Genomic DNA, 144,179 nt, shown 5'->3' with positions numbered 1-144,179 from the left:
GCTCTGATCGGTGTCAGTGGCCAGGGGTCTACTGCCACAAGTAATGCTCGCACCGAAGAAACAGCCTCTACCTCTTCTGTGACTGTCATGGAATCCAGCCTGGGTGCTACGTCTACAAAAGCTGAATTATCAATGGTTACCTCTGAACTGAGTACACAGGAGGAGGTAACATCTTCCTCTAACCAAAGAACTCTGAACGACGTAACTGCAACAGACCTGAGCCATTCCTCAGTGCGTTCAACTGCAGAGACGCCCAGCACAGATACAGAGAAATCAGCTCTTCCAGTGAGCACTGTTATTCTGGACAGCAGCACAGTGGCACCAACTGCAACATCTCACTTCACCACTAATAATTCTCCTCAGATAGAGGTTTCTCAAATCACTGGCAGTAGTAATACCGTTCCAAACACAGAAAGAGTACCCATAGGCAGCACAAGCAGCGATATAACTGATACAGAATCCAACACTCCATCTGCCGTCACTCAGAAGATCTCCTCTACTGCTTCTGTAGCTTCTGAATTGGGTGATAAAAGTACAGTTTTTGTAGGAACCAATCCAATGCCTCACCTAAGCACTACGGCAGAGACACCAGCAGAAATATCTTCCAACAGTCCAGCCACAACTGGATTCTCCACAGAAACAATGCTGCCTTTGTCAACAACAAGCACTGGCGATGGCACAGCTACCTTAAACCCCTCCAAAACAGAATCCAGCACCTCTTATTCCTCCTCACCTGTATCAAAGAGTGCTTCTCAGGCAAGCGAGCAAACTGCTCCTATCGGTGTCAGTGGTCAGGGGTCTACTGCCACAAGTAATGCTCGCACCGAAGAAATAGCCTCTACCTCTTCTGCAACTGTCACGGAATCCAGCCTGGGTGTTACGTCTACAAAAGCTGAATTATCAGTGGTTACCTCTGAACTGAGTACACAAGAGGAGGTGACATCTTCCTCTAACCAAAGACCTCTGAACGACGTAACTGCAACAGACCTGAGCCATTCCTCAGTTCTTTCAACTGCAGAGACGCCCAGCACAGATACAGAGAAGTCAGCAATTCCAGTGAGCACTGTTATTCCGGACAGAGGCACAGTGGCACCAACTGCAACATCTCATTTCACCACTAATAGTCGTCCTCAGACAGAGGTTTCTCAAATAACTGGCAGTAGTAATATCGTTCCAAATACAGAAAGAGTACCCATAGGCAGCACAAGTAGCGATATAACTGATAGAGAATCCAACATTCCACCTGCCTTCACGGAGAAGGTCTCCTCTACCACTTCTGTAGCTTCTGAATTGGGTGATAAAAGTACAGTTTTTGTAGGAACCAATCCAATGAGTCACCTAAGCACTATGGCACAGACTCCAGTAGAAATATCTTCTAGAACTATGTTCTCTTCTGCCCTCCCTGGTTTAGACAGTTCATTTTCATCAACATCTGAAACTTTATCAGTACCTAATTCTATTTCAAATTCTGTCCAAATTTCTACACTTACTGAAAGGATTACTGCCAATGAAACCATTACGATTTCCTCCACAACAGCTAAATCTGTCATACCTATCACTGTTCCGATAATTACTGTATCTCAGATTTCTTCTACTTTTTCCACACCCAACATAGCTGTTTCCTCACCAACTACAGCCAGAACAATAATTCCTGCTAATCCTACACAGACATCATTAACTAGGAAATCCACAGTTATTGTTGCTACAATTGTAACAGCAGGAGATGATACCTCGAAGAATACAAAGCCCACAGTTAGAATTACAGCACCTGAAGCTGGCACTGTTTCAGCTATCACAGAAACTACATTACCACAAGGAACTTGCAGTAAGTATATTTGTGCTTTTTACTAAAGATTGAAAACAAAATATAAGAATAAATTCCGATGTCACCTGTGAAAATATACTTGGTTTTAAATAAGTATTGTATTAGAAAGTGTGAGTAAGAAATCCAATAAACTGTGGCTTTAGGAATAAAAGATGTCATACAATGAATCAGAAATTCTTCTACATGTAGGGATTCTTCATCCAGTCGTTGAAATATGTGGACTTTCTGAAATCAGAATTTTGAACTGTTACCTGTCTACTACAGGTAGACTCTTGCCTGAGAAGATTTAGAGTACTGTATGCTAAACAAATGAAATTCAGCCAAATAGGCTATAGTAACAAATAAGAGGTTAGACAGTATTTTAGAATATAGTAGTGACTTAAATATTGAGACCAAATATGATCCGGAACTCTATTTCTAGACTATACTGAAGCATTTTATTAAGTTATAAATTCTGCAAATAATTTAGTTTTACCTAAAATAAGAATTTGAAAACTAAGATTTATTTTTGACTCACAGAAAATAAGCAAATCCATGACTTACAGCAACTTCATTTTTTGTTTATAGCTTCACTTATTTTTTCCCTACAACTTGAGAAAGTAACCAGTGAAGTGATAGAGTTGAATTGGAAACCTCAAGGTGGGACAAGAGACAGCCCTTACACTGTGTATCTGTTGAGGGATAACACGGTGAGGAATAAGAGCACTACGAACGAAACACAGATAGCATTTGGAGATCTGGTTCCTGGTTATGAATATATAATATCTGTGGAAGTTTTAACTTGTGCTAAGAAGATCAATACTTCAAAGAGAGTTCGCACAGGTATTGCCTTGATAATTGAATCATTTTTTTCTTTATTACAGTAACTCGTACATGGCCAAATTTGGAAGTCCTTACTCAGGCAAAACTCTCTTTGATATAAATGGGCTAAATCCTGAAATGACTTGGCCATATCATGGACCCTGAAGTCCAGATGTGCAGTCAGTGATGATGGATCAGTCATTACATTTGTAGTGATCGCATCACTCAAATAAACAGAAAAATAAGTGTTTCATCTTGTAATGTTTTAATCACCCTCAACTCATTTGACTTTCAATGAAAGTTGGGGGTACTTTTGGGATTGGGTCCTAAATGATGTGGCAGTGAATCTCAGAGACTGTCATGTCTATGACTCAGGAAATCTGGGAGAAGTCAAAGGGAAGTGGCCCCTGAAAGACATTAATGACATAGAAAGACATAAGAGCCATTCGTCTCTCAGTTAGACATAAACAACCCCTCTGCCATCAGTGAGGTTGTACACGTTTAAGTAAAGAAAAGATCTGGCCCATATGGCTATATCTTAAGCAAAAGACAGAGAGATACAGTAGATAGTTATATTTTATCCTGGATATTTTCCATCGTACATTATAGGTTTCAAATATATATATTTAATAAAGAAATATATATCTTACTTAGAAGAATAGAACAGAAATTAAAACTAGGATAGCAAATTGGGGATTTAGCTGTGAATTGAAGATACTTCCCACTACATACAGTATTGTGTGTCTTAGTGGATGAAGAAAAGGAGTACTTGTGGCACCTTAGAGACTAACAAATTTATTTGAGCATAAGCTTTCGTGAGCTACAGCTCACTTCATCGGATGCATTTGGTGGAAAATACAGAGGGGAGATTGATATACACACACAGAGAACATGAAACAATGGGTTTTATCATATACACTATAAGGAGAGTGATCACTTAAGATGAGCCATCACCAGCAGCAGGGGGGGGAAAGGAGGAAAACCTTTCATGGTGACAAGCAAGGTAGGCTATTTCCAGCAGTTAACAAGAACATCTGAGGAACAGTGGGGGGGGGGTGGGGGGGAGAAATAACATGGGGAAATAGTTTTACTTTGTGTAATGACTCATCCATTCCCAGTCTCTATTCAAGCCTAAGTTAATTGTATCCCGTTTGCAAATTAATTCCAATTCAGCAGTCTCTCGTTGGAGTCTGTTTTTGAAGTTTTTTTTGTTGAGGATAGCCACCCTCAGGTCTGTAATCGAGTGACCGGAGAGATTGAAGTGTTCTCCGACTGGTTTTTGAATGTATAATTCTTGACGTCTGATTTGTGTCCATTTATTCTTTTACGTAGAGACTGTCAGTTTGACCAATGTACATGGCAGAGGGGATGAAGACATCCTGCCTACATTTACCTATGCCTAGTGCTATTGTAGTTTGTGTTTAGACAGAGAACCATTTTTGAAATAGAGCATAAAATAAACTGACACAAAGTATATCTTCCTAAAATTTTCAATGAAGAACCCTACATACCCAGTAACAATTTATTATTGTGCTATTAGCGCTAATTAAATAATTCTATATGACAAACTTTTGACTACAAACAGTGGAATCCATGCCCACTTTCTTCTGCTTACGGTAGATTCATTCTAGTTACCCTTTTAAAAATTAATATAGATCACGTATATTTTGATTACTTTACAATTCTTTTTCCTTTCAACATGTCCCAGAAGTTGGGGTGAAGGTAGCATGCCAATGTTGTGTTTGATCTGGGTAGTAGCCAAAAGATTTCATGTAACAAATGCATTCTTGCAGCACTGTGCTGAACTCTTTTTCAATGTCTTTACAGAAGCTAAAACATTTGACGGAAAAACCAGGATTACAAATAAAACTTCAGACCTGAGTATAACAACAAATCAAGTGAAGAATTAAGGCTTTTGAAAAGACGTTCATTGAGGAGGTATCATATTCAGGATTATTCAAATAAATTAATTTCTATTGAACCTTTCCTAATCCAAATATATGTGAGAACCAGGTCACACACAATCTACACAGATGGAACACATTGGTTGGAGATTAGAATACCAGTGATAATTATTGCACAGGGATGCATGAACTCGCATTTACACTAAGGTCCTATTGGGCCTTAGTTTAAATGATGATCTGGCCCAGAGTCATATTAACTGAAGGATAATGAGTTTTTGAGATCTGAGATGGGGTAGAGGTGATGTATTTTTTTCCACCGTGGTGTCCATGAAATGCTAGTGAATGTTTGTAATAAATATAAAGGGAAGGGTAACCACCTTTGTGTATACAGAACTATAAAATCCCTCCTGGCCAGAGGCAAAACCCTTTCACCTGTAAAGGGTTAAGAAGCTAAGATAACCTCGCTGGCACCTGACCAAAATGACCAATGAGGAGACAAGTTACTTTCAAAGCTGGAGCGGGGGGGAGGGGCACAAAGGGTCTGTCTGTCTGTGTGATGCTTTTGCCAGGAACAGATCCGGAATGCTCTTCAGAACTCCTGTAAAAAGTTAGTAAGCAATCTAGCTGGAAATGCGTTCGATTTTCTTTTGTTAAATGGCTGGTAAAATAGGTTGTGCTGAATGGAATGTATATTCCTGTTTTTGTGTCTTTTTATAACTTAAGGTTTTGCCTAGAGGGATTCTCTATGTTTTGAATCTGATTACCCTGTAAGGTATTTACCATCCTGATTTTATAGATGTGATTCTTTTACTTTTTATTTAATTAAAATTCTCCTTTTAAGATCCTGATTGCTTTTTCATTGTTCTTAAGATCCAAGGGTTTGGGTCTGTGTTCACCTATGCAATTTGGTGAGGATTTTTATCAAGTCTTCCCCAGGAAAGGGGGTGTAGGACTTGGGGGTATATTTTGGGGGGGAAGACATCTCCAAGTGGACTCTTTCCCTGTTCTTTGTTTAACATGCTTGGTGGTCGCAGCAAATACATCAGATTACACAGAAGCACAATCTCAGTTATTGTCTCTTACCAGTTGTTGAAGAACTAGTCCACAAGAATGGACTGATTTAAATGATTAAGACATATGGCCTCAAAATTTGCCCTACTTTCAGACTTAATCATTTAAATACTAAATATATATGCTCTTGTTTTCAGGGACGTGGCAAAGTTTGTACCTTGAGGAAGTTTTTAATCTAAGATGGTAAGAATAAGTTTAGGGGATCTTTCATGCAGGTCCCCATATCTGTACCTTAGAGTTCAGAGTGGGGAAGGAACCTTGACAATGTTGAATTTGGGTTTGGACTGCATAGTGAATCTGGATTGCCATTAACAGAAGCAGAATCAGGTTTCTTGTTGTGAAAAATTATCTACTTATTTGAGGACAAGACTGATGAGATTTGGATTAGGTCATTTCCTAGGTAGATGAGTATTTCCAATAGGAGGCAAATGTGAAATCTTCTCTGGTTGATTTCTCACCAGTTCTATTTACTGACAGTTTTTTGTATAGGGAGAAATGCAGTCTGGTACCAGTGACTTCCTGTCTTATGGCTAGCAACATCCAGTAGGGAGTCATTGGGTCCCTGTTGTTTTGAGAACATCCGTGCTTCCTTAGAGAAGGGTAAGGTACCAACTTCTTGCATGTGAGCAGGAATTATGTCTTTGATCAGGGAATCATCTCCTGACACAGACAAGTTTTGACAATTATTGCCTTGTCTCTATCTTTCCTGATAAGTGATTTTACTGCTAAAGTTTCGGCCAAGTTTCTCTGTGTCCTTTGACATCCTCAGATTTCCTTATTCCCCTTCAATTTGACATTATTCCTGGAACACCAAGACACTGCACTAGTCTTTGACCATTACTTTCAAGAGACTGATAGATATAGGGGGCTATTCTAATTCCTAAATCTCTCAGCAGCCTTTAATTTCAATGATATGTTATATTAAAAACCATTCAAATGATAAGATATTACTTTATTTTGTAAGGGATTTACTGATCTGTCTTATAGTTGAGGGAGCTCTGGAGGGAAATGTGCAATCTGGGTCTTCAGCAGTCAATCTGCAAAGAGTCATCCTAGAGCAAGGTGGGTTGAGTTCTGCCTCTCTGTTTTAGGGGAGAAGAATGCTTTGTTTCTCTATTTTTGGTGCTTGTGTGTTAGGGTTTTGGAGTCTGAGAAATAAAGTAGTGTAACACCGCTATATTCCAGAAAGAGTATTTTATGTTTTTTATCTAACTTCTCTGTGTGAACGCCATAACAAACAAAAGACTGTAACAAAAGATTGGCAGATCTTGTTGATGCCCTGTGGACCCAAGTGGGGTAGATGGACTTGCACTTTATTTAATCCTCTTAGATCCAAAAGGGTGGTGTTGAGCAATTACTTCTGTGCCCTGAGGGTCAGTCAAACATGATTTTGGAGTTTCTGTCCCATCAGAAGGAGCCTGCTAGGAGATATAGTTAGATTACATAGTGTACTCTCTACACTTTCCACATCCAAATGAGGTCGGGCCTTGGATGAGAGGGAGTTGGTCAAAGCTCTCTCGAGAAAAATTTGGGATGATACTTCTAGAAAGGGTGAAGAATGTAGCAAGGGTGCAAACACTGGCACTTGTTCCTTTGTATTGGGGGGGCTTCTCCCCCCTTTGTTACGGAAGTTCACAGCTAGTGCTTGTAATATGCTTTGACATGAAAAGTGTGGTAGAATTGCTAAATTTTATTTTTACATATAACTTTTTGTTAAAGTCTTTCCAACACCTGAAATACAAAACTTGTTGGTAGTAAACATACTTCCAAAGATTGTGAATGCATATGTAGACTTTGGACTTGAACTTCTATTTTTTATTTTTTATTGCATGTGCTTCATTGTGGTTAGACAGAGCTAAAAACAAGCAAGTGAAAAATAAAGTGAGAGGAAAAAATGTATCCAACAGCATAAAACCCAAACCCAAATAACTGCTATCTTTCATGACCCGTTGGTATCTAACCATCACTATGGATATTTTCATGCTCCTTGATTCCTGCATAGTGTCAGTGAAAAGATGAGCCTTTTTCCATCTCCATTTGGCTAGAAACATGTGGACATTTTGTTCATATGGGTCTTGCCATATTTATACAGTCCTTCTTGGCCTTCCAACTGGATTACTGCAGAAAACACTAATTTGTTACTACACTTAAATACCACTCAGAAGCTTCCACTAAAGCAGAATTTTGGAGACAGGAAGAAGAGATTTAAAAGTAGGGGATTTCTATTTGGTTCTAAACCAGTGTTCATGGAAGGGAAGGGATCTGACCTAGACAACTGGGAGAGTCCTGTACATCTTATAATCCTCAAGGGGAGTGGGAACGACCTGATTTGTAGATCTCTCTCTCAAACCGTTTTTAACCCTATCAGCTCTTGCAATTTTTTACCATTTGTCATTAATAAATGAGAGTTATGAAAATGTTTGAAGGTCGTAGAACTGATTTCTATAAGCATTTGGTTCCACTATCAGTAATACTTGTCAACAAACTGAACAATGCACGTGCTTTTTGCCTTAAGAGTTCCTGACTGTGAAAGGAAAATTGAATAAAATTTAACTTTTTGCTTTACAGATAAGAAAAAACTTGCCACCTGAGATGCAAAGGTTACTAGACGAAGGAAAAATGTATATAGTAATCAACAATCTTAGGAATGGCAGTATACTTATGGACTTTATGATTGTTTTGGATGTAGGAGAAAATGTAACAAAAACAGAGCTCACAGATGCTTTTACAGAGGCCTTTAACAACAGTACAGAATTTCAAATTGACCGCAATACTACACTTATAAAAGGTATAGCCTAATGCTCATATGAACTGTTTTCTTTATATTTAGCGATTACAGTGTTTATCACTGATAGTGACTTTATGTGAAAACAACTGAACTGGCAGTGAACTGTGTCATTTAATTGCACTCAGCTTTCATCTTTTCCATGATGAGTTAAAAGTTGTTCTTTTTATGTTTGTTCAACTTCATTATAGAAACGAATAGTTGTGAGATGGGATTAAATGCCTGTTCTGAACATGCCATATGCAACGTTAGCGGGCCAACTTATTCCTGTCAGTGTCAGGCTGGATTCACAGACTTCAGTCCCAGTGTACCAGGGAGAGATTGCCGAGGTAAGATGAATTTAAATTCACAAAACTCTTTAGATGGTCATTTTTGAAAACTTTGTATTTGACTCTTAAAAATAAATTCTTAAAAATAAACTCATAAATGAGTTATTTAAGCAAATAAGAAAAAAATAACTAGAATAAAACATGGTGGACTCTTAACAGATGATGACAATTATTATTTTATTATCTTATGTCAGGAGGCCCCAACCAATAGTGGAGTTCCACTTTGATAGTCTCTGTACAAACACATAATAAGGGAGAAATGTTCACTGCCCTGAAGGACATACACTCTAAGGCCTTGCCTTTCAGACACTTCCCCATGTGGTGAATTGAAGCACAGTGTTGTCCAACTGAAACAGAGTACAATGGAATGAGTCATTTGTTTACTAAGTGTTTGCAGGACTGGGGATTAAATGAATAAGACAGATAAAGGATAGGAGAAAGGAAGTATCATTATCTCCATTTCACAAATGGGGAACTAAGGCAAAGAGAGATGAAGTAATGATGCACATGAAGTTTGTAGAAGTGCCAGTTTTGACCCCCTTCTCCCAAATGCCTGTACAGCATTTTAACACAACACTCTTCTTCTCCTCAAGAGAAATGCCTTAACGAAAATTCACAGTCTGGCCCAGGTATACTTTAGAAATATGTGGGTCCTTTAAAAGGAAAGAAAGATTAATCCAAATTTAAAAGACAGGGACTTGCCTTCAAATTGGCTGCATAAAGAATTATTTATAAGAGTAAAGTTATGTAGGATTGGACCCACAGTCATATCACAATGGTAACTGAAGAGTGATTCCTGTTTACAACACAAGGATTTCATTTTGGGTATATAAACTTTGAGATTGAACCCTTTGTTTAGTACATAATTAATAGTAAACAGTTCTCAAGTTATTATATTGACTTAAAATATATAAAAGGCATTTTCCCTTCCAGCAGCTTCACAACTCTATTTTCTTTTCTTCTCTTTCATCTACATTTTGGAATTCTTCTGTTTCACCTTTATCTTGATAAATAATAGTTGTGAGCCAATCAGAGTGCAGAGATTCACATTCTGTATAGTTGCTGAGAAATAACTGAATGATGACTCTGCAAATTAGATACACAGAACCAACCAGAGTACTGGGAACTACACAACTGGGGAAAAACTGTGGATCAGACTGAGCTATTAGTCCCAGCCCTGTGTAAGGTGTAATGCATAACTGTGGCTCCAGGAAAAGCCCTGGAAAGGAATTATGGCTCTGAGCTTCATAATTCCTGCCCTGATTTCATCTTGCTACAGGGAAAATTCAGTTACCACAGCCCTTGAAATGGTGAGCTTACTTCCCCAGGGCAGTTTGCCATGTACTCTTAACAGCAAGTAGGGCTGCTGAAGCCAAAACTCTGTCTATTCCCTACCTGCTTGCTTGGTGGGGCAACGATCCAGAAAGCAGAGGCTGCACTCTGGATGAGACCCAGACCCAAGATCCAGGGAGGTTGTGCAAAGGGGTATGATGCCCTTACTCCTTCTTACTCCCCTGCTTAGCTGAGTAAGACAAGGGAACAATCTAGCCCTGCATGACTGTGCTTGAGTAGATAGACGGCATCTTTGATTGGCAGAAGCAATTCCCTTTCAGTATGATTTAAAAATTATGTTCTCCATCTCTAATTTTAATGTTGCCTTATTTTTTCTATAATAGAACCATCTGGAGAACCTGGGACAATTGCACCATCAAGACAGCCATCTACATCAAAGCCATCTGTTGAAAGCATTAGCCCCACACAAGAATCTGAAACTGCACCTGCAACTTCTATACACACGACAGTACCATTACCAATGCTGAGTCCACAATCTACATCACTCATATATCCAACCACAGTAAATGTAACAAATTTGATTACATCCTTAATAACTACTACCCTTCACCCTACAATTGTAGTCACATCAACGAATACTGTGAGTAAAGTACCCATAAGTAATATAACACTTATCAGTCCTACTGGCAATATTATAATTACAAACACTGCAATAGGTAAAAGTACTCCCACGGACAAAACAGTGCCAATATATAGAGACACAAGAGCAACTACTGAGACAAATTTTTCAACATCCGCCACCACTGAAACACGTGTAACTTTGCCAGTATCTTCCTCAGTACCTACAAAATCCACGTATACATATTCTGTAAATAATACAGCCCTGAAAACTACCCATTTAGGAACAATTGCTACGGGGTCCACTACAGCTCCTGTGTCTAATGCAGCGCTAACAAATGGCACTTCTAGGCTTTCCGCTACTACGGACACTAATGATATATCCACAGCCCCTTCCACAAGTACTATTCTGGATGCAACGAAAACACCTTCTCCTCTTTCCAGCACACAAAAATCCTTATCATCTACAGCTTCTTCCACAGAGAGAATTTCTACGGGGTCATCAAATACCTCATCTACTGATACTTCCAGAGCAACTCTGACTACCCACTTAGGAACGATTTTGACGCAGTCCACTGCAGCTATGATGACTAATGCAGTGCTAACAAATGGCACTTCTAGGCCTTCTCTTACTACAGACACTAATGATACATCTACAGCCCCTTCCACAATTACTAGTGTGGACACGACAAAAACACCTTCTCCTGTTTCTACCACACAAAAATCCTTATCATCTACAGCTTCTTCCACAGTGAGATTGACTACAGGTTCATCAGATACATCATCTACAGATACGTCCAGCGTAACTATGATTGTGCAACCCAGAACTACTTCTGCGAGTTCAACCACAAAAATGCCGACAACATTTTCTACAGTCCCTGTGACACCTCCATATAGGTCTACGATTGTTACATCTCCAGAGACTTTCAGCAGGACAATAAGGTCTACAGCTATAGTTACAGGATCTACAACTAATCCTATTTTAACGACCACATCAGAAGCTTGCGGTGAGTTAATTAATATTGCACTGTAAGAGAAAAAGTAATTCTGATATAAGCTATGAAAATATAATTCTATGTTTACTAGCTACTTTAACTGGGAAGTAACATCTCTAGTAAAATGTGGCTCCAGGAAAGAATGATCCAAAAATCCTATAGAAGCTATATTGATTTGAATTCTGTTTAAGGCTCCAATGCATGATTAGATCTGTGAGGGGAGTCCCTCCCTAAATCTATGCAGAGCCACAGTGAATTCAGAAGGGCTTGACATGGACAAAAATGTCTGTGTTCCCAGATAAAGCTGCATGTTGGGAGCTGTGATTGTTGTTATAATGCACAATTGTGCAATGTCCATGACCATAATCTGTATATACATTAGCATGATAGAAATCACTCTTAGCTTTTTGGGTTCTTGACTGCTTAAAAAAAACCTCCAAAAAACGCCATGATTATGAGATCCAAGTCTGTTTTAGGGCCATCTGTCCACTTCTCATTATGGTTATCAGCGAAGCAATCTTTAATTTGTGGTGAGAGATTAAAAAAGGAGAACGCAACTTTCTTTTGGATATGTCAGATAATGCAAGTTAATATTTTAGAATGTAATTTACATTTTTAGAGGAAATAGTTACATTCCAGCTTTGAGCGAGACAAAATGCTTAGGGCTGGATTCTACCCTCAGGTAAGGGCACAGAGCTGTGGTTTGATTCACTGGGAGATGTGCATGTGCATCTTTGGCTTTAACACTAGCCTAAAAAATCCCCAAAGTATTAAATTGTCCTAAACATAAGAGATCATTTAATGATAATGTTTAATTTGTCAGAAGTTTTTATTTTTAGCATCACAGAAAGCAAGTAAACGTGTTACTTACAGAAAATTTATTTTTTGTTTGTAGCTCCAGTTGATTTTTCCATACAACTTGAGCAAGTCACCAGTGAAAAGATACAATTCAATTGGAAACCTCAAGGTGGTGGAAGAGGCAGAACTTATACAGCTTCTCTGTTGGGAGATAACACAGTGGTGAATAAAAATACTGGAGATAAGACAAGCATAACATTTGAAGATCTGCTTCCTGGTCATGAATACACAATATATGTGGAGGATTCCAAATGTGATAAGAAGATCAATATTTCAATGATGGTTCGGACAGGTATTTCCTTGATAATCTAATCACTTTTTATTAACTCATAAGGTATCTATTTTTAGATAGCTCATAAGATAAGATATCTTATTTACAGGAATCTGCTCCTGTAAGCTTTACTCATGTGAATAGTCCTTACTTATGTGACTCATCCCATTGACTTCAAGAAGACTACTTGCTTAAGCAGGAGATTGCATGGTCAGGCTCTTATTCTGTATAATTTTGCAGCCATGGCACTTAGAGAAGGTAAAGAAATCTGTTCAATAAATCACAGTGAGTATTTAAGTTACAAATTTAACACTCAAAAGTAAGGTCATGCCAAAGTTAATGTTGCATGGGCCACCTTAACTGTGTCCCTATGTTGTTGTTACTATTAATTATTATGATAGTGCATAGGCATAATGACACAGTTTTAATTATAGGGTTACATACTATTTCTAAAAAATACATATATGACAAAAAGAATTTTACAACCTCAGCCACATGAGTAGCATCTTGTAACAGTTTTTCCTATTTGTATATTTATATTCTGTTCATCATCATAATGCTCTAGTGTATCATTGTTGCACTAAGATTTTTCATATGAATTACAGTGCATCTTTCCTTACGTGTAATTCCCAGAATGAGGCAAGTAACTGTGGATCTGACTCTTTGAGCTTGTCTACATAGGATAGTAGTAAGCAGCAAGCCAGGGTGTGAATCTGCAACACATCAGATTGCTGCAGTGTAACATCTCACGTGGGCACTGCTATTGCACACTATATGTCCCGTAATGTGCTTTGAGGTACTGCTGTTTGAAATGAAAGTACATCAAAGTGCAGTACAGAACTTTTAGTGTACTGCTGTAGTGGTGTCCATGTGGGACGTTGCTGCTCGGTAAGCTACTGCGCTGTAGATTCACACCGTGGCTTGCTGCACGCTAACGTTCCATGCGGACAAGCCCTTATAGGTGCCAAAACCTACTGACTTCAAATGAAATCGCAGGTGCACGGTACTTCTGAAAATCGGGTCCTGCAAGACTGACTTAGCTGCACAATCCTGTATAGAACAACATGTCTCTCTCTCTCTCTCTCATAAGGAAATAGCAAATTGGAGTTTTGAATGAATGAAACTATTGTAGTGTAATTTCAGTAATGTTCATAAATTCCTGGGGCCTGATTCTCCTCTCACTTATTCCAGTTTTACACCAGTGCAATTATATTGCTTTTGAAGGATTACTCTCAATTTACAATGATGTGCTGGAGAGGAGATTCAGATTCTTCAGATATAAATATACTGCCTTTGTGTCTTTTAATTTATGGCTGATGATGCTCTAGTTTGGGTTTAGAGACTCAATATCAAAAAGAACATAAAATAACAGGACAAAATATACATTGCTTACATTCTCTGACTTTGCATAGAAGCGCTGCTCCTTTGTTTAAATGTGATGATAGGCCCAGACCTGCATGCCTTCTATGAATGGAACCACCCACTCTTCTCAGTGGAGTTCCACATGGAGAAGGATAAAGGAATCAGACCCAAGGCTTTTGCACAGTCCAATTCTAATATTGTCTGACTGAAGAAGTTGTCTCAATCCAGCTAAATTTTAAAAATTAAAATTGGCTGGATAAGTAATGACTTTTATAAACCCTTTGTGCCTTCCAAAGTGTCCCAGAGGATAGGTTGATCGTGGCAGTCCAGTATTATTTTTTGCTCGGCCTAGTAAACCCAGTGCATCAATGTCATTAGCTTAATCCTTCAGGGATATGTTTAATGCTTCTATTTCTTTACAGCATCCAAAAACTTCAAAGGAAAAACCAGGTTGATAGATCAAGAGTTCAAATATGAATACAGAAACAAATCAAGTGCAGCATTTAAAGACTTTGAAAAGAAATTCATTGCTGAGGTACCACTCATTGCTTCAAAATATCTATGGGCTTTATCATTCCCTACACTAATTACTTGCTTACTAGTGGTTCTCAAAGCCGGTCCGCTGCTTGTTCAGGGAAAGCCCCTGGTGGTCCAAGTCGGTTTGTTTACCTGCCGCATCCGCAGGTTCCCTGAACAAGTGGCGGACTGGCTTTGAGAACCACTGGCCTAGAGAACAGGTAACTGTGAGTTTGCACTCAGTTTGTCACATTCTTCTTGAGGGAGATCGGGGGATTTTCTGCCTTACGTTGGTGAAGTAGCAGAGGGTTAGGCCTCCCAAACCAGCAGATCTCCTAAGAGCCACTTAAAACTCTGGGATCTTGGAAGGCCAGGGCCATCAGGGCAGAGGCCCCACCATGTCTTCCCACTAGCTTCCATCTAAGTCTGGTCCCTTGGTAACACAGCTTCTACAAGAACCATGCTACTAAGAGCTTCCCTGTTGGCTGCTGTGCCTGGAACCCTGCTCAGAGATGGGTTGCATGAGGTGGAAGGAGAAAGCACGTAAATTAATTCTGGTGGAGTCAGCAGTAATGGGAGGTGTGATGTGTTGTCATCCCTGGGGTGCAGTCTGGGAGGCCTGGGAACCACTGTGCCATTCTAACCAGCCATCTGGGTTGGCGCTGCCCACACTGCTGTGTTGGAGATACATCCAGCCTCACCAGCGCCTGTTATTACCCAGTACAACAGCAGGTAACATCACACACCCAAACTGAGCTACCTGGGTGCTGTGCTTAAGCCACTCAAAAACAGATAGCCAATTTCCCAGCTCCCGAGACCCGCATCCTCCACTATACTATAAACCCAGAATTATGCCATTTTACACTGGACAGGGATCTATACAAGGTAAGCTCATTAATAAAGTTTGCCTTCCCCTAAATATGGGAAGGATATGCAACAAGCCTGTTAACCAAGCTGAGATTTTTCCCCAGACACTTCACTCAAAGGCATACTGGTTTAGATAAAGCAAAAACAAATTTATTAGCTACAAAGGATAGATTTTAAGTGATTATATGTGATAGCAAACAGATCAAATGAGATTACCTCCTAGCAAATAAACAAAATGCAAACTAACCCTAACATACTAGATAGATTGGATATGAATTAGCAATTTCTCACCCTGGCTAATGATACAAGCAATCCACCAGGTTTATGTACACAGGCTAGAAATCCTTTTAGCCTGGGACCAGCACTTTCCCCAGTTCAGTCTTTGTTCCCAGGAGTTCTCTTGTGTGGGGAGTGAGACACCTAGATGATGCCATAACCCACCTTATCTAGTTTTATCATATGGCGGGAACCCTTTGTTCCAAGCCGGGTTCCCAGCCCAGTTTGAAAAAATACAGGTACCCAAAATGGAGTCCAGTATCATGTGGTCTGGTCACATGCCCTTGCTGAGTCACAGCAGCCACTACTTACTGGCTGGCTGAAATGTTTACAGGAAGGCTAAACTCTGCTGTAGCCCATTGTCTTTGCTGATGGGCCATAAACACTGACTAGCTTCTTCATTGATGTACCTGAAAAGCTAGCTGTGGATGTTACTCAGAGTAAGCACATTTGAAATACAGATACATAGTCAATGGAAATTACACTGCAACGGACCTACACCTAAAGCATCATGGCTAATGTGGGCCCACTGTATGCAGTGGAGATGTCCTATTAGTTCAATTAACAATGGTTCCACTCACTTGTGTAGATAAGACTAAAATGGGAATCATGGTGAAATGCTGCTTTTTCTGTTCCTCTTCCCCTAGGATGGGTAATTTTGTTTTGTTTTTAGAGTTTTAAACAACACCACAGGTAAATGAATAAGGAATGTTTTACATTATTTGGTTTATTTTCTTCCTTTACAGGCAGTCCATCAAACAGTTACATTTACAACTGAAAGGCCTATAAAATGGTTTGGGAAACAGAGAACTGTTTCCTAAATGCTGGTTATTTCTTTATCGATGACTCTTATGAAAGGGCTGCAGGAAAAGTTGGTTTATAAATTTTTGAATGCGAAAGAAAATCAGATAGATTGTTACTTTTCATTTTGCAGATAAGGAAAAAATTGACAGGCGATTTCAAAAACTTATTTGACACAGGGAAAATACATATAGTAATTGACAATCTTATCAATGGCAGCGTGACTGTGCTCTTCAACATGGTGATGCCTGTGGAACAAAACTTAACACAAACAACGGTCTCTGATGCTTTAATAAAAGCTCTGAATGAAAGCGCCCTGGGGCGAGTGGACCTCAAAAGTACTTTTATAACAGGTATGGCCCAGTGCTCAGAGGAATGTTTGTGTTACACTCTGCGATTACTGTTTTTACCAATGATGGTGACTTATCTGTTAAAAGTACTGGAGGGGGATTTCTGGATTTAGGGCGGTGACAAGGTTGGGAGACACCACCGCAGCGCCTCCCGCTGGCACGTCTGGGAATTAGCTCTGACCTCTGCGGGGCGCCCTCCACTAGTGGTGTCCTGTCCGTTGTCTGCTTCCCTGTTGGCATCCGGATCAGCGTTGCTCCCTGCTCCGTGATGTCCGCTTCTGGATACTGCCCTCTGACAGTGCCCCTTAGTCCATCTTCACTCCTATCCAGGAGGGCAGGGGGGTGGCAGGGGTTAACAGCAGTCTTTCCAGTTCTCTCCTGCCACAGTGGCCAACCACAACCCACAAAGGTCTAGCCGCTCTGCTCAAGGGCCGGCGGCAGTCTATCACAGCCACTCTTCCATGGTCAGGTGCTGTACAAGAGGGAAAGGGGTGACCCAGGCCTGCCCACGACTCTGGGTCCCAACCCAGGGACACTCTAGAGACAGCCTCTCTGCCCTTCTTCTCTCCCCTCATCTATCCGTCCTCCCTGGGTCACTTCCCCTCTGACCCCTTGCACCCTCTAGACCCTTCCGGTCAGGGCCCGCAGTCTGACAGCTATAGGGCTGGAGATCTCCTCTGCTCCCCCGAGCCGAGCCGAGCCGAGCCGAGCCGAGCCTGTCCTGCGTGCTGGTCTCCTTAGCTCAGGAGACAGATCTTCCCCTCTGAAGGTCTGGGAGCAACTCACTGCTTCTCTCCTGGGCCGCCTCTATATAGGGCCTAGCCTGGCCCTGATTGGCTGCCGTTCCACGCAGCTGCTCTGGCCTGTTTTAGCCCAATCTTTCCTGGGGGGTGGGGCACCGACCCACCACAAGGGCCCAATACACAAGGGGAATTATTCCTTATTTCAGATGTTCAAGAACCCACAAGAAAATATAGACCCAATCCAACAGCCACTGATCTCAGTGGAAAAGCCCCTGTTGATGCAGTGGGCCTGGGATCGAGTGCTAGGGGCAGAGCAGAGAGGACACTGCACCTTTTCCAAGGATTCAGTGGGATGATGAGCCTTTCACAAAGCCCCCATAAAGGAATCTTAAAAGCACAAAAGAACTTTTAGCCAACTAGCCATGCAAGTGCTAGTACTACACATTTGGCTAAAACCACAAACATTGATCTGAGAACATAACCAACGCTACTTTTAAATAACATTAACATTAACAATACATTGCTCATTCGCTTAAAGCTCAGTAACAAACTGTTTCTGTGTTTGGTCACTGATTAATAAAAATATTTCCAAATTGTATGAATTTTCCCATTGCTGGGAGCATCATTTCCTTCACTTCACTGGCAGACAAAATTAACAGCTGGGCTACTTTTACAAAGTAAAAGTGAATATACTTTAAAGTAGTTCTTACTTTTGAATTTTGGAAGATTTGCTTCTTGCCATATTGCTAAACTCTCTGCTTGCAGTACATACCTAAATGATGTTATTCTCAGTTTTTTTAATTGCTTCATGTTGGAGCAAGTCTACATCAGTTAGAGGACTGAGAATGGTAGAAACACAATGCCTCTGAATGCCACATTTCTGAATTTCCTACATTTCCAAGAGGCATTAAGGGAATTTCCGAGTCAAGGCAGAGCTAGAAATCTAACTGCCCAGGCTGATCCACGCCCTTGTCTGTCAAGTACAATTAATGATGTCTGAATGACCAGTAATTGTACCTTTCACTGTTTTTGTTCATGTTGTGCACTCTTGCCCCAATTATCCGATATGGCAAAGGAGCACTTGATGCAAGATAGGGATTGGGGGGTGGAGGAAGGCAAAGATCTCCCAAGATTTCTTGTGAGGCAGATCTACCTTTACTATATTATCTTTGCCTTAGGAGTTAAACTGGTCAGTGTTTAGGTAATTTTACTTGGTTATTCTTGCTAAAGCAGGGACTAAAGAATCAATGCTGCAACTGCTTATGCTTGTATTGACTCTATCCACATAAGTAATCTCATGGAATTATGGCCCAAAATGCCAAAATTGGGCACCTAAAATTATGCACCCAAATCCAGATTAAGGGCTTGATGCTGCAAACAGGTTCTGCAATGTGTCATGTTTTCTTTCATAAACAGTCTTATTGCACTCAGTGCACTACATTAGGGCATACAATTTGTAAACACGCAGCAGTAAGTGTTTGCAGGACTGGGCCCTATGGCACCTAAATAAGGTGGCCTGATGTTTGGAATATTGGGCACCCACAGCTCCCATTCTCCCACATCACCCATTGCTAGGCACCTCTGAAATTCAGTCCACTTTTATTTAGGTGCCTATATATGGATTTAGGAACCAAAGTTTGAACATTTTTGCCTACTACCTTCCTGAGTTATTCTCTAGGAAACGGCAGGAAAATGCAAGTTACAGACAGTATCTTAAAGTAACTGGTTGCCTTAAAAACAAACAAACAAAGAAAACAAAGTGCAACCAATCTTCTGGTTTTTCAGAAATAAAAAACAAACATGACATGAAAATAATACCACAGCATGTGTGCCATCTCTTCAGTTGGAAATATTCCTGTATGATATTAGCTTTAATAATAATATTAGCTTTAATAATAGAAAGTTGGTTGCCATTAGCGTTAGCACTAGAACTGGTCAACATTTTTCTGATGGAATAGTTTTTCATCAGAAAAAGCTGCTTCAACAAAATTGAAATGTTTCATGGGAATGTATCAACTTCATTGAAATTTACTGATGAAAAATTAACAAAATGTTTAATTTTGGTAAGGACAAAGCCTTTGTTTTGATCTAATTGTTTTGTCTAATATAACATGATATAATCTGTTAAATCAATAAAGTCAAAACAAAGAGCTTTCATCTTATTTAAATGAAATATATTGACAAGGTTGCATCGATGCTTCTGAAATTATTTATTTTTGAAATTTCATTTCACATGAAATGTCAACTTTTCATTTTCGATTCGGGATAAAAGAAAATATTGAAATATCACAATTTTCTGTGAATGGCATTTCTGAGTTTTGGTCAGCACTAATATTTTCATTTTTTCATTTTTTCCAAGAGGGACTTAATAGGATAAATATTTACTTTATTACAGCAAGAAACAGCTGCGAAGCAGGATTCAATGACTGTTCTCAACATGCCTTATGCACCCCTGATGGGGCAATTTATTCCTGTAAGTGTAAGCCTGGATTCAATGACCACAGCCCCAGTGTACCAGGGAGAGTTTGCCAAGGTAAGAAGGAAAGGCTACGAAGCCATTTTGGAGATGTGCACTGATATGAATCTGTCTTGATTAAGCAGTGCAAGTTTATATGTAAAAACAAACTGGTTCATTTAAATCTTTATTAACTGAAGTTATTTGCTTAAATCTTCCATACAGTGATTTTTCAAGTGTGAAAAATTAATTTCCAGTCTCATGTGTATTACGGTGTCCATCTGCCTTTACACAGTAGAATGGGGAAAATGTTATCTCAGTCTATAAACATGATCTTTTCTTAACTTATAGACATAAATGAATGTGCTACTAACACGTCATCATGTTCACGCTTGGCCACATGCAACAATACTGTAGGAAGTTATGAATGTAACTGTAATCCAGGAATAAAAGATGGAAATCCAACACATCCTGGAAGACAATGTACAGGTAAATGAATATTGGCTTACTTGTGCTGAGGAAAACGTTATTTTGCAATATGTTGCTGAGAAACCTCAAATAAATTCTCCCAGGCCACACTTATTTCACCAAAAACGTTGTCTTGTACATGTCTCTACACATAAAAGCTTCATACTAAATGGTCTACTTGGAGATCCATACTGTGGAATTCTCAAAGCTATTATTATGTATGATAGGGGTCACAGGATGTGGAGCTGAACGTTGTCTCCACACTGAGGGGCAGATCATGTCCCACAGATCTGTGCACTGACAGGGTCCTCCCCTCCCACATCTTTTTCCTCCCATGTAGAAGTGGTGGTCTCAGACTCATCTATGGCACCTTCCCCAGTCTACCTAGGATCCCGTGATGGATTCTTTGTAAGGCTGGGATCTCCACTTGGTGAAGACTAGGTGGAGGGGAGGGAACTTGGGAACTTGGGGAGGGGACTGGGCAGCTCTGCACTGAGTGGGAATGGATGAAGAGAGACATATATCGGCCCTCACTCTGACCCCCAGAGTCCAAAGAAAAGTCCTGGCACTGTAATAGCTTTTCTGCAGAACCCCCTTGGTAGCAAGAAACCCTCTTTAATGAGATATGGGTAGGGTTGCTGGGGACTGCTGCTAATTGAGGAAGCCCTGGCAGCACTGCTCCATTAGAACTTCAGTTCCCCGGGCCAGCAGGGCCTCCATGTGGCTAGCCCTGACTTCCCACTGGTTGAATTCCATGGGCTCTGCAGGGCCTAAGATCAGGACTCATGGTTCATCCCATCTGCCCAGTGGAAAAATGTGGGTGGAACTTTGTGGGGAGATCTTGTGACGCCCACAACAAGGTTTCTATATACCATTCCTGTCCTACTTAAAGCCTCAGAGTGTTTATGTGTTATATACATCTTAGAATGGCCCTTTACCCAGGGCTGAATTTCCTTTCTGTATCTAAGAGTATCACTTAACTTGGCTTTGCTATTTATTTTACAGACCCTGTTCTCTGCTTCAGCAGCCCTAAGCTTTGCTCAACACAAAATAATGACTGTCTTGACTCCAAAAATCGGATATGTTCAAGTAAGTTTTTAAGCATTCCTGATTGATTTCAGATTGCTGGGTAACATCCCGCATGGGAGCAAGTGTTTTTAGTATACAGTTTATGCTCTACTTTGGTATGTGAGATCAACTAGCCCTGAAATTCACATTTCTTTGCCCTACAGTTGTGAATGCTACCTCCAGCAAAGCTTCACTTTCAGCCTCAGTCTTTATTTTTAAATAAGACTATTCCTTCTAAAGTGTCATCTTCTTGGCTAGGGATCATCGATTTACTTCCTGGGAGTTGAGGGTATTCAGCACCTAGCATGGAGTGCATCTTGAAGGATCCAGAACTATTAGCCTGATCTTGCTCCCACTAAAATCAAAGGAAGTGTTGCCATTGAGTTTGGTGGGAGCACTGTAAATGGTCACAGAAGATAGGAAGGGATGATAAGCAAATGGCAGCCACTGTGATGTGAGACAAGTTTTGGGAGGGATGAGAATTATACTAGGAAAGGATCATGAGATAATCTAGTCTATGAAAAGACTTGATGAGTTTCTTTGTTTTTATTTATTTACTTTTTAAATAAAATTAATATAATAAATTAATAACATGAGATAGGAAAGTCTAACAAGAAGACACAAGTGATGGATTGAAGGTCAGGGATTCTTTGAATCAATTACCTTTTTTTCCTCCCACAGGTAAACAAGCTTTTGCTTGTAAAATTTTGTTCAAAAACTTGGTTTTTGGTCCTGAACTTTATAACTCTGAAAGTCAAAAGTATCAGAATTTGTTGCAAAGCATCACAACAGATGTAAGTCATGATATGCCAAAGGCACTTTCTAATGAACTCTCATTTTGTAAACTGTACTCCTTTGTCATCTGGAAATGCACTAATAATATTGTTATAAGCCCTGGAGTCATTCGCAGAGGTTGGTATCTCACTGAAAATTTTGATGTGATTAAGCAGAAAAAAATTACCCTTCCTTGTACAGTGAAAGCAATACAGAAAGCATGCCTAAAAAGAATCATCAGGGCAGAGAAGGAGCTTTTTGCTGCCTGCTCAGTTCTCAGATGTACCACATTTAATAAAGGGAACTTTAAAAAGTTTTAAATAAAAGGAGGGGGATTCCTCATCCCTCTTGTTTTCTTTCATTCCTGTTAGATAAATGTCTATAGGAGTAGCTACTATAGTGTTCTAAAGCCATGCTGCAAAAAATATTTGTAAGATGTAGGGCTTTGACTAATTCCGGTAGAATACTGTAACTCATGGCCAATGCCTTATGCTGGCAGCTGAGGCACTGGAGGGAGACTGGTGGAATACAGATGGGAGTTCAGAAACATTACATAACATAGAACAGCCTAGCAAAATTTTCATGAAAAAGGTATCAGGCAGGTAAAAAAATCTACTCTACCTTGCCATGATGATAATGTAAAGAACGAATGATAATTTATTCCCCTGTCGAAAAGACTTATATGCCTGAGCCAGCTGGAAGAGTGAAAATATTGCAAGGTTGGGATAGACTATCATTGATCTGAATAATAAAGAAAAGAATCCTTAGAGTGTCTTTTGTAGCTTTCACTCAAGAATTTCCAAGTATTTTACAAGTAGTAACCAATTCCTTCTTACCACATCAGCTGAACGTTAATACAGTGTTGTTATTAGCATTTCCATTTTACAGAGGGGTAAATTGACTTTTTAAAGGCCATGACTCAAAGTTCACTAAAGACAGTGGGAGTCTTTCTACCGATTTCAATGAACTTTGGATCAGGCCTTGTATGACTTGCTCAAGGCAATAGTGATTATTATAATTATTATTATTAGACAGTGGCAGAGCTGGGGAAAGAACCTCCTCTGAAGTCACAAAATGTTTTCTATTTCTGTGGACAATTTTATCAAAAATATGAAATATTTTGGGTTGGAAATGCTGTCATGGTGTTTCATGGGAAGTATAGTCAAATTCCCCATGCTCCCATTCTCCTCTATAGGCTGGGTTCTTTGCTTGGACTACATCTCCTATGATGGTCTTGGAGCTGGGAAGAAGGTTATGGGAGTCCCTGGCCATGGTGCATCATGGAACATGTAGTCCAGCTGGGGAACTTGGCCCATAAAGGAGAATGGAGACATGAGGCAACTCCTAGCTGGCACTACAACAGCGTTTCCAAATCCAATTTTTTTGTTATTTGGGCATTTGTTTTTTGGACAAAAAATCGAAATTCTCCATGGAAAGCAGATACTTTGTGAAATATTTTCTTTAATGAAGAGTTTTGACAACAATTTTTGACCAGGCCTACCTAGAAGGGAGGGAACTACCAGTTCTTTTCTTCTATCCACTAGAAAATACTGAGCCAAATTGCATTTTGATGTACACCAGTGTAAATCTGGAGTCACTCCAATAAAGCCAATGGAGGTTATGCTTGATTTACACTGGAGCGGCTGTGAGAAGAATCTTTCCTCCTGTCTCTCCTTTGCCTAGTCATTCTGAAATGTCTGGCTCTTGATTATGTGATGATGAAACAAAGTGAATAATTGCTTTACAAGTTATAAAGTGAACAACTGCTTTACAAGTTATACATATATTTGTTTAGACTAATAGCACCATCACATCCATTTTAAATGCCTATTTCCAACTTCTACCATTGGATGTGTACGCATTGGATGAGCACACTTGAAGTCAAGGTGTACAAGCTAATAAGGCTGAAGGGACCCTAAAAGTAACCTTAGAAATCTTATATGTGCTTTGTAAATACAGCAGTAAGGTGCTGCCGGGTTCCAATATATATGTGATAGAATGTGAAGAAGGATAGTTAGTGCATACAAATTCCTGAGTGATAGTTAACTATAGATTGCTACTCCAAAAATTGTTATGATTTCATACTTTAAATCATGCACATCACCAAGAAAACCTTTCTTGAATAAATATTTTGTGCTGTACAAAAAAAATATTCAATTATTTTTTATTCTAAAAGGGTGATGTGTACAAAACATAAATTTACTGGTGTATGTGTACAGTTGCTCTGCCTCTGACATTTTGGAACAAATGTTGATTTACATTTTTCCAGGTTGTTAAACAAATGCGAGTTAGCCTGCGAGATGACAGCTTTGATATCATTGTGGTTGGATTCAGACCTGGGAGTGTGATCGCCTATTTCGTTTCTCTATTACAAGGACAACAGACCATTGATGAAAATACTCTTCAAGCAAATTTAAGTAAAATAGTAAAGGATGTGTTTGGTAATGAAACTGAAGTAACTGTACAATGTAAGTGTTACTAAAACATCTTATTAGTTATGGCATAGGGACCTGAAAGCATCTAATCTCATGCACTGCACAGAAATTGTTAAAAATAATTATTTCCTTCTACAAGATACATATCTTTTATGCTAACTTTTCAAATAACATTCACATCAGCACAGGGGCACAACCAGAATTTTCCTAAGGAAGGGTCCAAGGGAAAGGACCCCTCTTCAGTGGGGGAATGAGGATGTACTTCCCCTGAGCCCCCCACAGCCAAGGTGGGGGGCTCAGGGAAGTGCCAGGCCTCCCCTCCCAGCCTGCAGAGCCAGGACTCCAGCAGGGGGCAGGGATGTGGGCACCCCCGCCTGTTACTTCCTGTGCGGGCCACGGGTCTCTGGTTGTGGGGCTGCTTCACACTGCTGTCTCAAGCATGGCCAGGAAGGAAGGCTGGGGCTAGGGCTCTGCTCAGAGCCAGGTAACCGGGGGGTGGGCCTGGGCCCCCTACCTCACCTCTCTTCTGTTGCACCTGTTCATCAGCACATTCCTTCTGGAATGTAGATTATTGTTCTATTTTAAAGACATTATACCTCTCCTTTGCCATGTGAAAGTAGAATATTCTGGGGTGCATTGTTATATTTCAAGATCTATGGGGCAAATCCTGGCTCTCTTTACATGAAAGGAAAGAAATGATATAGATCTCCTTGTTGCAGTGTATGCCAGCACTGCACCAGTCAGGCTGGTGATACAGATGGTTGGCTTTGGGTGAAAGGGGGCATGAAGAGTCTCCATACTTGGTCCATGATGTGACTCCCTGAGCTGTTTTCCAACCACCGCTCTCCTTTTCTAGTACTTAAAAATGAAATGCTGCAGTATAAAGCATATAGGTCCCACAATCTTTCCTTAGCCTGGTAAGTACGTACTTACACTTGCGTGAACAAAACTACTCATATAAGTACTGCACAGCTGGACCCTACATTGGTGTAAGACACACTTTGAAGAATCTGGAAGAAGAGGCAGGTTACATTAACTTAAACTTTCTCTCAGACCACTTCGAGTCATCTCTGAATTTGCCTCTGTGGACCTGATGTAACTCCCTTAAAATCAATGAAAAGACTCCTATTGACTTCACTGAATGTTGGACAGCCTGGGCATATCTTGCATTGAGTACAAGGGCTGGATCAGGGCATTTCTGTCACAGCTGTGGGGAGGGTGCAGTGGAGAGCCGCACTGCCACAGGAGATGCATCGACAGTATCAGGCAAAATCCTGTGCGCACACAGCATGCAATCTGCTCCAACTATTTGGATACAGCTGATTGCTCCCCCGGTACACTGTCACTGCTCTGGGTTGGCATAGGGCCAGGACTCTTCTACCTCTGAGCTCCCTTCTTGGCACCTTGCTCCACAGGAGGAGTGGAAGCAAGCAGTTCTTACATTTCATACAGCACAGTGACTGCTATTGTGCGGCCATTTAAGGTGGGGAAGCTTCTTGCACGCTATGTCAGCTGGCATACCTGTGCCAGAGCTGCCCACAATCTGGCCCCAAGAGATGGGAATGAACACAGTTGTATTTAACATCAGCTCAGTTTCAAAGTGTCTGATGTCAGACATTGAATTCAGCTGTCATTTAATGCTCCGAGCTTTCTAAAGGCTTCACATTTTGACATTTCAGGCTGGCATTTCTCAAATATATTTTCCATTTACAGCAATCCCAACATCTTCTGAAACAAATCTGGGCTGGAAAACAGCGGTGATTGTCCTTGGAGTTCTACTTGGAGTTGCATTAATAGTTGCTTTGCTGATACTGTCAGTTTGCCTTTGGATGAGGTCTACAGCTGGTGAATATTGGCTTGAACCTAAAGGACTCTTGGGAAATTTTGCCTACCAATACTTATAAGCCTTCATTTTGACTTATAAATGATTTCACTCACTATCTTAAAATAGATTTACTAGAGAGATTTTAATGTATCTTTTTATCTGAAGTACTTATATGACACTTGTGTGCCTGTGCATTTATTACATTCATTTAGTTTGAACCCATCACATAAATTCACTTATACAAAGTGTGGGCTAGCATGTCTTACACGGATCACAAATAAACTTATACATATGAATACTCTACACAACTCCACGATTATCTTCTTTCATTTTGACCAATGAGCACGGTTTGCAATAAACATATAAAATCCTTATAAAGTAGTGTTGACTTTAAATAGGCATGTATGTATGATCTAAAAAGAAACTGCCAAATGTAAAGTTTGAACATACCACTGAAAGGGAAGGAAGATGATTTGGGGAGGAACAGATTAATTCATCCATTTTTATCTATTAGAAATAATTAGACAAAAATCTGACATATAATCTCATTTCACTTTGCTCTTTATAAACCTGATTCAAAGCCCATTGAACTCAATGGAAAGACTCAGGGATTTCACTAGGCATTAAATCAGTCCCTGTATATTTTATAGTCATAAAATATTTTACAGAGTTTTCCTTATCTTCATCACACCTAGACTGTAAACTCTTTGGAACAGGGCCTGTTTACATTTTTTGTGTATTTTACAGCACTGTACATACTAATAAATAGTAATAATAATTATTCCACTATGATTTGTGTATTTCATATAGACTTAATTTTGTCTGTATCTGTATTTCCTTTTGTCTGTGAGCCAATGCCCAGTTCTATGATTTGTTACTGAATGTGCCTTACTGTGAAATACTGGTTGGGTGGAATTTCTGAATAATGGGGTCTGATTTCAATTCAGAAGTTAGCAGTCAATTAAGAAAGAATGGAGTTCATTTCTTCATAACAGCATGGGTCTTATTCTTTAACAGGCTAGATCATGTCTTTTGGGCACAGCCTAGACAGAGTTAGAAGGAAAGCAGAGATGCACTGCCCCAGACGGCTGAATGCCTTTCTGAACATCCCAGTCCACAGGGACAGCACACCTATTCTTACCGTTTTATATGGGTGCAGCCAGTTCCTTTTGCAAGGCCAAATCCCAAGTCAGTTTGACCTCTCAGTGCTGTTTCTCTGGCCCTCCTCTTTTGCCAGATAGCATGTCTCATGGAGGAACAAATATACAATTGACCAAATGGAGGGGGTCAGGCCTGTATGGGTAAGTCTACACAGCATTTTGAAGGTCTAAAAATAACTGGATAGACAGCACTTAGAAGCTGCAGCTCAGGCTATAGCTTGGGCTCTGGAGGCTAGTGAGGAGTGTGGCCTTCAGCATCTGAGCTGCAACTTCAAAGAGACATCCACACTACTATTTTAGAGTGAGAGCGTAAGCCCTATAAGCCTGAATCTGTCGACCTGGACTAGGAGGCTCACTCGCTCCAAAATGCTGTGTAGACAGACCCTGCGGGACTTTGCTTCCCAGAACATAGGCTGAGTGAGTTCAGGCTGTACCATCCTTCCAAGAAGTCGCTCACCAAGCCCTCCATAGATTAGCAACAGAGTGTATTCCAGAATGGGCCATGGTAGTCACGAAGGGATGGCTGCATGTTTGCTGCACCTTTCTGCACAAATTTGTATCAATATTTTGTCCTCCTGGCAGGAGTAATATTTGCAGGGATCTGTGACAGGGACTTTTACTTATGAGGCACAAGCTCTTTCTGAGCATCCCTGGGGCAGTATATGCTGCACTGCCCTCTACTTGGGCTGTGCCTATATGTCACAAGCCCCACAGAAGAAGACTTAGTGACATTAATATTTGTGGCAACTATTTTACATGCTTTATAATCCTGATGACGTGCTATGCTCATGAATCATTTGTGAATGTGTACATAGCCATTCATTCTATCAGTAAATGCAGTCTCATTTGAGTATTATGCTTTGCAAATAGAAATGAAGGTCACTGGCTGCTGTTAATATTTTTTTCTGTTTTTTTAAATATGGTATGAATAATAATGGACATGACTCTTAGTTTAAGTTTTTCTGGTGTCTGGAAATTATATTGATTGGAAGATTATGTACAGCTGGGTTGTACTGTAAATGTCAATAAAATGTACTGTCAATAAAAATGACAGAATTCTATGATACTATGTATATAAAATATGTTAAACTCTCTGAAGACCCGTTATTTTAAATGATTTCCAGAAATATGTTGGAAATAAATATACTATTTATTTACAATTCTGCATTTCTGAGGGATTTGTTATTGTTATTTTGCAGTACAATTTTGGGAAAGTTTTTATTGGTAAATATTTCCAGTTTTGATTAAAATTATTAAGTAGCGGCAGAGCCAGGTTAGCAAGGTTTAATTCAACAGATACAGAGATGTGATATCTCTGTGCAAGATCAGTGCCACCATTTTTATAAGCAGGGGGACCCTGATCTGGTGGATCTGGTCCTATTCCCTCCAGCCCTATGAAAGCCTCTCTGCAGACCAGGGGTCCCCATTGTGGGGACCAGGCTCCAGGAACTCCTCGGGGGCAAGAAAAGGATTAGCCACTGATCTCCCTTCCAGAGGTAGGGGATAATCTCTTTAATTTCAAGTAGAATTAAGTTAGGCTCTACACCTGCCCCCTCCTCAGCGAGATAGGTTTCTGCACCCATGGCGTGCCTGTTAAGAAGATCATGCTGGCAGCCAAAAGAGGGAGACCAGATAAACCACACACTAAAGGCCAGACCTCTATGGGATTTGATGTTCCCTTTCCTGGGTTCTGTGGGCTGGGAAGGCTCTTCCCTGGCTCTTCCAAAAAGGCACACATTCTTCCCCAGTGAGGAGATGCTTTCAAAGAAACACTACAAGGTTCATCATGCAGAGTTTCCTGGACAATATATCTCCCTTCCATGGAAAGGCACAATATATAACATCCTTGATTGTAAAGGGTTAGCCAATAAGGGTAGGTCTACACTGCAATTAAACACTCGTGCCAGCTGACTCGGGATGTGGGGCCATAGAATTGTCATGTAGACATTTGTTTCGGGCTCCAGCCTGGCTGTCAGACTCTCCCTGCTCCCAGGGTTCCAGAGCTCAGGCTCCAGCCACAGCCTGAACCTCCAATTTTACATCCCTGCATCCTGAGCCCCACAAGCTTGAGTCAGCTGACATTGGCAGAGCTGGTGCTAGGCATAAGAAGACTAAGCAATTGCTTTTAGGGCCCCGAGCAGCTCAAGGGGGCCCCCACCATGAATTATTAGTAGGTCTTGTGTGTGTATGTGTGTGGGTGGGTGAAATATTCCTGCTTAGGGCCCCCAATGGGCTAGCACCGGCACTGGCCATGGGCCAGCTGCAGAAGTTTAACGGCGGTATAGACATAGTTTGTGTTTAAGAGAAAGGGATACTGTCAACTTAAAAATCGCTCTGCTGTCTCAAAACAGATCAACCATTGATATACATAAAACCCTGGATTGCTCTACTTGCAAGACATTAGAGAAAACACATACCTTTTTCTTCTTTTCCCCCCATCAGTTTGTTCCTTTACATTTGACAGAACTTTGTCCATAGTCAGTCAATTTCTCCCGCTGAAGAGAAACGGAATTTTAAGAGAAAAAAATATTATTGTAAAGCCACAGAAACTGGCAGAAAGGACAGGGTTAGTGCCTGACACTATTTTCATTCATATTTTGAAACTGACAGGATTTCAAGTTAAGGGGGTCCTTTAAAAAAACATAAAATCAGAGCTACTTTGCTCTGTTTCATAAACCCACACCTGTAAGGGGAGAAACTTAGCCCTAACTGTAGGTTTTTTTTTTAATTTTAAAATATGTATGTCCCAAAATAAAATGTAGCACAACATAAAGTATTTATATTTATCAGAAATTAAAACACTAACTAACAAATACAAATGACAAATTAATATATCATACATATTAAAAGCTTATAGTATAGGAAAAAATAAACTAATCTGACAAATCCAATAATAGATGTCTTAATCATAATTCTCTAGAAAATTAGACTAGACTGTACTGAAGTCCTTTAGTTAGGCTTCAAATGAGAACTCGCCCTTTCAAGGTTCACCAACTCTGTCAGACCAATATATCATTCTGTAATGCTTAAGAGGTCTTGATGTGTCCTATTTTTTGCAATATTAACTTTTTGGCCCCTAAGTTTTCTCATAACAAAACATTTTTTCCCGAGCTATGTTAATATTAGGCAGATTCCTGTTATTGCCTCATAAAATATTTAGGCTCCAGATACTTGTAAATATTTAGGTGCCTAGCTCCCATTGATATCAGTCAGAGTTAGGTGCCTAAATATCTTTGAGGATCTAGGTCTATAGTAATAAGTAGGTAGGAATGTAGGCTTTGCCATACTGGATCAGATCCCTGTCCCTGAGATCTTGGAAGACACTGCCTTTCTGTGGTGAGCTGGCTCTACATTAGAGCTGAACAAAATTTGTCAGAGATAACTTTTTACCGCCAAACAATGCAGATTCAGCTCAAATGAAATATTTTGCATATTCACGTCAATTTTGGTGAATTGTTAAAGTCAAAATGAAAAAAAATAGAACTGTCAAAATGATCTGTTTTGACAGTATCACAATGAAATCTTTTGATTTTTTGGGCTAGCAGCTCATGGGGGTTTTGGCACCAGTCACAAAAGAAGTAATACTGGTGGTCGTCTTATACCCAGTAACTCAGTAATTAGAGCACTCAGGTGGGAGACCCAGGTTTGAATCCCCACTTTGGAACAAGGATTTGAATGCATGTCTCTGCTCTCCCAGGTGTCTTAGCTACCAAATCATGGGGTATTCTGGGGTGAGTCTCTCTCAGTCTTGCCTATTGAAACTGTTACATTCTGTATAAATAATTTAATATTCATTGGGGCAGGGAATGAAATCTGGATGGACCCCTCCCAGGAGAGTGCCCTCACGGTATATCATAGGTCATGGAGTGCAGATCATAGAGCATATCCTTAGGCTGGCACAGCAAGACACCAAGATCTGCTGGATGAAGAGACTGAGAACCATCCTGATGCCAAGCACAAGCTTCCAGTGAGTCACGGAGCCCTTTGCTCCACTACTGGAGAAAACAGGAACAACAAATTCTGGAAAGCTCAAGCAACCAGTCCCTCCAGCCCACAGGATTGCTGTTGTGAAGGATGTATGTGCCAGTATCCCAGTTCATCCTCATTATGTGGCCTTGCTTTACTAGGGATAGGATTTAACCCAAATGGTTATTGTTCTCTATATTAAAAAACATCCTGAGAGCTACTTTTAAAAAAGTAATAACACTGAAATAATTGATCCATAAAAATAACACCTTTGTGAATCTAAACAAATATATACCATTTTACCATATTCCTGAAAGCTGGGTTATCTTAGGACATGACAAATTTCTGGGTAAACAAATCAATACCTATCCTTTTAGCTATCATCAGCCATATCAATATAGTGCATTCGATCGTTGGAAGCTGTGTTTCTTCCTTAGTGTCATAGGGCCCATGCTGCTGAAAACACAATAGAAATACAAGCGTCCCATATTTGGCATTGTGGGGGCCATATTTCAGATTCCCCATCAAGTTTGATTCTGTGTTGATCAGTACAGGATCGCTAATTTTCTAGCTTGACTTGAGTCACTGTTGTGACAGTTGGTGTGACTGTGATTCTATATTATGCATGCACAGTAAATAAATAGTGTAAAAATCCTTTTGACAGTTCTTTTGAAAAAGCTGCTCTTCAGAGTTACTGTTTATATCACATTAATATAAATTTCCCTTTTTTTTCAAAATACCAATGTTGTGAAAGAAGGCTTTAATCTACTGAGACTGGGTCAATTTATCAGTCACTACACTGAAGTTCTGGAAATCTTTTTTTAGCATCCTGATTAGATACAGAATGGAAAACTATCCTGCTTATAAATGGCCCAGAGTAGATGGAAAATGCAGTACATTCCTGCAACTTCCACTAGGTGCTGCTGTCTCTATCCATTTCAGCCCACAAGGAGAAATATTTAGATTACAGCCAAGTGGTTTATAAATGTAATAAGCATTGTCTAAATCTCAGTGACTGTGAAATTTGGACACTTGCTCCACATGGATAAAATTCACCACAATGCCTAGGCACCACTTCGGCCCTCAAAATAGGACTTAATCAGTGCCTGGGTCTTGTACTGGCTTTTTCTACATCAGTGGATTTTACTGCATGTTAAGGAAAACTGTTTTCTGAATGACCTAGTTAGCCATGCCAAAGATACATTTACAATCTGCACTTGAAAAAAAGCGGTTAATATGAGTGGGTGACCTTAGTTCAGTTTCTGTGAGATAAGCATCCATCTGACAAAAATCTCCACCTCAACTGGATACAACAAGACAGCCTTGTCAGCAGTCTTGGCAGAGAGAAGGTTCCAAAGGGAAAGGAAAACGAACAATCGCAGCACCTACTCAGATGGCACCTCCATATGGGGGTGGAGACACTCTGGAGGGGATGCTTGGAGACATTTGCACTGCAGTTGCCCATGTTGTAACTCTACTGTGGACAAAGAGGACAGACTTCACACCCTAGGTGTGTCTGTTCAGAGCAGTTCACAAACACTGAGACCCAGATTTTTAAAGGTGTTTAGATGCCTAAAGATGTAGCTAGGTGTCTCGTGGGATTTATAAAAGTGCCTAGGTACCTAACTTTCATTGAAACCAAAGGGAGTTGCAGCACTGGCAATGGTTCAGGCTAGACACCTGAGCTGCCACTAGTAACATCCATGCTACTATTTTTAGTGTGCTAGCTCAAGCAGAGCTAGCATGAGTCTATCCACCTGCACTGGGAATGACACCTCCAAGCTGCAGTGTAAACATACCCTAAGTGCCTTTGAAAATCCCTGCAGGCACCTACCTGCATCTTCAGGTGTGAAATACCTTTGAAAATGTGGCTCTAAGTCCACTTATTAAAAACATTTTAAAGAAAGAGAGATTGACAAATGTTTCCCCATATCGTGTTCCCTCCACTCTCCCCACTGCTCTCCTTTGTGTTTTCAGATAAATGTTCTGGGGGTGGTGCAGTATGAAGCTAGCACACAAACAGAACTTGCTCTTCAAGGGCTTGATTCACTGATTCCGAGAGATGCTGAGCACCTGCATCTCGCGTTCACTTGGTTCCCACAGATGTCATTGATTCTTCTTTGTAATGAATATCATTGTGAAAATGAAACAAAACTTTGTCATCTCCAGGAATTCCAGGACTCTTCCAATGGAGAAGAGTGACTTTTTTCTTTTGTCTCTGAGAAATTATACTCCCCAGATACATGTTCTTTTAAGAGAGGGGACAGAGTGCATGTTATAAAAGTAATAACTACTGATGTGGGAATATAGCCATAGTACTGGAATTAACATTCCGACTCTTGAGTATAATGCCACTGGATCTTTAATGAATGCAAGCAGTCAGGAAAATTTATCTGAGACAGCACCTCCAAAAACATAGTGCCCCCTATTGCTAATGTTAGGGCATTGGTTCAATCCTGACGCAGAGGGGAGCGTGCTACTTGTTGAGTCATTGGTCTATTTGTCATTCAAATCAACAGCTGTGCCCTCTGGGTAGCATTGTTGCCACTTAATTTTATTCAACTCACTTCAGTAATAAGCATTATTCTGTTCTTGTGATGAAAAGGTTAATTTTATACAAAGGTCATTAGACATGTATGTTCAAAATCTTAATCTGATTTCAATGTTAACTTCCACTTTAGTTTTTAGAGTCTTCTACTAATGTTTGGATTATCTATTATTATTGCAGTTGCTTATGGCAATTTTTACCTTGGAATCACTGAATCGGCATATAAAGAGAATTCATGTTTAAAAAGATAGGATTTCATGAGCACTGCTGAATTATCTGAGCAAAAAGATCCTGTGTAAATCAAAAAAGTAATTAAACATTAGCTCTATGTTAATTACAAGGTCTGATGCTCTACGTTTCAGTTTCCTTGACTGTCATTAAAGTCACTTTATATATTTAATTATTCCCGCATTATGAGGAAATGGATAACAGCCTAGAATAAGGCTACCAATGAACTGGACTGCTCTTGAATATCAAATGATAGAGCTTGAATATTCTTCATTACATTTTAAATCTTGATTAGCATTTAAGGAAGATTCTGATTCCTTTACTCTCGCTGAATGGATGCTAACTCCATGAGTAGTTTTTGTTGAAGTCAGTAGGACCACTTATGGAATAATGTGCTATTCAACATGAGTAAAGGTATCGGAATCTGTCCCTATAGACATAACAGGTAAGCAGTAACATACTTTGCATGGATATGCTGGATATCTCCATGCATTAGGAATATTATTAGGCACGGGCCCAATAGGACAAGAGTTTACAGCTAACCAGGAAGCATGATAATACTGCTGTCAAGTATCAGGGGGTAGCCGTGTTAGTATGTATCCACAAAAACAACAAGGAGTCCGGTGGCACCACTTCTTCAGATGCAACATCTGAAGAAGTGGTTTTTTTACCCACAAAAGCTTATGCTCAAATAAATCTGTTAGTCTTTAAGAAGCCACCGGACTCCTTGTTGTTTGTTTGATAATACTGCTATAATCCCACATCTTGACTTTAGAAAGCAATCCAGCACCACTAAAGGAATGGACAATATAAAGTAGTGCCCTGCTTTCATTTATTTCATTCTGTGATAAGAGCATTATTACAACAATGCAGGGCTGCCTATGGCTGATTTTTTGCCTCTCATTTACCTGAACTTCAGTGGTATCCTATTTGCATGGGGAGGGTAAATTAGTTTATTGTTGTTTTATTTCATTCTGTGAAGACAGATGAGCAAAATGACTCCTCCAAAAAAGCGTCCTACAAATCGTTTGCAAAAAATTCCCTCAGACCTAACAATATGTGCTGAAAATCCCCAACAGCTGGGCTAAAAGAGTTTTTAGATCATTCTTGGTTTAATCCCCCGTTTGTGTCTTTATTTGTTCTCCCATTGCTCAGACTCACTCTAATGACTTGTCCCCACTACACTATAACTTAGTATGTGCTATGCTGATATTAGTCATTAGGGTTGATTGCAGCATGGGGCTAACATATGTAGGTTGGGGATTTCTCATCTTGGCTATGGGAGAATGCAACATGGATTGCTGCCGCTGAGAACATTTAATAAAAAAATTTGCAGGTGTCCGTTAAAAGAAATATGATGACTTTATTCCATTCAGAAGTTGTCAAAAATCACATGCTGATGTCTTAGTTTTGAGGAAGAAATGTTTCCTACTTTATCCTGCAGCTTACATGGCAATGGTCTCATTCATTATGTTATTCAATGACCTTTCCAGCGCCTTTTTTCCCAGGAATTTTCCCCTGCTATTTTCAAATGTGTGTTGGGATCAGATATTACAGAGATGAGGACCATACAAGTATAGACTGATAGATTTTTAACTTCCATTTTGACAGCCACCAAAGATGGTTTAAGATCTCATCCAATTCATTGTACTGGCTATAAACCTAACTGCTGGCTTGGGATAAAAGTGAGAGTGCTGTCAACTTAGTCAAACTGATGCTGATAAGGAATAAGATCCTGTTTTCTTTCTTGTTTCTTTTTTGTCCTGAAATCTGCTTGTAAGGCTGCACAGGGGGATCCACGGCAAAAACCCAGAGAAAAGGCCCCAGAGTGGGCTGGAAGGTGGAGGTTTGGGCAATGAGTCTGCCTTGTACTCCACCCATAGCAGCAGTCTCCTATCCTGCAGGGCTGGACCTGGCTCCCCACTCTGTGTGTTACGACAGGGTGGCAGCACCTGGATCATGAGCCAGTGGGGCCTTCAAACCTGGCATGCTGGGTTGCAGCACCTCTCAGGTGTGCGCCAGGTCTCAATGTCACTCTGTTTGAGGGCCGTCTCATATGGGCAGCCCAGAGCACACTGCCCCTTTCACCTATGCTCTGGCGGCTCTGTTTGTAAGAAGGGGGTAGGGTACCCAAAAATACTTGAAAAATAAAAGATAAATTGGATAGTTCTTGTATTACTACAAATCAGTATGTTAGCAGAAGAACAAAGGGTGGAACAGGAACGTATATTGTGTAGAGTGTACCTATATGTAAAATAAGATTGTTTACTTAATCCAACAATGACTCAAATTCTTCAAGAAGATCTACTACAATTGACTACTGTATGGAAAGTCTACTCTGGGTGAAAGCAAGGGCCTGTGGGGAGAGATGGCATGTTTTATTTCTACTTTAAACTATTCTGAGAGAGGTATAATTCAATGAGTGTTAAAACAAGTTGGTTGTATTTGAAGCCTGTGGTTGATGAGAGCTGTAATGATATTAAGCAACTTCCTCCTGGGCAGCTATCACAGATGCCAAAGGTTAGTAATTCCAAGAGTGGATGAAAGCAAGATAAGAATAGGATTAGGGGTGGGGGCAGAAGGAAGCACCGGCCCTAACCCAGACTCATCACAAAGTTACATGTCCTCTTTTAGTTTATTTTATATGTTTAGGTGGCCAGAGGGGGTCCAGATCTCTGAGCCTCATTCAGCCACCAGATGGAACAACAGGCATCCAGTCATGGGAGCCTCTATGTGCTATACAAAACCTGAGACTATGAAAGAAGTTATACGTGTTTAAATATTGTTTTTGTTTTGTAGCTGAAGCCTGCCATAATGGCTAATGGCCATAGATTCATAGATACTAAGGTCAGAAGGGACCATTCTGATCATCTAGTCCGACCTCCTGCACAGCGCATGTAGTCATACAAGTCAACTTCTTGCTCTAGCTACCAGGGCTGGCCTGACAATGGATGTTGCAGGAAAGAACACTGAACAAAGGTAAGAAAAAGGATGAGCCGGATGGGAAATGGTTTTCCATTCTGCTAGAGTTTTCAAGTGTCCCAAATTGGGATGAAAAATTGAAATCATGAAAACTGTTGCAAACAGGTAATCTAACATTGTTTTTGGATTGGGTCTATCAAATGTTTCATTTTAATATTTCTGAAATTTTTTTTCAATCATTTCAAAACGTTTTGTTTTAATTTTGGGTTTTAAATTTTTTTTGACCTTTTCAAAGTCTAAATGAACTAAAATTTTGAAACAAAAAGTAATTTCAAACTGGAAACTGGAACTTCTGCTTTAGCAAATGTTGAATCGGGAGATTCATCAAAACTGACCTTTTCCCCTGAACGGTTTCATTTTTGACAAATCAGCAAGTTCTGATGCAAAAATGGTTAGTCAGCAAGCTCCTGACCAGCTGTAGTTCTTGGCCCTTGTAAGAGGGGAGCACAACAATCTCTCCTCCCTCATGGAAGTTTTATTAGTCTGCTTATATGGGTTCATTATATGACCAGATAAATTCAACGGGAGGTGATGATTGTAAGATGTGTTTCTGGGAGCCAGATAAGAGGCATGGGAGTAGAGAGGCTTAAGAAGCCCTACTCCACGTAAATGTTGGGTGGGGAAGTTATTCAGATGTGAGTCTGTGGCTGAAAACTACTTTTCCACTTCTTATCGGGCTTTCATTTGTAGTGAGCTACATATTTGTTACCTGAAAGAAAAGTGCAGGAAAAACATTTTTCAAGTGTTTTCATATCTGGGCTCGTATAGGAAGCACAGTAATACTTTAGTTATGATCACATTTTTTCTTTCTTCTTTCAGGGAGATTGTGGGTTTTTTTTAAATTCTCCTTTGCTTTTCCATGCCTTTCACCTTTTTTCAATCTGTCTATTAAGAGCCAGTTGTTGAGAATTGGGGGGACTCAGCAACTCATATGTACTATGACCTAAGTTCTCTCTCAGCCTCTTCTCTGCACTGTTTTAACATATGTGTTACTCCTCCCACTTTTTTCATGTAATGTCTTTGTCTTTCCTCATTTTCTCTTTCTTCCTTGTCCCTCACAACCTTCTAATCCTAAGCCACACTCTTCCTTCTTCCTTACCATTGCATCTCTCTCCCTCCTCTCTTAAGCTTCTCCCTTACCCCTGCCCCTTGTCTGCTTTCTCCCATTCTTGCTTCCTTCATCATTAGGATACATCTTTATCCTTCCTGTGTTGTGTCTGTCTATTGTTCTGTGGGTCTTATGCAGCAGCAACCTGGAAGTTGTTAGAACAGAACAGGTGAAGAAGAACTATTTTTGGATTCAGGATTTTTGTTCCTGACTGCTAGTACTCACCTGCCTTTGTAGTTTTTTTGTCCTGGTTTTTTAACAGCCTTCCATATCTTAATTTTTCTTCTTCCTGGGCTTGTGTTCTTTATCTCAGTTTGTGCAGGGATTGGGGGACCACCTGTGCAGTTAATGGAAGAATTAATGAAGGAATGTGAAAGAACCCAGGGTACTTTGCTATTTTTAGGTAACATACTCTTCCAAGTTATGTAATGTCATTTTTCCTCTGAGATACCAATCAGCTAGAATTTGGTTTCACACAGGATCTTTCACATCAAAGTGCTTTACAAGAAGTTGAGTTAGATACTAATATATCAGTGGCTGTGTGAGAAAATAAATCCGTAGGGTCTGATCTGGCACTCCTTGCTGAGGCAAAATTCCTGTGGAAGTTAACAGGAGTGTTGCCTGGGTAAGGATGTCAGAATCCAGCCATTAATTGTTTAAAGATATCTCTTACACAATATGTGGGTATTTTTACACTTGTTATGTCACGCATCATATGAATGACAACATTTCTGACACACAAGATGACAGGGAATATGGGTGATGAGAAGATCATACCTCCCAACTGTCCCATTTTACAAGGGAGGTCCTTCATTTTAATGCTTTATTCTGCTGTTTTATCTTATCTGTGTTAATTATGACCCATCCAAGCCAGCTAGGAGCACTTGCTCCTGGAGCTCCTAATGTGGCAAAGCAGCTCTGCACAGCTTTCAATGTAAGACAGTTCCCTAAAAGGCACAGTTCAGCCCTTACTTTGATAAATTACTTACAGCCTGAGTTGAGACTGTTGCTTATATCAAAAATTTCAGCACTATGAATTTAACTTTCCGGACTGGTTATTTTCTTGTGTCCTTCATTTTGGGGTTTTACTCCACATTTAGACTCTAAAAAGTTGAGAGTTAGCAGAAGTAACAGGCATTGGATGGATGGGTATTGCACATATCTCAAACTACTAGCTGCTACACTCCTTCTCCAGTAATATCTCTACTCTTTCCCCCCATCTGTTTTACTTTACAGTTGGCTTACTTAAGAAGGCCATCTGACCACATAACTCCTAAACATATGCTCTATATCAAAAACGGACACACAACACAATGCTTTTCAGATTTTGAAAGGAAGGAGGGAAGGCTATCTCAAAAGCAAATATTGTAAGGGGAAGTAAAGAATCTAGTCTAAACAAATATTAAATTCTGTCAACAATGGTTCACAAAGCTAGCTAAAACCTTTTAACATAACCAGAACAGTGCTTGACAGCTGATTTTGAACAGTAGGGAAGAATCAATTTTGAAATCATTTTTCCAACATGGTTCAAGTTTGTAATTAACACTTTTTGATACGCAAACGGTTTAGTTGGTATGCCACACCACAGTAGGCACTCATTTTCTTTTTCAATATTTGTGCTGTGAACAGACCCAGCAATGTCTGTAAAACAAAATACAAGCTTAGGTGCTGGAGGCTCAAATGTTCTAGTCCCAGTTCTGCCACTGTCTAGGGTAAAACTTCACCTCTCCATCTCAGTTTTCCCATTGTTAAAAGAGGGATATAATGCTTACCTACCGCCCAAGATCATTGTGAAGATTACTTTTATGTCCACACAACATTATAGACGAGGTAAGTAGTATGACAGACTCCCTGTTAGAAGGTTTCAAAAAGTTTATGAACTTGATTATCAAATGCTTTGTAGACATTTTGGGCCTCATTCTCATTGACACTGGCCACTTTACGCCATTCTGGCAGTAATTTATGCCCACTCTAAGGGCTCCTCACATTTCCAAAGAAGTGTAAATGGTCCTTAGGACAAATGAGAACAAGGCCCACTAAGTATGTGGTTATTACCTGGACCAGGCTTTGAGATAAATCCTCAGTTCTGCAAAAGCCAAAGAAATCTTAGAAACTTACTCAAGGCATAACAAGTAAGTGACAGAGCTGAGACTGAAACTCAGTAGTTTTTGGCTCTCCATCCTACTCTCAGATCAGATCTCTCTATGGTTTTGACTAGAATACAGGAAATTCGGAGTGCTAACTGCCATTAAGGCCATGACCCCCACTTGTGTATAACGCATCTCACGTCCACACACAAAATGATGCACAGGCTCTCACACTACTGCCTGACTCTACCACTAGACTTGCTTTCAGCCCACAACCCTCCAGTATATCCATCTATACTGCACCTTGATTGAGTCTTTTCTGTCTTGAGAAAAAACAAACAAGGAAAAAAGAACCCCACAGTGACTTCAGCAGCATGTGCCTTTGATATCCCTGGTACTTAGAACCCCTGGCATTGGTGACAGAACCTTTCCACCTGCATTTGTGGCACACTATGACAGTCTACAATCCATCGGTGATCTTCCTAAAAACACCATCCTAGCCACTATGGATGTAGAAGCCCTCTACACCAACATTCCACACAAAGATGGACTACAAGCCGTCAGGAACAGTATCCCCGATACTGTCACGGCTAACCTGGTGGCAGAACTTTGTGACTTTGTCCCTCACCCATAACTATTTCACATTTGGGGACAATGTATACCTTCAAATCAGCCGCACTGCGATGGGTACCCGCATGGCCCCACAGTATGCCAACATTTTTATGGCTGACTTAGAACAACGCCTCTTCAGCTCTTGTCCCCTAATGCCCCTACTCTACTTGCGCTACATTGATGACATCTTCATAATCTGGACCCATGGAAAAAAAGCCCTTGAGGAATTCAATCAGGATTTCAACAATTTACATCCCACCATCAACCTCAGCCTGGACCAGTCCACATAAGAGATCCACTTCCTGGACACTACGGTGCTAATAAGCGATGGTCACATAAACACCACCCTGTATCGGAAACCTACTGACCGCTATTCCTACCTACATGCCTCTAGCTTTCATCCAGATCACACCACACGATCCATTGTCTACAGCCAAGCTCTACGATATAACCGCATTTGCTCCAACCCCTCAGACAGAGACAAACACCTACAAGATCTCTATCATGCATTTTTACAACTACAATACCCACCTGCTGAAGTGAAGAAACAGATTGACAGAGCCAGAAGAGTACCCAGAAGTCACCTACTACAGGACAGGCCCAACAAAGAAAATAACAGAACGCCACTAGCCATCACCTTCAGCCCCCAACTAAAACCTCTCCAGTGCATCATCAAGGATCTACAACCTATCCTGAAGGACGACCCATCACTCTCACAGATCTTGGGAGACAGGCCAGTCCTTGCTTATAGACAGCCCCCCAACCTGAAGCAAATACTCACCAGCAACCATACACCATACAACAGAACCACTAACCCAGGAACCTATCCTTGCAGCAAAGCCCGTTGCCAACTCTGTCCACATATCTATTCAGGGGACACCATCATAGGGCCTAATCACATCAGCCACACTATCAGAGGCTTGTTCACTTGCGCATCTACCCCAATGTGATATATGCCATCACGTGCCAGCAATACCCCTCTGCCATGTACATTGGTCAAACTGGACAGTCTCTACGTAAAAGAATAAATGGACACAAATCAGACGTCAAGAATTATAACATTCAAAAACCAGTTGGAGAACACTTCAATCTCTCCGGTCACACGATCACAGACCTGAGAGTGGCTATCCTTCAAAAAAAAACTTCAAAAACAGACTCCAATGAGAGACTGCTGAATTGGAATTAATTTGCAAACTGGATACAATTAATTTAGGCTTGAATAGAGACTGGGAGTGGATGGGTCATTACATAAAGTAAAACTATTTCCCCATGTTATTTCTGCCCCCACCCCACCCCCCACTGTTCCTCAGACGTTCTTGTTAACTGCTTGAAATGGCCCACCTTGATTATCACCACAAAAGGTTTTCCTCCTTCCCCCCCTCCTTCCTGCTGGTAATAGCTCATCTTAAGTGATCACTCTCCTTACAGTGTGTATGATAAAACCCATTGTTTCATGTTCTCTGTGTGTGTATATAAATCTCCCCACTGTTTTTTCCACCGAATGCATCCGATGAAGTGAGCTGTAACTCATGAAAGCTTATGCTCAAATAAATTTGTTAGTCTCTAAGGTGCCACAAGTACTCCTTTTCTTTTTTGTGAATTCAGACTAACAGGGCTGCTACTCTGAAACCTATGACAGTCTGTTCAGCATCAGCACCCACACAAGAATTACTCACAGATTCCAACCCTGCCTCAGACTGTGTGGTCTCCTGCCCCACCCCTCAGCCAAATTTACTTCCTTACTTTACAGGGGTGACACCAGGATTAATCAATTTTTCAATTCTTGGCTCCTCTGCATCTTGTGCTGATGTAGTAAGAAGTTGTAGTGTTTTATAATTTATCATCAGTAATCACCGATAGTACATCCATACCCTATGGCCACAAGGGTGCTGGAACAATCTGTACAGTGGGTGTGCCGAGAACCACTGGACCAAACTGTAAACCCTCTGTATGATGGAAACCACTTCAAGCCAGGGGGTACTGCAGTACCCCAGCGCCCCTAGTTCCAACACCTACGTATGGCACAGTAATATGGCACCATGGCTCTCCAGTGCCGTTACAATACAAAGCTCTCCACTTGCTAAGCGGTCTTGTTACTACTACATTTTGCCCATAGCAGCAACGAGAAGCCAGGAGCCAAGGAACTTTGGTTTTCTTTGCTGCCCAGACACTGGCCACCCAGTCCAGGCTTAAGGAGCCGAGGGAAGTGGAAAGCTTCCTCTGTGCATCCCGCTAGTGCGGCACCTAGAGGCGGCAATGCTGCCGGGGGGCACCCCTCACACGGCACTGTCCCCCACTCCCCGCCCCGCACGCTGGCACGGCGCGAGTGAAAGCAGCCAGGGACCAGGCAGGCAGGAGCGGAGGGGGCGGGCTTGTAAAGCGCGCAGTGGCGCGCGCGCGGGGGCGGGGTGGAGCAGCGCCCCGCCCGGCCAGAGGCAGGAAAACAAGAGCACGTTTCCCGGCAAGAGGCCAGCCCCGCCCCCTTCCCCTGCTCAGCCAATCCGGCGGGACTAGCGGCCGGGGGCGGGGCTGAGGCAGCGCTAGCCGTCAGAGCCTCGCGGTTCGAGCCGCGCTACCTTCTCCCGCGGCTGCGGCTGGAGCCTCCCCCCCCCCACCCCGGGCCCATGGCCGGTCTGATGGCAGCGCTCTCGGCGGGCACCGCTCTGGTAAGGAGATGCCGCCCCCCGCCCCCGCCCCCTGCTGCAGCCGGGGGCCCGCCTCCCCCGGTGCGGGGCGGCGCTGCTGGTGCGCGAGGGGCTGGGGGAGGCGGCGGCGGCGGGGAGCCCGGCTGAGCACAGCTCCCCTGCCTCGCCCGAGCCCCGCAGAGCCCGTCTCCCACCGGCAGGGGCGGCGCTGCGGGGTGAGCTTCCCAACCCGGGCCCCGCTGCTCGTCCCTCCAGCCGGCCCGTCTTTCAAAACACACACGCTGACAGAGAGGAAACCTTCCCCCCCTCCCCACCCCACCCCACCCCCAGGTACACACGCCGCCCGCTTGCTCCTGGGCTTGGGTCGCTTCCCCCCCCAAGCGGCGCGGTGAGGCAGCATAATCCCCAGGCGGTGAGTTCCAGCGGTGTCTTCCAGCAGGTGTTAAGACGGGCGGGGGGGAGGGGGTGAGGATGGTCATGGGACGTCTCCAAAAGTGTCCCAGGCCACAAAAATCCCGAGTCGATGGCTTCCAGTGTGTAGTAAGCGTTGCTGTGATGCCTTCCTTGTCTGTGAGGCTGGCTGCGATGGGTTAGTAGCTTTATAACCGTTTTGTCTGGGTGCTGTGAGAGCGGGGATCTAGAGGAGGACACCTGATTTTTATGCAGACATAAATGGATGCCGTAGCTTGGTAATTGAATTGCCGGTGCTTTCTAAGCAACTGGAGTGGCTGGTTAATCTTGGTCTTAGATTGTGTAAATAATTCATGTAAAGAATCTATCTCAAGTTCTGGAGGCTATTCTTGTGGCATAGTTAGTGGCATTTCACAGAGTATAGGCTGGCTAGAAGTAGGCAGGATGCAGTGATTTTTCATTTATAGCATCATGGATTTGAAGTCGGGGGACACGCAGCAGGGTTTGACCGATAGTTACCTCTTGCCTTGAGCTCATAAAAAGGGGGGGCTTAGATAGTTTTCTGAGCATGCTCTCTCCTGCACAACTGCATCCTATGACTTCCAAACAAATTTTCTGAGGAACATACAAGTTCTCTAGCTCATTATCTAATGGGTTTTGTGTAGGTCTGGTTGAATTTTTAACAAAAGGGAGATATTTGGAGAGAAGTTGGTTGGTAGAAGATCGTCATTTCACCGTACAAGACATGTAGGTCAGTTTTACTGCATGGAATGGGAATGTGCTCATTGTTTTGCCTGCTGTGAAACGGAAGCAATTAAAAACTTCAACAGAGAAATTGGAAAATAAAACCATAGGAAACCGGTTGAAGGGGCAGGCAGTGTCTTTGTCTGTTGCACAAAAACACATTAATTGAAACATATATCAGTTTAAATCAGTGGTTTTCAAACTTTTTTTTTCTGGCGACCTAGTTGAAGACCATTGTTGATGCCCGTGACCCAACGGAGCTGGGGATGAGGGGCTCAGGGTGTGGAGGGGCTCAGGGCTGGGGCAGAGGGTTGGAGTGTGTGTGTGTGAGGGGGGTGCAGGCTCTGGGGCGGGGCTGGGGATGGGGGGTTTGGGATGCAGGAGGGGGCTCTGGGTTGGGGGGGCTCAGGGCTGGGGAAGGGGGTTGGAGTGTGGGATGGAATCAGGGCTCTGGGCTGGGGGTGCAGGCTCTGTGGTTGGGCCAGGGCTGAGAGGTTTGGGGTTCAGGAGGGGGGCTCGGGGCAGCGGATTGGGGCACGGGCTTACTTCTGGCGGCTCCCGTCAGCGATGCAGCCAGGGTGCAAAGGCAGGCTTCCTGCCTGTCCTGGCGCCACGGACTGTGCTGAGCCCTGGAAGCGGCCAGCAGCAGGTCCGGCTCCTAGGTGGAAGTGTGCAATAAGTTCCACGTGGCTCTCGCCTGCAAGTACTGCCCCTCCTCCCCCGTCCCAGTGTGGAGCCGGTGCTTGGGGTGGGGGCAGTGCATGGAGCCCTGGGGCCCCCCCGCTTAGCAGCCGAACCTGCTGCTGGCTGCTTCTGGGGCACAGTGCTGTGTCGGAATAAGTAGGGACTAGCCTGCCTTAGCCGGGCAGCACCACTGACCGGACTTTTAATGGCCCGGTCGGCAGTGCAGACCAAAGCTGCCACGACCCCAGTGCCTTACATCCTGTGACCCAGTACTGGTTTTGCGACACAGTTTGAAAACCACTGGTTTGAAACACACAGTTGTAAATAAGTATCGTTATAAAAATAGCTTATTTGCTTTTATCAACTGATATGCAAATATATTTGTATTGTTTAGTAACCGTCCTTTTGTTAAAGAAAATAAATATAAATGTAGGACTTGAATCTATGCCCATTGACATTAACAAGATCAGGATCACTGTCTCTTGGACAGGGCAAATGGTTCTGTCACTTACTTTACTGTAGGTTACAATTCTGCAAATCCTTACTCAGAGTGACCCTTGCTCACAGCAAGTAGTCCCTGCAAGATAGAATTATAGAAATCTAGGGCTGGAAGTGACCTTGAGAAGTCATCAAATCCAGCCCCCCTGCTCGGAGGCAGGACCAAGTAAATCTCCTAGACCATCTCTGTCCAACCTGTTTGTGGAAATCTCCTCACAGGAAGTTTTTACAACCTCCCTTGGAAACCTGTTCCAAAACTTGACTACCCTTGTCTTTAGAAAGTTTCTCCCTTGCTGCAGATTACTGCCATTACTTCTTGTCCTGGCTTCAATGGATATGGAGAACAATTGATCACCATCCTCTTTAAAACATCCCTTAACATATTTGAAGACTTATTAGGTTCCCCTTCAGTCTTCTTTTCTCAAGTTTTTTGCCCAGTTTTTTAAACCTTTCGTCATGGGTCACTGAGGTTAACAAATTTAGTTCTGTTCATAGACACTGACTTCCTTTGTTCCCCAGGGGGTGCTCGACTCTTGCCCCGCCTCTTCCTGCCTTTGCTCTGCCTCCACTCCATCCCTTTCCCCCAGCTCCCACCCCTGCCCTGCCTGTTCCACCCCCTCCTCCCACCTCTTCCTGCCCCCACTACTTCTCCCCCATCCCCCAGTGATTTCTGCTGTGGCCAAACAGCTGATCGCGGGAGGCACTGGCGGGTAGGGGTAGGTGTTGATCAATGGCGCCGCTGGTGAGCGGAAGGTGCTGGGTGGGGAAAGGGAGGTGCTGATTTGCTGGGCTGCCAGCCACTATTTTTTCGGTGCCTATGGTTCTGTTAGATTCTCTTTCACATTATCCTGTTCATATTACGTCATTATTGTCAAACGGTTGAAGAAATTTTGTAGGCATTGCTGGATTTCTGACTAGTTTAGTTACTTATGAGCATGCATAAAACACCTTTTCCTGCCCCCGCCCCCTCCCGAAGAAATTTGGTAAACTGGGCTGACTTTTACCTCCAGAATTATGGATCATGTGTTTACTACATTCAATGTGCAGTCTTCAAGAAGAAAAAAGTGACTGGTGCTAGTCTGTGCTTTGGATGGCAGCATACATGCTTGCTAGATTTTGGAAAACAGCCCCTTTACACTGTTGCCTCCTACTCCTTTATGCACCTGCCTAGATACAGGCCATAGGACTCAAACCACTGAATTGTTCCCTTTCACCTTTTTTTTGGATTATTGGAACAGATGAAGAAGCTTGATGAAATTTGTTGCCAGTGAAGAGTTTCTGAAAATTTTTGTTTCCTATTCCTGTTTTCTAGAATGTCAACAGTTCTTCTGCTATGGCTGAGCCAAAGTCAGTGTGTGTTTCAGTGGATGAGGTGGTCTCAAGTGGCACAGATAACCAAGATGCTCGGTTGTTGAATGGACATTTAAAAAAGGTGGACAACACTCTAACAGAAGCCCATCGTTTCTCCTACCTACCCCGGAGACCAGCTGTGAACATTGAGTTTAAGGAACTGTCATATTCTATCCAGGAAGGACCATGGTGGAGGAAGAAGGGTGAGGAAAACTAATGTTTTTAGCAGAAATATCAAGAGAAATGGTCTTTACATTCTCACGTGGCCTGTGGTGGTAAATGGAGGTAGTGTGTGGTTTATAGGGAAGCAAAGTCAGAGTGTGGTTCATCAAAAGACGTTCTGTTTGTTTTTCTGGGGCATTCTCACAGCCACTTATTGCAATGACTCTTGATGTTTTTTCTGGTTCAAAATAAATCTATAGAAGTATGCAAATAAATAGCTCACTATCTTAAATATAAAGTGATGTGTTTAACAAAGTCTAAAGTGGCTATTTTGTCTGGCTTTGCTATGGGACAGCAGGAGGTAGGATGCACACAAGGAGCATTCCTCATCACCATCCTTCTTTAGCCTGCTTAAGGGACAAGCATGATAGCAATCCCTGCTTTCGAGGCAGTGCTGGTAACTTTGGGGGTGAAGCTCACCTCAGAGTGTGCTGAGAAGACCTTCCCCACCTTCAGGTGCTAGGCAGATGCCCTGGGAAGCGTGAGCTATACCATTCAATGAGGCACTGCAGCCAGGACTGGATTTTTAGTTAGGCACATGCCTAGGGGTGCCGGCGTTCTATGATTCCTCAAAGATAAGTGGTTTTAAAAAAAAACAACACTTTTTTAAACAGAAAACACTAAGGTCAGCTGTAGGCAGAGGGCGCGCATCAGGTGTAAATCTGGCCCTGACTGCAGCATAGATGCCTCCCTTGTGTACTGAAGAGCTGGGGGTGGGGTTGTACCTTCTGGAAGCACAGTCCCTCCCAGAGTTTCTCATGGGGTGGTACAGTTCAGAACCGCTCTCCGCTCCAGCCAGTGCCTAAATGGCACAATCTGAGCCTAACAAGCCAGTTCTAGTTGCCAAGGGAGTTTGGCTGAAACAGTAGAAATAAAGACTATGATTAAAATTCATTCTAGCTAAACTATTAACCCTGTATGATTCCCTGGCATTTATTGTTCAGATAACAAAGAATTTATTCTTGGACAGAGTTCCAAATTCAATTTAGATCTCGTGGTCCAAGTAAATACAGTATTACAGGGTTGCCAAATTTGCCTAGTCTACAATTTCATATGTTCCTATCCTATGTATAGGACAAAAGAGAAGGCATGTTTACTGGCAAATGGTTAGGTTTTGAACTCTTTCTGAGGAGTGAGTGTTTCAGCGGTATAGTAGGCACACGAAGTTGAGGGCAGAATGTGTCTCAAAATGTGTTGTTTGAAAATCTAGCCCGTAATATGTAGAAATGTCAGCTCATCCATGTCTCTTGTCTGTTTTATCAATTCTTTTTACATCCTAACAATGTATAAAGAGAGAGAACCCATGTGTTTGGTAGTTCTTGATAGGGCCAGATCTTGAGAGATGCTGAGCACCTTCTGTTGACTTAAATGGTGTTCTCAGCACCTCAGGCTTTTGGCTGAAGTACTGCGAGGTAAATTGTGAACACAGTGTTGGTCCTACCCCATGTGCACCTAGTGGGCCCTGATCCTAGAAAGGAATCTGCCAACATGGAGTGCTGTTGAAGTCAAATAGTGAATGCTGCTGAAGTCCTTGGGAAACCAAATGGATATAAGGGCCTGCCCACATGGCTACTTTTGCTAAATCTGGGCCCATGTTTGTAAGCCTATTGACCAGATGGTATATCTCATTGAAATGAGGAACTACTACTACAATCTCCCACCTAAGTAGTTGTTAAATATGTCTCTGAAGTAACCCAGAACGTATTTATATCCACCGCAGCTACAACCTTCTTGCCTTCTGTGGGGAGGAATTTTTGAAAGCTATTTAATGTATTTAGAGCTGCATGGGAGACAACAATTCCAGCAAGTTTTGAGGTTTCAAATTTTGTTTTGTTCCTCACTGGAATGAAAACAAGACCATTCAAGGGTTTTCACAAAATGGAATTGAGTTGAAATGTCCCTTTTCAGATCCAAAACCTGAGCTTTTTGATTCAGTTTCTCTTTCTCTCTCTGGTCAGAAATGATCAGAGCGCCCAAAAAACCCTCCTGGATAAAAATTTCGATAAAACCAATACTTTCCTGTGAAACGTTTTGGATTTGACAAAATGGCATATTTCAATTAAATTTAAATTACCATAGAACCTCAGAGTTACAAACACCTTGGGAATGGAGGTTGTTCGTAACTCTGAAATGTTCCTAACTCTGAACAAAATGTTATGGTGGTTCTTTCAGAAGTTTACAACTGAACATTGACTTAATACAGCTCTGAAACTTTACTATGCAGAAGAAAAATGCTGCTTTCCCTTTATTTTTTTTAGTAGCTTACATTTAACACTGTACATTTTTGTCTCTGTTGCTGCCTGATTGGGTACTTCCGGTTTCAAATGAGGGGTGTGATTGACTGGTCAATTCGTAACTCTGGTGTTTGTAACTCAGAGGTTCTATTGTGGTTGAAAATGTTCCAACCTCCCCTTGAAGTTAGCTTTTAATAGCAATGACTATTTCAGGGCAAGGCATTTCATGGAGATTAAAAGGATGCTGTCTACTTGAATTCTTTTCAATTTAAAAAAAAATTTTCTAATTGAACCCTGATGTTTACTTTTAAAAATGCCTCATTTTTAAATATTTTCTGTTCACCTTCTGAGATTTAAGAGCACCTTCTGGGTAAACCAACAGCATTGTTACCAAACATGCTCAGGCTTTTGTCTCTGCTTCTTCCCTTATTGAGTACTTGCTTGCTTCTTGGCAATTCAGTTTCAGTTCTGCAGCTGCTGTTACTAGTATGCATCTGTTGCTGGCACTAGGGAAGAACAGCGCATGACAGTGATGTCCTCATGCTGGTGTGTGAAAGAGAGGGTTAGTTTCTCTGTGCACCTCTGTACAGGACAGCTTCAAGGGGCCATTTGTTAGTCCCCAGTCCTGATGTTGGGCTTGCACTTGCTTTTTCCCTGACGTATCTTAGAGCAGCCTCAGAACTGCTCTAAATTTTGCCAGATGCCAATGGGTCTCAAGGTCCATTAGACTTGCTTGGAATCACCAGAGCACAGAGGCCTTCAAGCCACACCCCTTCCTCCCATTCCCACCCCTCTCCACCAGGGGCAGGCTCAGAGCATTGGCTTAGCTAAAACAGTTATTACATTGGACAAGCTAAAAACAGTAGGGAATAGAAGATCAAAACCTGAACAGCCTAACTGGTCTCAAATGAAGATGCTGACCAAAAAGCTGCTTTTTCGTATAAGGTCTGGGGTTTCTGCAAAATAGAATTAACTCTGCAATAAAACAGTTTACGTACATTTTAAAAATAAATTATGTGAGACAATACCCTGAGTCTGTGTTACCAGTTTCTCCTCCATTGAGAAACTAATGCACTGCAAAGCCCCATAATCTACTGCTCGGCAAAAAGGCAACAATGAACTCCACACATAGCTGGCTATGCTGGTTGGGATTCCTCATGCTGGGGAGAGCTTTTTCTGGCAAGATATGTTGGGTTTAAGTCTGCTTTTACACGAGAATAGTGCAAAGTAACTCACCTGTGGCAAAAAAATCAGGCCCAGGAAGTGCAAATGACTAATTAAAAAAACAAACTGAAACAAACTGCTGTCAAATACACAAACTAAAAAGAATAGAAAATAATCTCTTTGAATTCTCGTCACTCTTAGGTGTTACTTATAGCAACAATAGGTAAAAGATTTTTAGATGTCAATGAGATTTTTTTCAAATTGATGTTCATTTACTATCTAGCTCAGAAAATTTGGTGTTTACCTAGATTTATCTTTCTGCCTGGTTTTAATGAGAGAAACAGTTAACATTCAGTGAATGCTCAAATATATGAGAGAATATAGCTTTCTTGACAAGAAAAATCCATGCAAATGGATTGTATGGGAGTTTAAAGTCTTAAAAAAACAACCAACCAAAACCATAAGGTAAAGGTAAGGTTAAGATCCAAACTAACAAAAGCAGAGGCATTTTGTGGTGATGCTGCCATTGTGTTTTATGTTCAGCCACATTGTTCAGTCAGAGAAACCCATATGGCATGTAACATCATCTACTTTTTATAAGACCCAGTGAGAACTACAGCTCTGCATTACTTGCCAATAACAGGTAAGTTAAATACACCATGGCTGCCTTTAAGTCAGGATGTTTCTTATATTGATCTGTGTCCCAGCTTTAACATCTCTTTAATATATCTATTAATTTCATTTTCCCTTTTTTGTTCGGCTAAATGTCTGTGGAAGGACTCACTTTCATTTACAAAGAATTACATGACAAATGCTGCTTGTCGCAAGAGACTCATTAAAATGAGTGGAATGCACCATCAAGAAATCCATCATGAGATAGTTTGGGGGTGATCTTGGGCAAGATTCATCCCTGACATAAGTCCCTTGAAGTCAGTGGAATTATGCTGGGAATGAATTTGGCACACAAATACTTAATCAGGCAAATGGTACCTCTGACCTGTCCATTTCAGTGGGTATTTTCATTAGCACAGGCGTTTGGAAAAGGGCATAGGGTAAGATTTTCAAAAGCATCTTAATGACTTGGGAGCCTAAGTCCCACTGACTTTCAGTGTGGTTTAGTCAGCCCCTAAATCACTTTGGCACTCTTGAAAGTTTTGCCCGTAAGGTTTATAGAGAAAAGTCTGATTTTTCACAGTGAAATAGCTGTTCAGTTTCGAAGGATATCGATTGTGGAATGAGTTAGTTCAACTCTGGAGGCTGCAAGGATAAAATCCTGATTACTGTTCTCCACCTGTGAAAATGAGTTCATGGTTTGAATCTGGCCGCTGCTTGGGCACATCACAAAACTATTATGCTGTTAAGTGGGACTTGGTCTGCTTAGCTGAGGTCTGGGACTGGTGTAGAGGTGTTGACATATTTTGGAATGGAGGTGAGTTGGCAGAACTGGAGGAGGGAAACGTGACAGTACATGCACGCAGTATGATTTTTTTTCAGGCCCATGCTGGTTGTCCCTCACTTTTAGAACAATGAGCCAACTCACCTTTTAAGGAAAAATTCCTCTGCCATGTCAAATATATTTTCTCAATATAACAAAAGCCTAATCCACAAAGTTTGAGGACTATCTGCAGGCAAAATTTTGATTTTTTTTTAACATGCAACTCCTTATTTTGACTAGAGTTTGAACAAAAATAAGGTATGAAATAAATTTCCACCCTGAGCTCTGATACCTCAATCTAGATTTAAAAAAGAAAAAGAAAAACCCAGGTTAACCAATGAAAGAATGAAGACTGATATTGGGGCAAATAGACCTTAGACTAAGTTTCAGTCTAGTTCTATTTGAAATTAAATTTTTATACTTCCATAAATCAAGGTTTCAAACAGATGTAACTCTTCTGCTGTCATGCTCCTCTCATTAAAAGCACCATAAAAAGATTAGTTTACTTTAATAAAATACATGTATCTAGGATCAGATTATGACTAGCCCCATGCAGTAAAGGGGATTGTTGTGGGGTATGCACACCCTGTCTGCTTTTAGGACAGATCGGGGTTGTGAAACTACCGCAGATACAGTCTACCCACCTATCTGTAGGCTGAGAACAGCACAACCCAGTGGCCAGAGTCAATATTGCTGCCCTAGTGGTCAGGGCTGTGTTGCTTAATAGCCAGAGTCAATATGGCTTCCCTTGGGGTTCTGGGCTATACGGCCTAATGGCCTGAGTCAATATGGCTGTCCTGGGGATCAGGGCTGTATGGCCTAATAGAGTAAAGGGCTGCCATCCAACGGGGTGATGGCCAGGGAAGGGGGAATCCAGGCACTCCCTGCTCCACTGGGTCCTGGCCCAGGGCCCTGTCAGTGGCAAGTGTGGTCACCACCCAATCAGCAGGGATCCTACTGCAACACTCTGATCTTCCTCAGGTGGGAGGGACCACTCACACTGCCTCCCTGGGCTACTTACTACCGGGTCTCCTGAAGCCAGGGTCCATACGTTGTCAGGGTCTCCGAGCCCCTTGGTGTAGGTAGCTCCCTGGGATTCTGACTCAAAGTTGGCCAGCCACAGGCACCAGGTCTCTGTTCTGGTCCTTGGGATCTCTGGTTCCTGCTGTCATCTGCTGAAACAGCTCCTAGGCAGGAGCCTCTACCAAGTATCCTTCCTCGGTGGTCAACCTAGAATGAGCTGGGCTGCTCCCTTTTATACTGAGGCAGCAGTTGGAGCATGCCCTGCACAGTGTTATAGGCGGGACTTCCGCCGCCCATAGGTTTAAGCCCATACTTTCTTGGCTAGCGTGAGGTATGCACACCACGTCACAGGGATGAAAATGCTATTTTGCCCTCTCACCCTTCACAGACGCATGCATCTTTATTTTATTTGGTTTTGTATATGCACTAAAATGGACACTTATCTATAATTTAAGATCCAATGGAAATATCATTCCAACATAAATCCAGGATATCCTCAAAGGAGATAGTGATCATTTGCTTCTCAGAAATCCCAAATAACTCAAGTTTTACTTTTTCTAATACTTGTCCATATTCACAATTAATTAGGCAACATTTTAGTTGGAAATTTATTTTCTCCTTCACTGTTTTCAGTGTTGTAATGACTCATTTGCACCAAGTTAGAATGCAGGGGCTGGTAAAATTTGCTCTTTGGCTAGAACCCATTTCTTAATAGGTTACTAATCAAAATGTAATCTTTCTAAAAACTCTATTTGTATTGACTTGGTTAATAGCAATATAGAATCATAGAAGGTTAGGGTTGGAAGGGACCTCAGGAGGTCATCTAGTCCAACCCCCTACTCAAAGCAGGACCAATCCCCAATGTTTGCCCCAGAGCCTGAAATGGCCCCCTCAAGGATTGAACTCACAACCCTGGGTTAAGCAGGCTAATGCTCAAACCACTGAGTTATGCCTCCCCGAAAAATATGTGGAGGAGGGAAGAATCATAGAATATCAGGGTTGGAAGGGACCTCAGGAGGTCATCTAGTCCAACTCCCTGCTCAAAGCGGGACCAATCCCCAACTTTTGCCCCAGATCCCTAAATGGCCCTCTCAAGGATTGAACTCGCAACCCTGGGTTTAGCAGGCTAATGCTCAAACCACTGAGTTATCCCTCCCCCCTAAAATAAAGCCACAGACACCCATGCTCTGTAAAATACGTGATCATTAATTTCTGGCTTTTTTTTTTCATTTTTCAGCAATCCCTGTGAAAAAAATTGGTCCAAAAGAAACTGTCTTCTTTTACAAGACTGTAACGTGTTTGACCTTTAAAGTTATCAAGCAAAACAAGATCCTCTCCCTGCATGGGAGAAGCTTTTAGACAAATGGCCAATTTAATCAAATTTGGCCTATGGTGTCTGGGGAAAGGTAGAATTTTTGTTAAGCTGTTAAGCTATTTTAATTTTTAATAAATATTATCACAGTCTGAGATAATGTCATTCAAGATTTTTAGATACCTACATTTCAGCTAAATGATGCATATATCGTGTAAATGTTGTTCTTTAAATAAGAAGATGGAAAACACAGGTTACTTAAGCCACTGTCAAAATGCCAAAATAGATTTCAAAGGACTAGGTTTCTCTAATTCTTTCTTGGTGTGCTGTTACAAATTCATTCAGACATATTGAATTGAACAAAATGTACATTTCTCTGTGTGTTTTGTGTAATGTCCTGGAAAGATTTCACTCTTGGTGACATTGTAAGATCCAAATGATCAAAAATAGGACTTGCCCTAATTATTGGCTAATCCTTGCTAGAGGAGTTAGAAGAAGCCTGTCCTCATCATAGCAGGTGCACTGCGGTAGAGGTGCCGCATGAACTGTCTTTTTCCTCTCACAGTTACTGTCGGTCAGTGCACTATAGTAACCTCAGAGTCTGCTGTTAGAGCTAGAGGAAGTGTAGTCTGATTGGCTGCTATATGTACTGTTGCTAAGATAAGAGGAAAAGATGTAGAACGGTAAGGACCAAAACCCTTGCTGGGGATAGGTTTTTCCTTTTCTCTAGATTGTATTGTTTTCATCCACTTTAGAATCTGCTTGTTCTGAGCTCATATATTCACATCTCAGATAGCAAAATGTAAGTAATTTAGTATCCATATGTTAGAGCAAGTCTCACTGGTAGAAATTAACTGCAGTACTAGAGAACAAGCTCCAGAGCTAGGTATTTTAAGGGTCCTTTTCCTTTTTTTTTTTTTTATCAGCTTAATTTTACCTGTGCCTGACAATACCAAAATTGTATATTTTTCTTTAACTTGATGATTCCTGAATTTAGTTTTATTGTAACCCAGTAGGAGGTACACATGCTTGTTAGCATTCAAACTGTATAAAGATGGTAAAAAGTACGGGAGAAATCACAACTACTGTAATAAATTATGGCATTTCATGAGGTGGCCCTCAAAAAATAACAATTCCCTATCCATCCTCTTGCATGCATTTTATACAATAGCAGATTCTGGGACAGATCCCACTCAATTTAGTGGGTCAGATTCTGCCACTGTTACTCATGTTGAGTATTATCTTATTCCACAAGTAGTCCCATTGAAATTAATAGGATTACTCAGTTTCAGTGGGGTTACTTGTGGAGTAAGATTGGCAGAAGCTGGCCTAATGGAGTTTAGTCATTGAGTCTATTGGTGTGAGGAAAGTTAGTAGGATTTGGTCTGTATTTTTCAAGCCTTTTCTTTTCTTTTAAAATAATGCATATTAAAACTAAGACTGTTTAGTTCACATTTAAAGTGACGTCTAGTCAGTATTTTAAAATAACAAATTTTATAGTTTTTGTAAAATCCATGGCCAGGCATGATCTGTCCCAGATGAATAACAAGAAAAACTAGTTCCTTGACAGAATTTTTGAAATACTTAAAGTAGTCTTTCATTATGTGGGTCAGAATCTCTGCTGTCTCTATTTATGGGTATGTCTACACTGGAACTGAAGGGGTGATTGTGGTACAGGTAGGCATATTTGTGTTGGCTTTAATCTAGCTAGAATGGATGGCATTGGCAGTATGGACATGGTGGCACTGGCATTCGTATGGGCCAATAATCTGAGTACAAGCCCTCCAGGGACCCTAAGTACATACGCCGGCTGTTAACCTGAACTAAAACCTGTGCTCCAGTGCTAGATCCTCATTAGATAAATGAGGATTGCCCAAGTGTTTTGCTCTCCAGCCTCTTTCCGCCCCCTGCACCGGGGGAGTTCCTCTCTTCATGCAGTTTCATTTCAAAGACAATAGTATTAGCTGTGCCATAGCAGAGATGATCTCAAACCATGAATCAGCACACCAATATTTTCATAGTCATGCGTTCCAAGGCAGAATTTGGCCCAGAGTGTAGAGAAGGTACCTTTCGAAAGCATATGAAATGTGCCAATCTGGGGTTTAAGACTCTGCCATCACTACTGTAGATTGGTATTATCCTCTCTGATGCGATGGGAGCTTTGTGCAAGCAGACGAGGGTAGAATTTGGCCCAAGAAGTAAAAAATGCTTTTTATGGTGTGTGTATTCTGCCATTGCATTTACATGCTGTTTTGAAACATACCTTCTAGAGAACGTAGGATCTACCCAGTTTTTACTGAGGCAAAATGTTCATTTTCAGGGAAGGATGCAGGGTTCAGCCCATATTCGCTAAGGAATGAATTCTGCCACACTTCCTCATGTGGACGAGTATTTTACTCAGCAGGTTAGCTGACTGATTTCAGTAAGACTACTTATGGAACAAGACATTACTTGCATACATCAGATTCTGGCCTTATGAGTTATAATTAGGAACTGTGCCTATAAAACTGCAGCACACATTCCCCCCTCCATTTTAAAACAAACAAACAAACAATGTTTGATCTTACTTAGAAAATGTTCATTTTCAGCATCATCCAAACCAGAACTTTAAGGGAGAATCCTAGCAAAATTGACACACTATTTTAGCCTAAGGGAGTGTATGTATTTAAGTTAAAAAGGAGAGCACTATAAATAAAAAGCTAGTGGTTAAACCCAGAGGCTAATGTCCTTGAAGCAAAATTTGAATTTATTAGCCAAAAAACCTCCAACAACATAGTGCTTCATATGAGGTTTCTGTAGCTAGTACATTCTTGCTGCATATGGAGAAATAAAGTGACAGATAATCTCTCACAGTATTTGGATGGAAATAACTTCAGGGCTCAAGCCAGCATACCACATGGCAGAAACCTGCCCAGGACTGTGGATGTTGGGAACAATCAATTGTTCTGTGCTCTAGCACAGGAATATGGGATTATTTTGCCTGCAATTACATCAATGTAATCTCACTGGGGTATAAAAATTGGCAGAATTTGCTTTTTTTATACTACCTCACATGTGAGCTGCAACACGTGCATTTATGTATAAACAAAGATTTAAATGCAGAGTGTCTGATATGAACTTAGTCTTTTCATCTAACAAAAGAACTGTGACAATTACAATAAAACTAACAATAAGGGCTAGATTGTGAATTGGACTGTGTGTTTATGCATGGGCATAAGGGGAGTGCCAGGGTTTTTTTTACTAATGTGTGGGCTATCTAGACCTTGTAAGAATACATAGGAGTAAGCAGACGCTGCAAGGATGTCTACACCCCTCAAACAGGATGAACACCGTGGAGTATCTATGTATCAGCCCTTACTCGGGGTGAAAGGCACACTCCAGCTCCATGGTGTGTGTGTGTGTGTGTGTGTGTGTGTGTATGTGTATGTATAATCATTAAACAGTTTCAAAGAAAACAATCAGCTCACTCAAACAGGTTTAAATTTTTCATAAAAAATGACTTAAAAACAAACACCCCCCCAACATTTATAAAAAATAATTGATTTTTTTTTTAAATTGTTTTTCAGTGAAATGAGAATTTTGTTTTTTTGGCTTTTCTTCCCTTCCTTTCTCTCCCTTCAGTTGCAAACTAGAAAAAGGAGGAGGGGGGGAAAATGGTGAGGAAAAGGGAACCCCCTGCCCACAAGAATATATCAACATCTTTTCACCAAGCATCAAATAAATGAAAAGTCATTCCTTTTTACAACCTGCAGAACAAAAATGATTTATGAAATTTTCAAAATCTTTCATGAAATGTTTTTTTCAACCAGCTCTACTATTCACCCTTCCCCATCCCAAGCAAGAAGACAGTTGCAACACCACACAGAGAGAGGTACCAGCAGCAGCTCAGACATAAGAAGAGAGGAGACCTTTGACAGAGACTCTTATTTCAGTAGTAGAAGGGAATGCTGTGGAGATTTATTATTCATTTATTTTCCCTTGGAACTTATTAACTATCAGGAGGCCTACCGTGGTGTCCCATTGATAATGTATTCATAGGAAACTGGTTCCCTAGTGAATTAGCTGTTCTAGCTCAGACATATGTTTTGATTGAATCTGGGCTCAAACTTGTGAATTTTTTATTGTTTTTCTTTCGAGAAGGAAGTTTTCTCACATGATAAAGTATCAAAGAAGTATTAGCAAATACTAGCAAATTAATGCTTTCTAAATATTAGCAGTGTGTGGATAAAATCATAATACTTACTTGCAAATGTTGTTGTTGTAGACCTGTAGTGTTTAAAAGTCTCAAATTTTCTTGTGTTCTGTTGAGTCCCATTGTGGAAAGCATCTTGGTTAAGCTTGCTAGAAGAAGTTACTTTTTTGCTCCCAGTCTTTCATTTTCACTTGGAGTTGTTTTAGGCTTTCAGCAAAAATCAATGTTACCAGGAGAAGGACCTGACAATTTATAATTATATAATCACGAGAGAGGATGGTGATGGCAAAGTAGTCTAAATCCTTAAAGGAAAACAATGTGTTAATTCAATCCAACCATTATGTAATTTAACCTCTTGTTTGTTGTTCATCATTCAAAATAAATAAATAAATGGCAGAGGCCTAGGGTTTCAGGATAATTTACCATCTGTCTCTCATTTACTTTCCACAGCCTTCATCCTTTGTGTAAGAATTCTACTTCTTGCTCCTTTACATGTTTAATTATAAACAACACTTGTAATTATTCCTGAGTTCATTGCTAATGTAAAGGAAAAGATGGAACAGTTAATGGTCAGGACCCTAGGAAATTAGGCCTGTGTTCAATCTTCTCCTGACCTTCAAAGCATGGATCAGGGGTTCTCAGACTGGGGGGTTGGATCCCTCAGGGGGTCGCAAGGTTATTGCATGGGCGGGCCGCGAGCTGTCACCCTCCACCCCAAACACCGCTTTGCCTCCGCATTTATAATGGTGTTAAATATATTAAAAAGTGTTTTTAATGTATGGGGGGAGGTCGCACTCAGAGGCTTGCTGTGTGAAAGGGGTCACCAGTACAAAAGTCTGAGAACTCCTGGCATAGATCTTAGGGTTAGATAGAGGAGATCGGAGCTTCAAAATCAGAAATTTTATTGTTAGTTAAAATGAACATAAAATTTGAAAACAAAAAAAATTATCTAAAGATTTTACTATTGTAACCAAGGATATTGGGCCAAATTCTGCTCTGAGTTAAACCTGTGCCACCCCTCTGGAATTGTTTAAGTGAACGAGATGACATAGATACAACTCAGGCATTTTTACTTCATTTTACAAGCAGTGAGCCAAACACTTCTCCGAGTGATTGAGACATTAAACAATAAAGTACTGTGAATGTAATGTGCTTAATCAGCAAATGAATGTAGAATCAAAAGAAAGAGGGGTTAGAGGGTAAATACTTAATTAGAAAATTTGCACTGGCAAATTGGGTTTGCCATTGCAGTTGGATCAAAATGCTTGAACTAACATTTTTTTATTGAATATTCATGAAAATTGGGGCCCAGCTTTCTCTAAAAGTCTGCTTATATCAGTTGAGGTTGAAACTTACCCTACTTGCTCCAGGGGGTTTATAGTCCTCTTATGCCCAGACAAATGAATGTCATAGGCTGCTGTTGGAGAACTTTTTGATCCTCAAGTCGTAAGTAAAAGAGCTGGGGAGTGCAGCTCTCCATGAAGGTTTCATTCATTTGGGGATGGGAAAGAGATGGGTTTTGGTCCTGGACCTTGTATAATTCTTTGGATGCGCAAATTTGCAGTAAGTTGATATTAATTTGCAAATACTGGACCAAAGATTCCAAATATCATTCTGAATATCAGCCAGATTTCAACCTTCAATTCCCAGCAGGTTTGATAGGAGAGCTATTCGAAAACAGGTTGCAAGAATTGTGAACAATGGAATTTTTTTTTAAACCCTCTTCTCTTACTCCCTAATGGCTGACTTGGGTTTGCTCAAACTTACATTAAAAATAAATAAATCACCAGCACAGACCCAGGGTCCAGGGCAATAGCAAATAAAGGCAATGGAAAGTCTCCCATTGAATTAAGTGGGCATTGGATTGGATCTCAAGTATGGAAAATTTCAGACCAAAATGTGAAAGTCTCAGATAGTTATGAACAACTGCAAACTGGAAAATAGAATTTTTGCCATTTCTACTATAGTATAACAAGTTCTAATGTCCAAGACTGTGTGCTATTACCATGTGTGTGAGTTATTGTATTAGGAATCAGCAGTCAGAGTAAGCAATAGTATTTCACCTTCTTGGAGAGAATGTTTGCCATTTTGATTTGACATGTAAGGATATGGTCATGTAAACCTCACAGAGAAAGATAGTACTCAACTGAAGCAGGCATAAATCACTGAATCCTGGAATACAATATTATTGTATATTTCTACAGTGTGATTGTGACCAGTAGCAGGACAGTACTGTGTAGTAAAAGAAACATGAAGTTGGGTATTTTGCACCATTACATTAATCTTGTTTATTCTTTACAGTACTTGGAATTCAGGAAGATAGGGCATGATCACAACCTTGTTATAGTGTTTGTCTGATTTTTATGGGCAACTTTTCAATAGTCAAAATACTTTATTTGGTTGCGTTTATTTGAAGCAGGGCAATAGAAATGCATTTACTTTAACAAACAAGACTAACTTGGGAGGCTGATTCAACTCAGACTTTTATGCTGTATCATCCTAGAGCAGAGGTTCCCAAACTGGTACACAGACCCCTAGCGGGGGTTTCCAGGAGGTACATGGGAGAAATTGTGTAAAGGTGGATTTTATTGATTATTTTATTATTGCATTTTCATAATAGCTACTCTGATGAAGCTTTAAAACTCTGTGGGAATTTGTTATATAAAATACGGTAATTAATTTATTTCAAGATGTACCAATGAGAACATAGACACACACAGCCCTCACCTACAATAGTCGTACAGCACAAGTTCAGTTTCCCAACAACTTTCCAGTCTAACTGAGCTTTTTTTTTTCCCAGTTGTATACATTGCACTATATCTGTACGTAACAGTGAAATATGGACAGCTGGCTGAAGACAGGTAGTGTTAAGAAGAACACAGTATCAGTGAGGAGAAGGGTAGGGATATGCAGGGAGCTGGTAGATCTGGAAGGAGGTACGCGATAAGAAAAGTCAGGGAACCTCTGTCTTAGAGTTATTGTGGTACAAGTATGAATTTGACCCACATGACGTATCCTTAACAGTTTGTCAAGTGTGTCTTCTCTTGAAGGACTATTCTGGACCAAATTCATCCCTGATATAAACGCACTGAAGTCAATAGAGTTTGATCAGAAAAGAATTTGGCCTATGTCCTTAAAACCTCTCCATTTATTAGCGTGCTCTAATACTTAAAATTAATTAATTAACATTAATATCATCCAGTGCAATTAGGTTTTTAGTCCATCATGATAAATAGTAAGGTGTTTTACTTAGAGAGTCAAACAATACAGTCTGCAGGGCCAGATAAGAATTCAGACTAGCTTGTAGATAAACCAAAGGATGATACTTCCCCCAGTTTTAACCTGACCTGGATTCAAACTCCTGTCCAGATAAGCGAAATTGCGATTTTTTTTTTTTTGCATCAAAAGCAAGGGAATGGCAGTTTCCTAGAAGTAGTTCAAGCTTGTTTCCATTGGATAAGCTGCATAATAAGTGAAAATAGCAGAAAAGTGGGCTGTAAGCTTTCTCATTCTTTTGAGTGCTCAATAGATGCTTATTGTGTTGTATGACCTGGCAATTTTCTACTGCTTGTAATAATTTCTCTTGCAATCCATACTGTTCATATTGTATTTTATCACTGTCAAACAATGACCATACAGTAGAGACTTCCTGTAGCTGATTTTCTGGTGGAATAAAAATGTTTATCTGCATCTAAGTAACTGGGGGAAGGTGTATAATTGGTAGGGTGACCAGATAGCAAGTATGAAAATCAGGAGGGGGGGGGGAGTAATGGGTCCTATTATTCCACCTATGACTGGTTCCTCAGGGGAATGTGTCTGAAGGTATGGGGGAAGGGGAGGAGAGGGGAAAGGGATGCAGAGGTAAACCCAGCCCTTTAAATAAGAAAACTGGTGAAAAATCTCCATAAGATGTCCTAAGGGGAGGCAATTGAGCCTAACATTCGTTATTTTGAAGGAAAGAATTAATGAAATTCCTGATTGATACTCCTAGGAAGGAATTGCAATCCTAGTGAGGATTACAAAACAAATATAAAGGGACAGGAAGATATTAGAAATATAAGCAAGGAAATGATGAAACAAAATTCAACTTGGATTAAGTTATTAAAGCTAATAAAATAATCCAGAAACTCTGTGTGAGGGAAAGCATTAAATATTGAAAGAGAGAGTGGATGGCAAATTAGGCATGATTTTGCAATGTGATATGAGAGAAAATTTGGGTGCTTGGGAAGAAGCATGACATTACAGTAAAGGGTAGTAGTTCCTCTTACGTGGCAGTGGTGCAATCACACTAGGGATATTAAAATGGTAGCCATGTTAGTCTGTATCAGCAAAAACAATGAGGAGCCCTTGTGGCACATGATGCATCTGGTGAAGTGGGTTTTAGCCCATGAAAGCTTATGCCCAAATAAATTTGTTAGTCTCTAAGGTGCCACAAGGATTCCTTGTTTTAGGGATATTAAGGCACTCGGATACCATGGAAATCTGTGCAGAATAAAATCCTAGATATATAGATAGATCTTGTATTTATTTCTGAGCATCTCGTCTTCAGGAACATGTAGAGAAACTGGAGGAAGCTCAAAGAAGAGCAACATGAATGATCAAGGGGATGAAGAGACTTGAGGCCTGGTCTACACTTAAAATTCAGATTGACCTAGCTATGTTGTTCAGGGTTGTGAACATTTCACACCCTTGAACATTGTAGTTAAACCGACCTAACCCCGGTGTAGACGCAGATAGCTCAATGGAAGAATTCTTCCATCAACCAAGCTACTGCTTTTTGGGGAGTTGGATCTCCTATGTCAATGGGAAAACCCCTTCCATCAATGTGGGGAGTGTCTATATTATAGTTCTGCAGTGACATAGCTACAGTGCTGCTATAGCGCCTGTAGTGTAGACATGGTCTGAGTGAAGAGAAAAGGGTATAGGAGCTAAGAAGGGATGGATTGGCTATGTGGTGGCCATGGGGGTGTTTGCGGTGAATTTCAAGTAGGCTGCAGGTATTTGAAAGGCATGAATGCCATGGAGGGAAAGAATTTTGTAGGGTGATGCTGAGGGGGTAACTAGAAATAATGGGATGAAATTAAGGAAGGGAAAATGGAAGTTAAATTTCTGGTGAGATCTGTTAGGCTGTGGAATAGCATCCCAGTGGAAGTGGCGGAAGCCTCATTGCTTTGGATGTTTAACACTCCACTGGAGAAAACCCTAGAAAATAAAGTGGAGAATAATCCTGCCCTGGCAGGGAGATGGACTTGATAATTTAACAGGCCTTTTCCATCACCACCTGCTGAGAGTCTGAATTCTGCTTGTCGTGTCCTAATGTTTGGTTCAGATACATCAACTGTTGTTTTTTAGCTATATTTTAGTTTTGAGGTGTCTGAGTAGAAAAATAACTATTTGATTCCAAAGGAGTACTTGTGGCACCTTAGAGACTAACAAATTTATTAGAGCATAAGCTTTCATGAGCTACACGAAAGCTTATGCTCTAATAAATTTGTTAGTCTCTAAGGTGCCACAAGTACTCCTTTTCTTTTTGCGAATACAGACTAACACAGCTGCTACTCTGAAACCTGTTGTTTAATTCCAGTTCACTTCAGCACTGGAACAGAGATTGCCATAGGGACGCAGGGGAGACTTGTGTCCCTTTGATCCTGGGGCTGCCAGGGCTCAGTTCTGTGCCAGGCTGTCCATAGTCTGTCACAGCCAAACTAGGGCCATAATAGCCCAAGTCACATCCCCTCCCAGAATACCTCTCTCCTGCCTCCAACATGCCTTGGAACACTTTCTCTGTGCCTAAGGCTGTTGCAAGAGGTACAGAGCTGGCAGGATAGGCTACCAGCGCAAGGAGTACTTCCATTAAGAGCTTTACAGCAACTTTGCACTAGTTATGCTGGCACAAATGGACCACAGTGCTATTATGAATCAGATCCTACTTGCCCAATGTATTAATGGAGTTAAAACCTAGAGTATGTCACTTTTTTTCCCTCTTAATATCCTTATTTATAACAATTCAATGTTATGCAGATACATAAAGGAAGAAATACTTACAAATACTTGCAGGGTCTTCACAGTTGTACATAGGAAAAGGAGACCAAGATTGGGCTGTCCTTTGAATCACAGTATCATCTAGTTAGATACCAAGCCATAGAGCTTTACTTCTCAGTGTTAGAGCAGAGACCAGGCAAACAGGTTGAAACTATAGCAAAGAACACAATTATCAGACACACAGATGAACATATGTTGGGGAAGAGTCAATACAGATTTTGTAAAGGGAAATCATGCCTCATGAAAAATTAGAATTCTTGAGGGTGTCAAAAAGCATGTTGACTGGATCCCCCTTGTCCATGTAGTGTACTTGGACTTTCAGAGAGACTTTGACAAGGTCTCACGCTAAAGTGTCTTAAGGAAAGTAAGCTGTCATGGATAACAGGGAAGGTCCTCTTATGAATTAGTAACTGGTTAAAAGATAGGATCTCCTCTGTATGTATAGATCTTTAGGTGGTATGGAGCCATCATGCCAACTCCCATGCCACTCTACCCCTGCCCTAGATACAAGGAGTGTGTCTGGTGGGCAACGGGGTGTGATTGAGGTCTGCCTATAGCCTGGCGCTCCCCAACTGCCAGAGCAGTCCTTGAGCAAAAGCTGTCAGGTGACAGCTGCTCTTCCTTATGCCGAAGACTGGCCTACGGGCCTTTTTTTCAGTTCAGATGTAGCAAACATCTCGTCACGAGAAGAGCAGTTCTTGTGAGATTTCAGCCATTCGAGCAGATGACAATTTAAGGGAACAAACTTGTGGGGCTGTTGAAAACATACTCTAGCCCTGATTATGTTTTGAATCCTAAGGCCTATCTTAACCAAATGCTAATATGACCCTTTGCTTTCTTAGGCCATCTCTACTTCTATGAGCTTTACTGCAGAGCTTTGGATCATTGCAGCAGTAAGATGCTGTAGCATTCCTTTTTCATGTATAAGGAGAATTTACATTAACACAGTTAATAGAGTGGGGAGTACTGGAAGAACAGGGTGATAAGACTGTAAGCTCTTTGGTGTAGGGATTATTTTGTATGTGTTATATATACAGTACTTAAAACAATGGGACTGAATTGGACAGAGGCATCTAGGCGTTACTGTAATACAAATAATAGATAAGTATAAGCTGCAAACAAATATTTGCAGACAAGATCACATCTCCTAGACTGGTATACAGCAAATCATACAACTGAGGGAAAGCCTATTTAAAAGTTGTTTTGGGGGTTTCACACACATCTTCACCAAAGGTCTAGTGACTCAGTGTTAATGGGAGGTACACAAGTTAAGAAAATTATCCTGTAATATTTTGAAAATGTTGTGATCCAGTGACAGAATAATGTACTGTGTTTTGTCATTATCCAAATTGTTGCAACTCCTATCTCTTGTCTGGCAGTCTAATGAAATCTTAACTTGCCTTTTAAAAAAAAAAATGCAGATGTTGTGTTCACTACTTAAACACAGTGCCAGGGGTGAAAGTAACTTAAAGGACTTACTGGTACTCCGGAGCCCTTAGGAGGGGGCATGGCCTCAACCAGAAGAGGCGGGGCCTTTATGTCCCTGGGCCCTTTAAATCTTGATTTAAAGGGCCCGGGGCTGGGACTGTGGTAGCAGCAGCTGGGAGCCCCGGGCCCTTTAAATCACCCTAGAGCTACCAGCTGCAGAGGCAGTTGGGAGCCCCGGGGCTCCGGCGGCGATTTAAAGGGCCCGGGGCTCCGGCCGCTGTTACCGCCCCAGGCCCTTTAAATAGCAGGCAGAGCCCCGCTGCCACTACCTCAGGGCTCCAGCAGGCTCCAGGGATGATTTAAAGGACCCAGGGCGGTAGCAGCTGCCAGAGCCCCGGACTCTTTAAATCGTCCCCGGAGCCCTGTTGCCACTCTGGCAGCTATTTAAAGAGCCTGGGTCAGTAGGTGCGGCAGGAGCCCCGGGCCCTTTAAATCGCCGCCCGAGCCCCGCCGCTATTTCCCCACAGCTGTGGCAGCTGGGCTCTGGAGGCAATTTAAAGGGCCTGGGGCTCCCAGCAGCGGCTGGAGCCCCAGGCCCTTTAAATTGCCGCCTGGGGAAGCTGATCCGCCCCAGTATGGCGCACGGGCTCTTGCTGGTACGCTGTACCGGGGCGTACTGGCTTACTTTCACCTCTGCACAGTGCTCACAGACACTCCCATTGAAATCAAAAGTGCGATGAACAGATGCTACAATTTTCATTGCTTTTCTTTGCTTTTGCATGTACATACAGCAGATTTTGCTATAACAGCTTTAAATCTGTGTTTCCTCAACATGCCAGGCAAATGCATTGCAAATATAATTAATGGCTGCACACAGGTGAAAATGTGATTGTCAGACAGCTGTGTATTAATAATTCATCCCATGATGCAGTTTGTTTCTATTTAGGCTATGTCTGCACTGGCAATTGAATGACAAAACTTTGTCTTTCAAAAGTGTTAAACTCCTCCTCTCCTTCCACCCCCCCCACCCCGAAAGAAAAGACTTTCCAATGACAAGCATCAATGTGAACAGTGCTTTGTCAGCAGGAGTGCTCTCTTGCCAACAATGCAAACAGATATTTTTTGACGGCAGGAGGGCCGACAAACAGCAGCTACACTGCACAACTTTTGGTGGCACGGCTGTGGCGACATAGCCATGTCGCTAAAAGCTGTGTAGTGTAGACATAGCCTATATTGGATGTTACGGTGATTTGTCTGTAAGGTGTGTGATTTCAGGTTGGATTGGGTGTTAATGTTCCTTCAACTGATTATTGCCTTGCTTTTTAGTGATTGTATTATGAGGACAAACACTTGAGCAAACTTAACTCCAAGTTAATCTTTTGTTTTGTGGGGGGATAATAGGTAGTATGAACACAGGGCAACCTTAACATAAATGAGTCCTATGACAAAATTGTACTGTAAGAGAATGTAGAATTCTAAAGGAAAAATTCAGGTTGCATTTTTTTGATAACATTTATCCCATCCATATTACATAGGCATATCATTTGGGGGTAATCTAGGTAGTGGTCAGGCAGTGCTTGGCAGTACTGTACCTAGTATCTGGAAAAAACAAACATACCTTGGGACACAGGATTGCCAGGGTAACTAGTCAGAAAGAAATAGGAAGACCAATACTCCCTTTTATGAATCTGCCTGTTATGAAGGACGTACTTAGCAAAACAAGAGTAAAGAAGAGTACGTCAGGCTGCAAATTCCTTTTGATGGGCTTCCAGTTGCAATGGAAGCATCTCTCTGTGCCATTAATTTCCTGTTAATTCTAATATTTATCAACAGATGAACCAGTCAATGTACAGCCCAGTGCTATCCACAGCTCCCTCCCTCACTGCGCACAATCTCACAGCCCCACTGAAGTTAATTGAATAGTCTAGGTGTAAATGAGGACAGAAGATGTCAAAAGAAGTCCTGGGAGGAACTGAAAAACCAGACAACCTAAATTACCCAGAAAGCATAATTTCACTGTCATTTGATAAAAGAACAAAATGTTATTTATTTTTCTTAGACAACTGAAAACCAGCTCAGGAAAATAGATTTCCATTGGATGATTGTACGGATGAAGTATGGAGATGATTGTTTTATAAATCAATAAAATTTCATAATAAATCTATAATTCTGTAGGTAATTTGGAGAATAATGGCCAAGATTTTCCAAAATGACTAATGATTTTGCATGTCCAACATGAGAACTTGAAAGATCCAATTTCCAGAAAGTGGGTGCTCAGCAGTTCTGAAAAACAGGCTTATTTAAGGAATCTTCAGTTAGGTACCCAGAATCATTAGTCATTTTTTAATGTATTGGCCAATACCTTTTTTTAAAAAAAATGTGTCCATTAGAGTGAAACAAAGTACTGGAAACAAGTCAGTAATGAGATTATTGGGTATTTTTATACTGTCATTTAAATTATGCGTTGTACAAACTATGTGTTTGGTTTGTGTGTGAATAGTCAAAAATATGCTCCTTTTGAAACACCCGTCTTGCATGTTACTGATGAAATCTTTAATTGCTTAGGATATATGGTTAGCAGCAAGAATCAAAGCTTTTTGCATGTTACCCTATCAGCTTTAGCTAATCCGTAACACTGAATGTAGGTCAACTGGAGCTTTTTAAAACAGATGGAAATTTAGTAGTTCACTGTGGCTCAACGGATGCTCCCATGAGGCTGCCAACTTCTCCAATTCCAAACTGCAGAAAAAGCAGAAATGAGCCTTCTGAAATCTGCTTATTCTAACTCATTTTCATTCCAGCAGCACCAGCATACTGTACAGTAGGTTTCTGTTTGTCACTTATTCAGCACTGACATGCTACAGAAGATGGGGTAGTTAATTAGAATAGTTCAGTGGTGGTTTCATTTAGGAGATTTCATTAATGTAAATGTTCAGAAAGAGAAAAACACAGTTATTCTAACCAAAATCCAAGAGCTGGTAGAAATCCAAGGCTTGTTGCCACACTCTTCATCTTTATTCTTTATATTCAGGATCACAGATGCTGCCTCTTTACTTGTCTCTCATTCATATAATTATCAAATTATTTCTGTGGATGCAGGAAAAACAAATGAGAGGGATCAGTATGGATGCTTCTCAACGCAGGAGTCCCCATGGGTAGCCTGCTACCTACCCACTGCTAACAGGTGGCAGGCACAAGTAGGAAGTGGCTCTGGGAATGTCAACTGAAATTAAGATTATCTCAACTTCAGAAGCGACTTTCTATGGGATTTATTTCTCTTTCTCTCTCTGGTTTCCTCCTGGTTTTGAGAGCAATTGCTTCAGCTTCTCTCTGATTGTTACACAGGCAACTCTGAGCCCCCTAGCATTGGGTGGATGAAACAAAATGAAAGACTTGAAGCCTTTTCACACCTGCTCAGATCCTTGTGAAAAGCTGCAGATAGCTCATTTAAATGCATTTTTAAACAAGTTGGGTATATCTGAGTGTGTTTGGTGGAAGTCTCCTTCAACCTCGGGTGTCTATGGAATAGATGGCAGAATGGAAGAAATAGGAGTTGGAGTAGGGGAACTGGACAATAATAGAGGACTCTTTTAAATGTATAAACATGAAGCAAATCTATTTGTGGGGACTTGGAGGAAGGAAGAGGGAGAGGCATATGTAGGAATATTTTAGAATGCACAATTGCTGATCTGTTCTAATGCTGTTCTTTCTCCTTCTCCAAAAAATATAGATGGCTTGTTGCCTGAACAATATTTTCAATTTAATTTGATTTAACTCCTGTGGAACAATTCTTTGTTTCCAGTCAAATGTGTTGTTTCATGAATTATTAAAGCTGACCTTTAACGTGGAACATATTTTAAAAGTCAAAGAATGGAGTAACTTTTATCGTATAACCAGTGGAACCCAAACATTTTTCAAAATCCACAAAATGTGGATCCCTCAATTTCTGTAGGAATTTGAAGGAAGATGTGATCCTGGATGCACATTTGTGATAATCACTCTCCTTTGCAATATGCTGGGAGGAGATGATGATTCTCTTTATGGTCAGCACAATGCTTTTCAGCATTTTCACCCCTTTGGTTTAGAGAGTCTGACAAACCTTGACTTAGAAAAGAAATAGTGTTTGAAAAGCTTTTCTCTGCAAATAAAAAACTATGGGCTATATAGTGCCATTAGATACAGCCTGGAGAAAGGGGCGGCACAGAACATGCACTGCTTCAGCAGCAGCCCTGAAGCTAGGGTGACCAGATGTCCCAATTTTATAGGGACAGTCCTGATATGTGGGACTTTTTCTTATATAGGCACCTATTACCCCCCCACCCTCTGTCCTGATTTTTCACATTTGCTATCTGGTCACCCTACCTGAAGCATTGTGCCTCAGAGATACCCCTCAGAACAACAATGCTGTCCTTTTGCTTCGGGGTGGAATTTGCTCCTGACCTCTACCAGCAGCAAAGTACAACAGCTACCATTCCAGCCTACTATGCACTGGGGAGGGAGGGAGGGAGGGGGATGGAGACAAGCCTTCACCCTCCCCCTCCCTGCCTATCTATTCTGCATGGAGAAGGGAGGAGCAAATGTGCAGTGCCTGGTTATTTTTGTATACCCAGACCCCTGGTCCAGATAGTCCATGCAGAAATGTGAGGCAGGTTCCAACTCCCCTGTAACAGATCAGCCGAGTTAAATCTGTGTGTTATAAAATGAGGTTAGGTGAGATTGTTCAGCAAGTAACAGTCCACTGGAATGATTTAGAATGTCTCCTAGATTAAGAATTAAAAAAAAAAAAACAACCTCTTGTTAAATCTGTTTTTCATGACTGTGAATAGTACTATTTGTACTTTCTGAGGTATAAAAGTACTGTAATTATGAGGAAATTACCTTCTGCATGACTGGCATACGGAAGGGGCTCTCATCTCTATGTACATACCGTGCTCATGACTGCTGTTTGTCATTCCCTTGAATGTGTCAGCTTTTCATCTCTCCATAGGATGGCTTTTTTGGGGGGCAATAATAAACCTGCTTGAACTTTTAAGCTACAAAAACAAATGTAAGAATTAAAAAAAGAAACTCAAAGAAAAAAGCCCTTGTCCAATATTTGTCTGAGTTTACTGGTTCGAAAATAAATAAATTTTCAGTAGGTTTGTTAAAAAGGCGAAGTTGTGCATCAGGTACTTGTGATCTCACCCCAATTATCTTTTTGGTGGGTGGAGAAGGAGTCAGAGACTATTTTCTTCTAGATCACAATACGTACTCTTCCGCCAGTTCTGCAAACGCCAAATGCACTGAAGCCAGTAGCACTACTCACAAGCACAGAGTTACTCGTATGTATGTATGTTTGCGGGAGGGGGGACTATTACAGTTCATTGACTTATTTAAGTGGCAATCTATGTCCTTGGATGCAGACATATGGCTACGTGTGCATGCATCCGAAGGCAGAATTCTGCTTTAACTCTCTTATGAAGCAACATTTGATAAGGAGACGCTTCCTATCTAAGAGTCAAATCCCTATGCAAAAGTCTTATAGAAATTAACAGAAAAGGAGATCCCTTCTATATGTTTTCTTTTAGTCATCATATAGGATTGAATAGAGAATTATTTCCCTGCTATAGAACAGCTCAAAAAAACTCGTACAGAGGTGATTGTTTTTATAAAATTCCATAGGTCTTTAGTGTCATCTATATCAAATCTTGTTTCCCTCCACATTCTATGTTGGCCTGCTGCTAGTCCTCTCTTGGTCCATTATCAATGCAAGGACCATAGCGGCTACTACTACTTCCTTGGGAGAAGCTTATAGGGAAAAGACAGAAGGAGGCATTGCTCCCGTCAAATCAGCCTTTTGACTGTGTGTTAAGGAAGGATGGTGGGGGGCTTTGCTACCATTGCTGCAGTGGCCGTTGGAGAGGGGTGTCTGCGTCTTGAGGTGTGGCTGCTTGCTGGCTTCAGTATCTCCCCAGCAGTCCATCAGCTAGGGAGACCCCAACCCATATAAAGACATCCTCCTCCCACATAATGCTCCAGCAGCCCTTCTGTTGACAATGGCTGTGGCGAGTGAGTGTGCTCTCTGTTTCTGAGGGAGGGGTTAGGACTGGGTAGCCACATAGCAGCTCTGCATGTGTTGCTGCTGGGGCGGGGCCCCTTCCTCAGGATTTGGCTGAAATTCTTCCTTCAAGCACATGGTGAAACTCCAATTGAAGTACTTTATTCCATTTGGAAACAAGCGGCTTGCTCTTTCCCATCCACTTTCTTATATGCCAACGTATGGCTAAGTGGATGAGCGGCTATGAGTCTCTGTAAAGATGAGGAGTAATTGCTCAGAAGAGCCATGCCAGTCAGAGTAATGGCAGCAGTCAGGGTTGGACGTTTATTCAGCAGGAAGGAGATGGAGCAGGCACGGAGGCACTTTATTGAAGTAATTCTTTGCAGCAGGATTCTTACACATTGCGAAACTCGGCCTGCTCACAACAATGGAGAAGGAAGGTGGAGTGGAGGGGTGCTGGGCCTGTAGTTGCAAACAAACCCAGTGCTTTGGGTTTGTTGTTGATGGGTTGTTTAGATCAGAAATTGGGATTATATCTGTTTTGCAGGCTTCGCTTCAGGGAACTGATAGAATCCCCTCCCCATGAAGATCTTGTGGTCATTTGAAAAACCACCTTACATTAATGTACCATATACTTCAGAAATATTGTTAGTTAGCTCTTGGAGAATTCCTTTGAGATTTAGAGACTGATTCAGGGAAAAGGGTTCCTCATATGTAGGGCCCTTCGTTTTCGGTTTTTATTTTTTTTTCCTGGGAATTTATTGGTGTTTGTTACTACAACAACAAAAACAGATGAAAATTGGTGCAAAAATATTAATTTTTCTTGGTAAATATTGGGGTTTATTTTGGTGGGAGGAAGGGTAGGGGAAAAAAGCATTCAGTAGATTAATGCTTTGATGAATGGAATTCATGTGGTTTGCTGCAGAACTAAAACTCAAAACACAATGCAACTTCTGAGTTTAAGAAAACAATACATCTCTATTCAAATGGAAAGTTTTATTTGGGGATTAAACAATTTACCGTTGTAGATTTAGGACTATTAGCCTATAAATATTTACATTTAATAATTTGGCCTCGTCATTTGCAGTGCATACAATCAACTTGATCCTTTTCTTCTGTTTTTTTTTTTTTTAATTTTTTTACTTTTGAATACTCTCTTGTGTTCTGAAATGTATTCTGATACAGATTTTTGTTTTCTTCCCATTTTAGTGTGTCGATCTTTAAACCATTATCTGCTAACACAGGGGTGGGCAAACATTTTGGCCAGAGGGCCACATCTGGGTATGGAAATTGTATGGCGGGCCATGAATGCTCATGAAATTGGGGCTTGCGGTATGTGGGGGGGTGAAGGATCTGGCTGGGGGTGTGGGCTCTGGGGTGGGGCTGGGGATGAGGGGTGGGGGGTGCAGGAGGGTGTTCCGGGCTGGGACCGAGGGGTTTGGAGAGTGGAAAAGGAACCAGGGCTGGGGCAGGGGGTTGGGGAGGGGATCAGGGCTGCAGGCTCCAGATGGCGCTTACCTCAAGCAGCTTCCAGAAGCAGTGGCATATCCCCTCTCTTGCCTCTTACGCAGAGGCACAGCCAGGCAGCTCTGCGCACTACCCTCTCTGCAGGCGCTGCCCTTGCAGCTCCCATTGGCCACAGTTTCCAGCCAATGCGAGCTGTGGGGCCAGTGCTTGGGGCGGGGGCAGCATGCGGAGCCCCATGGCTGCCTCTACACATAAGAGCTGGAGCGGGGACTTGCTGCTGCTTCTAGGAGCCACACAGAGCAGGGCAAGACCCTGACCCTGCTCCACAGTTGGAGCACCTGAGCAGGACAAGCCCCAGACCCTGCTCCCTTGCAGGAGCTCGAGGGCCGGATTAAAACATCTGAAGGGCCAGATGTGGCCCCCAGGCCATAGTTTGCCCACTCCTGTGCTAACAGCTTGAAATGTGTATGTGGTGCGCGTGAGATTCATCAGTACGTTTAGGTGCGCACGCACTTAGGAGCTTGTTTGCGCGCCTGTTTGTTTATTATGTGTATCTTCTAGACTAACACACAGCTTTACTTCAACAGGCAGCTTTGCATATACACACAGACTAATGTATTATCGTAAATACAATACCTTGCATGAGATGTATGTATTTTCCTAATGAAACAAGTTATTTTTTATATATTAGAATGATACAAAGGTAGGATGAAAATTGTGGGGAAAAATAATACTTTTTGTAAAACCTGTGTGTGTGTGTGTGTGTGTGTGTGTGTGTGTGTGTAAAAGCAGGTTTAAACTGAAAACGAAGGGGCTTACTCATAAGCTGTGGCGCTAACTGCTTTCTGTTCCTTTGAAAATCTCCCCCCTAAATAATGAAAAGTAGCGATGGTTTATTAGATTCTGGAACTGGTGGTTGGCTTGGGACCCCATGTGCATGGTGTGAAATTTCTAGTGGACAGGGGAATGCAGACTTGCAGGTGGCATACTGGTTGCTACTGTTCCCATTTACAGGTGCCTGCAACAAAAGACAGTCCTCAGTGCCTGCCCATTTCACAAAACCATGCCCACCCTTGCCCCTCCCAACCCCATGTGGAGGTCACACCTTGCCATGTGGGTGGCTGTGGTCCCTGGGTGTGAGAACTGTGTTTTTGTGTGAAAGCTGCTGCTGCTGCTGGCAATGCATGGCTCCTGATGCGGTCTTCTGTCTTTACTGAAAATTGATCATTTTGGGGGCAAAATATGCTGCCGTTGCCCCATAATCAGTACATATGTTGCTTTTTCTGCAAAAATTATTCTTGAAGTTGTTCATAGCAAGCATAATGTGAGGGTTTCCTCCATCAATTTGAACAGTTTTGGCATTGCTGATGTTTTGTATGTTTCTGAGGTTTTGGTCAGTTCTTTCTGTGATCCAGAGGTTACCACCTAGACCTTGCTGTGCTTTGGGCTCAGAACAGTGAGTGAACATATTAGCATTTAGCAACAAAGCCCAGTATAGCTGGTCAAAAAGAAGGGAAAGCATTTTATGAAGTATTAAAAACAAATTCTCTGTTTTTTCTCCCCACCCATAAATTAGAAAAATGTTGAGCAGCTTCACAACCCAGAAGCTGGCCTGGGTAGTGACATGACAGGACAGTGGCCTTAGTGGCTTCTTAACCTTCAGTTCTTATCCCTCATTGCTGAGGTAAGCACATTCCTGATAAATCTGTGTGAACAGAGAACTTTCAGTACATCAGGCTGAGCCACCCTTTCCCTGCCCCCCATGGAAGCTGGCGGTCTGCCTCAATTCTGCCATGATGTGTCCTGGTACCATTCCTTGGAACAAGCTGAGTGCAAAGTTGGCTGGTGATTCACTGCACGTGGTATAGAGAAGATTTCTAGTGGCAGGAGAATCCTGAGTTGAATTTTTAGTCGTCGGCTTACATGGTTAATACTGTCCTCATCTCTCTGTTTCAGACATGGCAGAAAGTTATTTTTAGCACCTGCCCATTTTTCAGAGCTCATCCCCCTCCTCTCGCCATGACCTATGCACAAAACAAGGTTTACCATAACAATTCCTTTGTCACTAAGAGATGCTTCCATTTATTTTTCACCAACTGTTGTTAATTGTAGGGAGTTTGGGAGGGAAGGATTGGATGGTGATGGGACACAAGGAGTAAAAGGTTTTCTGGACTTTACAGTTCAGGTTTAATTCATATTACATTTTTTATTTTATTATTTTAAGCAACAGTTGAATAAGTGTGGTTGCAAGGCAAAGAATTCTCAAGCTAGATTGAGCCAATGTTTATAGAACTTGGGTGGGAACATTTTAGATGCAAATGAGATAGGCCTGGTGCAAAACAGTTAAAAATATTCCTTGTATAGGACTACTAAGCTAACACGTGTATTTGTATCCCTTCTCACACATCTCCCCTGCCTTCTCCTTCTGTTTTGTTTTTCACGTATCGTATCATGTCTCTACTTGGGGGTCTGGTCTTGCAAACACATATTGCTAAACTTAATCCCAACTCGTATTGCCTTGCAATGGGACTGTTCATGATTGCAAGCATAGGCCTCTGGTTCAGGAAAGAACTTACACACATGCTTAAAGACCTTTCCTAAAGAGAGGTCTTTCTTCTGTTCAGTAGAGTTTGCAGGAACCGACCCTTCCATTGTAAGGTCTTTGGGGGAGGGTTTGTGTCCTTTTTATTTGTGTCTAAGGCACCTAGCACACTTTGGGGCAGGGATCGGTAACCTTTGGCACACGGCACATTAGGGAAATCCACTGGCGGGCTGGGACGGTTTGTTTACCTGCAGCGTCCGCATGTTCAGCCGATTGCAGCTCTCGTTGGCCGCAGTTTGCTGTTCCAGGCCAATGGGGGCTCCGGAAAGTGATGTGGGCTGAGGGATGTGCTGGCCGCCATCTCCCGCAGCCCCCATTGGCCTGGAATGGTGAACCATGGCCAGTGGGAGATGCAGTTGGCTGAACCTGTGGACACTGCAGGTAAACAAACTGTCCTGGCCCGCCAGTGAATTTCCCTGATGGGCTGTGTGATGCTATACTGTAGTAAGAATAAACTGTAGGGAGTTTGTCTGAGTAAAGGTTGAAGAAATACTGAGGGTCTCAGAATTTGGTCCATAATGAATAAATGACATTCCTGTTGGTTAAACATTTTAATATTCAAAAGTAGGTAAATTGGTAGCTTTAATGATAAATATAGAACTTCTATATTCATAAAAGCCAGGCCCCTCATAAATATCACATTATGTGGTTACCTACATGTGACAATTTTTTCTATAAATGATAAAATTTGAAAATTATCATTATGTAATAAAGAATGGAAATCTTGTTGTTCATTAAGATTTGAAAACCCAAAGTCTGCCTACCAGTGAACTGCTTAATGAATCCAACTCAGTGCGCCACATTGTAATACAATGTTGTATTGTATTTTGGGGGAAAGAGTTTATATGGAGCTAAATTTAAAACACGCTTCAAAATCGGACGAACTAGAGTCTTATTTTAGCCATGCCCAAGTGGACAGGACAGATCAGGCTTGGTGTTATGTTTTCCATATACATGTAATCCTGAGGTGTCGGTAGTGGGGATTAATTTTCTGGACCAAAAGGCATGAGCCATCATTACTTGAGATAAGACCCAGCGCTGTTAGCGTAAAGCCAGTATCAGATTCATAACCCTCTATGTGGTCTTGCCACTAGAGGGGGACAGAGAGCCACACAGAGTAAGCACGAGTTACCTACAAAGAGAAAATACTGTACTAAAATAACTTCAAAATCACTTTAATTTTAAGGAAAGAAAGAAAGGAAAGAGAGATAAAGCCCAGTTTAGGAAAGCATCCCTACTTAGGAAAACACTTAAGCATGTGTTTAACTATTAGCATGCACTTAATTCCCAATGAAGCTTAAGTGCATGCTTAAATGTTTCCTGAATTGGAGACTCTATCTCCGCGTGATAGAGAACACTCTCTGTATATATGCACATGTGCATCTCTTCTCTAACAGTCTACAGAAGTGTGAGAACAAAACTCTTCGTGTGATATCTGTGCTTAAAAGTTTAAAGGCGCAGGACAGATTAAAGTTCCATGCACCATAATTGTGTGCTCTTGGTTTTGAACAATTCTGACATGCTAGTTTATGTAAACTAAGATGATGTACACATTCAAAGTTGACGATATAAAGAAGCAGCAGATGAATGTTAAAAAATGTTGCCTTCGCAATGCAAGTGTCATTTAATCCATCTGCATATCCATTTTCTCAACATTATACTGGTTTCAAATAATTAGGAAGGGGTTGGGAATTGGCATAGTGTGTTTTATGGTAAGTTCTGTAATTTTTTTGTTGAATTCATTTTTAGGTACTTGGTTTTGTGTTTTGTGAGGATATGGGAAATATGCAGGTGACTTTTGTTCTTTCTAAAGTTTCTTCATGAACAATGTATGGCCAGCAGATGCTATACAGCCAGGCAAGATGGGTGAGATCACGCCATCTGTTAAACTTTGATATTGAATGGTATGATGTTGGAGGGCTAGCTGCCTAACAGGCTGTCACATCTTATTAGTTACCCTGGAAAAAAAGCATTTTTCAGATATTAAAATTATGCAATGAGCTGGCTGCATAATGAAGAAAGAGCATGGTATATACAGCCCTTACTGTGAAATTTCAAAAGACTGAAAACGCAGGGCTTTTTTTTTTATTTGGGTGAACAATGCAGACTGTCAGATCCAATATCTTGCACAAGTTTAACATCTAATTCATGGATTTGAGAGAACAATAAATTTACAGGGTCTTTTCAGGTCCTTGATAATCTACAGTTTAGTTCCAAATTCTCCCTCAATTTATAATTTTAAGATCAGTTTCTCACCTCAACTCCCATCTTCTCACCAGCCTGTCATCTTTTGTTAACAAAACCACATATAGTGGTGAATGACTTCATGCAAAAGTCTCTGTCAATATTAAGTGCTAAGAATTTGTAACTAGCCTCCACCTTACCTTGCAGCATGTAGGGAATCCAGTGGAAAAAGTCAGGCTGTATTTTTGACACTAGCAGCTTGTGCTGGTGGCAGTGACACTATAGGCACCTAAACAAAGAGTTCAAAACATGTTTTAGAGCACTGGTGTGAAACACCCAGCCTTGATCAAGATCTGCCTCTTTAGTCCATTCAAACTCTGCAGGATGCAAGGGTTTATTAAACAAAGAAGTATTTATTTTTGTGAAGAAAACCTACCAAGTTTGAACTGAGTACAACCAATACAGTGATGTATTCTTGAGTCTGCTGACAGCCAGAAATAACAGCACTAGGAGGTGTCAGCTGCTCCCATTCATCTCAGTGGCATGTTAATTCTAAAGCCTAATTATGACTGGCACAGGGCAAATAATGGATTTTTCAGGTTGTTGGCGATTCCAAAAAAATTGGAAAAAAAGTTTCTTTAGGGTTTAACTGAAAACACATATATAATTTTTTTTTTTTTTGGCAAATTGAAAAGTCAGAAAACATTTTGTGTTGGGTGGCTCTCTCTACCTCAAAACAGAACTCTGGAACCTCCGTATTTCCCAGTGCCCTATAATTATGATAGGTTCCATACAAAGCATGCCATGTAAGGTGTCGTGTGAAAATTCATGATCTACTGAAACTCATTGTTTTGCCCAATTATGAATATAGTTAATGTGTATGAAGTTATGAGTTTTGCTGTATGGTTGTTACTGAAATATGTTGTAAGTTTGAGAATCTCTACTGCCAGGTGGGTGTTAACTGGCGAGTAATCAACTCTATACCTAAGTTGCACAAGTCCACACAAGGGGGATTTACTCAGTCACTGTGACTCAACAAAGCCCACGAGGCATGTGATCATGCTGACTCAACAAAGCTCACCAGGACATGTCTGGGTAAGTGTCTTTGAGACACTTGGACTGAGAATATAAAATGAGGGACGGTGGCATCGTGTCTTGGCCTTTCTCCTCCCCCGCCTATGCTGGAACCAACAGGAATGCTGAGAAGACAACAACCGTACCTGAGGAGACTAGTCCAGGTTTAAGAGGGAAATCTGTGTATTATGAACTGTAACATCCAGTGGGATGAGAATTTGTTGATCTAAATTCTGCCTAGTGTAATAAGGTTTAAGATTTAGATTATGCGTTTATCTTTCGTTTTCTTTGGTTGCTATTTTTGATCTTTTTATGCCTACCACTTATAATCACTTAATCTATCTTTCTCTAGTTAATAAATTGGTTTATACTTTACCTAAAACATTGTGTTTTGGTTGAAGTGCTTGGGAAACTTCAGCTCAGTTTACAAAAATGGTGCATGTCTTCACATTGGGGGAGGGGCAAACTGGGATATAAACTTACACTGATCAGGCTTCTGACTAGAGCAAGATAATACACACTGGGGTGTAAGGCTGGAGAGTTAAAGGGGCACAGCAGTACCCCATTTCCAAATTGCACCTCGGGGATCCCATCACAGTGGGGTCAAATGAAATGTTGCATTCCACCTGACTCCATTTTTTTTGTTTTAATCATAAATGACTGTGAATTGCCACTGTGAATAATAATGGACAGTCCTTGAGTCAGGGAAAGAGAATGAGAGTGATTCTGTAGCCTTGCAGCTAGGACTTTCAGCTAGGCTGTGAAGTCCCTGCTCCAATGACTGTTTAATTAGTTATGCACAATAGAACAGCATCAACAGGAGAGATTGGAATATTCTAGGTATGGCTCTCCCATAGTCTAGTGTCTGGGTCCTTCTCCTGCAATATGGGGGATCCACGTTCAAATACCTTTTCCACATCAGGTGGAGGGGAGAACTGAACCGGGGTCTTCTGTATCTCAGGTTATAAAGAGACTACCACCTCCTCTGGCCATTTGTGACTCCAGCCTAAAAAAGTATGTTTTGGTAATGTCAGAATGAAATGGTTCATTTTCAAATTACCCAAAAATTTCAATTTTTTGGCTTGGTCAAAACTATTCAGCAAACTCAACTTGAATTTGTGAATAGTTTCAGGTCAACTGAAACTGCATTTTTCAGCTAATAAATTATTAGCCACAGGAAAAAAAAAAGCCCAGCTCTATTTATTTCATTCTGAAAGACAGATTTTCAAAACAGTTGTTTAGATTGTACCCTCTTCTCCTGGGAAGCACCTAGTGCTAGAACCAACTTATATTTTTCTATCTAAATAACAAATAGTAATTTTTGATGTCCAGTTGTGTACTTAATTTGCACAATTACTGCATACTAATCAGCATATACAAATCAGGTAATTACACATATAAATGGCCAAATAAACACAGGGCAGAAATAGTACTTGTCCTAAAGTGCCAGACATCATTTTTTTTTCTTGAGTGAAGTTGAATGTAACAGTAGCTTGTGTACTTACTAAATAGGTGCCATATTCTCCCCTTGGAATTTGTATAATCCCTTTCATTGTTATTAGATGGTGGATCTACTGTGGATTAAGTGAAGTGTATAACCCTAAACCTGGCCATGGACTACAATTAGAAATGCAAATTAGCCTTGTCATAAATATAAAGGGAAGGCTAACCACCTTTAAATCCCTCTTGACCAGAGGAAAAACACTTTCACCTGTAAAGGGTTAAGAAGCTAAAGATAACCTTGCTGGCACCTGACCAAAATGACCAATGAGGAGACAAAATACTTTCAAAGCTGGAGGGGGGGTGGGAACAAAGGTTTCTCTGTCTGTCTGTGTGTCTTTTGCGGGGACCAGAGCAGGAATGCAGGTCAGAACTCCTGTAAAGGGTTAATAAGCAATCTAGTTAGATGTGCGTTAGATTCTGTTTTGTTTAAATGGCTGATAAAATAAGTTGTGCTGAATGGAATGTATATTCCTGGTTTTGTGTCTTTTTGTAACTTAAGGTTTTGCCTAGAGGGATTCTCTATGTTTTGAATCTGATTACCCTGTAAGGTATTTACCATCCTGATTTTACAGAGGTGATTCTTTTAATTTTTCTTTAATTAAAATTCTTCTTTTAAGATCCTGATTGTTTTTTCATTGTTCTTAAGATCCAAGGGTTTGGGTCTGTGTTCATCTATGCAAATTGGTGAGGATTTTTATTAAGCCTTCCCCAGGAAAGGGGGTATAGGGGTTGTGGGGATTTTGGGGGAAAGACGTTTCCAAGTGGACTTTTTTCCATGTTGTATTTGTTAGATGTTTGGTGGTGGCAGCAATAAAGTCCGGGGACAAAAAGTAAAATAGTTTGTACCTTGGGGAAGTTTTAACCTAAGCTGGTAAAAATAAGCTTAGGGGGTTTTTCATGCAGGTCCCCACATCTGTACCCTAGAGTTCAGACTGGGGAAGGAACTTTGACAAGCCCTCTACAAAAATTAGCTTGACTCACCTTTTTTTTTTTCCACCAACTATGAAAGAAACAATTAATTGGGTCAAGCTTTATGAAATAAAATCCCCAAAATGAGCAGTGAAGAGGACCTTGAAATGGTAGTTTGATCCGGCTACTTCAGACACTTCTGCATTCAGTGTTTCTTCCTTCTCTGATGTTTTAGTCCAGGGCATGCTGCTTTACAGACACTTATATAATGAATGGTGTTTGCTCTGAGCCATATAATACTGCATTACAATTGTAAATTCCATTAATTGTCATAAAGCAGGTCACAGAGCTCAGACAATGGAAAAATTCTGCAGTTCTGCACCCCTGAAAATGGATGAAATATAATCTTTGGGGGATCTTTGGATTCTAGCGATAAAGTGCAAAATGGTTCATAAAGGTAAATGTAACATACCAGTGACAGATGAAACCACTGTGACCAATGCCTGTGAATTTCCTGCTATGACTTGTTTGGTAGATAGTTACCTTAATACATTTACTAGTCCCAAGGTGGAATTTTGCCCCCTTTTGTATACATGCCAACTGTTTCTCTGTAATAAGGAAAGTTCCTGTTTGTTTTAGCAATGTATTTTCACTCTCTCTCCAGAATGCCTATTCTGTCCTACACATTTCCTTGAAGTTAAAAGATGTCTTTTTTTCCCCCTCCCCAAATATAATTATTTAGAGTTGACTTAAGTTGGCTTAAACCCAATAGGGAGTTTGGAGATCATATATCCATCTTATCAATTTTTGTAAAGAGATTTTGAAGTTTAAATTATTTTGAAGAAATGCCTATAAATAATACTTTTCATCAAGGATCTGAAAACCCTTCTTGAAGATTCATAAATCCTGACAGTAGCACTGAGAGGTAAGTACTTTCTGAATGAGGAAACTGCATCACAGAATGGTAGAGCTGTTTGGAAATATTCTGAAAAAATACTTCCATTGGAAAATGCTGATTTAGTGAAAGAAAAACATTTAGTGGAAATATTTTGATTTCAACTAAATTTTTATTTAGTTTTGATTTTTCCATTTTGAAATGACTTTCCAATTTTTTATAATATAAAATAAATAAAGTTAAAATAGGGAAAATGTTTTGATTTTTATCAAAATAAAACAGTTAGATTGACCCAAAATGATTTGTTTCCTTGGACTATAATTTTGCAGGAAACTTCAATTTTTTGTTTTCATTTTATTTTGGAACACAAAAAAAGGAAAAAAAAAAATCAAAATTGCAGTATTTCCAGCAAACAGAAAATCTGCACCCTACCCAGATCTACTTATTAGTTACAGCTTGAGAATGGTATGCATTTGTGCACGCACAGTTGAAAACCCATAATGTATGCGTGCAGCTTTCATGTTTACATATGCAAATTGGATAGTTATGTGATTAGTGAGATGCCTGATTGGCCAGGTAAGTAGTCACAGACCTAATTTATATGCACAGTTATGGTATTTGTATGCAAAAACTAGACATGCACTCATCTTTGAAAATCTGTTCATAAGTGTTTTGTCCCCAGGGCCACACAGTTAGCCAACGGCAAAGCTATAACAGAACTCGAAAGTCTGGGTTCCCAGACCCCTACTCAAACCATAAACCCACATTTCTTCATGGGACTGTGGAGGACCTACACTCACCTTTTGAGAATTCCACATTTCTCAGGTTTTCTTTGGGTTATAGAGCTAAAGAGTGAAAACTAAAGGTCTTTATGTGTACAAAAATCATTTGGTTTGCTGGAGCCTTGTAAACATGAGCAAAACATAGGAATGAATATCTATAGAATCATGAAGGTGTTGCTATGATAGACATGTTCTTTATCTGTTCAGGACACCAAATAGATTAATGAACTAGTTCATGGTAACGAGTGGTGCAAGTAGAAATCATTTCTTGCCGGTACTGCACTCATGGGAGGGGGACGGGGGGGGGCATGTGACCTCCGCATGTGATCCTCCCTCCATGTAACTCCTCCCCACCCCAGCCCGGGGCCCCCACTCTCTCTCCGTCCCCTCTGACACCCCCCTTACCTGTCTAAAATTATAGAACTGAATCTGTTAAACAGATGCAGTTGTAAAATGATGCTTTGGGCCCCTAGTGCCACCTGTACGTCCAGGTGTCATTGAGGATCCAGCAGCACCCCAAATTTAAAACTCCTTAAATAAAAGAATAGGAAGGACAATCACCCCACTTTCCCTTGACACACTAACAGTGCCTCCCTTACATCCAAACTAAGCTTCTGCCAGCTTACTTTTATCTAAGGGTAGGTCTTCACTACCAATGTTAAAGTGCTGCCGTGGCAGCGCTTTAACGTGGCTATGTAGTCACGGCACCAGTGCTGGGAGAGAGCTCTCCCAGCACTGTAAAAAAAACTTACCCCCACAAGGGAAGTAGCTAACAGAGCTGGGAGTGCGGCTCCTAGCGCTGGTGAACTGTCTACACTGCCCCTTTACAGCGCTGAAACTTGCATCGCTCAGGGGGGTGTTTTTTACCCCCCTGAGTGAGAAAGTTTCAGCGCTGTAAAGGGGCAGTGTAGACAAGGCCTATGTATTGCTTTCTGCCAAGCACTAGGAAAGCAAAGATGCTGCGCCATCTGGGTTGGATGGAAAAGAGGCATAGAACTGTGTGTTCCATGTACATCTGGATAGAACTGCAGCCCAGATTATTTTATTATTTTTCCTCAGCATGACATACAGGAATATATACAATACAGGACATACAATAAAAATCAGCCTGGCAGAACGTGCATCAGAACTGTCTCTGGACAGATAAGAAATTGATCAAAATCACATTCTCTGATCTCTTGGGGCCAAATCCTGTTCCCACTGAAATCAAAAGAAGTTTTGCTATTGAGTTCAATGGGAACAGGATTTGACGTTTGGAGAGGAAAGAACAAAACCACTCAAGTAAGGGCTATATTGCTTATACCACAGGTATCAAAGGCTGCTGAGTCATGTGAGAAAGTCAGCAGACATCTATCTTTGTCCATTGCAAGGAACAAATCAGCAATCAATGAGATTAGAACAGTCTGTACCATATCCAACTCATAAATCCATCGGCAAAGGATCAAGGAAATATGAAGGCTCCAGATTACCTTAAAGTCCTCAGTCCCTTGGTTAGAATGCTCCCATCAATATATTTTCATGGTCCAGAGGCTGGAGCAGGAATCAAAACCACTGCTTAAACACTTCCGTCCCCCCACGCCTCCCCTCTTGGGGGCTCCTGACCAACTTAACAGCACAATATATATGCTAACAAACTTAAATAAAGCCTGTTAAACCCATATAAAGAATGAGCAGAGTGCAGCTTCACCCCCTCTCCGGGACAGGGCCTAGCCTCCCCAAGTCTACACCATACCCGCTTAAAAATCTCTTGCTGGTACTGCGTACTGGAGCGTACCACCCTACTTGTACTCCTGATGGTAACTTTGCACTCCTTTGCTACTTAGAGTATGTCAACACTATGAAATTAGGTCGAATTTATAGAAGTCGGTTTTGTAGAAAGCGTTTTTATACAGTCGAGTGTGTCCCCACACAAATGCTCTAAATGCATGTAGTCGGCGGACTGTGTCCACAGTATCGGAGTCGACTTCCGGAGCTTTGCACTGTGGGTAGCTATCCCACAGTTCCTGCAGTCTCCACCACCCATTTGAATTCTGGGTAGAAATCCCAGTGCCTGATGGGGCTAAAACATTGTGGCGGGTGGTTCTGGATACATATCGTCAAGCCCCCGTTCCCTCCCTCTGTAAAAGCAAGGGCAGACAATCATTTTGCACCTTTTTTCTTGACTTACCTGTGCAGACACCATACCACGGCAAGCATGGAGCCCGCTCAGCTAACAGTCACTGTATATCTCCTGGGTCCTGGCAGACGTGGTACTGCATTGCTACACAGCAGCAGTTTATTGCCTTTTGGCAGCAGACAGTGCAGTATGACTGGTAGCTGTCGTCGATGTAGTCCTGGGTTCTCTTTTAACCGGGCGCCTGGGCAAACATGGGAGTGACTCAGCCAGGTCATTTTCCTTGTTTCGTCTCATGGCGATTTGAGTCCTACCGGCAGTGCACTGTCTTTTAATCTCCAGATAGCAGAAGACGATGGCCAGTAGTCATACTGCACGGTCTTCTGCCGAGCACCCAGGAGGTGACGATGGCTAGCGGTCATACTGCACAGTCTGCTGCCAGCATGATGTATAAAGATAGATGAAGTGGCTCAAAACAAGAAATAGACCAAATTCGTGTTGTATTAATTTTCTCCTCCCTCTCTCCATCCCTCTGTGAAATCAACGGCCTGCTAAACCCAGTTTTGAGTTCTATCCTTGAGGTTTTGATTTCTATCCTTGAGGCGGCCATTCAGTTTCTCGCAAAGCCACCCCCTTTGTCGATTTTAATTCCCTGTAAGCCAACCCTGTAAGCCATGTCGTCAGTTGCCCCTCCCTCCGTCAGGGCAACAGCAGACAATCGTTCCGGCCTTTTTTCTGTGCAGACGCCATACCACGGCAAGCATGGAGCCCGCTCGGATTACTTTTGGCAATTAGGAGCACATTAAACACCACACGCATTATCCAGCAGTATATGCAGCACCAGAACCTGGCAAAGCGAAACCAGGTGAGTAGGCGACATCAGTGCGGTGACGAGAGTGATGAGGACATGGACACAGACTTCTCTCAAAGCACGGGCCCTGCCAATGTGGGCATCATGGTGCTAATGGGGCAGGTTCATGCAGTGGAACGCCGATTTTGGGCTTGGGAAACAAGCACAGACTGGTGGGACTGCATAGTGTTGCAGGTCTGGGATGATTCCCAGTGGCTGCAAAACTTTCGCATGCGTAAGGGCACTTTCATGGAACTTTGTGACTTGCTTTCCCCGTACCAAGATGAGAGCAGCCCTCACACTTGAGAAGCGAGTGGCAATAGCCCTGTGGAAGCTTGCAATGCCAGACAGCTAGCTACTGGTCAGTCGGGAATCAATTTGGAGTGGGCAAATCTACTGTGGGGGCTGCTGTGATGCAAGTAGCCAACACAATCAAAGACCTGCTGATATCAAGGTAGTGACCCTGGGAAATGTGCAGGTCATAGTGGATGGCTTTGCTGCAGTAGGATTCCCTAACTCTGGTGGGGCCATAGACGGAACCCATCTCCCTATCTTGGCACAGGAGCACCAAGCCAGCGAGTACATAAACCGCAAGGGGTACTTTTCAATAGTGCTGCAAGCACTGGTGGATCACAAGGGACGTTTCACCAACATCAACGTGGGATGGCCGGGAAAGGTACATGATGCTCGCATCTTCAGGAACTCTGGTCTGTTTCAAAAGCTGTAGGAAGGGACTTTCTTCCCAGACCAGAAAATAACCGTTGGGGATGTTGAAATGCCTATAGTTATCCTTGGGGACCCAGCCTACCCCTTAATGCCATGGCTCATGAAGCCATACACAGGCAGCCTGGAGAGTAGCCAGGAGCTGTTCAATTACAGGCTGAGCAAGTGCAGAATGGTGGTAGAATGTGCATTTGGACTTTAAAAGCGTGCTGGTGCAGTTTTACTGACTCGGTTAGACCTCAGCAAAACCAATATTCCCACTATTATTCCTTGCTGTGCGCTCCACAATATCTGTGAGAGTAAGGGGGAGACATTTATGGCGGGGTGGGAGGTTGAGGCAAATGGCCTGGCTGCTGGTTACGCACAACCAGACACCAGGGCGGTTAGAAGTGCACAGGAGGGTGCGGTGCGCATCAGAGAAGCTTTGAAAACCAGTTTCATGACTGACCAGTCTACGGTGTGAAAGTTCTGTTCGTTTCTCCTTGATGAAACCCCCCACCCCTTGCTTCACTCTACCTCCCTGTAAGCTAACCGCCCTTCCCACCTCCCTTCGATCACTGCTTGCAGAGGCAATAAAGTCATTGTTGCTTCACATTTATGAATTCTTTATTAACTCATTACACAAATAGGGGGATAATTACCAAGGTAGCCCAGGAGGGGTGGTGGAGGAGGGAAGGACAAGGCCACACAGCACTTTAAAAGTTTAAAACTTATTGAATGCCAGCCTTCGTTACTTGGGCAATCCTGTGAGGTGGAGTGGCTGGGTGGCCGGAAGCCCCTCCACCGCATTCTTGGGCATCTGGGTGAGGAAGCTGTGGAACTTGGGGAGGAGGGTGGTTGGTTACACAGGGGCTATAGCGGTGACTGTGCTCCTGCTGTCTTTCCTGCAGCTCAACCACACGCTGGAGCATATTAGTTTGATCCTCCAGCAGCCTCAGCATTGAATTCTGCCTCCTCTCATCATGCTGCTGCCACCTTTCAGCTTCAGCCCTCTCTTCAGCCCGCCACTTACTCTCCTCAGCCCGCCACCTCTCCTCCTGGTCATTTTGTGCTTTCCTGCACTCTGACATTGTCTGCCTCCATGCATTCTTCTGTGCTCTGTCAGTGTGGGAGGACAGCATGAGCTCAGAGAACATTTCATCGCGAGTGTATTTTTTTCCACCTTCTAATCTTCGCTAGCCTCTGAGAAGGAGAAGATCCTGTGATCCTTGAAACACATACAACTGGTGGAGGAAAAAAAAAAGGGACAGTGGTATTTGAAAAAACACATTTTATAGAACAATGGGTACACTCTTTCACGGTAAACCTTGCTGTTAACATTACATACATAGCACATGCGCTTTCATTCCAAGGTCGCATTTTGCCTCCCCCCACTATGTGGCTAACAGCGGGGAACATTTCTGTTCAGCCATAGGCAAACAGCCCAGCAGGAACGGGCACCTCTGAATGTCCCCTTAAGAAAAGCACCCTATTTCAACCAGGTGACCATGAAGGATATCACTCTCCTGAGGATAACACAGAGAGATAAAGAACGGATGTTGTTTGAACGCCAGCAAACATACACTGCAATGCTTTGTTCTACAATGATTCCCAAGTACGTGCTACTGGCCTAGAGTGGTAAAGTGTCCTACCGTGGTGGATGGAATAAGGCTGCGCTCCCCAGAAACCTTTTGCAAAGGCTTTGTGAGTGTATCCAGGAAAGCCACAAATGCCAGGGCAAATTAATCATTAAACATGCTGGCTTTTAAACCTTGTATAGTATTTTAAAAGGTACACTCACCAGAGGTCCCTTCTCTGCCTGGCGGGTCCGGGAGGCAGCCTTGGGTGGGTTTGGGGGGTACGGGCTCCAGGTCCAGGGTGAGAAACTGTTCCTGGCTGTCAGGAAAACCAGTTTCTCCTCTTGTTTGCTGTGAGCTATCTACAACATCCTCATCATCATCTTCCTCGTCCCCAAAACCTACTTCCATGTTGCCTCCATCTCCATTGAAGGAATCAAACAACACTGCTGGGGTAGTGGTGGCTGAACCCCCTAAAATGGCATGCAGCTCATCATAGAAGCGGCATGTTTGGGGCTCTGACCCAGAGCGGCCATTCGCCTCTCTGGTTTTCTGGTAGGCTTGCCTCAGCTCCTTAAGTTTCACACGGCCCTGCTTTGGGTCCCTGTTATGGCCTCAGTCCTTATGCCCTGGGAGATTTTCACAAATGTTTTGGCATTTTGAAAATTGGAACGTAGTTCTGATAGCATGGATTCCTCTCCCCATACAGCGATCAGATCCCATACCTCCCGTTCAGTCCATGCTGGAGCTCTTTTGCGATTCTGGGACTCCATCATGGTCATCTCTGCTGATGAGCTCTGCATGGTCACCTGCAGCTTGCCACACTGGCCGAACAGGAAATTGAAATTCAAAAGTTCACGGGCCTTTTCCTGTCTACCTGGTCAGTGCATCGGAGTTGAGAGTGCTGTCCAGAGCGGTCACAATGGAGCACTCTGGGATAGCTCCCGGAGGTCAATACCATCTAATTGCGTCCACAGTACCCCAAATTGACCCAGCAAGGTCGATTTCAGCGCTAATCCCCTTGTCGGGGGTGAAGTAAGGAAATTGATTTTAAGAACTCTTTAAGTCAAAAAAAAAAAAGGGGGGGGGGTTCATCATGTGGATGGGTGCAAAGTTACATCGATTTAATGCTGCTAAATTCAACCTAGACACTTAGTGTAGACCAGGGCTTAGAATGTTGGCTGTGAGATTTGATCAGCTTGAATGGGCTGGAACTTCCTTGTGTTGCTTGTGGAATTACTTGTGTTGCTTGTTCTTGAGCTGATACAGTCAGCTGTGTGAAGTAAAGGGAAAAAAGTTGTACACAGCTGGAACTCCACTCTGGGATGATCTTCTCTGAGAACTCCATCGGTCTTCCTGCTCTCACTCCCTGCTTGCTTCTCTAGCATCTTCAGCAGCCAAAACTTGTTAGACCTATTGTGGCTGCACTTAGTAAGGTGCTGTTGATGGCCATGGTCTCTTTCACAAGTACAGCTGTTTCCTTAGGATAATGGCCTGTTTTTAGCAGAGGCCTAGGATTGAGCTGATATGAATATTGGATTGCAATTTACATAGCCTAAAGGTAGGTAGGTGTGAGGAACATTGGTGGAACACTGTGTGGGACATAGTCTGTGATTAGCTTGTTCTGTGGATAAACTGTGAACTTCAGTGCCCTATCTGTATCACTGACACCACACAAACACACAATTTGTTTACCCTACTTATTTTAATATAGTATGTGGTACATGTAAAGACAACACAGCCTAAAAAAAAAATCAAACCCCAAATAGAACAAATATGTGTTTTTTAGAATGAGACAAATGCTTGTTACATTTTTTTCAGTGACTTTCCTTAGCTGTTCATATTTTTTGTGTGGCAACGGTAAAAAGCTGCTTGCTTCTAACAGTGAAACAAAGAGTAACATTAAGATAAAGAAAACAAAAACCAAAGACCTTGCTTTCCCTAAGAAGGGTGTGCCAGTATAGCGGCATAGCTGCCCTGCTGAACCCTCCCAGGGGAGATGCAGTTTGTAGATTATACCAGCTCCCCGAAGGAAATAAATGATACTAGCAAAAACTTCTTTTGCAAGCATGAATATGTCAAAAGGAATCCCACCCCTAACCACATTATACCAGCAAATATTTGCTGTGTAGACCTGGCCTAAGGCTAGTGTATACGTGCTGCTCTGCTTCACTGTGGAGTTTCTGCCAGCCTTCCCCAGCCCTGTCCTGCCAGGCTTTCTGCTACAGATTTAAAGGGACTGTGTACGCATCCTCAGATGAAGCTTTCCTCTGCAGGGTGGAATTTTACAACTTGTTTTTCTCTTGAATAATTCAACCAACTGGTCCCTTAATAGAAAACGTAAAAACGTTAGTCCATGCTTGCCTTGTTCTGTAGTAACAGAGGTTTTTAGCTATTAATTTATGGGCATAATGGACGTCAGTGAGACAGCAGACTCATGAATTTACTAGGAGCCTTTTTGCTTGGTAGGAAGATTCCCTACTTCTGCCCCCAAGTTAAAAAGAAAAGAATTCAGGGCCCGATTCTGATCTCACTTACATTGTGTTTTATACTGGGGAACACCATGGACTTCACTGTACGTTGACTTACGCTGGTGTCGGAAAGATCGGAATTGGGCCCACGGATTTTAGAGCAGGAAAACACCATTTTGTTTTCCTAATGGAATAGCATTAGTGAATCTAATCAAGAAAGGTCCTAGGTTTCTCTTTATAATTCACTAAGGCAATTGAATTATGATAAAATTAACAGATGTAACTACAATATTTTTAAAAGCATATTTCTTGTGAAAATGTTAATGTCACACAGGTTATTGATTTTCTTAAATACCAGGACGGTTTGTTGAATTTACAGCTGGGTGATTTTGAAGACCAATAAATAACATCACTGCTGAAAAATGAAAAATAATCTTTGCAAATAAATTTTGTCCAATAGTTAATGGTGCCCAGCATAATTGAAGCACTGGTTGCTTTACAAAACCTTCAGGCTTTTAAAAATCACAGCTGGCTGCAGGCAGAAATATGGAAGGTGAAGCTGATGATGATGCCGATAGTTAAGGTTTCCTAGCACTTTGTTATAAACCCTTGTTTTCAGTTGCTTATACGTTTGCCAAACTTCAACAATTTAGGCTGAAATTTCTCATGCTAGGTGTCTGCCTGAAGTTGAGGTTTCTAAGAAAGTTTCAGCAAAAATGGTTTGACTGTTTCCTAGACTGAGATGAGAGGAAAAATAGGTAGTTTTGCCAATGTTCATTTTTCCAAATACTTATTTGAAGAGCTCTAGCTCCTCTATGCTTTGGAGCAGGAACTTGAAATTTGGTGGGGTCAAAGAGGTAGGGGTGTGTGTGTGTGTGTGTGTGTGTGAGAGAGAGAGAGAGAGAGAGAGAGAGAGAGAGAGAGAGAGAGAGAGAATATCCACACAAATTTGACTGTTATAATCATCTGGAAATTGCCACTTGCACATATTCATTAGATTTGTCAGAGGTTTGCTGATATAATTTGTGGATGTGCTAATTGCACTGAGCATGGGAAACCTTAATTCTGACATTGCCTAATTTTGGAGTCTGTGACTTTACAATCTTAACATTTTAACATAGTTTTTTATATGTAACTTAATAAAAGGATGAGAGAGGTTGTATATTTGTATAAATAAAAACAGTTAAGAACATAAGAACGGCCATACTGGGTCAGGCCAAAGGTCCATCTAGCCCAGTATCCTGTCGTCCAACAGTTGCTTATAGAAGTTGACAGTGTTAATTGTCTACATTTATAACATCCTCAAGGTCAGATGGTACCAGTTCTAGTCATCATATGCAATGAAAATCCACAGAGAAGCAAAAAGGTGTCAATGGCATGTGTACAGTAGAGGTATAAACGGCATCAGCAGCTATTCAGAACCTTCAAAAGGATTGGTGATGCAATGGAAACAGCTTAGATCATTTTCAAGGCCCAGTCCTGCTACCATTTAAGACAGTGTGAAACTTCCATAGCTTTAAATGGGAGCACAGCCAGGCTCAACATGTCTATTAATGAATGCAGAATTATGCTAGAACTCAGGGAAATTTTAGAAAGTCTGTGTGACATCTCTCTGAATACCAAATGAATGCATTACATCAATGAAATGCAAATGAATCTGTCACCTTAAAGATGTTGTTTACTTCAATAAATCCATTAGAGAAGCAGTAGTTCTAATAATGATTTTGACCCCGGATCGACAGCCTACTTCATAAGCATGTGTATAATTTTAAGCATGAGTAGTGCTGTTAACTTTAAAGTTAAGCATGTGCTGCCTTGGGACTACTCTAATTTTGGAAAAAATGAAAAATCTCAGTTTCCCCAGAAACTCTCGTATTCTTCACCAGAGAAAGCAAATGTAATCTCCTGCAAGCTTCTTCACTGCCGAGTCCTGCAACAAAGCCTTTGACTCCAGCAAAGAGAGAATTATTCTCTATTAGACCCCTCTTATCTTTATTATGTAAGGAAATCTCCCTAATTCAGTAGATGAAAGTTAATTGTTTATACATTAAATACAAGGTTGCTTAGTACTTGACCTAGGATCAGAAGGCTAGAGAAATCTACTTGCTTATTGCACCCTGCTCCTGGGCGATCTTGCATTCCTAACTGGGACCTATTCTGTGCCTCCATCCTCTTTGACTGGCCTCTGTGTGGGACAGGGTGACGCCTGCAGCTTCCCGGCCACTGTGGCAGGGCATGGGGACCCCCTGAGCTTTCCGGCCACTGTGGCAGGGCAGGGGGACCCCTGCAGCTCCCTGGCCCCCGGCCCCTATGGGGTGACAGGCTGACCTCCAGAACCCCCGGCCCCTCTGGGGGGACAGGCTGAGCCCCCGGCCACCATGGGGGAGGGGGCAGGGGACCCTGGAGCTATGAGCCCCCATGGGTGGCGGGGATGCCAGAGCTACCAGCCACCCTGCAGCTGCACCGTCCCTTCTCATTTTATCATGGTTATTTTTTTAAAATGGGGGACAGGTCACAAGCTTCCATGAATTTTTCTTTATTGCCCGTGATCTATCCATAACTTTTACTAAAAATATCCATGACAAAATCTTAGCCTTAATTATTGGTCTTGTAGTTGATAGTCTAAATGACATTTGGAAGTTAGTTACTGATATTCTGGCAGGCAATTGGTATTCTAACTGGTCATTGGTAATAACTATTGAAATTGGTAATTGACATTCTAATTGTTTTGGTAATCTGTTTAGTAACTGATATATACAAATAAAAGTATTTTAAATACTTCAGTAATATACAAATAAAATTTAAAATTAGGATGTAAAAGAAATCAAAATAAAAAGTCATTTTGAAACAACCTTATTGAAACACACTTTGATGTTGATGAGTCCACGTTTTCTGGTGGAAGAATGTTCAATAGGAAATTGACTAGTTCAACTGTTGACAATAGTATGAACTGATTAGTCAGCTTAAGATACAACTTGCCAAAACAAACAAACAAAAAAAAAGGGTATTTCAGATTCTTTAAAGCACGCAGAGCCTCCTGGGAAATGTCAGAGGAGTTCAGCGCCTTTAAGAATTCGGGCCATTTTTCTGTTAAGAAAAATAAAATAATTTTAGTGAAGTATCTTACAGTCTAGGGCTAAATTCAACCTTGGTCTAACTCTACTGAATTCAGCAGAAATTTACCTACTTAGATCAGGATTGACCATAGTCCTTAACGCACACTGGGCAACTCTAAGAGTGGATTATGCCTCTCTGAGGTACAATCCCTCCCTGAACTTCTTCTAAAGCAGTGCAACTCCTTGCTCCCCCAACGTGAATCAGTGCGTAAATGGAACAATTTGGCCAAAGTGAACTGGGAAAAAAGGGAAATTTTGCTATACATGGTAGATATATCACTGGAAAGCAGTCCCTGTATTTGAGAAATGCAAATGTTTCCAAACACATAATCCATTCCTCATGAAAAACATGTGACTCCAGTATAGAATTTATAGGTCAACTGATTCTGTGGAAAATTAGCCTCAATATTCTGTAACAGAAGTCTCTAGTTACTTACGGCTCGGAATGTTTTTAATCCCTGATAAGGGATTATGCAGGGCACAATACTACCACTACATAGTAAAATCTCCTCTCTTTGATTTGGCAGAATTAACCTTTGTAAGTAGAAGGACCTCTCACCCACTCCTACTGAGAATAAGGTATGGTGTTGTATATGTTGGGACTTAATTGTGTGCCAATTAATGACAATGCCAATTAATGACATCCTGATCTAAAATTCATTGAGTTTCTTCTTCTTTGTCCTTTTAAAATCATTCTCGTACTGTGTGTCATAAAGATGATTTTGGCAAGTTTAGTCCACTCTAGTCAAAATACAATATGTAAGATGCTTAAAATGTATCCTGCCAAAGACAGTAGTGCTGGATCCAAATTTTTAAATCTGTCTAATTAAAGGTAGGGATATTTCTTATTTTTCTGCAGTTTTAGCTATTTTCTTCAATTTAATGGACAGGCCTTGAGCAACCGACTTGTTGCACGTTAGATTTCCTTTTGGCAGGAGATCTCTCATTTCCATTTAGAAGAATTTTTACAGTGAAAAAACTCAAGTTACAAAATACACTGAAACTTGACTTACAGGTTTACAAATTTTTAAAAGGAAAATGCAATTAAAACAAGCCTAGTTTATTTTTGAGTCATTAGGTGGACCAGTAGTGGAAATATATTTTTAATCTGTTTTAGTTAAACTAGTGTAACTACTAGTAAAGAGAGGCTTAATTTTTAGTCAATAAATGTATATTTTGGATGAATATTTTGAGGCTATGAAAGTTTTTTAGGCTATGAGTATTTTTTGGATTATATCTCCTTAAGTATTTATAACTAGCCCAGTTCTTTATGCTATAGTATAAAATAGTTATGAAGCACATGCAGTACTTACTGCACTATACTTGGTGCTCATGATGTGTTGCATATTATGAAATCCTTATAGTGAGAATAAATTGTTCTGATATAGATTTTTACTGGTATAGGATAATCTCAAACAGTAGAAATTGGTGTACCAGAAAGTTACAATGGTATTTTCTGTGTTATCACATGAGCTTCATTATTGGCTTTTCTTACAGTCAATAGTATTCTAAACTAAGCTAGTACTTGGGCTAGTTGTGGGAGTAAAGTACTACATAATGAGTGAAATCCTGGATTCATTTAAGTTAATGATAAAATTCTCTTCATTGACTTCAGTGGGGCCAGGTTTTCACATAGTGTAAGGGTATCACATTTGTATGTAATGTGTAGTAATTTTAATTGAGTGATAAGGCCTGACATTCTGGTCCTTCATCAGTCTACTGAAGACTTGAGGTAAAACCAAGAATACTTCAATAAGGACCAGTTTTGACAATAAGGACCAGTTTTGACGTTAAGGACCAGTGTGAAAGGCCATATCCCTATTACAATGATTAAATAAATAAATCTTAACATATTTTAAAAACATACCCTTCAAAAAGGTGTGATTTTTCTTTCCCTTGAATTCTGGGATCCAATCTGTGGTGATACTGACATCAAGGGCAAGACAGGCAGCCACTGGTATCTCATCCTTGCCTTTCTGGATTCCCCTGTCCTAACCCTCATACGGCAGGCTCTTTAAACTAATGTTATTACTGTTCTTGAGGTTTGCTCCATATGGAGGTTGTAATATTGCACCATTAGGGTCATGCTTAAGCACATAGCATCTTGCCAGCTCCCTGATGGCTTGCATTAGTCTGATTAGGCCAGCATTTCAAAACGAATGTCCCCTGGCTTGTGAAAAAAAATGGAGGGATGGTTTCAGAGCCAGTATATGGGAGTATTTTGTTAACTTTTTTTTTTTAAGAGACAACTGTCTGTGGTATTGGGAACAAGCATGTTGCTCCCTCTAGAAGTATTTGAGCTTCTTCTGGCCATGGATGTGCTCCTTGCCTGTGGAACATTCAGAGCAGAGACTAGAGCAAGAATTGGCAACCTTTGGCCTGCAGCCTGCCAGGGTAAGCCAATGGAGGCTGTGGGAAGCAGCGGCCAGCACATCCCTCAGCTTGCACCACTTCCCACAGCCCTCATTGGCTTGGAGTGGCAAATCACAGCCAGTGAGAGCTGCGATCAGCCGAACCTGCGGACACGGCAGGTAAACAAACTGGCCTGGCCTGCCAGGGGGCTTACCCTGGTGGGCTGCATGCCAAAGGTTGCCAATCCCTGGACTATAGTGTGGATCAGAAAGATCTCTCAATCGCATGCCCTGAGTGCACAAGAGTGCCCTCTGTTACTGGAGCAGCATGGACAGAGAACACGGACGAAGAGGAGGAGGAGGAGGAGGAGAAGAAGGAATAAGGGAGAAGGGGAGACCGAGAAAGGGAAGAGGGAATCTGGAGATGAAAGGAAAACAAGATAAGGAAGGATGGGCCATGAAGTGGTAACGAGGAAACAGAAATTATGTGAAGAGAATCTACCACCTATTTTCTTGGTGCTTGTGATCAAGTTCATTTTCTGGCATTTCAGTGTCCCAGTTGCAATCTATGCTAATAATTCCAAGAGTGGGAATATGTAACACATTGTGTGTAAATGTTTCCTGCATATTAACTAACCTAGGTTCAGTGAATTGCCAAATCCCAACATGTCATATGCTTGGTTCTTTTCTTTCCCCCTCCATTTTTGTTTTTATTTCATTATAGAAACATTCAACACAAAGCATTGCTGTTTCCTGCCCCCGACCAATATTTTCAGGTTACAAAGTTTAACCCAAGCAAAGGGTCGTTTTTTAACTCTTTAGAAACAAAAGGAGAGGCAATCCTGAGAAGTACAAATGCACGTCATACTCACTAGTGTATCTCCCAGGTGCAGTTGATGGAAAAAGACCTCTAAATCCAAATAATAAAAGAAGGTACATTAGTGGATCACAGATACAGATTAGAATGAAAATCCAGTTAGACGGTGATGATCTGCAGTCAGCAGTCTCTGTGTTAATGTGGCTTCAGCTTTATAAATGATAGTTAACTAGTTGTCATCTGTTTGAGTGCTAATCTAGACAGTTTTATGCATACAGAACACTGAATCCATGTGTGAGCAAGTAAAATGTCTTTCTCTTCATCAGCATCATTAATGAGTCAAATACTAAAGGTCCTGAATTTCAGTGTACAACAGCCATATTGTTAGATTGGGTATACTTTCAAAGGTTGTCATTAAGCAGCTCGAGATGAACCCAGATCATAACATTTGGATCGAAGGCCTTCATTCAACCAGTCAGATATAGGTGTGGCTATGAGTTTAATCTGCATATCCAATGTTTGGGGGTGTTCCAATTTAGGGCATGTTTACATGAGGAAGTTATGCTGGATAGGTAGAATGTGCATTTAACGTGCTATAGCTATTTCAGAATAGATCCCCATGTGGGCACATTCTGCAATAGCTATTCTAGTCAATTTCCCTGTACAGACAAGCCCTTCGAGTTTTGGCTCAGGTCTATCTTTAGGAGAAAACAATCAAGTAGGATCTTCTGCATAGTACGTCTCCTTTTGCCGGGTTACTTTTGTTGTCGTCTTTGAAGGGAAAGACAAATTTTTATGTATTTTGCTTTTAAGATTTCCAAATATGATGACTGTTACTCTTTTTATTTTTTTGTTGGGCAGAGACTTGGCATAAAACTTGAAGCAACTGCCTGGATTTTTGCTTCAAAGCTGAGGTATTAACTCCTGAGTAGTAGGGATCGCAATGGAGAGGCTATCACCTGGCTAATATACAGGAACAAAGTCTTTGGCAGTTGGACTCCTAAGTCACTTTAGAAAAATTTGTGGACAAGTGGGATCCAGTGAATATAGCATATTTAGATTTTCAGAAAGCCTTTGATAAGGTCCCTTACGAAAGGCTCCTAAGCGAAGTAAGCTGTCATGGGATAAGAGGGAAGGTCCTCTCATGGATCTGTAACTGGTTAAAACAGTGGTCTCCAAACTATTTGGCTTGCGCACCCCCTGGGTGAAGACCAGAAGACCTGCCACAGGCGCGCAGGTGGCGGAAGAAGATAGCCGTGGATGTGCAGAGTTGCTGTTGAAGGAAAAAAAAAATGCGGAGTGCCGTCCGGTGGCGCTCCTGCTGCTGCGCACCCCCTGGGATCATCTCGCGCACCCCAGTTTGGAGACCACTGGGTTAAAAGATAGCAAACACAGGGTATGAATAAATGGTCAGTTTTCAGAATGGAGAGGTAAATAGAGGTGTCCCCCAGGGGTCTGTACTGGGCCCAGTCCTATTCAACATATTCATAAATGATCTGGAAAAAGGGGTAAACAGTGAGGTGGAAAAACTTGCAGATGATACAAAACTACTCAAGTGAGTTAAGTTCCAGGCAACTGCCATCCCTCAAAACTGGGTGACTGGGCAACAAAATGGCAGATGAAATTCAGTGTTGATAAATGCAAAGTAATGCACATTGGAACACATAATCCCAACTATACATATAAAATGATGGGGTCTAAATTAGCTGTTACAACTCAAGAAAGAGATCTTGGAGTCATTGTGGATAGTTCTCTGAAAACATCCACTCAGGGTGCAGCTGCAGTCAAAAAAGCAAACCGAATGTTCGGAATCATTAAGAAAGGGATAGATAATAAGACAGAAAATATCATATTGCCTCTATATAAATCCATGGTATGCCCGCATCTTGAATACTGCGTGCAGATGTGGTCGCCCCATCTCAAAATAGTTATTATGGAATTGGAAAAGGTTCAGAAAAGAGCAACAAAAATGATTAGGGGTATGGAACGGCTGCCATATGAGGAGAGATTAATAAGACTGGGACTTTTCAGCTTGGAAAAGAGACAACAAAGGGGGGATATGATAGAGGTCTATAAAATCATGACTGGTGTGGAGAATGTAAAGAAGGAAGTGTTATTTACTCCTCATACCACAAGGACTAGGGGTCACTAAATGAAATTAATAGGCAGCAGGTTTAAAACAAAAGGAAATATTTTTTCACACAACGCACAGTCAGTCTGTGGAACTCTTTTTGCCAGAGGATGTTGTGAAGTCCAAGACAATAACAGGGTTCAAAAAAAAACTAGATAAGTTCATGGCGGATAGGTCCATCAATGGCTATTAGCCAGGATGAGCAGGGATGGTGTCCCTAGCCTCTGTTTGGTAGAAGCTGGGAGTGGGTGACGGGATGGATCACTGGATGATGATCTGTTCTGTTCATTCCCTCTGGGGAACCTGGCATTGGCCACTGACAGAAGACAGGATACTGGGCTAGATGGACCTTTGGTCTGACCCAGTATGGCTGTTCTTATGTTCTTGGAGTGAATCAAAAATAGAGCCATTTTTAAACGGATCAGTGTAGCCTCATCACCACTACTCAAGTAGCAGAAAAAGGCTGCAACCTCCAGTGCATTCTATAGGTTGTGGTAGTGGCTGTGGTGTGCTGATATAACTGCCAGCTTCCTCCCAGCCTCTTGCATTCCACTCACTAACAGCCATCCTTGTCACCTCTGCATAGGTGAAGCATATTTCACATACAGTAAATAACTGTGAAGTGTCACCATTTAGTAATATTTTCTTTCTTCCTTCAGGTTACAAGACCCTTTTGAAAGGAATTTCAGGGAAGTTCAGCAGTGGAGAACTTGTTGCAATTATGGGCCCTTCTGGGGCTGGGAAATCAACACTCATGAATATACTGGCAGGGTACAGGTCAGTATAAAGGACCACCATGATAATTTAATCTGACCTCTGTTGGAAAATCAGAAGGACTCTATAGTGGTCCCCCGTTCTCAAGTGGGGAGGGGCCATGCTGTTCCCACAGCTTCTTGGGGCATTCGTCTGGCGGCAGTCTAGGCAGCTACTCGAAGTTACTCATCTGTCTCCTCCAACCGCGGGGGCAGCTCCATCTGGGAGCTAGTCTGGGATCCTGTAGATCTCTCAGCTCCCTGAAAGAGATATCTGCTTCCTCTGGTGGTCCAGCCCCAATTGAGCTCCAGGGCTCTCCTTTTATACTTCCTGTCCCACTTCTGGACTTCCAGTGCCAGAGGCGGGGTGGATTCAGTTCTGCCCACTAGGGGGGAGTCTAGTGGTCCCTTGCTCTCTAGTTCAGAGGGAGGCCACTCCACCTCTCTACAGCCTCTCACCCAATATTTGTAGAAAATAAGTGCTTCACAAATATTGAATTATACTATCCCCATTGTCATGTTCCTATGTTCGATACAGCAGACATTTCTGAGTTATTTGTTTAAATGCAAAAATGCAAGATTAATATATAGTTATTAAAATTTCAAAAATGAGAAATGGCTGCTGACCAGCCATCTGACGAATTTGGCCCAAGATTTTATCTGTGGAATATTTTAAATTAGGTTTTATCAACACTTTGAAAATATGTTTCCATCAAAATGTCAGGATGTAAGAATAATTCTTCATTAAACTGCAATATGTGAAACAACTGGGTGGTTTCCCTCCCCTCCCCCCATAAGCTGTTGCTTTCTTCTGCTGCTGCCACCAGATCACAAAAAGGAGGGGCAGAGACACCTTACAAACAGCCTTTCAAGAAATGACCCAGCATTTCTGCAAACATTCAGATGGGCAGCACACTTTTTGCACAAGTTTGAATTAATTTTTTTGCCAAGGTGTGACATTTCTTATGTAACAATACACACGCGCGCGTGCACACAGACGCACACACAGGACATGTGCGCCTCCCTCCACTGTCTGTTTTGGTACTAAGAAATCACTTTAAAAAGACGCTACAATTACCCAATGGGCCCACTCTCTGAGATGTGTAGTAAAGATTACAAAGGGAACTCTCGCTCTGACTCACTTTTTTGTTTCATTTCAGAGAGACTGGGATGAAAGGAGCGATCTTCATTAACGGGCAGCCTCGTGACCTGCGCTCTTTTCGCAAAGTGTCCTGTTACATCATGCAAGATGACATGCTGCTCCCTCATCTTACTGTCCAAGAAGCTATGATGGTGAACTTTCTATCTGGTTCTGATTGTTTTGGGGTATGGGACTAGAGTGAGGCCTCCTCTATGCATGAGCACGCATTTTTATTCCTGGCTGTGGTTCTAGGAATTAGATTGGACTTCACTTGAGTCTCCCAGGCTTCACTGCTGTTTTAAGATCACTGTTAGGGTTCAGAAGAAAATTTGTGAGCCTGCATTCATTTCCCCCTCAGGGAAATAAAATACCATGACAGGCTAGTGTCTGGATAATAACGGCAACAATAGGCTGGTACCAGAGAAGGGCAACTACACCTTCTCACCCACGCATCCTCCCAGTGCCTACCAGTATCCTGTCACTTGTTCCGTATTCAGGTAGCTGCCAACCATTGGAGCCTGAAATGCTGGTCATGGCCAGTGTTGCCAGACTAAGAGTCTGTGAGACCCCTGTGTGAATCTCTTTCCTTGGAACATTGGCAGGTGATCTATTAAATCTCCCTGTCAGGTTTCCATGTCCTAACCAGGTGATTCTATGCTGGCATGATGCTGCTGTATGCCAGGGCTCCTGGCTGTCACTACTCTTTTTTTTTTTGTCTCTGTCTTGGGTCCAGGAGCCCTCAGATACAGTCTCTTTCCTTCTGTCTTCACCTGGGCTCCCTTTGAAGGAGTCCAGGCCTTAACGTTGATAAACACTCTTCCTTTTCGCTCTTGACGTAGTGCCTGTTTACTGAGAGCCAGTTTGAGTGTTCAGTCTGTAACCTTCTGCTGCTCAGTTTGATGAGAAAATCAGCCCAATAGTTTTGTTGTACCTGCCGAACCTTCAATATATAAAGTCAGTAGTTCATGGCTGTTATCATTTGGTAAGGAGAAAAGGGCTTTCATCAATTTTCTCTAAGGCCACAAGGGACCGTTACGATCAGCTAGTCTGGCATATGCCTTATCTGTTTACTTTCCAGAGCTGTAATTTTTCTAATACTGATTTCTGGAAGGGATAGTCTCTGTCTTTCCTAGTTCGTTTAGTTGAAATCAAAGTCAAAGACCAATAGGGTAATGTTTTTCAAAGTGGCTGACTAAATTACAGCTGCAAAAAAAGAGCCTCTTTTGGTAAGTTGGGCCCAGATGATATACTTTGTCTAAATTAACCACCCAAAGTGCTGAAAAATTAATTAGTTAACATTTAATTGCTTCTAATAAAGGCAGAGCAGAATTTTTTAGTTACCTCTTAAGACAGCAGATGACATCTTATACAGCATTATTTATCTTTCTACTTATTTTCTACATCACTGTAGTATCTGAGCACTTTACAAACACTAATGAATTTATCTTTTTAAGACTTCTGTGTGGTAGGGAAATATTGCTGTCATCACTTTACAGATGGGGAGTTAAAGCAGAGAGACTCTGACTTAGCCAGCATCACACAGGAAGTGTGTGGCAGAGCAAGGAATTGAACTTCCTGCATCCCATGCTGCTTCCTTGTCCACTGAACTATCCTTTCTGATATGATAGAGCATTTCTATTAAGCACTTATTTTTGTCGGTGCCTTAAGAAAGCATGCATATACCTACACTATACTCATGATTAGAACATCATAGCTATTACTGCTTTTCTTAAGCTTCTGATTTCTAATTTCTGCCTCATGTTAGAACAAATTGTCAAGTTGCAATTCTGGCATTGTGTGTTTTAGGCCAGGTCTACACTACAGACTTATATCGATATAACTACGTTGCTCGGGGGTATGTGTATGAAAAATCCACACCCCTGAGCAACATAGTTAGACTGACCTAACCCCTGGTGCAGACAGTGCTATGTCGGCGGGAACTTCTCCTGTCGACATAGCTGCTGCCTCTCAAGGAGGTGGATTAACTACACCAATAGGAGAAGCTCTCCTGTCAGTGCTTCAGCAGCACAGCTGCATTGGTGTATCTGTGCCAGTGCAGCATTTTAAGTGCAGACCTGCCCATAGACTTACAGTGGATATTCCAAAGATGATATGTTGCTGACCAGTTCCAATTTAACTTGCATCATATTATGTGTTTATATAATAGGTATCTGCTCATCTGAAACTTCAAGAGAAGGATGAAGGCAGAAAGGAGATGGTATGTATATTGCCCTTCAAACTGAGGTATTCCTTTGGCTGCATAGTGAAGATGTCAGAGTGAAATTTATATAGCTTGAGTTTGTATCTAAAATTGAATTGAAATTAATGTGCATGAATGGGGTAAATTATAACATAACAAAGTTGACAGCTGTTACTATGTGGGAGGGATAGTAAAATCCTACAAATGTAGCACTCAGCATGGCTGAGGGGAAGGTTGATTAGGTAAACATGAAAGATTTATTCAAATATATTGCAGTTTTTGTGGGGCTTTTTTAGTTGCACTTTGTGGCTCAAATTTTTGGACCTACATGCCTAAGGGCACACACACTCTTGCACATGCCCATACTAATCCCCAGTGCCTGGCTACGAGTACAATTTCGTTGCTGTGTGTGTGCATCTAGGAATGCACAAACATAGTCAATAGCTCTTAAAAGAAGGAGTACTTGTGGCACCTTAGAGACTAACAAATTTATTAGAGCATAAGCTTTCGTGAGCTACAGCTCACTTCATCGGATGCATTTGGTGGAAAGCTGTAGCTCACGAAAGCTTATGCTCAAATAAATTTGTTAGTCTCTAAGGTGCCACAAGTACTCCTTTTCTTTTTGTGGATACAGACTAACACGGCTGCTACTCAATAGCTCTTACAACTGCTACAGAAATTTGCAAGCATAAGTCAGGTACTGCACACATAAGGGCATAAGTCTTTGGGTACATCTTGCCAGGCAGAAAGGGTGTGTGTTTCAATCATGTTAGTTCAGTTGAGTTAACACAATTAAAAAGCTCCGTGAAGGTGCAGGCTAACACATCTGAAACTGTTAGTTTGCCACTCCGTGGTCTAGTGGGGAGACTAAGCTTAAAATACAGCCAGCTGATATGGCTTCTGACATGTTAGCTTGCATCTTAATGGGATTTCTTGTTAAGCTAACTCAGTTGAAGTAACAGAATTAGAAAATGCACCCTTTTTGTCTGGCAAGCCAGGGCCTTTGAAAATGTGGGCCTGTGTTCCTAGGCAGACTTGCAGCTCAGGTGCTCATCACTGTGTAGGTGGGGTTACAGGAGCATTCCCATGCATGTGATAAAAGACCTATTCATTGCTGTGTAGATGTTTTAATACAGAATGTGATTGGGGCAGGGAGGATGGCAATTGAGGCTAAAAATAAAGAAATCACAGCACTGGTGAAAGCAGACACAGTTCAGGTTGTTGAGAGATTCATGAGAAGCGAAATATTAGGTCAGGTTTTTTTTACTAAAATACGATATTTTGTTAGCTGGGGTTTATTTTTGCATGCTTAAAGCTGTTTTTGTCCTGCATAAAATGACACTAACAAGCAAAAGACACGTCCCTGTGTGTCTTAATGTAGGAAGCCTTTAGTGTGATTGTGGGCAATGCTGGGGCTAATAGGAATTGCATAATAATGTGTTCCTGTAGTTAAAGCAGTGACTACATGTCAAGAGAACTGGGTTCTATTCCTGGCTCTGTTACTGACTTGCTGTATTACTTTGAGCAAGTCTGACTCGGTTATCCCAGTTGTAAGATGACAGTAATACTTCACCATCCTTATAAAAGGTCTTCATTCAAGAGGAGCTATAGAAGTCTAAACTATTGTTGTTTTAATAATTGAATGTTGTATAAGTGACATTATGGGATAAATCCTGCAGTGCTTATGTAACCCGTGCACCTCCTGGGTGTGGTGCTCTGTCCCCACTAGTGGCACCCACATCACTTAGATATTGGAGTCTGCTACAGTTCTTAACTAAGGCTATATTGCTTTTTAGCTCATGCAGTAGAGGCTTATGTCTTTAGCTCCAAAGGTCCCAGGTTCGATCTTGTCTGCCGACAACCGGGGTCTGTTGGTGTTATAAGTGGGTGCAGCACGGGGCTCGGTGCAGGAGGGGTGCAGGGTGTGGCAGGGGGCTCAGGGCAGGGAGTTGGGGTGCGGGCTCTTGCTTGGCGCCACTTACCTTGAGTGGCTCAGAGTGGCAGCGGCGCGTAGTGAGGCTAAGGCAGGCTCCCTGCCTGCCCTGGTCCTGCACCTCTCCCAGAAGCGGCTGGCACCACGTCCCTGCAGCCCCTGGGGGAGGAGGGACAGAGGGCTCTGCATGCTGCTCTTGCCTGCAGCTCCCATTTGCCGTGGTTCCCCGTTCCCGGCCAATGGGAGCTATGCGTGGGTGGTGCCAGGGGCCGCAGGGACGTGGTTCCGGCCGCTTCCGGGAGTGGTGCAGGGGCAGGGCAGACAGGGAGCCTGCCTTAGCCACATAGCGCCATGGGGGTAGCAATCCCGCGGGCCGGATCCAAAGCTCTGATAGGACGGATCCAGCCCGCGGGCCGTAGTTTGTCCACCCTGACTTAGAGATTAATGAGTCTGCTACAGCCTTAGCTAAGGGCCGGGTGGCTTTTAGCTCATGAAGTAGAGACTCATGACTAAGCTTCAGCAGACCCAGGATCAATCCCGCCCGCCGACGACTGGGGTCTGTCAGTGTTACACTTACTCAAGAAAAACTCTCGTTGAAGTCGATGGGAATTCTTTCTGAAAAAAGATTGCAGGAACTGGTCTGTTTTATTACTGCTGCTTGTAAGAACCCATAAGCCTAGAACTATGTTCTCTGGCAGGTGCTGCTTCCTCATCAGCACCAGGGGCCTGTGTAGGGTTGCTGCTAAGAGGAACTGGGAGGCTAAGCACTGCAGGAAATCCCACTCTAAGAGTCATGAGAGACAACTTTCCTTGATTGGCTGGCACTCCCCATATAAACCAGGAAACCGCTTCTGGGAGTCGCCTGAGCAATGCAGACCTCTGGTGTGCTTCTGCCTTAGATCCCCCTCACTGCAACTTGCCTTGATTCCCTGCTCTTGACCTAGACTCAGCTCCTGAGCCCAGCCTTGATTTATTGTCTCTGGCTTAAGACCATTACAGACTCTGTGAAAGACCCCGGCCCAGCCTGACCCAATTCTCACCTCATGCTCCCAATTTGGTAATGGACTCTGACTTTGCAGTTTTTACCTGCCCTTGCCCTTTGACCTTCGGCTCCGATGCCAGCAGCTCATTCTGTGTCCCCAAGCCACCCACGACCCAGCCTTAACATACGACTAGTACTACTTAAATACAACACAACTCTATCCCAAACAGATTGCTTGCTGCATTTTCTTTCTTTGGGAGTTCAAGATTTAGGGTGTCCATGATTTTTCTGGGTACTGTCACTTTTTCTTTACTGGAAGAAATGCCAGATTTTAATTTCTGTTAACCTAGTATAAATGCTGAGGAGCCATCTTGTGCTTCCCAGATCCAGGCACCATTACACATCTCATCTGCATGGAAATGGCAAAGGAGGTGGGGGATCAGCCACCTGCGGGGCACAGTCTACCTGACCTGGGCCCACTGAGGTTGCTTTATGATGCAGAAATCCATACCAGGAAAGCGGGTCAGGGCTAAGTGAGTGAGGATGTGCCCTTCTGCCATGTATATTGGCCAAACTGGACAGTCTCTGTGTAAAAGAATAAATGGACACAAATCAGACATCAAGAATTATAACATTCAAAAACCAGTCAGAGAACGCTTCAGTCTCTCTGGTCACTCGATTACAGACCTAAAAGTGGCAATTCTTCAACAAAAAAACTTCAAAAACAGACTCCAATGAGAGACTGCTGAATTGGAATTAATTTGCAAACTGGATACAATTAACTTAGGCTTGAATAAAGCCTGGGAGTGGATGGGTCATTGCACACATTTAAAACTATTTCCCCTTGTTTATCTTCCCTCCCCCCCCCACTGTTCCTCACATGTTCTTGTCAACTGCTGGAAATGACCCACCTTGATTATCACTACAAAAGGTCCCCCCGCTCTCCTGCTGGTAATAGCTCACCTTTCCTGATCACTCTTGTTACAGTCTTTATGGTAACACCCATTGTTTCATGTTCTCTGTGTATATAAAATCTCCCCACTGTATTTTCCACTGCATGCATCCGATGAAGTGAGCTGTAGCTTACAAAAGCTTATGCTCAAATAAATTTGTTAGTCTCTAAGATGCCACAAGTACTCCTTTTCTTTTTGAGGATGGGAAGTGGATGGTCCCATATTGACTGGAGAGGGAGTTCAGACTGGAGCTATATTCCTTTTTCTATGGTGTATCAGGGCAGCAGTGACAACGAGAAGTCCTTGGTAGATTGCTCTGAACCACACTACTTGGGTGCATGGGGTGAGGTCAGGTGCACAGGCCTCTCAGGGATGTCCCGCCAAATTTCACACACACCCCTGGGGGATCTGTCAGGGTTTATGGATGCTCCGTGGCCTATTGACTCAACGACTTGAGAGGAACTCTGCTTGAGACTCTGAGGTTTCCTCCCACTCTGCCCCTTCCTGCAGAATTAGCTGTGGCTGTGCTTCTCATAGATGAGAGACGGGAAAATCCTTTCTGACCCATGTGGTGGTCACTTTACACCCTTCCTGAAGCATTCAGAGATTGTAATACATTTTCTTTGCCTTTGTTTCTGACCTAATTGTACACACAATAGGGACGAGAAAAGGTATTTGAAACCCTTAGAAACAACAGAGCGTGAGGAGTGTTCTGTACATCCTCTGAGTAAGTATCCCAGAGAATCTGCATAAATCATGAGGGTGTTCAACTGGTTTGTTTTCATCCTGTAAAGAAAAACCAGTGATAATAGTAAGAGAAGTTTTGGGGTTTTTTTGTGGTAACAATCTAAACGACCCACATTGTTGCTTTGATTCTGTCCCCAGGTAAAGGAGATCTTGACAGCTCTGGGTTTGCTGACATGTGCCAATACAAGAACTGGAAGTCTTTCTGGGGGCCAGAGGAAGCGTCTTGCCATTGCTTTGGAGCTGGTGAACAACCCGCCAGTTATGTTTTTTGATGAACCTACCAGGTAAATCAAGGTCAAATGTTAGAAAGTGGACCACTGCTACTATGGGTGGGATTCACAGAAGTATTTAGGCACCTAATACCCATTGATATAAATGGGACTTGGATGCCTACCTACCTTTGTGAGACACCCCCCTACCCCCCCCAGCATGTGCTAGAGAACTACCACAGAACGTACTAGCCCTTGTTAGCATCTTAGCTGAAATAGAAGAAAATCAAGACTTTCCTTTGAAACGTAGCCAGCAGATTATATGATGCATCAGGCTATGTAGCTTCATGTTTGCTACACTCGCCTTTCATTGCTAGAAAATGCTTCTGGTATGTTTTATTTAAAATATTTGTATCAGCATCAGTAAAAACTGTAATTTTTGAGTACTGTTTTTAAAGGGCCTGATTTGCATCTTTGTTACTCCAGTTTATTCTGACATAGTACTGTAGAAAGCAACTGTTACACCTGCATACAGCAATAGAGCAATTCAACCGCCAAGAAATAATTTTAATAGGGTCACCAGTTAGTGCACTGGGTTACTGTTGTAACCTGACATGACATGGGGCTATTAAAGGTGGCTGTTAGGGAAACAATATACAAGGGGGAGATTGAGAGAAATCCTAGAGGATCCCACAGAAGAGAGGCAGAAAAAATTCATCAGAATTTTTATAATTTTATAATGTGTAGTTTCCCTTTAAGTGAAGATGGCCAATTAGCTTAAACATTTTTGATAATTGAATTTTTTAAATATAATATATTTAGGATCAAATTCTGCCCTCAAGTAGACACTCGTGTCAGTCCTAAAGACAGTCGGGCCACAGGTGTGTATCTGAGAGTAGAATTTAGTTTGTTCGACTTGAGAGCGTCATTAGTCAGAACCCACAATCACAGAATTTGAAAATTGCATTAGGTAGCTCTGAGAATAGCTCCCATTTTAATTAAGTATGATGCATGCCTGATAAAGGAAAAGGCTGGGGGGGCGGGGAAGAGAAATACTATTCCACACAGCATCTCTGGATTCTTGTTAGATGATAAAGATGCATTTTGTAAAAAGGTAATAATGAGAGACAGAAACATCATAGCCCAAGTATTATTTTGAACAGTTGCATATGGAACCACAGATCTATTAAACACCTTTGTGCCTTTATTTTCAGTGGCTTGGACAGTGCATCTTGCTTTCAGGTTGTCTCTCTCATGAAGGCATTAGCCCAGGGTGGCAGGTCCATAATCTGCACTATTCATCAACCGAGTGCCAAACTGTTTGAGTTATTTGATCAGGTACTCTTCAGAAATTCTTCTCTTTACATATTTGTTTGAATATGTTGTATCTATAATTGGTGTAGGCTGGAGATAATGCAAAAATCACAGATCATGTCCCAGATCAGTATCACTGGAGTCATAGGTTTGAACAAAAAGATTTTCACTTTTTCCCTTCATGTTCCTATTTTTATATTGTATTATATTATTTATTTGATTTTAAAGAATCTGGCTGGTAAATTTTAGAAGTCGTGATTATCACACTTTTGAATTTTGGGTCCTTTCCTGCCTATGTTTTGTGTGTGTTTATAGTAAATAAGAATTAGTATGAGTGTGTTACTGTTAAGGTCGGTAATGTTGCTGGACCAAATTCTCATCCTGGCTACTCTGGTGTAAATTCAGAAAATTCCATTGATTTTTTTGATGGAATTTCTCCGGTTTGACCCTGAATAACTGAGAACATATTGCTTTTTTGCATTCATGTGAAAAGAATAAAACGGAAAAATGAAATCTGTCAGAAATCTTTGTTCACACTGATGGCAGGATATGGTCTGTTCTTGTTTAGATTAGATTTAAGTTTACTTTAAACTTTTTATGCCATTTAAGTGAGAGTTGTGAGAGCTTAGAGAAAACCTAAACAAGCTCTTGAAGATTACCACTCTTTCAATGAGTTTAAATGAAGTCAATAGAAAGGCTAAAAGCAAGACTAATCAAGCTATTTCTTACTGCTCTTCCTTCTCCTCCTCCTGTTCTCTCATTGCCCCCTGAATTCACCAGCCCCATCTTCATACCAAAAATACAAATAATTTATGGAAATAAGATGGCACAGTCGTGCCATTTCCAGCCTGGTTTCCAACCTGTGTGTAAGGCAGGGGTGGGCAAACTTTTTTTGGCCCGAGGGCCACATCGGGGTTGCAAAACTTTATGGAGGGCCAGGTAGGGAAGGCTGTGCCTCCCCAAATAGCCTGGCCCCCATCCAACCCCCCGCTTCTTGTCCCCTGACCGCCCTCTCCTGGGACCCCTGCCCCAACTCCCCCCCAGACCCCACACCCTATCCAATCCCCCCTTCTTCCTGTCCCCTGACTGCCCCGACCCTATCCACACCCCAGCCCCCCCCCATGTTCCCCGTTCCCTGACTGGTGCCCTCCACCTCCCCCCGAACATCCGCCCCATCCAACCGCCCCCTGCTCCCTGTCTGCCCCTCGGGGCTTCCCGTCCCTTTACCATGCTGAAGCCAGCCACGCTGCCCGCGCTGCCTGGCAGGAGCAGCAGACCACAGCGCTGGCAGTGCAGTGAGTGGAGGCTGCAGGGAAGGGGGAACAGTAGGGGAGGGGCTGGGGGCGAGCCTCCCCAGCTGGGAGCTCAGGGGCCGGGCAGGATGGTCCTATGGGCTGGATGTGGCCCATGGGCCATAGTTTGCCCACTTATGGTCTAAGGGGTGAATCATGATGTTTCTATATTAGTACCCTACAAGCCCTGAAGAGGTAGTTTTGCAGAGTTCACATCTTGAACATCTCTAATATTCTGCAAATTTTCCATTAATTGTAATTCCACATTCAGTGTTGACAAATCTTTTCAATCCATTGCTATTTCCTTCCAAATCAAACAGCTAGTAACTGACTACTCCAGTTGCTGTCAGAAAGCAGGTAGACACACGTTCAAAGGTTCTGATGTTTTCTCACTTTCTATCTTTTTTATTTTTCAGCTCTGTGTTTTAAGTCAAGGACAATGTATTTACCGTGGGAAAGTGTTAAACCTTGTCCCTTATTTGAGAGATTTGGGTTTAAGCTGTCCAACCTACCACAATCCAGCAGATTTTGGTAAGGAAAATTGAATAATTTTTCCAGTTTGGTTATTTTGCTTTTGATTAGCTCTTCTGAATGAAATAGAAATAGTGAGGCTTTTATTGGTTTTTGTTTATATATTTTTACTGTGTCAGTGTGGAATGAGTCTCCTGTTTTTTGTAAATCATTTTAATGGCATCTAGCGGTGGAACTAATTAGTGACTTTTTCTGATTGAATTGCAAACTATGGAGTAGTAGAAAATGAAAGGCAGAATGTGTCACACCTATAAACTACCATGGTTTTCTAACGAAACACCACAGCCCTTATGAAAACAATACAATATCATTCTACAGTCATAGCTAAGTGATTCACAGTAGCAGTAGGGACCAAAAGAAACAGGTCTGAAATCCATATAATGAGTACTAAGGCAGCCATACATTCACTATATTTCCTTTAAAATGTTGTATTTAACAAGTATTAGCAGCAGAAAAATGTGGGCTTTTTACATACAAATATTGTGCATTTAAGGCCTGCTTCTGCTCCCATTGAAATCAGTGGCAAAAGCTCTCATTGACTTCAGTGTTGCAGGATTAGGCCCCAGTAGCCAAGCTTGTGACTAATGCATGGTGTAGAATGAGTACATCTCTTCTAAATGCTGTGTAGTGATGGAGGTTGCATCTGGTGAATACGGGGACCAGAACAGTCGGCTGGTCAGAGCAGCACGGGAAGGGAAGTGCAACACAGACTACAAGAGAGATGCTGGTGGCGAGCATGAACTGAACCCCTTCTTATGGCATCGACCCTCTGAAGAGGTAAATCCATGCAGAGCACTGAAGGGGAGGGAGGTTGAGAGAAATAATCTAAATATTAAGGAAGTAGCGGAGAGCTTTGCATGTTCTGCTGCGTGAAGTTGGGGCTTGTTAGTGAAAAGTAAATAAGATTCTGCAAGGAGCTTAGTTTGTTGTGTTGTCTGTCGCCTCAGGATTCTTCATTCACAGAAGGCTGTCACAGCTTCTCAGCTAGCTGCCTCACCCAGTTCTGCATCCTCTTTAAAAGAACTTTTCTCACCATCATGAGGGATTCGGTAAGGCTGCTTTTAACGTATTTTTGTAGCCAAGGGCACTTTTCGTGTGTTTGTGATGTGGTGTCCTGGGCTTAAACTTCAGCATCCACCTTATGTGCGTGCAGATTGGCATAGAACTTTGCAACACGGTGGTTGTGTTTTGAGTCTCAGTAATAATAGTACGAGAGTGGGGAATCATGCAGTTTTCACTGGTATTCCGATAGGAGAAATGTCTGGAAAAAATCCCATCCAGGGCCTGATTCTCTGCTACGCTACACCCTGTGCAGTCATTACACCAGTGCAAAGGGAGTGCAAAGCTGCATTGGTGTAAATGATTCTGCCAACTGCAAGGCAGTGGAGAATCAGGCTGTTGTTAATTACAGTGTCATAAGGGGAGGAGTGGGATAAATTTGTCCTTTTCAAATATAACCGGACAGTTTAGTAAGGTGAAGTCACAGTGTGCATTGTGTACGTGTTTGGGTGTATGGAGGCTGCACAGCAGCAAGAATCTTGGGAGGAATTCTCAGGCCACTCAGCTCGAGTTCCTTTTGTGGCTCTGACCGGCTACCCTGGATTAGGAGCTTCACCACCCTGTGAAATGCTACAGCCTGCATTTCTACACCTGCCAGCATGGGACCATTGCCCCAGTTGGTCAAAGTTCCCAACAGTTAATTAAGGTAAATTAAAATGTTTAGTTAAGACACTGTAATCTTAATGTCAAGGAATAATAGCTTCCAAAAAGGTATATCCAGTCTCAGATTTTCCAGATTACCCATCTAGGCATTATCCACTTAGAAAATTATGAGTTTTACTAGTTACCTACAGAGGCTACCCCACAGATAAGAGCTTCAAAAGACCATTCTCTCACTGTATAATAGTTTCCTCATCTCTTCCCTGTGGGATGCTCAAATTGGGCACTTAATAGCTATTACTTTAGGAAGTTTCTTTTTGCCTAATCATAAAGATGCAACTATTCTAGATTTTCTTCTGGCCATATCTATTTGTAGTCATACTGAATTACTGAGAGAATACCAAAAGCTAATCAATATCAGATTAATTTGGTTTTGTCAATATAAGCTCAAAATATCTTGTCTGACTCTTTCAGGGCCCTTTCTATTATGATTCAGCTACTTTTTAGGCAGAGGAAAAAGTCTGCTTCTCTTGAGGAAGTATGCCAATGGCTACACTCAGATTGTCAGACACTGTTCTGGCACATCCTCAGTTACAGCCTTTGCCTGGAGAGCAAAATTCTGTTTTCCATTGGTCCTTGTATCTGATTGGCAGGGGTATATCTAGAAATCCCATTAATGTAGCTTTGTCTATCTGAAGCCCAATTTGCTAGTAGGAAATGCCCATTTGAAAGTAGTTCATTTTAAGACATATTTAAGATTTTTGCAGGCTGTTAGTTGATTTTACATTCAGTATGGCAGCTGTTAAATCCAAACGTGCTGATCAGAGATACTATTTTTCCTTGCTTCTAGGTCCTGACACATTTGCGGATCACGTCGCACATTGGAATTGGACTTCTCATAGGCTTGCTATATTTAGGGATTGGAAATGAAGCTAAGAAGGTCTTAAGCAACTCTGGCTTCCTCTTTTTTTCCATGTTGTTCCTTATGTTTGCTGCGCTCATGCCAACTGTCCTTACATGTGAGTACTGATCATGTTACTATATTTTCTGTAAATAAGTTATTTTAGCTGGAATGAAGTAAGCAGTGCTGGAGTATACCTATTTCATGTGAAACCACATATGAATTTTAGCTTAATTTTTAATTAAAGTGTTTGAGTAAATTTTGCACTCATTCAACTCAAGGACTAATTGCACTGGACAGAGAAAAATTTCCAGCTCTGGTCTGGAATTGCTGTGTTCAGAAGATGCCAGTGATGTGACCCTGTGTCATATGTAAACAATGTATATGGATAGGTACTAGGATGACATCTTTAAGCTTTTTAATTTGTGACCCTTTAACTATAAGGCTGTCACCATTAACATGTGAGGGACTTGCAGTCTTACATTGTAGGCTGTCATCTTAGATTTCCTCCATGACAGGAGAGAAGACTTGTGGCTTTCAACTTTTAACCACATAGTTTTTGTTTACACTTTAAGAGAGAGCCACTTTAAGAGAGAGCCGTGTCATCTGAGCAGCCTGGCAGATACGTGAACAATGAGAGGCTCTCCAGGCTGACCTCTTGTGCCTCAAGAGACATGAATCGGTGTGTGTTGCTGGTCTGAGAGTTGTTTTGGAGTTCCAGACACACTGCAGTATTGCAGCATCTCAGAATTACAAATGGGTAGGATATTATTATGCACAAGCATGTCACACTCTAACAGTGTAAGTAACCATTTTATTAATTTTTATTCTATCTAGTTCCTCTTGAAATGGGTGTATTTCTCAGAGAGCATCTGAACTACTGGTATAGTCTGAAGGCCTACTATCTAGCTAAAACCATGGCTGATGTTCCTTTTCAGGTATATACTTTTGAATAAATCACAGAGCATTTTTCTTGTATCCACTTGCAAATGAAGTAGATATCAGCATTTCATCAGTGTTTTAATCTCATATAAATACCAGAGTGGTGGAAAACTGCCCATGTATTAGTGTGTGAGCTTCCTGACTTAAACCAAATACCCCACTGGGAATAAATGGCAGGACCTTATTGAAATCAAGATCCTGTGTCTAACCTGAGCTTTCCTGAATAAATAAATTAAACAAAGACAGGGACTTTTCATTTGCTTTTGTGCTTAGTGGCTGCAAAGGGCTGGTAACAAGTGGAAGCATTTTTTTAGTCTAAAGTAGCATGCAGGACATTATAGATTTGACAGGATGTGGTGGAGGTGCTAACTGTCCTCTGAGCATCATCCCTTTGAGTACAGCATTGAGGGATGAGAGAGATGGATTAAGTGGGATACAATGCTTTCTAAGTGTTGATATTGCTTTCAGCAACACTGAAACATTCTGTATTGCTTTTGGCTTGACTCTATAATGTAGTAACTGCAGATGTATCTTTCTGCAGATTATGTTTCCTGTGGCGTATTGCAGCATCGTGTATTGGATGACTTCACAGCCATCAGATGCGCTCCGATTTGTCCTGTTTGCAGCCCTGGGAACAATGACATCGCTAGTGGCTCAGTCATTAGGTCTTCTGATAGGTGCAGCCTCCACATCACTTCAGGTACTGGCATTTGTATTTTATGAACTCACCAGAACCTTGCTTCCCCTGGCAATGGCTACTTATGCCTTCTTGCCATGGCTGCTGCTGTAAGTTCCCTGACCTCCTTTGCATTTCTCATCTCACTCTGAACCACCTGCAAAGAAACAGCAAAGAAGGGGTTCTCTAGCCTGTTCTTGGTATCTTTACAGCTGCTTGAGAATTAATAAATAATAGCGGGAAAGCAATGATGATGTTACAGCATTTGAAAAGAATGAGCTCTTTAAGCACCTCAGCACTGAATGAGTTGCCAGATCACCCATCTCTTTCAAATGGATGTTCTACCCCACTCACCCACAAGTGCACTATATCCTATAAGTTGCAGAACTGATGTGATTCTGTAGTGCAAAGGGAGTTAGAGTGCTGGGGACCTACAGCTGTGCTCACTGGTGGCATCCAAGTACAGACAGAAATGTGCAGGAGGTAAGGCAGAGTCACCACTAAACAGATCTATAACCCAAACCATCTACACAGAGGGAGTGAAGCAGCTGTTGACATGGCTGCTGCCCTGAAGAAGGGCCAACTGCAGGAGGGGTGACACTGCAATGCCATTCCATAGCCTGGCCAGGTGAACTTCAGCTGCTTATCTGAGTTTGACACAGGACAGGGGGTTTGTGCCTTAGAGAGTGTTTGCTGAATTAAAGAGCATCTTTCCCAACAGCAGTGCGGAAATTAAAAGCAGGGAGCACCCCGAAGCCCCGGGATGGTTCTTTGGGCTGTCTGAGGAAGGCATCATTTGTTTCCTCCTTTTTTCCCAGGTGGCAACATTCGTGGGTCCAGTTACAGCCATCCCAGTCCTCCTTTTCTCGGGGTTCTTTGTCAGCTTTGATACCATTCCCGCATACCTCCAATGGGTGTCCTACGCCTCATATGTCAGGTACTGTGTGGGATGCCAGTGGTACCTTACCCTGGAATTTTTTGTCTTTTAACGCTCTGGTTACCACATTTACAGCACGTTCTTTCAGGATTTCATGGGATGTATTTCCATGTTTCCAGTAGGAAATATGTAAAAGAACAATACCAAATTACTTTACTGTACGAAGTATGTATAATAACATGAAATAAGAAAAATCTTACGATGGATTATATGTAATGGGCCAATATCTGTGCTGGTTTATGCCTTGTTCAATCCCACTAAATTCAAGGGGTGCACAGCATGTAAGTCTGCAGAGAATTTGGACCAGTTGCTTTGACATATAAAGGCGAAGACAAAAAGTGTCCATAGCAAGACTTGAATGGGAGGGGTTGTCAGCACTTCACTTTGGAGGCTGTGTAGCATTTTATTGTGTATCTCATGACATATCTCATTGTCCGTTCAGACAGACCTCCTGGATAAAGCCTGTTTGTCCAGTTTAACCTGGACTGTAGGTGAGCAATGGGTTTTCTCCAGAGGAAGAGGGTCAGGAAGGTGACATCGCAGAGGGAGCTAAGGGGGCTTAGAAAATGTCCACTCAAAGAACTTTTGTATATGTCCTAGATAATGACAAAGTCAGTTTGAGGTGGGAAAAATAGTTTTTTTCCAGGTAGTAGAACTATAAAGACAACACAAGTCAAACTCTGGCCTTGTTTGCAAATACACCAGACCGAATATTCATGCCTCATATCCAAAGACTTATCAGAAGCCGGAAATAAGTGTAAACTGGGATGTAGCTAGCATCCAATGTCAGGATGGAGGAGAAATGTTTTTTTTCCTAAGGCCCCTGTCCAACCCATGTGACGTCCCACTGAAATCAGAGTCCCACAGAGGGATCCATGCTAGCTCATCTGCTTGCAAGATCAGGTCCTAAGTGAGACCAGATCCAGGTTAGACAGGGGAGCTGGGGGAAGTTTCCTTCCTGGTGAGGATGTGCCATGAGAAGCATGCAGAGGACAGTTAAAATGAGACATTCCAGTTTCTTCCACATTACACAATACAACAGGCACCAAGTATATTTTTCTCTTTAAAAATATTTATATTAACCATGTCAATTTTAATAAAGTCACTAGCATGGTTTTTTTAATATAAACAGAGATTATTCTGATTTTTTTTTTAAAAAATAACTTTCTCCTTTAAGGAAAGTTGACTGTATTGTTTTTGAATATTCTATTAAAGGCAAAATTCTATCCTGTTGCACCCATGCAAAACCCACTGAAGTGTGATTTGCTTGAATGCAACCAAAGAGAGAATCTAGCCTAAAACTTCCTACCTCTGAGGGCAGTATTTAACTCTTCAGTGTTTACCATTTGAGCTCTAATTATGAGTGTTTTCCATTTTGAGTACCGTATATACTCATTCATAAACTGAATATTTTTGGTAAAAACGTGACGCATCAAAGAGTGGGGGTTGGCTTATAAACAGGTCTACACCAAAATTTGATGATTTAAAACTCTGCAAAAATCATTGAATTGAATATCTAATACATTGTCGTTTTGTTTACCTGGAGTGTCCGCAGGCATGGAGCCCCTCGGTTCCCTTTGGCCATGGTTCGCAGTTCCCAGCCAATGAGAGCGGCGGGAAGTGGCTGGGAATGGTGAACTGCAGCCACAGGGAGCTGAGAGGCTCCATGTCTGCAGATGCTCCAGGTAAACAAAACATCCTGACCCGCCAGCAGCTTACCCTGGCGGGCCAGGAGCAAAGTTTGCCAATCTCTGAAATATAGTGTTGGTTTATGGAAAGGGTCATACAGTTTTTACTATTTTTACCTATCCATCTTGGGGGGTCGGCTTATAAACAAACGGGTTAATGAATGAGTATATACAGTACATCTGAAAAAATGAGCAATTCTTGCCCTGGTTAGAATTTTATCTTGTAATACATCCTTTCCTTTCTAGGTATGGGTTTGAAGGCGTTATTCTTTCCATCTATGGATTGGATCGAGAAGATCTTCACTGCGACAAAGATGATACTTGCCACTTCCAAAAATCAACTGCCATCCTGAGAGAACTGGATGTAGAAAATGCCAAACTTTACCTGGACTTCATTGTGCTTGGAATTTTCTTCTTCTCTCTGCGTCTCATTGCCTATTTCGTTCTCAGATACAAAATCCAAGCAGAGAGGTAAAGGAAAAACAAACAAAACGATCCACTAGGAAGAACCCTCGACATGCAGTAGAGGGCACTTGTTGTTGTCTCATTGTGGCAGGCTGGTGTCCAGTGCCCAGTTACAGACGCTGTTATGATCCAGCCCATAGAGAACCGTATTGGGTTAGTGGATGTGTAGTGTTAAGCTAATCTGTCCAGTTGGATTGGGTCATATTTTCATTACACTTCTAGCTTTAACTGGGAAGAAGAAATAGAAGGGAATTTTGCCATGTAGAATTTCAGCTGTGAAACAATGTAAAAATTGGTTCCAGGAACATTGCTGTATGAAAACCATCTCTGTGATAAGATGATGTTTGTCCTGATAGCCAGAGTTGTAAAATGACATCTTTTTGTGTCTGGTGATAATTGATCAACATTCAGTCAAGTACCAAGTGCAGGAATGCAAAGAAAGTAGCATTATCAATTCATTTTAAATTCAGAGTGTCATCTTTGAAATTTTTTTATGTATCACTTTGCAGCTCTCTTCCACAAGAATTATCCATCCAAACCCAAAGTCTGTACGCTTACTGATTCTCAAGAAAAGATGCATCTTTTCAATAAGGATGGATAATATGTAAAAAAAAAAAAAAAAGAAGAAAAAAATCAGTGATACATGTCACTTTTGTGTGTGTATCTAAATTTAGAATTCTGGTGCTTTACTTGACAAGATAGTCTGAGACTCAGAAATTGTAATAGTAAGAAAAAAGACAATCAGAGTTAGAACTGTAAACCTGCGATTCCCTATGTAAAAAAATATAGAGCACAGATAGGAATATTTAAGCTGTCCACAGATGATTGCTTTATTTTTTTTTTAAAAATCTGTTTTTGCAAAGTCTTTTAAACCCACCTTTTTTTTGATACTTAAAATGCTAATTGTGTTCATTATCCACATGAATTACCTCCTGTGAATGCAAAAGCAAAGAGCTCCAAGGCTGTTTTCTTTTGTAATGACATCTAGAAGTTTTTAGCATTCTGTTGGGTTCTTTGTTTATCTAGCCCAGATCTGTGGATATGGTTTGTATCATTTTACTTTTGGTCATATATGCATCAGTTGAAACATTAAATGCTTCAGATATTTCCTTTTGGCTGAAGCTTGAATATAGTTAAAGGAACCCTGCAAACCAGGATAGCTGGTTAAATGCTGTCTCTGAGACAGTGAACATTTGTGTCTGAGTTACTGTCATGTGGTGCTCTACTCACTGCTGAAGCGCCTCCTTCTGTCCACATCTTGAGATTAGCTCTGCCGGAGTGACTCCCCTTCCTGCTGTTGCACTCCATCACTCTCTCTCTGTCTTGGGACGGAAACTGCTCCTGCTTCATGGCTTGGCCCTCAGACCAGGTCAGTGTATCAAAGTCTCTCAGGACCTAATATCCCAGGCAGTCTTCCCATTCACTGCCCCTTCATGGTGCCACTTCCGCAGTGGCTGGTGCGGGAACCCAGGCCCACCCTCTATATTGAATTCCAACCCAGGGAACCTACAACAAGCAGTTAAGGTCTGCACAGTCCTAAAACTTACTGCTGTATCCCTGGGCTACTTCCTACCTTGCTGCTCTCACCCTCAGAGTGACTGCATCCTCTCTCTCTCTCTCTGCAGCCCCTAGCTACTCTCAGCTGCTGGGCTTTATGCAAGCTCCCCTGTTCCCTCCTGCTGAGCCTGGTCTCTAATTAGTCCCTGCTCTCTAGCTCCTCTTCCAAGTGCAGCCTAGGCAATTAATAGGCCCCCCGGCCACCTTGACCCCTTTGGGCCTTGCGTAGAGAGGACACCCTATCGCAGTACTCTATGTAGGAGACTGGCGTGTGGGTCTACGGTCTTGCATCAATGTCTGCGTGACTACAGAAATGAATACTGTACTGATCACCACTGTGTTTTCATTTAGAAAAAGGTGTGATGGTCCTTAGAAAAAGGACCCATCCTGATCTGTCCTGATTGTTCTCACAAAAGGAAGAGTTTCTCTGATACCCCATCTACTCCATGTTAGATGGATCTATTCCATACTAATGAGGTTCTTATAAACTCAGTTCCATCAGAGCACTTAAGTACATACTTAACTTTATACTTGAGAGTTGACCTTTGACTTCTGGGACTACTCATGTCTTCCAAATGGAGCACATGTTTGAAAGCTTTGCTGGATTAGGGCCATACTGCCCAGAAAGCTGACATCTCCTTTTTGCACTGGCTCAAAGGCTGTGGTGAAAAGTGTATTTCTTATATCAAAGGCCTGGTCTACACTTATAGTTTAGCTATGTTGCTCAGGGGCTAGAAAAATCCACCTCAGAGCTATGCCACCTAACCCCAAGTGTAGCTGCAACTAGGCTGATGGAAGTATGCTTCCCTCAACATAGCTACCATCACTCAGGGAGGTGGTGTTCCTACAATGATGAGAAAACTCCTTCTATTTCTATAGGCTGCGTCTATGCTATGGGATTACGCCAGCATAGCTTCTGCATTGTAGCTCTGCCATTATCAGCCTTGTAGTGTAGACATGGCCTTCGTGTAATGGGTTCATTCCCCAGAGTGACCCTGACTAAATAGGAAATAACCTTTTAAACTCTTTACTACAATGCAAAGTATTCTCCCAGGGGGTGGGAAGGAAGAAAGAAAGAAACTGACCACCACAGAGAAGAAGGTATATTTTTTTCTATGTGCTCACTGTAAAACGGATACTACTGTTAATGGCATAATTTTTCCTAAGCAAAAAAATGATGGTATGCTTATATTTTCCTCTCTGTATAACAAGTGCAAATCTAGAACTGCTGTTTGATCCTAAAAAAGGAGTGTTTAGTATTTACAGCCATAAATATGGTGACATAAGAGTTGTATTTAAACATACTGTGTTAATTCTATTTCCCTCTTCTCTCCTGCCCTGTGACCCTTGTATTTGGGAACCATACAGGGCTCAAGAGAAGAGTTCAGGCATCATAACTTGTATTTGTGAACACAGCCCCCACTGAAAATCCTTGCAAAGGGGATGCAACCCCCAGGTGGCTTAACAAACATGTGCCTCCTTTTTTCAAATCACCGAGCTCTCCTCTCCTCTCCTCAATATTGCCATTTGCTCACCCCCCTGAAATTCCAGATAAATACAATGGACAAATCAAGACGACACTTCCAGTGCTAGGATCTATGAAAGTAGCTAACTCAGTGGGTTGAAGTTAGTCCTTTGAGGCTTTGCAAGATGACAGGGCTTCATGTATGGGGTTTGATCTTAAGCCCAATGATACCAGTGGAAACTGTGACTCCCATTGACTTTAAGGGCAGTTGGATCAGGCCCTTATGCAGGAAGTATTATTAGTTTAGTGATTCCCAACTTTTTCAGATAATTGGATTTGTTCACAAGGGTTAAGCTGTGCTAGTCAGTACTTGACACCTCCCTTTTGCAGAATTTTGTATTCCAGTCTGGCAACTGGGGCCCTGCTTCGGCATGTTCTTAAATCCATCCCTATTCAGGAAGCATTTAAACACGTGCTTCAGCCCCATTGAATTTAGTGGGATTTAAACATCCACTTAAGTGCTTCCCTGAACAGGGATGCTTTCCTGAATTGACACACGCCTTTGGTTCAGCCCATGCTTTGGGAGTTAGCATGAACACAAATAGCTGGGTGGTAAACAATGGAATCGGCAGTGCACTGGAGCAAGAGCAGAAGCCCATTCTTAATGCATGCAGCAAGAGCCTAGAGTTCCTGTCCCAAAGATCCAGCGCTAATATTTGCACCAGTAGTTAGGAACCACAATGAAAATGATTTCCGTGCTGTTTTAGCCACCATCTACACTGATTTTGCCAATTAAATGTGAATATATTTTATTTTAAATTTTAACATCAACATAGTGTTTTCCTGACAGCGATTGTAGCTCGGTTTCTTTTGCAGCCCTTTACGTAAAATCCCATTAGCGAATTATTTGTACATCATGTTGTTTGTGTCTGATTCTGCTTATTTGTTGGCTAAAAGTGGTAGTAATCTCACCCTAGTGCTGTACTGGAGCCTTGCATGAGATGTTAAATCTTACTACGATAACACAGCAAACCTAGGGCTTGATCTTGCCTTCACTGTACACCCAGCACTTCCATGGACTCCATTTTCAGCCTTGTTTTGTTTTTCTCTGACCTGCTGTTTTATGGTGTCTGTGTCTTAACTCCCTTGGCACAAACGATGGGGACATTAAGCCCTAATGCGTTTTACCTTGACCTTGTGCATTGACAAATCCTGACTCAATGCTCCCCACACCTCCTGGCAGCAGGAAAACAAAGATTGTATGTGCAGTATGCAGCCTTGACCTATCAACTCTTTGCTCAGCTGTATGTACATCTGTTGCGCTCTTGTAGTTTACACATTGTGAAGTGCCATTCATAAAGTGTGACAATACTGAAGACATTTTAAAAGCTGTGCTGGAACTAAGAAGTAGGCAGGGGCTGATGTTCTGACATGTCATCTATATGTTGTATAACCCCTGTCCCTGCCATGTCACCAGGTAGGCCCTGTTAGGTCTGCAACACGGCCACTAGTGAATACATAGAGCAAATAGTTAAGTCCCATTGAGGTCAATCTTGTTTTCTAGAGTTAAGCATGTGCTAAAAGGCTTTGCTGCATTGGGTTCCAGAATACTCAGCAACTTTCCAGGATTGAATCCAAACTATCCTGTTTTAAATCATATTTTTATATAGTAGGGATCATTTTAACGTGTTGCATTCAGATGGCTTGCAGTATGTATGCTACTGTGCTTTGGGCATGTCCATGAGTTGCAATTGCCTTCGGCCATAACAACTTTGTTTTAACTCTGTGTAGACACTGGCCCATTTCTACTTATTTGTACACATTCCATGCAGCACCTACATACACTCAGAACAAAATTACTGAAGAGCATGAGCCCTAATTTAGACTTCTGATACCAACACCATGTAATGCAGGGGTCTCAAACATGCAGCCTGCGGGAGTTATTTCCTGCGGCCCGCCAAGCTCCCTGCGCCCCCCCTGCCTTCCCGGAGTTATTTCCTGTGGCCTGCCAAGCTCCCTCTCCCCTCAGTGCGCCGTGTCCCCGCTCCTCTGCCTACCTCCAGGTGCTTAGGGCTTTCCAGGACGGGGGGAGGAGTGGGGAACCGCGTGCTCAGGGGAAGAGGCGGAGAAGAGGCAGGGCAGGGATGAGGATTTGGGGAAGGGGTTGGAATAGGGGTAGGGAGGGGGCGGAGTTGGGGCAGGGACTTTGGGGAAGGATGGGAAGAGGCGGGACAGGGGTGGGACCTCATGGAAGGGGTGGAGTGGGGGCGGGGCCAGGGGCGGAGGGTGTCAGTGATGTGGCCCTCGGACCGCATCACTTTACTAGTCCTCATGTGGCCCTGCTAGTGATTTGAGTTTGAGATCCCTGGTGTAATGTATGGTTCTTTATATTTTTTTCATTTAAAGGGTCTTCCTTCAATAGGTCTGCTTTCTTCCAAGTCTTTTTTTAATGTAAATTATCAAATTGGATCCTCTTCTGGGATGAAATCCACCTCTGTGCATGGGACCAGCACAAGGCCTATCCACAGCTTAAGTGGAACTTCATTGGGGCATAGATCAAGACCTTGGGAGTTAGATACCTAAATATCTTTAAGGCTCTGGGCCATGGTCCTTCTACTAGGCTTCTGCACAGGAGTGAATTTCACCCTTGGACTCCAAGTTACTTCATGTCCTTATTCACTGGGTGTTGCACTGTATAGTGTAGAAACAGAATGGCATAACTGAGCCCTTGGTGCCAATGTTAGGTATTCCAATATCTTAACTGCCTTTGCAAAATTTATTGAAATATTGAAAATGGAAGTGCTGGACTTAATGGTGTTCCCCCTGCCTTCCCCCTAAATAATCTAAAATGTACTTTAAGTGTATTGTAGAGACAATATGAAGTCCTTGTTTCTGAAAGATCTTTGTGCTTTGGTGACATCCATGATTTTGCACCATTACTTCTTATTTTAGGAACACACTAAAATTAAATGCTATTAATGACTTCTTTCTATTCAGAAAACCAGGCTGCTTGGGTTAACTCTGATTATACCAACCTTTACCAATGGGAATATTTTGAAAAACGATGCAATATAAATAAAAAATGCTCTGACAGAAAAATGCTGATCAAGCATGCTACAAAAGTTAATATACTGCATTTGTAGTGTCCTCCTCTGATGGGGAAGGAAAATGATATTTTTTATTATAGATATGTTTTAATAGGGGGAAAAAATCAGTCCTACAGTGTAGCTGGGACTCTAGCTAACTTGTTTTAGACTGTTTGTGCAATACCTGATCTCAGTCAGTTGAACTTGTAGTGAGATATTGCCCTTGAATTTGTTGTTTGTTTTTTTAAAAAAAAGCAAGATTCAATGCAAGTAACATTTTTAAATCAGTGTGCAAAGTATACACTGTCTATCTAATATGTAATTGTTCTCTCTTGTTTCTGTGATGCAAGATGCATTACTAGGAATCAACTTTGTTATGCTTCTTTAGAGACAATTGTTGCCTGCGCGCTGAGATATATTTGCACTGTTGTAGATGTATATAAACCTGGTCTTTTTCAGGTTGCTTGTTACCTTTGTAGTTCATACTCATTGGCACAATAGACCTGAGTACCAACTTTAGGATGTGAGGCATTCTAACGATACATTAAGCTTTGAATATTTCTGTATACTTGTTGGAGATTTGTATGTGCATTATTTTCCAAATTAGGGCTTTGTTTTCTGAAAACAGAGAACATTTATGATGTAACAAAAATCAAATAAAGCATTATTATTTTAAGATTACTGCCTTAGTCCCTGTTCACTCTCAATCAGAAATGAAAAGCATATCTGCCAGTGAATGATTTGGAATTTCACAGACTGCTCTTAGACATATACACCCAATCTGAGGAGTTTGCCATGAATCTAGGGCAGTGTATTGCTCTTTGTTTAGTTCCACATATGTATTATAGCACTTACAGGTATCTCCCAATATAGTTAGGCTGAAGAACAGTTTCCATTATACCCCTATTCCTATCCCAATGTTATGCCTGTGATGACAACCTGGACATTCCATTTGTCTGCATCTTCCACCAGCATCCCTATGCCTTCTTCCACACTATCCCCTATGCAAGGAATATCCTTCCTGAGCTGGTCCACAGTCACTTTCTTCCCATTCACGTCTCTCCTGCAGACCAACATTCTACCCTAGTGCCTTCAAGAAACAAACTGGCTGATTGTGGCTAAATTGTGGGGTTCGTATTTTCTTATAATGCAAATGTTCTTAAAATGTTGTTTAATGAGGATGTTGCCAATTCCCCTCTGACTATTTTATTACTACGTTGAACCTCTTTCTCTTGCCCTCCAACTCTGTTTTGTGTTCTTAGAAGGCAAGCTTTTCAGGGCAGGGATTGTGTCCTTTGTTGTATTTGTAGATTGCACATTTTGGGCACCACTAGAAACAAATTAGCAGTACTCCCCTGGTTTTGCAAGCTTATAACTTTTACAGCTGTTCCTTCTGGATTTATACTTCTGACACTTCAATGAAGTTACTCCAGATTTGCAATGAGATCAGAATTTGGTCCCATTACCATTGGCTTGCTGTTTGGCCTTGAATAAATCACTTAACCTCTCTTTGGGCTAAATTCAGCCCTGGTATACATGTTTACAACTCCCATCAACCTGAATGCTTAATCCTATTGAAGTCAGTGTGACTACTCGGATGAGTAGAGCCTACTCCCAGGAGTAAGGGCTTTTGCAGGCTCAAGCCTATAGTTTTTATCCCAGTTTAAGTTTGTAAAGTGTTTTGGTTGGGATGCAAGATGCTAGGTCAGGGTTCGTCAACCTTTGGCATACTGCCCTCCAGGGTAAGCCCCAGGCCAATGGGGGCTGCAGGAAGCGGCAGCCAGCACATCCCTCGGCCCACGCTGCTTCCCGCAGCCCCCATTGGCCTGGAACGGCGAACCACGGCCAGTGGGAGCTGCAATCGGCCGAAACTGCGGACGCAGCAGGTAAACAAACCTATTTCCGTCACTGAAGGATGCATCAACGCTATTGGGTTATGACATCATAGCTATGCTGCCAAAGCCCCTGCAGTGTAGACAAGTCTATGAAGTCATGACAGAACATATACTTGTAGTAAAGATATAACTGGTTTAAAATTAATAATTTGCAAATGTGAATATTTCATTTTTAAGGAAAGGCCTGGTGTTCAAAGGGTCAGATTTTCAACGGCATGTGCAAAAATTACAAATGCATGGTTAATTTATGTGTGTTTATTGTGGCAGTTCCTGTAAAGCAGGAATTTGTGTGCACAAATGGACAATGATTTATCTCGTTGGTCACATGCACACAGTGAATTTGTTCATGCTTTCCTACATGTGTAAATTAGATGGTTCTCTTTGCAAATCAAGCCCAACGTATGCCAGGGGCTTTATCTAGTGAAAAGAGCTGTGAATACAAATCTGGAGAAAATGCGAGCTCACGTGTCCCAGGATTATGAATTGCACATGAAATCAATTTATTTGTCTATAGTGAATTTTTAGGGTCTTTCATAAGAATTTTGATGCAGGGACTGTCATTTATAGTGCCTAGCCTAATGGAACCCCAGCCTGATTGGCCTCTTGCTACTACCCACAATATCAATATTTAATAATAATACAAATTAGCCATGACCCTAGTTCCTATTTATACCAATGCCTTTTCTCAGATGAGATAGTCACAGACTGCCCACTAGAGGGTGTTGGGAAACTTCATAAAAAGTAAGCCATATCAAGCAGCATTACTCAATTCTCTGTGCTTCTCATCTTCTCCTTTCTTCATTCTGAAAAGCTGAAGGTCTACAACAGTTTCATTCCTGTGCACACATGCTAATGAAGCATGCTGTATATTACTTGCATGAATTCCCTCCTTATGTACAGTTCTGGTACAGGGTCAACCTTCTCATTAGGTGAACCTTTTCAGATAAAATATCAAGGAGGAAGCAGAAGAGCAGGACAAAGATATAGTCCGTATAAATGCAAGGAAGGAGCGATGAACAGGCCAGGGTGTGCAGACAAACCCAGTCCTGTACAAATGAGAGCACTGCCAAGTTACTCGTGCCTGGGAGGAGTAAGGCCAAAGAGAGGAGCATGTTGCTAAGCACCTCATCTTCATGCTGAGGATCATGCTGAAGTCCATGTTGCCACAGATGTGCTCCTTCTTGCCCACATTCCACGCCTTTTTGTCTGGGAGCTGTTCAGATGCTTTTAAACATGTTCCTTCTGGTGATTTTTAGCGCTCGAAGTTGTGCTTTACAAATATTAAGGAATCTCCTCCTCCCTGTGACAGGTTTCAGAGTAGCAGCCGTGTTAGTCTGTATTCGCAAAAAGAAAAGGAGTACTTGTGGCACCTTAGAGACTAACAAATTTATTAGAGCATAAGCTTTCGTGAGCTACAGCTCACTTCAAATGCATCCGATGAAGTGAGCTGTAGCTCACGAAAGCTTATGCTCTAATAAATTTGTTAGTCTCTAAGGTGCCACAAGTACTCCTTTTCTCCCTGTGACAGAGTTACAAGGGAGGATTTTGTGGCTATGGCACTAAAATGGGACTTGAGAATTCTAGGTTCAATGCCGAGATCTCTCCCAGACTTTGTGTGACCTCAGACAAGCCATTCCAGGGTGGAATCCTGACCCCATTGAAGTCTGTGAGAGTCTTGCCATTAACTTCAGTGGAGCCAGGATTTCTCCCTTAGTTTCTTTGTACCTCAGCTCCCCATTTGTAAAATGGTGATAATAGCCTCACGAGTATTATGAGACTAAATTCAGACACTCAGTGTTCAGACACTTCAATGATGGAGGTCCTATTAGTATCCATGTTGCAGGCAGGGAACAACGTCAGAAAAATTAAATGACTTGACTGAAGCCCCAGAGGATACCAGTATCAGAGCAGAGATTAGAATATATGAGTCTTTTACTCTCAGTCCTAATGCTTAGTTCATTGGGCAAAGTTTCCTCTTATCCTATTAAGCTGTAGATTTGTGTAGTGGGCCTAAGCTCATTAGAGGCAGCTCATACAACACTATTATTAAATGGTCCACAGGGCTACTCGTAATAAGGGGACCCTTGGCTATTGCTTTGTTACAGGTCAGTAAAATGGCCAATCCTGTATGATATGAGCAACTAGTGAGCTTTTGGAAAGATCACACGGACAAAGTTTCATCCTTAGCCTTAAAAAGGCAAACCTAATGCTAAGGGCCAGACAGTTTTACAATTAAAGCTGAGATCGCCTTTTATATTGTATTTATATAGGCCTGCAAAATTAAAAGGTTGGGGATGGGTCATAGTCATGGACTTTGCATGCTCCCCAAACTAACCCTTTCTAGACCAAAAAGCAACAGGACTCCCCAAAATGTTATCTAGTGCTAGTGTCAATGTAAATTCATTATTTCAGGGTGTGATTCTATCGTGAATACTATAACACGAAGCCAAAACATAAACCTCTCATTAGCGACTGTGCAAGAAGTGGTATACATTACATGTACAACTAACTACCTTCTGTAACTCATGTTAAGTAGATTAAAAAATAAAGAGAATATTAAGTAAAAGGATTTCTGTGTTTCTCTTCTGTGCTGTATTTTCAACTTATTAGCCATTTAAATCCGGATTCATAATGCAGGATAAAAGCACAAAGTCTTGGGAAAGTTGTTATCAAAATAAGGGTTAATCTTTTTCCTACATCATCTTTAAAATGATTTTGAAGGATAAAGTAACTGGGCAGGGATCAGATTGTTGGAGAGATGGTTAGTATTTTAAGGTAATACAATGCCTCACTAGCGAGGCCTATCTTTAGAAGTTCCATAAAAGGGAACCTATCTAGGATGTATATTTTGGAAGATCTATTTCCTGAAGAAACTGTCAAGAGCCAGATCATTCAGAAGCACTGATTACATCAATTTCTCTCTTTTTTTGTTTTGGTCTCATTTGGCGCTCTGCATTCTTTCTGTGCCATGAAGAGTTACATAATACATACATATTTTACAGATGTTCCTCTTGTTATTACCATTGCAGGTAAAGCTTCTGCCCATTTCCAACATGTGTGGGACACCTGTTCCCACATACCTATATCCAAGGGCCCTTATAGGGGTGTTGGGAGATTTGTAATCCCTCTTACTCCCTAGCACAAATCAGAATCTAGCCCCAAGGGAATTGCAGAAGAATTGGAAACTGCTTTCAAGCTTTTAGTTTGCCGCTTTTATTTTTTAAGACGTGTGCTTTGTATGGTAAAGTATTGAAACATTTGTGGACAGTAGTGGTGAGCCATCTCACTGAAAAGCAAAAGTATGAGAGCCAAAAATGGCTCGGCAATTAATGGAAATCATAGTGTAAGACAGGAAAGCTTTCTGTTCTTGTCCTGCTTCAGGAATTTCAGCGGAGAGAGACAGATTCACTCTAGATGATACATTCTGGAATCAAAACATAACAAAAGCACATCATTGATATCTGCTTCCAAACCAAAGTCTGTCCATTCCACGTCAAACACAGGGCTAGCTAACTTTCAAACGTGTCTACTATAGTTGGTTGAGAATGATTTTCCTATGGAAAATGAGTTTCAGCAAAATTTAAATTTCCACAGGAGAATTTTGATTTTGCCCCCCAAATTGATTTTTCATCAGGAAAACTGAAATGAAATATTTAATTTTGGATCAGTTAAACCCAGATCAGCATATTTTGTTTTGTTGAACTGATCCAAAACATTTTGTTTTGAATTAGTTCAACAAAACATTAAGCTGAATTTCCCTCTCAGTGCATTGCCTTATGGGAGTTGTAGTTGGAGACACCATCTTCTCCTTCGGGCCAGGCTCCCTGGAATACTACATCTCCCACAATCCAAAGTGGATTTCCCTCTAATCAAGCTGCATGATGCATCATGGGAGTAACATGACTCTGGGTGTATCATGTGAGATGTAGTCTGGCTCATAGGGGAGGATAGGGACATCAAGCCCCTGAATTATAGCTCCCAAGAGGCAATGAGTCACAATGGGAAAAGGCAGATTAATGTTGAATGTTTGGGTTCAGTTCAATACACCGAAATGAAACATTTCAGTTTTGGGAATGTCAAAATATTGCATTTCAATCGTTTCAACACTGGTGAATCAAATGTTTTTAGAATCTCCATTCTGCAAAAAACAAACAAATAAATAGAAATGTCCACCTTTCACCCCATTGTGGGATGAAAACAAATATGGAAATGTCAGGATTTCCCATGGGACCAAAATTCCAAATTTTGCTCAGTTGTAATGTTTTTACAGAGTGGCACCAATAGTCCCATGTTTCCCCAACAGTATTAATTTACAAGTCACAAACCCTAACTGAACTTCAGAAATGTGCAGTCTGGGGTATGTCAGATGGTGTTTACTATGTAAGTAAAAATAATCAGATAAATGAAGGAATGGATATGTAGATGGATACTCTCCTTTCTCACCCGCCATGCCCCTGCTTTCCCCAGACACTGATTTTTTCCCCATCCTCACACTCACTCATATTCTGCCAAGTTTTGGCCACTGACTAGCCCAGAATTGGAAGGTGCCCAGAATTGGGAAGGTTCCCCAAAGCAGATTAAAGGCTTTGGCCCTCTCTGCCGCTGGCTTGTCCTGTGTGTTCTGTGCCTCCTGGAGTCTCAGCACATAATCCCAGCCCATAAATGTCATTTGTTTACAGACTATTTTCTCCCATCCAACTACTGCTTTAGGTTAATCAACTGAGCTAATCTATACTAGAGTGATGTTTTCCCTGTATTCAGGAATTGGGAAAAACAGGCCCATGGCTCTATTACCTTCTTCTGTCCTAGGAAAGAAGCACCAGATGACACCGACGATACTGTTATCAAAACAGCACCCTCTGTTGTTGCATGCCTCAGCACTGATGTACGGATAGCCACAGTTCACTCTGGCAGATGGCTGCTGCGCACATTGCTCCTGAGCTGTTTAAAACAAAGTCCAAGTTAACTGATTGTGAGAGTTTCATTTCATGATTTAGGGCCACTCTGCACTGTGATCTTCACACTTGGATGAGCACACAGGAACCTAGGGATTATCGTGCCACATCAGACCAGCAGTCCATCTAGCCCAGCGTCTTGTCTCTGATATTGGCCAGTATAAGATGCTTCAAAAAAGGTGCAAAAACCCCATAGCAAGTAATTATGGAATTCTCTGCCCTAAACCCCCTTTGTTAGATATTGGTTTATGAAATATGAAGCATGAGGGTTTATAGTTCTTAGATCCCTTAACCAGCCTAGCGTAACACAGCATGGTTTGTTATCTATATAACCATCACCCACTGAAGCTCACATTAATTTCAGCCCACATGCATCCAAGGGCAAAATATGTTCCTTAGTATCAATATGCCTCAAATTCATATTGTAATGGTAATTGATCAGACAATGACATCAAATGCTTCTATAAATATAATACTTCCATTATAACTAAGCTGCTGGAACAAAAAATACCTTGGCTACAATCTCCCATCCATTCAGTAACAATGGTGATGTCAGTTATAAATAAGAAAATGAGTCCTATTTAAAACTTTTAATTCATTGTAAACTTTGTTATTGTTTCCTGTTGCAGCTGTTGTTCTTCCTGTGAGAAAACGGTTTGGAGAAGATGACTCATAATCCCAGTATTGCCAGCCTCAAGTGTTCAAAAATTGTGAGTTAGGCCCCCAAAACTCATTCAATTGGTTTAAAAACCATGATATTTTAAAAAATCCCAAATGAACCAATATATAATTTGGGTTCTTTTGATTTGTTTTCTGGCTTCTGGGCCTTTCGGTTACATTTGGGCTATGTTTTCAAGTTTTTCTCTGCAACCAGGAGGATTAGAAACTGCCTTATTTTTCAAATGAAAGCTGAGATTCTCCTCTAACTTTCATGACTCCAGAAGAGGGGCTTTCAGAAAAGCTCCAAATAGCACCAGACACTTGTTAAACTGTGAGAGTTGCCAATGCTGCAATCCCAACAGAGCAAACAATTAAGTCTCTGTATTCCCTCTTGTTTTGCCTTATTAACTTCTAGATGATAAACTTCTCTGCAGGGCTCATTTTGATGGGAGTTTTGAATGAGTAATGTCTCCAGTATCAGTCCCTGCATTATTTGTGTCCTTTGCAAATATCACATTTAAAGGGTTCTTTCTTTGTCTGTTTCTTTTGACAAAAATCTCTTTGAGCTGCTATTAGCATCTTGAGGACCAGATTCATCAAAGCACTTTCGCACTTTGCCTAGCTTTAAGCTCATGTGTGCTCCCACTGAAGTCAAGGGCTTTGTGTCCTTAAAGGTAAGCCTGTGCGAAAGTGCTTTGTTCAATCAGAGCCCAAATGAATTGCAATTGTCGGATGCAGAAACATCTCACTTATGCAGGCAGGCCTTACTCATTCAAATAGTGTCACTGACTTGAGATTTTCCAGAGCCTTTAATTGCAAAGTGTTTACCTATGTGATACATTGCAAGTGAATACATTAAAATGTCAGGTTTTCACAGAATTTTGAGTTACTTCTCCTTTCCAAATGATTTAGAGTGTTACAACTTTCCTTTCCATTCATGCTAACAATGTACCGCCCACTGCACTTTTGTTGTTTCTACATCTCTGCCACAATTTTCTCCTGTTGCTTCAGAATTCCACGGTCCGTTGACAGCTTCCCCTTAGGTTTGTGTTAAAGCTACTATAAAGTTGTCTTTAGTGATGAGGACCAATTTGCAATACCAAGCATTGTGTTTTCAGTTATAGTAGTAAGTGAAGGCTTTGTTACAGAACCATGTCATAATTGTAGAAGTTCAATTTAGGGCTAATGGCCAGTTGTGATTTCAAATACAGATTGCTGTCTACGTACATCACCACAAAGTCTTGCTCTTTTTAGAGTAGAGAATTACTTGCGGTCAAGGTATTGACTGACTGACAGACAATTTATGGAACTGACACTTCCCTCTCTCCCCCCGCCCCCCGAAAAACATTAAGAACTTCACTCACTTAATACAATATAAAATGATGGGTGGAAGTGAGATCAGTCTCAAGCCCATTGTGATCTGCACAGATTTTTTTTTTTAAAAAAAGTTATTTAAAACCTGCATCGTGTTTTTTGTTTTTTTAAAAAACTCTAGCCTCAATCCTGGAAACACATGCATACATGAGTAACTAATAGGACCATGCAGCATTATAAAGTCACTCGTGTGCAAGTGTTTATGGGACAAGAGCTGAGGTCGTCTTTATACTTTAAGACTGTGATATGGCTACAAATGGGAAAAAGGAAAAACACATGAGCTAACTGACATATAAGGGAATTGTTTTCAAATCTTTTAGATAGCTGTTCTGTATATGAAAATAATAATAATGTCTTCATCATTTGTGGTTCTCACATTTGATTGTTACTAATAAGCTGAATTTGTAATAAGAAATTTTGCATTCCATTGCAAGGGATCTTAGAAGCATTAAGATCCCATTCTGTGATAACCCCACTACTGCAATAAAACAGACTTTATATAAAATGGTAATGTTAAAAATCTTAAAAGGAATCCTAATTTTGATTTCATTTCACTTATTGTGGCATTACGTACAGTACTTGGTAATAGAGAAGACAGATTTTGCAGCATCCCACAAAAAACGGAAGCTAATTTGACTGTAAACTTCTGGGCCAAATGGTGCTCAAGAAATAATAATTACTGATAATGATGAGTAAAAGGATATAATCATCAAGAAAGAGCTTGGTGGTTTAACAGAGCTCTTTAGATAAAATTAAGATTTTCCCCAAACTTTCCTTGAATGTATTACTTGGTTTGATTAACCAAATAATCAGCACAAGACTTCGCTTGTTATCAACACATAAAAAATGAAACAAATGCACTTACATAGTTGTATGTATCCATTAGCCAGGCTGCTGAGCCCTAAAATAAGGACAGTTGCCAGTAACCAGCACCCCTTATGTTCCATTGTCTCTTGCAGTCCTCGGTCATGAACCTTCAGAGTGGTTAGAAAAATTAGTACAGAGTGAAAATCTGTAGAAAAGCTAATTTTATACTCATATGTTTGCTCAGTTATTTCAGATACTGTTTATCTTGGGAGGGTTATTTTGTATCTTGACTCCACCTGTGTACTTATTTTGGGGTAACCCCTGTTCAGCCCAGGTACATGATCAAGAAACAGGAATGAGGGTTTGGATATTAATCTCAGTGGGAGGTTTATGTGGCAAAGGTAGGCTGCGCATTTTCCCCACGAGTCACTCATACCTACCCTTGAATTGGTCAATATTCTCTGTTTCCCTTTTCTGTCAATCACAGTATCAATCTAACAGAGAGAAAATGTGATATAAATTATTTATTATTGCCATGTGTGGAGAATGTGGGACACTTCTGCAGTATGTTTATGAAATATTATGTGTGACTCAATTTACCTGTTTAATCTTGTTCTGCCTGTTACCTGACCTCAGGGGGTTAACTTCTTTCCAGAGATGCTCGCTGGGAGTTAAAGGTGATCAGTGCAGTAGTGTGTCTGGGCTGGGTGAGTGGACTATCAAGGCTCATTGTCATTTGAATAGGTCTACCTGGGCCATACAATGGGTATGCCAAAGAAGGTGGCCAAACTAAGAGTGATTCTGCCAAGTGAACTGCTAGCCAGGCAAAGGTGGAGGACTTGGATCTCCTGGTGAGGCTGATCAGGGGGTCACTTGAAAAAGGGGTCTGGAAGTTGTAAAAGGAAGGGTCTCTTGCTGGCCATTTGAGAGACAATGGAAAGATGGTCTGTCTCTCTCCATGGTCCAGAAAGGAAACCAGGAGCTGCGGGAGTGAATGACTGGAAAGGACACTGGCCCAAATCCCAAAGAATACTGCAGGAAGTGAGGCAGTGAATGGCATACAGGCTTTTTTTTAAATTGTTTTTTCCCTAGTTCTCTTTCTCTCTTGTGTTATCTAAAATAAAGAATAATTGTGCTAGAAATCTTTGCAAGGTCTATGTCTGTTAGGTTCAACTATTCAGTGTCCCCAAAGAGCTAAATGGTAAACTAGAGCATCCTCAAGGTTGGAGCTCTGGGAAAAGACATGCTTAAGCAGTGGAGGTGCCAGCACAAGTCACAGAGACCAGGCGTTCAGACTGTGGAGTCTCAGTTCTCAGAAGCAGGTGTTAGAAAGAGAATCTGCACCCCAAAAGTATACTCAGAAATCCCAAATCAGAAGTAGTACCTGGACTCTTCTCAGATTCTTCTGGACAAGGGCTGTGACACCAAGCCATAGAAGTTTGATAAATGCTATATTTCTGACACTACATCAATGCATAGAGATCAAGAGACTCCTGTAAGTAATGTATGATTGTTTCAACTTGCTTCTCTTCAGAATGGGACAGGTGGGAGAATACAGTATATTATCTGATAAGTCTCTGGGGTTGTGCTTGAGGGAAGGGGTAGATAGATTGGCATGGGCAGAATGATGCTTCTCCTCCAGTGAGGGTAGCTGTGGTCTAATGGACTTAGCATACAGCTAGGGACTCAGGAGACGATGAGCAATCCTGTAACCTCTCTGTGCTTCTCTTACCTTACCTAAAACTGGCATATGGTGCTTACTTCCCTTGTAGAACTGCAAAGTATTATTTACAACAGCAGGTCTCTTACCATCCTAGTTATCTTTTCTCTCTGTCTTTTTCTCTTTCCAGATAATTATCTCCTCTAGGAGATAATTGATACACATTGATAAATGATTCATGTTGATAAGCAAAATAGTAGAGAACATTATTGTGAAAGGAGTTTGAGCAATATTAAAAATCTGAATTAACCATTGTAGACAACTGGATGATGAAGCACCAAGACCCAGTCCTGCCTTATTGCTGGCAAGCGAAGATGATCAAGGACCCTGGCAGGTGGATCATTTACACGAGGAACCCTGTGAGCAAAAAGAGGGATGTATCCAAGCCTATCCGGGATTAAGAAGTTGAGTTTTCTTGCCAAGTGGTCTGTGTTTTCCTGTCAATTAACCACCAGGAGGTTATATAACTCACTAACTTTTTCCTGAGAGGAAACTGGGACTTGAAAGAGACAAGCCAAGGAGCCTACAGGAAGGACTCCTCCAAACAGCTGCCTGGGCAATTTTACTGTTTTGGACTGAATTTCCCTCCTTTTGCTTGTTGTAGTTTGTGTGGAATGGGACCCTAGACAAAGAGAGCCAGGGTGTGTTCTGTGACTTTTTTTTTTTGTTTGTTACATCTTAATAAATATGACTCAGGAAAGGTAGCAGAAAACAGAGACCTGGATATCGATCTCATTCTAGTGTACATCAAGGTAATGCTGTTGAAAAGCTATGTGCAAAACTGGTATAAGAACACAATTGGGCCCAGACTTGTACCTTGTATAGTAATTTATAGCTGGGCAAACTGGGCATAAAACACAATCTGTTCTGATTAGGTTATATCTTACAGCCACTTGAAACTGATTTTGCACAGGTATCAGTTACTACACACAGTATAAGGCAGAGGAGAACTGGTTCTTAGTCTGGCTTATATGATGAGGACACCCTGCCCCTATTACAGAGTAAATTCCTGAAGTAGTTACTCTTTGCTCTCTCAAGCAAAACTCTCACAGCAGTTGGGAAAAAAAAAGGAGTACTTGTGGCACCTTAGAGACTAACAAATTTATTTGAGCATAAGCTTTCGTGAGCTACAGTACTCCTTTTCTTTTTGCGAATACAGACTAACACGGCTGCTACTCTGAAACCAGCAGTTGGGAATTTAGTCTAAGTGTGGACTTCAGGAATTGGCCCACTGCAAACTAAACGAATGGATTTATTATGAGGAGCTGTTATAAACACAACAGTTTCCAGAACATTTTCATTAAGGCCACAAGTAGAGATGGGTGAATAATCGATCTTTTGGTTCAGCGAGCAAACCGAAAAAATATTCAGTTTGGTTCTGAAAACATTTGGAATTTCTCAGCAAATCAGAAAGGTCCATTTCAGGAAAACTATGGGTTTGTGACCCTTATTTAAAAGGGTATGTCTTTGCTGCCCGCTGATCCGGCGGGTAGTGATCGATCCAGCGGGGATCGAATTATCGCATCTAGTCTAGATGTGATAAATTGATCCCTGAGCGCTCTCCCATCGACTCTTGTACTCCAGCGCCGTGAGAGGCCCAGGCAGAGTCGATGGGGGAGCAGCAGCAGTCAACTCACTGCGGTGAAGACACCACGGTAAGTCGATCTAAGTACATCAACTTCAGCTACGTTATTCACATAGCTGAAGTTGCGCAACTTAGATTGATTTCCCCCCCCTCCCGTGTAGACCAGGGCACTCCACAGTCAGGGCATTTGCCTGGCATCTGCTAGATCCAGTTTTGGGGGCCCATGCTAGAGCAAGGATTTGAACTCAGAGCTACCCCTTCTGACTTGAGGCTCCAAACTACCAAGCTGATGGTGGGCAGGGGCAGTTTGCTCTCAGTCTCTCCTGTTGAAGCTATTCCGCTTTGTATAACTATATAACTATTCATTGGGCCAAAAAGAGAAGCAGCCACTACATAGCTTGGTGTTTAAGATGCTCACCTGAGAGGTAGCAGACATGGATTCAAGTCCCTTCTCTCCATCAGGCAGAGAGAAGATCAGAGTTCGAGTCTTTGCTCCACAGCAGGGTTTCAAAGCTGGGTCTCTGCTATACCTGGCAGATGGCCGAACCACTAGGCTCACAGGGAATGAACACACACACACTGTTTTGTTCTGAAGTTGGTCAAAACCAAAAGGGTCCAATTCTGAAATAGTGTCAGGTTGACCAACATTGCATTTTTCAGCTCACAAAAAAAAATTCACCCAGCTCTAGTCTCGAATTGAATTGATAGGTCTTAATACTCCAAGTTTTGCTTACAGATAGAAATCTGTGAAGTCTAAGTAAGGGCATTACTTAATCTTTCATGTCATTATTGAATGTAATACTTTCTTTTTTGCCTTTCAATAGGGATCTGCAGTACAGCAATACAATATTATTTTATGAGCAACATAATTCAGGTGCTCAGTGATTAGCATATCACTGATTAAATATTGGAGATGGATCATCAGGAGCAGCTGCTCTTGTAGCAATAAAAATTAGATTCATTCAGTCCTTGAAGTGATCAGAAGTTCAGAACATTCAAGAGACATTGTCGGGTTCCCTAATGCTGGGTAACTACCAGCTCCTTTTTCACATTAATGTTTAAACTTAGAACAACATGGCTTTTGATAATGTCCTACTGCCCTATAAAATGTCAACCATGTGAGAATATCAGTGGTTTGAAAAACCAGCACTTCAGCTAACAAGCGCTCATTGGGAACATTAATTATTTCATTCATGTACACCCCATAGAAATGTATTTGCAATTCTGTATTAAGAAGCACTCCTCCCTTTTATGAATCAGCCCTGAAGCAATATCCCAATGTGGTCTTTGGGGTACCTGTGCTACTGAAAGTGCACTCTAGAGGGGAAATTAAGGGACTTGTCATCACTGAAGAGACTAGAGCATGGGTTTTTTGAAGAGTGAGGATGTCAGCCCATTGTCCTTGTTCAATTTAGATAACTACATTTTGTTTATATAAATCCCCCCAGCACTTGAATGGTATTCAGGTTTTTTATTCTTGTCCTGTCTTTAATTGTGTATTTTTGCTATGTACTGTTAGGGCCTGAGCTTGGTTCCATTGAAGCCGGTGAAAAATTAACACTGACTTCAGTGGAACGATCATTCCCTTAAAAAGTTTCAATATTCCTCTCCAGAAAGTTGCATTTTGGTGGTGCCTAAAATAAGTCCTGTATAAAGTTTATTAAAGCATTGTGGGATGGAAAGTAGTTTAGATGAAGCTAAAAGATAGTCCAGTGGTTAGGCCACAAAGCTGGGACTTCTGAGACCTAGATTCAAGTCCTGGCTCTCCCGTGAACTCCACATGTGATCTTGGGCAAGTTAGGCCTTCAGTCTCCAACCTGGAAAAATAGTACTTCATTATCTATTAGGAATGTTGTGAAGATAAATACATTAAAGAGTTGAAGGTTATTCTGATCACTTACGGTGATGAGGGCCAAGTGGTGAAAGGCGTAGACTGATATAAATGCAAGCTATTGTATTGATTACTACAGCGAATCCACTTATGTCAAATATAGCTAAACTCTGTGCACAGTTTACTCTGTAAAACTCCCACTGAAGTCAAATGAGTTTTGCCTAGGTAAGAACTAAGGGCAACTGAGGATTTGCCTTATGTCTCACCAGTGTATTAGTGTAATGGGGCTTGCTCAGGATTTTCCACAGAAATGTATTTTCTCTGTATGTGTCTCTTTTGCAGTGGGGAACTCAGCTATGTAATCACCAGAATTCCCCCACGAACGAGAGGGTGCATTCAAGAGGCAAGAGCGTGAAAGGGATCAGGAAGGAATGCAAAAAATAACATATTACATATATTACTTTGTACCTCTGATCCTCTGGGAGAGATGCCAACAGCAGCACCTGTTTCTCCCTAGCAGACAAAACATCTCCAGCAAATGGGCCACTGCTGCATGCTGCAGCCTGTATCTTCTTTCTGTGGTTACCAGTGCTCAGATATCAGGAGGCCTCGTGCAAACAAAGGAGCAGCAAGGGCATTACCCAGATCCCCATACCTAAAATTCTGCAGCCCACAAATACACACTCACTGGTTTGCACTAGTTTTAAACAGACTGTTGATTCTACAATAGAGAAAAATGGGAGAGGCTAATAACTGAAATTTTTCATTCTAATGCAGTATTCAGAATGCCAATTTGCTGTATACTCATATCTATGGATTACTAGTAAAAACATTGTAGTCTGGACATCATGTATATCACAATATATTTTTACTATTATTATTTATTATCAGAAACCCAATAGGTAATAGTTATTTTGATTCCTCTGAGACAGTGTCTATATTACTGTCTTCACTATGTAGTTGCAAATACCCTGTTTGTAGATTCTTTTTTAAGCCCCAGAACCTGTCTGACAAAAAATTACCTGCTGACCATGGTGGTAGAAGGGTAATATTTTTGTTTACCAGTTTAAGCCCTCTTATTCCAGATACAATAGTCAAATAGAAAAAAATTGGCAAAAAGAAAAGGAGTACTTGTGGCACCTTAGAGACTAACAAATTTATTAGAGCATAAGCTTTCGTGAGCTACTGCTCACTTCATCGGATGCATTTGAGCAGTAGCTCACGAAAGCTTATGCTCAAATAAATTTGTTAGTCTCTAAGGTGCCACAAGTACTCCTTTTCTTTTTGCGAATACAGACTAACACGGCTGCTACTCTGAAACCTGAGAAAAGAATTGGGTTAGCATTAGAAGCTGGTAGATCTAACAGCTGGATAAAAGGATCTGGGGTGAGATCATGGTCCCAAATAGGTCAGTGGGAAAGCTCCCATGTACTTCAATGGGGCAAGATTTCATCCTTGTTTTTTAAACCTTTGTACTGGGTGTGTCTCAAAAGAAAAGGTGCTAAGGTCCCTACATCCGATGAAGTGAGCTGTAGCTCACGAAAGCTTATGCTCTAATAAGTTCGTTAGTTTCTAAGGTGCCACAAGTACTCCTTTTCTTTTTACTCTGTAACAGAATCTCTGTGGTGGACACTTACACACATGCAGAGTCTGAGTGAAGTCAGTGGAACTCCATACAAAAGCACCAGTCCATCCATATGGAACCTTTTGCCAGATAGGGGCCTAGAAGATGACTCTGAAGTGGACTGGTCATCCACAAGCACTCTTTACTTTGGGAGAACTGCCCATGGGCATTGTGATGCCGGCAGACAAGGTGCCAGCTCATGACAAGGCCCATAGGCCTCACTGAATGCTGACAAATGCACAGCTGGAAACCAGTCTGTCTCACTGGGTGTTAGTATGGTTAAAATAGATGTTAAGTTGATACAAATGCATTTAGTGTTTAGACTTGATGAAATGCTCATAGGATGCTGCATGTATTGATCTCACTTATAACATCTGGAGCCCCGGTATAAATTATGCTGAGTGTTTGCATTGTAAACCTCTCTAATTATGCAACTCACCAAACAGGAAAGAAGCATTAATTAGTGTAAAGTGCTGGTCCTGTACATAAGAAAGCCCATTGAAACCAAAGGATCCACTGTGACACATCAAAGGACAAAGACTGTGTTGACTGCTCCCTCCACCCCCATGAATAGGGGATCTGAGCATGAACTCACCCCCTCAGCTTGAACTCTGGGGGAAGGGAATAAAAATGTCTGACACAAAGGAACTGTATCACTACGCTGCTTGGAGTTCGGAGAGGGCAATAATTTGAAGCATAAGCAAGGGATCTCCAAGCAGCTTGGGGCTTGTCTACTGAACAATGTTGTCGACAAAACTTTTGTCTTTCACAGGTACTTAACCCCCCCCGACCCCCCGCAAAACACAAGTGATTTGCTGATGCAAGTGTCAGTATGAACGCAGCTTTATTGGCAGGAGCGCTCTCATGCCGACAAAGCTAAAACCTCTCGCTGGGCTAGAAGTATTTTGTTGGCAAAAGTCGACAGAGAGCGTTCACACACACTGACTTTTAGTGACAAGGCTGTGTCGACACAGCCTTGTTGCTAAAAGCTGGGTAGTGTAGACAAGCCCTTAGTTTGGGTTAGCCCTAAAGTGACACAGAGCGCTTGCATATATAGCAGCCACTATCACCTTTTGGAATCTAAGATGGTAGCTCGTGTGTGTGTATGTTTACCTGTTTTAACTTCATAAATAACTCGTTTATTTCTTTTTATTTAGTTATTATTATGGAATTGGCCACAAGCATTGTCTTTGGTTTGAGATCTGAGGTATAATTGATCTGGGATAAGTGACTGGTCCTCTGGGACTAGAAGTAAATTGAATATTGTGGTGATTTTTGGTGTAAGGGATCATCCATCACAAAGGCAAGCTTGCTTAGGTGGCAGGGTAAACTGGAGTGCCAAAGGGGACTGTCTGTGACTCCATGTTAAGGCTGTTGTAGTGCTGGAGGAGTTCACACTGGATACTTGGTTGGTGAAATCTAAATTTAGAACTCACAGCCAGTTTGGGGTTTGTGCCGTGCTTCTTCAGTCTGCCCTGAGGCTAGCACTCCCAGTCATGAGCCACTCTAGACAGCTCACCAGGGAGTCTACACTAGCAATATTGCTAATCCCAAACTTTCAGAAATAACGAGTAAGCCCCCCAAAATCACACAATTGGCTTAAATATGAGATTTTAGAAAATATTTTTGGAGGGCTTTTTATATGACTTGGTTTCTGAGTCTTTAGGGTGCATTGGGATCAGTTTTTCAGGCTTTTCTCTGAAACCATGAGGACTAGAAGCTATTTTTTAAAAAAATGAAAGTTGAGATTCTCAGCTCAGAGAGCTCGGTCTGTAAGAGAAACAGTAAATTCCTCAAGGACTTGGCAAAGCACTCCTCCTATTGCTAGCACGGTTGGAACTGCACCAGTGTGAGACCAATGATAGGAGTAGTCCCTGCAATTCTCAGTGTAGGTGCAGCTGAAATGGTGCAGAGGCAAACATTCAGGGTGGTGGTGTTTTTCCCCCATCTTG

The 144,179-nt window shown here is 41.7% G+C and overlaps 1 protein-coding gene across 3 annotated transcripts; it reads left to right on the top strand.

The window, feature by feature from the left end:
• Positions 1-43,763: 43,763 nt before the first annotated feature.
• Positions 43,764-126,452, top strand: ABCG1 (ATP binding cassette subfamily G member 1). Of its 3 annotated transcripts, none has more exons than XM_038382379.2 (15): positions 43,764-44,047; positions 47,676-47,916; positions 101,006-101,123; positions 102,259-102,391; positions 104,407-104,457; positions 109,193-109,338; positions 110,478-110,601; positions 112,286-112,400; positions 113,029-113,177; positions 113,348-113,449; positions 114,910-115,078; positions 115,798-115,898; positions 116,444-116,602; positions 117,397-117,515; positions 119,450-126,452. In XM_038382379.2, the coding sequence occupies exons 1-15, from the start codon at positions 44,006-44,008 to the stop codon at positions 119,676-119,678; spliced, it is 1,998 nt and encodes a 665-aa protein (XP_038238307.1). In that variant the 5' UTR covers positions 43,764-44,005; the 3' UTR covers positions 119,679-126,452. The 3 variants fall into 3 exon arrangements, with proteins under 3 accessions (XP_038238307.1, XP_038238313.1, XP_043362911.1); XM_038382385.2 differs by lacking the exon at positions 43,764-44,047 and adding an exon at positions 44,115-44,438; XM_043506976.1 differs by lacking the exon at positions 43,764-44,047 and adding an exon at positions 44,592-44,615.
• Positions 126,453-144,179: the final 17,727 nt, after the last annotated feature.

Source organism: Dermochelys coriacea, chromosome 1 (assembly GCF_009764565.3).
Source record: "Dermochelys coriacea isolate rDerCor1 chromosome 1, rDerCor1.pri.v4, whole genome shotgun sequence".
Taxonomy (NCBI): domain Eukaryota; kingdom Metazoa; phylum Chordata; order Testudines; family Dermochelyidae; genus Dermochelys; species Dermochelys coriacea.
The sequence above is the reverse complement of the archived record's forward strand: the minus strand, read 5'-3'. Positions and strand labels throughout refer to the sequence as shown.

Bases quoted from the DNA above. Each gene is read 5' to 3' on its own strand.
- ABCG1 (XM_038382379.2), top strand. From the start codon at position 44,006: ATGGCCGGTCTGATGGCAGCGCTCTCGGCGGGCACCGCTCTG. The intron at 101,124-102,258 runs GTCAGTATAAAG...GTTTCATTTCAG, and splicing joins AATATACTGGCAGGGTACAG to AGAGACTGGGATGAAAGGAG. The intron at 109,339-110,477 runs GTAAATCAAGGT...CTTTATTTTCAG, and splicing joins TTTTTTGATGAACCTACCAG to TGGCTTGGACAGTGCATCTT.